Source organism: Gopherus flavomarginatus, chromosome 2 (genome assembly GCF_025201925.1).
Source record: "Gopherus flavomarginatus isolate rGopFla2 chromosome 2, rGopFla2.mat.asm, whole genome shotgun sequence".
Lineage (NCBI taxonomy): Eukaryota > Metazoa > Chordata > Testudines > Testudinidae > Gopherus > Gopherus flavomarginatus.
Window position 1 is genome coordinate 279100810 of NC_066618.1, and position 112014 is coordinate 279212823.

Sequence of the window (112014 nt, forward strand, 5' to 3'; positions counted from 1 at the left end):
CTAGAAGCAGACCTGGAAGAATATGGATGGAGGACCAGATGTCCAGATTTTATAGGGACGGCCCCAATTTTGGGGTCTTTTTCTTATATAGATTCCTATTACCCCCGCCCCTATACCGATTTTTCACGCTTGCTGTCTGGTCACCCTAAATATGGACTAGATCAGAGAGCGCAGCAAAGACTCCTGTGACACCCTATAGACTAACACGTATTGGAGCATGAGCTTTTGTGGGTGAACACCCACTTTGTTGGATGCACCGGCTGCATAGATCGGAGAGATAATCCATGTATGGGGTGCAACATAGATTTTTTTTGTCATTGACAATAGTGGTGTTGGTGTCACTAAGCATAACCCTACGTAACTCGGGAGGGTGAAAGGCCACAAGAGTATGGAGCCTTCCTGGTTTTAGGCCTCAGCAGACAAGAGTCCCTCCATGTTTGAACTTTAATCAACCTAAAAGGCCAGGTGTAACAGCCGTTATCAGTTGCAACAGTTCTAACTGGTCTAAAGCAGAAATAATGAGGCCTGTGCACCTTTAGCAGAAGGACAAGATAACTTGCAGAAGGAAAACTTACTAATGAGCTGCCGCGGCCAAGATTACTTAATGCACCTGCGCTTACGTGATTGCTACAGGGTGAGGAAGGAGGAGGAGGGAGGGGAAACGGGGGATTGCTAGTCAGTGAGAAAAGTTCTCATGGATATAAAGGAACAGACTGCTTGTTTTAGGTGTGCTTGATCTGAGTCAATCTCCCTGCACCGCTTTGAGATCTCAAATAAACTTGGTTTGCTTCTCCACCCTGGTGTGTTTATTGGCGCAGCACACCAGGCGACGGACCCCCCCGCTGTTGCTTGGCCTCAGGCAGTTATCTGCCGGCAACAGTTCTTGGCGCCGATCGTGGGCATTGAGGCTAAAATTAGCCTTGCCTGGATCCCTTCTGGTGGTCGACGGATTGCGGTGACGACCGACGCCCAGCGCGCACCGGTGACTTCACCGGGGGCCTCGGCGGAGACGCAGTTCGACTGACCCCAGAGGGCACAACGGTGCAACGCGCTCGAGTAGTGGAGAAGCAGTTGAGGGTGACGGTGAGGAACCGGTCCCTTGGATAAGGTAGGAACAGTCCAGTGGTCTGGATTTTTGCCTGTTATGACCTGGGGACACCTAGTGTCACCCTGGGATATGGGGCAGGGACAGAGTACAGGCAGGGCACGGTGTACACCCTTAGAATGCATTCTAGCGAATTGGGAAGTGCTTGGATCAGATCCACTAACTAAAAGCAAACTAAAAAGTTCTGTATAGTAGACTGGCCTCAATATCAACTAGAGGACCAGAAAGGTGGCCACTGGAAGGATCACTTAATTATAACACGATCCTCCAATTACTCCTGTTTTGTCAGTAAATGGGTAGGTTCTGAAGCTGTTTGTATGGAGAGCTCTTGTAAAAATACCCCACTGTAGCTCCAGTTCTTCCCTCTGTCTGGCAGAGTGCAAGGATCCAAAAAGCAGGTTAAGGATAGTGCAGGGACAAAGGAGGGACCTGTCTAGAAAGGGGACACCCTATGTCCTAGTGCACTCTCTCCCTGTTGTAGCTAAAAAGCAAGATCAGATGCAGAATGGTACTGGGGGCCAGTGTGAGTGACTGTTACCGGAAGACGCCCAGAGTACCCTGTGAAGCAAAAGCTCGTGACCAGGACTACTCTAACGCAAGCCCGGTAACTAGTGGATCTTTAGGAGGTCCAACCCATGGTGGGCTGACTTGGCCTGGCATCGTCCAGTGAGGAAGCTGCCTGGGTCTAGGAGTGTGTGTACCCATCTTCCCTTCCCCTTTCCTTTCCGTGTGGGCTACTGACAGTCTGATCATCTCACTGGATGCAATCAGAGTAAGCGGCGCCGTCTCTCAGAGACTAGCCGATGCTCTTTGCTGAAGGGAGGTGTAGGAGGGTCGTGGCCATCCTCGTTAGCCTCTCCTGTGTGAGTACCCTGTAGGGAAAAATCCTTAGTTTATGAGCCGCTAGCGCGGACAGGGCACCCTCCCTGTGTGTGTAAGTGGAAAATGGGTGGGGGGGGGGCAGTCTAAACATTCCACCTCACCCCCTAGGGTACCCCAGCATATTACATGTACGTACATTATGGTTCAACAACCTGCAGGTATTTAGAGAAATGGAATATTTACATGCATGAAAATCCATCTAAACAATGCCCACTAGAAGGTACTTCAATCTAGATAAGATCATACATCTAAGAGGAGCGTTTAATCACCAAAAAGCCCTGACACAGGGTGAGAAAATTTGTCTATTGAGGAAAGGAACGGGTTAATTTAAAAATCATCTTGGCCCAGGGATGGAAGGGGGGGATTGCTCTGCGTTCAAGGTCCAGAATCAAAGCAGACTATGCTAAGTACAAAGAAAAACTGCTTTCGGCCCCAGCTGGCTGTGAAGGAAAAAATGTAGACAAGAGGCGAACCAAAGGCAATACAAGTTACAGAACTAAGATTACATTTGCAAAGCTTAACTGTCCAGTAAGATCCAACAGTGTGCCTTTGTGACCCCGGAGCCGGTGTGGCTTGGTGACACTGAAGAAGCCGCAGGCAGCTGACCAGGACTGGAATCTCTGAAAGAGACGCTGCAGAAGATTCCAGGGTGCAAGAGAACAGCCCTCCAAAGAGCGGAAGCATGTTAGAAATTCTGGACAAGCTGTATACAGGATAATCTCCAGTCCACCTCTCCCCCCTTCTCTGAACTTTATACACAGAAGTGGCCAGTCTGGACGTACGTGTGTGGGTATGAAAGGGGCTTGGGGCATTAATGTTTTCCTGAGTGATGAGGGAACGTTCCCAACACTCTCTGTTGTTGTTTTATTATTTTATTAATGGAGCTTTAAAATACAGTTATATGGTGTGTTTTCTTTATCTTCCCCCAACGATCCTGTAGTGTCAGCCTGATCACCTGACACGAGGGATAGATTGGTAACAGAAATTTGTCACAGTTTGGTGAGCAATTAAGAAGGGGGGAGCCCTGCAGAATTTACACCATCTATTTGTTTTACCCTTGTTATTTTGTGTTTGCTTTGCTTGGTACTGTTGGTGTTATATGTTGAGAACTGCATGAGTAAAAGTGAGTCCTAATAGGAAAAGAAAACGCTATCTGGTTCTGGTTCTGTTCTGTTTAACCGGTTACTGTTGTTTTCCTGCTCTGTTCATTTGGGCGTTAGGAGTGTGGGCGGAACTGAACCTCTCGTTCGTAATTCCTCGGAGTGGAAGCCATGCATGCGAGGAAGCTCTGAGGTCGAATTGAGATCCTTCTGTCCCGTCCCCTGTAGCAGTCAGTGTATAGAAGTGGGAAAGTCTGGCTTAGACTGTAATTCCCTCTGCTCTCTGTGTAATTCTCTTTTCTGTTTAAGTGTCAAACAGATGAATGAGTCTCTGGGTAAACCCTCTAAGAATAGTCCTTTAAATTATATGTTAAGTAAATGGCCTTTGCCCAGTGGGCCATGTGTTTTTGTCCAGGTGGCAAGCCTCATGAAGGAGGACTCGGGTAGTCTTGTAAGTAAAAATGTTTAAGGGAAGAGACCAGGAGGGGTGGGGGCTAGATGAGAAGCCCACCCTCCTAGCTAAACTGGTAGTGGAACAAGTTGGTGCCCATGGAAGGGATGGTTCAGCAAGAAAAGCAGGATCGGGCCCAGGCGGGCAGGCAACAGACAGAGAGATTTGAAAACAGGTTGGAAAACTTTAAGGGTGTAGTGGAAGGAAGGAGTCAGTAAGTGTAAGCATGGAGATTTCAAATACCCAGGACTTACTTGGAATGGTGATTTAAGTTGATAAAAGTGGCTGTTGGAGACAAGCAAGCGATTTAAGGGAGAGTGAGAAGTTAACTCTGTAGTTGCTGAACGAAACAGCAGTTGAACTTTGTAAAAATGCTAAAGAAAAAGAAGTTTTTGGTGTCTGTGAAATGTTTGTAAATAAATTCAGGAAAAGAAGTTATTGGATTGCAATCATTTGGTTTGGCTATGAACAATTTAGTTGAATTAGCTGAAGAATGTATACAGTGTTATGTAATTGAAAACCTGGGCTGCCTATGAAACAAATACAAGAAACTATGGGGTAATTCCTCTGTTTTGCCTGAAGCCAACAAGAGTATTTGTATATTTCAAGCGATGATTGTCTGCCCAGAAGGGGTGGGTAGACCTCTCTTTTTTTTGTCTTTCAGATAATCAGAGAAAACTGATGCCAGCTGAACAGCATTCAACGTACCATGCATTTACTGGCACAATAGGAATCATGTTTTGTGTTCTATGTTCTGTCCTGTGGTGTTTGTCTTGTGGCCGGAATTTTTGTGTTTAATATTTTTATAAAATAGTCTAGTTTAAAATCAAACAAAAAGATTAAATTAAAATGCAGATATTTGTTTTGTTCAACTTGGAATACAAAGTGTTTGGATAAATCAGGAGAATGTAATATACTAAAGTCTAATGCATTTCCTTAAGTAAAGAAAAGAAATTTCATTGGCCAAACTGTTAATTGCAAAAATTGTTTTTAAAATTTGCATACCAACAGTCTTTGAAAGCAAAGACATGAAAAGTTAACCCACTCCCCATATTGTACATGGGATCTTTTTGGCTACCTCAGATTTCTAGCCAGACGGCTGGGGATGGTGAAAGGCTATTGGACTAGAGGTTGTATTGAGTGAACTCCTCAAAGTGGGTGTGCTTGTCCTGGCTTGTTGCTCCAAAGCTCTGTAATAAGGTTATTTTAGTAAAAGGGTGTGTGTGGCATATATTAAATAATAAGACTAATGTACTGTATAATGACAATGTTTATGTCTTCATTGTTGGGAAGAAGGTGTATAAGTAAAAAGTGGAAGTTTCCTTTGCAGGTTAAAAGAAGCCAAGAAGGGAAGAAGGACAAAGAACAGAATGAATTAACTGAAAAAAAAAAAAAATAAAATAGCAAGCTCAGGCTATAGATAAGACACTGACTCCATTCAAGAACACTGCTCACAGTTAAGACTTGGCTAACAACCAGGAAAAGGAGGGCTTGAATTTGCCCACGCAGCTATGAGATTTGCAAAACATTGCCAGACACTAATGAAATGTGTTAAGTTTCTTTTCTCACAGGTAAAGAAGCGCTACCCAAAGACCCTAGCAGCCCTACCACTCTTTGGAACCAGGAGACGGGATTGATGTAAAGGTCCACCGACGAAAGTCTGCTCTGGCTCCACCCTGGAAAGGCCCTTAAGTCCCGGTGACTACCAACATCGCTGTAAAATGTCAAAGACTGACTGCATGGACCCAAGATTCTCACTGCAAAAAGACCCCTCCACATTGGGAGAATTCTCCTACTGATGATTAGCCTAGTTCACCTTCTAGCTCCACTGTGCCTTCTGGACAGTAGGGAAAAAGTACAAGGATGCTGCACCACGACTGTTTTGGGAAAGAAGAAGGAACACTCGCTCCACTGAAATTGCCAAAGTCCAGGAATTCCTGACTAGAAAGAACATTAAGAACTGACCCTGGTTAAGAAACAAAGAATTATACACTGGTGGGAGGACATTTGTGGGACCCATGTTTGGGAATGTGGTATTAATTGGATTTTGGGGTTTATTCTACAGGCTGCGCCCTGTGTTTTGGATAAATCCTTCAGCATATATATCTCTCTCTAATTGGATTTTAAATAACAAGTACCCAAAGAGTTTGTTCTGCTACTAGAAATTTTACCCGTATTGAAACCATTCCAGTGACTAATAATGTATGCTATTAATGTCGATGCCTTTTGAAAGTACCTGAAAATAGTTAAATAACAGGTGTATTATAGTACTACACCAGGAAAGATGGTATTAAATATCACTGAGGCTGGGAAGGCATTGCAGTGGGATCTAGTATGTTTAGGAATTCGGGATTTCCTGAATTACCAGCTGATGGCCATTTGGAGTGATCTTGAGTACCAGACTTGGCCCACTGCCCTTACAGACGCATCAGAAATACCATCTGATCTGTGATCATCGAAACATACGTGGACACTTCCTGGGTGGAAGTGTGGCTTCACAGGGCAGGGTGTGCGCCCTTATAGGGGATGAATGCTGTACTTATGTCCCAGAAAGCGCACAGGATATTAACAAGTACATCCTGTCAGCCAAACAGGCTTTTGAACAGTGGAAGGCCCAGGAAAGGAAACCCACTATTTCTGATTCCCTCTGGGGCTGGTTACTCAACCTGGGAGAAATAGGGGAAGGCATTGTTCACCTCCTGCTCACTGGTGTGGTGTTGTGTATTGTTACTCTTCTCTTGCTTGCTTGCTGTAAAGCACTTCAGCTCCCTAGAGCTAAATCACATGTTATCCTTTAAATGTGAGAACACTCAGCCAAAAGTTTGTTGAGTATTCTCAAAGGAGGGAGTTGTTGGTGTCACTAAGCATAACCCTACGTAACTCGGGAGGGTGAAAGGCCACAAGAGTATGGAGCCTTCCTGGTTTTAGGCCTCAGCAGACAAGAGTCCCTCCATGTTTGAACTTTAATCGACCTAAAAGGCCAGGTGTAACAGCCGTTATCAGTTGCAACAGTTCTAACTGGTCTAAAGCAGAAATAATGAGGCCTGTGCACCTTTAGCAGAAGGACAAGATAACTTGCAGAAGGAAAACTTACTAATGAGCTGCCGCGGCCAAAATTACTTAATGCACCTGCGCTTACGTAATTGCTACAGGGTGAGGAAGGAGGAGGAGGGAGGGGAAACGGGGGAGTGCTAGTCAGTGAGAAAAGTTCTCATGGATATAAAGGAACAGACTGCTTGTTTTAGGTGTGCTTGATCTGAGTCAATCTCCCTGCACCGCTTTGAGATCTCAAATAAACTTGGTTTGCTTCTCCACCCTGGTGTGTTTATTGGCGCAGCACACCAGGCGACGGACCCCCCCGCTGTTGCTTGGCCTCAGGCAGTTATCTGCCGGCAACAGTGGGAACAAGACAGTACCGGGTTTACAATAGCACTGGGCCCAAGCTCCACAGGGGTCCTGGCCCGGCCCGCTCTTGGGGCAGGGAGGTGAGGCAGAATGGGGGGCTGGGAGCACCCCCTTATGCCAAATCCAGGCCCCCAGCCCTGACTCCTGCACCCCCACACAGATACCCAGCCCCCCTGTGCCCTGACTTCTGAACCCCCCATATTTCCACTTGCACCCCTCGCACAAAACAGGAGCTGCCCCAGGTAAGCACTCCACACCCCAACCTTCTACCCCAACCCTGAGCCCGCTCTCTCACCCTAACTCCTGGCCAGACACTGCACCCCAACCTCCAGCCTGCTCCTGCATCCTAACTTCCTCCCAGACCCTTCATCCCCATCCCTGAGCCCCCTCCTGCACCCTAAGTCCTGGCCAGACTCTGCATCTCAGCGTTTAAAAAAAAATTATAAAGCGCTCTAATCCAAAGCACTTTACAATAGTTAGATAACGGTACAAACAATATTTGGAAAAATCATTAAGTGGTCCGCCAAGACCCTCAACGATTTTCAAGTGGTCTGTGGAAAAATAAGTTCCACTACAAAAACAATCAAGGTACCTCACCTTATTTTCATGTACTTGCTATTATTTATAGGAGGAGAATAAAGAAAAAAAGAATGAAAAACGGGGTGGAGGAAGGAGATAAGAGAGAATGTTCTTTTTCTTGGCTGAGTCCCAAGGAGGGGCCCCAAAAATGAAGCTGAGCACAGGGCCCCGCTAACTCTAAATCCGCCATCAGTGCCGCCCAGAGGATTCAGGGGGCCTGGGGCAAAGGCGCCACCCACTGCAGCGTTTGTACTCACCCAGTGGCACTTCGGGTCTTTGGTGGCACTTCAGCGGCGGGTCCTTCACTCACTCCAGGCCCCTCTCCATCAAGCCCAGTGCAAGGGCACTGTACATAAACCAGCAGTTGCCAGATGCACACTGGCCCACCCAGCCCTGTGCTGCCAGCGGGCCTTTTCCCCTCGGGGGTGGGCCCCTGACGTGCCACACAGCCTCCAACTTCCTATGTCCAGTGTCCCCTGGAACTGGTTTGCCCAGCAACCTCCCCCACAGACCCTTCACAACAAATGCAGAGCGGCCTGCACACCACCACCCCTGTCCAGCACCCTCCCACAAACCCGCATCACTACTGCCCAGTGCACTTCCCCACAGCCCACCTCCACAACTAAACAGACCTCTTTCACTGACCCCCAAAAGACTCCCCAATGGCCAGTAACCCCCTGACACACCTCCAGAGACGCACTTCCTCACACCCTGCCCTCTGGTCACACTCACCGGCCCTGCTGGAAGGTGATAGTGTTTGCCAGGCTGAGCCAGCAGCGCGGCCGGGGTCGATCCAGTGACAGAGCAGGGAATCACTCCGTCCTCTTGGGAGTGGTGCAATTAGCCAGGCCAGAGTCTGCCCCCGTCTTGGTCAGACTCCCTCAGGACCCACTTGTCTGGAAATAGGGTGACTATACATCCCTGTTTGGCCAGGACAGTTCTCTTTTTAAGCTCTGTCCCAGCCATCCTGACTTTTTTTCCATCTAAACACTGCGCACATATGGTATACCCTCACTACTCTGAACTGATTTCCAACTTTTATGCTCAGTAGAGGAAAACGAAAATTGAGAGGTAAACTGTGCAGGAGTGTAATGATGCTGGTTTTGGCAGGACTCAACTGAGAGTGCCAATGCAGGACAAATTACTCAAAGCAGGGCAGTTACAGCCCAAGGCTGTTTTTTTTCCACCTCTAAGGCAAACCAAACCAGCCAGACAGGGAGAACTTTGGTTTTACCCCACTGGCTAACCACAAGTCACACAAGCAATTCTTTTATATACTCCAGTTTCCCAGTATCACCACCAGTGCCACTCGGTATGGGGACAAATGGTTATGAAAACCAATAACCCAGTAAAAGAAAAAGGGTTCTCTTGATCCCAAAGGACCAAGCCCCAGACCCAGGTCAATATACAAATCAGATCTTACCCACAAATCACGCTGTTGCCAGTCCTTTATAATCTAAAATCTAAAGGTTTATTCATAAAAGGAAAAAAATATAGATGAGAGCTAGAATTGGTTAAATGGAATCAATTACAAACAGTAATGGCAAAGTTCTTTGTTCAGGCTTGTAGCAGTGATAGAATAAACCGCAGGTTCAAATCAAGTCTCTGGAGTACATCCCCTGCTGGAATGGATCATCAGTCCTTTGTGTAGAGCTTCCATTTGTAGCAAAGTCCATCCAAAGGTATGGAGCAGGATTGAAGACCAGATGGAGGAGCTGCAGCAACTTTTTATATTCTCTTGCCAGGTGGTTTTTCTTTCTTTGTTCCAAAGGTAAGTATTCCATCGCATGGCATGGAAAAATCTCAGAGTTCTGTCCATAGGCAGGTCCATGCATACCTTGCTGAGTCACAAGGCATGTCTGCCTTCTCACAATGAGTCAGTTGTATATCTGATGGTCCTTAATGGGCCATCAAGCAGGCTAGGCCGAGCTGACACCAACTTGTTTGAGATGTCACCCAGAAGGAGAGCATAAGTTTGAAATACAAACAGTACAGAGCCAATATTCATAACTTCAACTACCAAAATAATACACACATACAGAAAGCATAATCATAACCAGCCAACCACAACCTTTTCTTAGACATCTCATTTGACCCCCTTTACACAAGTTTTGGTGCGACCACATCAGGGACCTTGGTTGCAACCATGTTCTATACAGTCCCAGTTCAAGTCAATAACATGACAAGGAGTCATCTCCTTTCCAACAAGAGAAGGCCGTGAGACATCAGACAAACCACTGTGGATCATCTGTGGACAAAAGACTTGGTTGATTGCTCCCCATCACACACCCACGAGGAGGTGGAGACCTGCAGAAACACTTGCCCCATCAGTTTGAGCTCTGGGGAGGGAATAAAAATCCTTGTCAAGAAGGAACTGTTGTCCCTATGCTGCTTGGACGTCAGGGAGATGGCACGCCTTCTAAGCATAAGCAAGAGATCGTGGCTGTTTGGCTAGGATAGCCCAAGGGACATACAGAGCTTGCATGTTACAGCAGCTTCTACTACTTTTTGAAACCTCAGACTGTAACTCCTTTGTATGTGTATGTTTATCTGCTTTAACCCGGTATATTGTAATTCCATTCACTTCAATTGAAGTTCTGTGTGCAGCACCTCTAAAAGTTATGCCCTAGGAGTCTAAGCATGGGTATCCAAAACCAATGGTCACTCTTAAAAATGTGGGCTGTTGAAAATGTGCCTTTTTCCTCATCTGTAAAGTGGAAATATTAATAATACATACTCAGAGGGATTCTGTGGATGTTTCTAAAGAACAAGGAGATCAATAGATCTCAACGGAAAATGTAAAGGAATAATATTTGATGCCTGGATATTACTGTGATGGGCACATTAAAGATGTGTGAAATTGATTAGGAAGAACTTTTTCCATTTCCTTTTGTAACATGATATAGTTAAATTAGCCACACTGTGACTAATATCCACCATGTTGCATGTATATCCCAAGGCCCCAGTCTGGCAAAAAACATCTATTTTAGGGGTTTACTTATCATTTATTTTAATCTCCCTTAATTTTGTTTCCATATTGTAATAGGGGGATTACATCTGACAAGCCACAGTACAGAAATAGTATGTTGCTGCCAGCCAACATATTGTCTTTCTCGGTGATTACAAAGAACCAGTGGAGAACTCCCTAAATTACAACGAAGCAAGCTTTTTTAAAAAGAAAGCACCCAGGCCCAAATCTCATCGGCTTTACCCAATCCCTTGAGTCCAACTTCATTAAAAAATGAGGGCGATAATAGGCAAGTGGTGGAAGATGAGATCCAGGCTCTGCAGGCCACTACTGCTTTATTATTCAGCATGCTTGGAGGCCTGTATTCAAACAGTTATTGTTTATGGAGAGTAAAGAAGACCAGGGCAGGAGTCTCCCCCTGGGGAAAGCTATTCCCTTGGCTACCTTCCTCAGCCTCCTGACCTGCTCACGCCCCTCTCCTACCTGCCCTCTTGCCCCGCCCACTCAGCTCAGGCCGGAGCCCCTGGCCTTTCTGTCTATCAAACACCCACAGCCCACAAAGAGAACTACAGTTCCCGGCAGGCGCCCGTGCTTCCGGGATGCATGGCCTGTTCCATTATCCCAGGGGTGGGGCTTAGGGAGAATCTCCCACCGGTGAGCTGCACTCATGAGGCCCAACGGACTGTACCATGGTTCGGACACCCCCTAGGCTCCAGTCCCTCTCCCCGCGCCGCGGCCGGCGGGAGAAGTGGCGGTTGGTGTGGAGCCGCCTCGGGGTAGCTGTGGAGGAGGGAAGCGCCTCCCGCCCCTCGCTGCGTGAGGATGCAGAGCTCCGACCTGGGCAACAGGGAGCGCGGCAAGCTCTGGCACCGCAAGCCCGCCCCGGCCGCGCAGCAGGGGTAACCGGGGGCAGGACGCGGAGGGAGGGAGGGAAGGGGCAGGTGGGAAGAGGAGCCCCGCGGGTAGATGGTGAGAAGCTGCCCAGGACGAAGGCCTGTGCCTGCTGCTGGTTGTCAGGGCGCAGCCAGGGGGCTGGGGCTGGTGGGGAAACCCCTGCGCAGGTCTCGGAGCTGTGGGCTGGCCCAGGAATAGCCCCTCGTGGAAGATGCAAACATCAAGGGGGGGGCGATAGCTCAGTGGTTTGAGCATTGGCCTGCTAAACCCAGGGTTGTGAGTTCAGTCCTTCAGGGGCCCATTTAGGGAACTGGGGTGAAAATCTGTTTGGGGACTGGTCCTGCTTGGAGCAGGGGGTTGGACTCAGTGACCTCCAGAGGGTCCCTTCCCACCCTGATATTCTGTGGTTCTATCAAAAGATTTCTCCCCAGGCCAGAGGACTGTAATACTTTTATTACTGATCTTATGCTGGCACTGAGTGGCCTTGCTCACGGATCCGGTTGTGTTAGGTGCTGTACAAACAGAATAAAGCCAGGCTCAGCCCCAAGGAGTTTCTAGTCTAAGCGCAAGACCAAGGACATCAGACGGATACCGACGGATGGGAGCGTAGGGAGGAACAATGAGGCAGTATGGGTCAGCACGATAGGCCTTGGTCTCAGCACGCCCCTTGTCCTAACTGTTGCTAAGTATTTTGTAGGCCTCATGGCCAAGAAGAGTATAAAGCGGGATTTGAAGGTAGATAATGAACTAGACTTGCAGATTGTTTACAACACCACCTCCTGCCTTGTGGGGCAGCATGGGAGAAAGTACAAAGGTGCTTGCCTGAAAATTTGACATACGCAGTGGAGGCTGGCGCTTTGGGCTGATTGGAGGTGAACCTCAACAGCTTGATAGTGCTTGAGAGATGTTAGCAAGGGAGGGGACTGAAAACAAGCCTCTTATGTTTGATGCACTAGAGAAGAAGGAGCCCGTGGAAGGGCTCAAAGAGAGGGGTGAAGTGGTCAAAGTGATGGGCTAGGAAAATAATCTTAGCAGTAGCATTCTGAGTGGATGTGAGTGGGACAAGATTGCATTTGTTAGGGCTAGAGAGAAGGATGATGCGGTAATCAAGATGCGAGATGAGAGCCTGGACCAGAGTTTTAACTGTGTCAATGGATAGGAAAGGCCATATTTTAGAGATGTTATGCAGAAAGAAGTTCTCAGTTGAAGATGACACACAGGTTACGGTCCTGAGTGACAGACAGGATGATGGTTTTGTCCATAGGGATCAAGAAAGGAGAAAGTAGGGAGAGTTTGGGGGAGGAAAGTTAGGAGCTCTGTTTCAGTCATGCTCCGCTTAAGCTGGTAGCTGGACATCAGCAGGGAGACATCAGAGGGACAGTAGCATTCGCTTATAATTTCCAAACATATTTTCAAAACCCCAACCTACAAGGATGTTTGTTACAAACCAAAGCAATATCTCATACAAATAATAACAATATCCAACATATCTGCCTAATTATGGCAAAGAGTCCTGTGGCACCTTATAGACTAACAGACGTTTTGGAGCATGAGCTTTCGTGGGTGAATACCCACTTCCTCAGATGCATGTAATGGAAATATCCAGGGGCAGTTGTTATTTCACCCACGAAAGCTCATGCTCCAAAACGTCTGTTAGTCTATAAGGTGCCACAGGACTCTTTGCTGCTTTTACAGATCCAGACTAACACGGCTACCCTCTGATGCCTAATTATGGTCTCTTCTCTGTGGTCTTGTTACTGCAGCCCTTGCCGTTGCTCCTTCCTACTCCTCTCCTGCTGTCTCCTATCCCGTTGTCCAATGTTATCTCTTATTGTGCTGTATGTAGATTTAGGATGAGGTCTTGCAAAAACTTCTAGGTGGGCAGCACTGCATCTGTGCAGAGACATTTCCAAGATCTAGCCCGTAGTCTGCATCTTTGCAGAGCCATTTCCAAGATCTAGCCTATAATCTCTTTCAGCAGAGAAGTGTCATGCACATGCACGGTACTGTATGAATAATACATGTCCTCCACAATTAGAGATTTCTCAAAATCAAGTTCTTCATTAGGATACTATTTGTTTATCCCTCATGCACACCAGACCATGCCCTGAGCAGTCAGGAATTTGAACAACATAAGACATTCTATGATCTTGCAGACTGTGGAGTTGAGATTATGAAGAAAAGCACAAGACCCTGTGAAATGGGACTGATTAGGAAAAAAAGAAGTGTAGACCCATTGGCAGGCTTAGTAAGAAAAGACCCTGAATCCTCAAGATCGGGGCTGTTTAAGGCTGTGGCCTGGAGAGAGATCCCCTCCTGTGGGCCCTCTGATCTGTCACCAAGGAGAGACAGGGCCTGTGTGTTTATATCCCCACAGGATATCTGTTAAACAGGGATTCGCCTTCAACAGGATGATACAGGCTTGATGTTTAAAAATGACAAACTTCCTGAAGAAAAATAAACAGTTCTAATAGTATTGCAGTAAATTAATGTGCAAATTATTTTGAGGCATCATCAGTGTGAATAGCAAAAATATGCATCTAATTTTTAAAAATTGCATTAGACAAAATTGCTTAGAAAGTTACCAAGAAAGTTATTAGAAATATAGGCATGTGATGATAGAGAACAAGTGCAAAAGATGAACTGGTATAACTAGCATGTATATTGTATTCAAAAGTTGAGAAACTTTTTGTATAATGGTTAGGCATAGAGGTTCTGATTGTGACTCCATAAATAGAGTTTATTATCGATTTTGCTTTTTATTCCACTTAGAATGTAGCTGGGTTTCTTTATTTTCAGAAAAGAGTTTGGGTGGGGAGGTGAGTTAAAGAATGAATCTTCTGTAAATATCACAGACTAACAGAACCAGTCCTGTGAAAAGTTGGCTGTTATTTTTTGATGTTGGGGTAATTTTCCCATTGTACTTTTTTAATAGTATTCCTGATATTCTCCCATGATTAAAATATTACCAGTTATTCTAATGAGAAACCTAAAATAAATAAGCTTAAAGTCCATCTGGACTCATTCTTATTGACCCTCACTTCTTTTCTAAAAATAATAGTTAGAGAAAAGGTAAACTTAGCAGGCAGGTTACAGTAAAGCCAGTCCTCGCCTCCTCCTGTCACCTGGCCCATCTCTTTTGCCCTCTTGAAGGCCTTCTTATCTGGAGAAGAGAGGCGCCTGGGCCTCTCCTTTCCCATTCTATTGATTCCACTGCAAACTGTAGTGGGTGAATCCCTCTTTGAGAGATGCCCTATGGGGTATAATCACACAGACTCTGTCTCCCCTTCCCACTTGGTGGTTGATCAGAGGGCCCCTCAAAAGGGATTTCCCTCCAGGCAATTGTCCCTGATTCTTGAAGGGAGGGTCAGACCCCTCTTCACCCTCTTACCCCAATCTTTTGGTGCTAGCTGCTGCTTTTTAGACTACCAGTATCTCCTTGGCTGCTGCTACTGCTCCCATCCCCTGCTAATGTACAAACCCAAAGGACAGATACCTGTGAAAGACAGAAATGGTAGAGAGCCAGTTTGGTCTCATAACATCTTAAGTTATTAGTATGACATGACAGAGATTAGCCTGACTCGAATTTTTAAGAACATAGATAAAAGCTGTCTTCAGTGATTCCACCCCCGCAGCATATAAATCCTGACTCCACCTAATCTAAATGAAATTTTCTCATGAATCATAGCTACTTTTCAGTTTTTCATTAGATTTCTTTACAGAAGGTCTATTTACTGCTTGTCAGACAGCGAATAATCTCTTGTGTAATAAACTTTTAAAAACTTTTACAAGTGTGCGTTCCTCAAAAGTCAATGTCTAATCAGAATTGCAAAAACATAACCTAAGAATGTTTTTATATTGGATATATTTTAATGATTGTAGAGAAAAGTATGCTAAAGATGGTGTAATAAAGTGATTTGTTTGCTTTCCTCATAGAGTCATAGTAAACATTATTCACAGTGCCACAGGATATCATTCAAAGACCATACGTTTTCTGAATGTGGCCTTTGACAGTTCTGGAGATTCTTTACTTGCTGGAGACCACCAAGGGAATATTTATGTTTTTGACTTGACAGGAAACAGGTAAACGTTTCTCTTGCTGTGCAGCTCTCAGTTACTATTTTTGAAAATCTAGATTGTTGTCTAACAGTCAGTTTTTTGCAACACTACTCCCACTTAAGACACCTGTTTCTGTTTGTTAAACAGGGTTTGTTTTGACTGGGATTGGTTGGGAGGGGAAGGGAAGATTGCATAAAATTTTCTTTCACAAGGTAAAGTATATTCAAACTGATTAGCATATTTAGTTAATTGGACACTGAGTTGACGTGTTCCTTACACTATTGGACTATTGTTGGTTTTTGTTTTTCTTTTTAAATAGATTCAGTCTTGTTCAGCGAACCATGCAGGCTTGCACTGCTTTGGCATTTAATCTTCGCAGGAAGACTGAATACCTTGTGGCTTTAGCAGATTATTCCATTAAATGTTTTGATACAGGTAAGACATTTAAAAATCTGACTAGAAAAATAAGAATAGCTATATTTTCATAGCAAATCCATATCACAATTAGTCAAGCACAATAGTTATTTCTGATCTGATTAGCAGTTAAATGGCTAACAATATTGCCAATTCGTTGTTCAGAAGTTAATCTTCAGAGATGATGTTACTTCCCCCCCACTTAAGAAGTGCATTCTTACTGCTACTGTTTCAGACAATCTGGATTTAGACTCTCTTAGTTAAGTAGTGGAAACCAACCAGATATAGTTCTGGACTTTGATATTCCACCAGTATAATTGCTGAGGATCATAACCAACTGTAGAACTAAATAGCTATTAATCAGGTTATAAAGAAGTATATTCTTAAAAAAAACTAGCTTGCAAAATGGTGAAATAGAAGTATGAAAATGTGTTAAACTCCCAGGCCTAAAAAATTAATCAGGATGTTGCATCTGAATGTAAAGGTTCCGGTGATCATAGCCTGCTGTTCATTAAACCAACCTTCCTTGTATGTATAAATAGTAACTTCAATACTCACTCATTTCACCCACAAGTTAAAACAAGTGTAGAATCCTGACTTAAGCCTACAAAGTATGTTGTTTTTTGGCTGGGGGCGTGGTGGTGGTTTAATATTGATGTTCCCACTGGCAAGGTCTGCCTAGGAGGCATATCCAGCTTGTTTGGTGGGCCCCGTTCACAATTTTTAAGACTGATCACTGAAGACACATTAAACAAGTCTATGCAAGATAGCTTATGAAATAACTTATGAAATCCTTTATTTCCCACTGATCAGCAGGATGGTTTTTTCCATAATGTATAGGAATTACATGAAGGACAACTCACTTATTCCTCATTTGTTGGATAGTAATGATAAATAAAGGTTCATTAGGCATTCTCAAGAGACCACACCCTTCATATTGTTTGTACTGAAAAATACTAGCACTTGTTGCTTCACTTTGCATAACTTTTTAATCAATTTCATTTACACCATAGACACCAAGGAGCTAGTTAGTTGGATGAGGGGACATGATTCTTCAGTATCTTCAATCTCCGTCCATGGTTCAGGCAGATATGCCATTACTACATCCACTGATACAGCACAATTGTGGGATCTCGATACTTTCCAAAGAAAAAGAAAGTTGAACGTCCGCCAATCTGTGGGGATTCAAAAGGTCAGTAAAGAGTCATTGTTAAACAAAGGGTATATAAACATACCTGAGAATACAAGTACATACTAAAATCAGGAGTACTTAAAAATATTCTTTTAAACAAAATAGATCAGTCTTTTCTTTGTCCTCTAACCATCTCTCCTTTGCTATCAGATCTCACAAGATAGGGTTATGAGACAGTAGTTGTGGAGCTGTTCAGGGAACACCGAAGCACTGCATAAAGTACTAATGTTTCATCAGTATTGAAGCAAAGTCAAAGCACAGTTGTTAGAGGGCACTATGTGGCAGGAGATTCATTTGAAAGACTGTACCTTAAGACGGAGGTCCTCACCACTTATGGCCATTGAAAACTCTTGACACTTTTTCTGAGAGTAGGGCTGTTAACTCCGGTTTCTTTACTGGATTCTAGCTAGGGCTGTTATATTCTGGAAGTCACCATGTAGCTTCAGTTATAGCAGGTGTGACCAACCTGTGGCTCCGGAGCCGCATGTGGCTCTTCAGAAGTTAATATGCAACTCCTTGCATAGGTGCCGACTCTGGGGCTGGAGCTACAGGCACTAACTTTCCAATGTGCCAGTGGTGCTCACTGCTCAACCCCTGGCTCGGCCCCAGGTCCTGACTCCACTCCACTCCTTCCCCCAAGGCTCCTGCCCCTTCCCCAGAGCCTCCTGTGCCCAGGCTCCTCCTCCTTCTCCCCCCTCCCAAGTCTCCTGCACGCTGTGAAACAACTGATTGTGGTAGGTGGGAGGCATGGGAAGGGAGAGGGAGGTGCTGATCAGTGGAGCTACCGGCAGGCGGGAGGTACTGGGGTTGGGGCGGAGGGGAACTGATGGGAAGGCTGCTGACATATTACTGTGGCTCTTTGGCAATGTGCATTGATAAATTCTGACTCCTTCTCAGGCTCAGGTTGGCCACCTCGAATTAGAGGTACATCTTTCACTTCCTGTCCTAAAACTGTTGTTTAGTGAGCGCTGTTCAAATAATTGTCATGTTTATCCCAGAGGTGACTGCACTTCATTAGGGGGTGAATTTGAGATATCCCTTATAAATCAGCAAGTAATTGTAGTGTATTCCACATTTAGCATATGTGAGTGGGTAAAGTTTTCTGCCAATAGCTTTTGGAATTTGGTAGAATCCATGAGTTTCCATGTTGAAATAAACCATTAATATAATAAAATAATGTAAACATGCAGTACAGAGATAATGGAGCTGAGCCAAAAGCCCTTGAAGTTAATGGATGCCTTCCCATTGATTTCAGTAGGACTTGAATCAGACTCAGCATAAGGAAATTTTCTGAAGAATGGGTCTTAGGTCTCTTGTGGGTTATGCTGTCACTTCAGTAGAATTATTTCTCTGTATTTGATTATCTGTTATTGTTGTATTACAAATTGTCAACCATGTAGTATTAGGTATATACAAATTTTGAGAATGCGAAATGAAGCTTCTATTTTAAAATGCCAGCTCATCCGAAGTTCAGGAATTTGTCTTTGTCGTTGTAGTCTGTGTACATATTGTGGAAACTTTAGATGACTATTATTTTTACCTACATAGTGGCCATTGTAATATGAGTGTATTGCAGAAATTAACATGAATTGTTTCATTGAAATAGCACAGATCAGACCCACCTCACCATCTGCCATTCCTTTCCATGAATGAGTTAATTGCTTTCAGACTGTGGTCCAAATTAAGGAAAAGCCAGGGTGATTAATGTTGCACTGCATTCTAAACATAAGGTAAACTTGGGCCTGGTCTACACTAGTCTGTTATTTCAGAATTAGCTGAGTTAATTCGAAAAAAAATGATTCCGTCCACATGACCAAACTGGCTTTTTCAATTTAAGGGACTCTTTAAATCGATTTTTATATGCCACCTCGGCAAGTGGAGTAACGCTTAAATCGAGATCGCAATCCCGGGTTAAAGGTATTGTGGATGCAATTTGACGTTATTGGCCTCTGGAAGCTATCCCAGAATGCTGCCTTGTGACCACTCTGGACAACACTCTCAACTCCGATGCACTACCCAGGTGGCAGGAAAAGCCCTGGGAACTTTTGAATTTCATTTCCTGTTTGGTCACCATCAGCAAAGGTGACCGTCAGCACAGTCCACCATCACAGGCGACCATGCAGAGTCCATCATCACAAGAGATCACGCAGTCCCAGATTTGCAAACGAGCTCCAGCATGGTCCGAACGGGAGGTACTGGATCTCATCAAATGTTGGGGAGATGAGTCTGTTATGGCAGAACTACATTCCAAAAAAAGGAACGCAAATACGTATGCTAAAGTCTCCGGGCCATGACGGAAAGAGGCTACTCCAGGGACACAGAGCAGTGTCGTACAAAAATCAAGGAACTCAGGCAAGCATACCAAAAATCCAGGGAGGTGAACGGGCGCTCTGGATCACAGCCCATACATTCTACTTCTACCGTGAGCTCCATGCAATTATGGGGGGTGACACCACCACTACCCCACCACTGTCCATGGACACCTGCAAGGGAGGAGTTGCACGAGCGAGGAAAAGAGTCATTGGAGGATGAAGAGGAGGAGGACAGTGCACAGGCGGCAAGTGGGGAATCTGTTTTTCCCCCCTAGCCAGGAACTATGCTTAACGCTGGAGCCAATAGCCTCCCCTGACTCCCAGTGTGGGCTCCCGGACCATGACCCTGGAGAAGGTACTTCTGGTGAGTGAGACCCTGATTGGAGCCACGCGGTGGAGGACAGGGGGGAAACCCAGCCTCACTGGACTGTTTGCATATAGTTTAAAGGGCTCATCCCTGCTCAGAGTCTCATCGGAGCCACGTGGTGGTGGTGGGGGGGAGGGGCTGTTGGGGTTGGGTGTTGTGTGAAGTGATCATCCCAGAGAACCCGCAGACCCTTTTTTATGGCAAACCCACCAGGCATTGCTTGCTGTGGGAAACGGGTCCCAGCAGTTTGAAAACATTGAAATGAATGTAGAGGAAGCAGAACCCCCTGCACCCCTTGGCTGCCTGCAAGCTGAATTCTGTTGCCTGGCTGTTTGTGATAGCTTACTCGCACCAAAGTGTCCCCTTTGTTCTCTGAAATGTATATTTTAAAATACAGCCCTCCCTTTTTCTCCTCCCACTGGTGCAAATATTTCAACGCAGCCCCTATCTACTCCATCCCAGAGGCTGGTCCAAATTAGAAGGTGGAAAAAACGAACTCAGGAAGACGTGTTCACTGAGCTCATGCAGTCCTCCCGCACTGATAGGGCCCAGCTGAATGCACGGAGGCAAACAATTGTGGAGTCCCGTAAAGCATTACAGGAACACAAAGAGAGGAGGGACATGCGCGATGAGAGCAGGCAGGACGCTATGGTCAAGCTCATAGGGGAGCAAACTGACATGCTCTGCTGTCTGGTGGATCTAATGTGGGAAAGGCAGCAAGACCACAGACTGCCGCTGCAGCCCCTGTATAACCGCTCCTCCCCAAGTTCCATAGCCTCCTCACCCAGACGCCCAAGAACATGTTGGGGGAGGCTACAGGGACCCAGAGGATCACCCCAGCAACAGAAAGCTGGCATATGTGGACTTTTGATTTGGTTTCTTGACTTGTCCTTCCCTCCTCCTCCACCCCCCTAACCCTCCCCCCATCAGTCTGTCTTCTGAATTCTCTCTTGTGCAACAAATAATAAAGAACTGTTTTTAAACAATTTAGACTTTATTTCCTTTCGTATATATAGGGGGCGGGTAACTTCAAGAGAAACAAACACAATTATCACACCGTACCCTGGCCAGTCATGAAACTGGCTTTCAAAGCTTCTCTGAAGCGCAGCACGCCCTGCTGTGCTCTTCTAATCAACCTGTTGTCTGGCTGTGTGAAATTGGCCACCAGGCTAGTTGCCTCAACCTCCCACCCCGCCATAAACGTCTCCCCCTTATTCTCACAGAGACTGTGGCACACACAGCAAGCAGCAATTACAATTGGAATATTGGTTGTGCTGCAATCTAACCGAGTCAGTAAACTGTGCCAGCACGCTTTCAAATGTCCAAATGCACATTCTACCACCATTCTGCATTTGCTTAGCCTATAGTTGAACTGCTTCTTATTACTGTCCAGGGTGCCTGTGTATGGCTTCATGAGCCAAGGCATTAAGGGGTAGGCTGGCTCCCGAGGATAACTATAGGCATTTCAACATCCCCAACAGTAATTGTCTGGTCTGGGAAGTAAGTCCCTTCCTGCACCTGCTCAGACAGACCAGAGTTCCTGAAGATGTGAGCGTCATGCACCTTTCCCAGCCATCCCATGTTTATGTCGGTGAAATGTCCTTTGTGATCCATCAGTGCTTGCAGCACCATGGAAAAGTACTCCTTGTGGTTTATGTACTGGCCGCCCCGATGTGCTGGGGCCAAGATAGGGATATGTGTTCCGTCTATCGCCCCACTGCAATTAGGGAACCCCAGAGCATTAAAGCCATCTATAATGGTCTACACATTTCCCAGAGTCACTACCCTTGATAGCAGCTGGTCAATAATTGCGTTGGCTACTTGCAGCACTGCAGCCCCCACAGTAGATTTGCCCACTCCAAACTGATTCCCGACTGACCGGTAGCTGTTGGGCATTGCAAGCTTCCACAGTGCTATGGCCACTCGCTTCTCAACTATGAGGGCTGCTCTCATTTTGGTGTCTTTGTGCTCCAGGGCAGGGGACAACCAGTCACAAAGTTCCATGAAAGTGGCCGTACGCATACGAAAGTTTTGCAGCCACTGGGAATAATCCCAGACCTGTAACACTATGCGGTCCCACCAATCTGTGCTTGTTTCCCAGGCCCAGAATCGGCATTCCACAGCATGAACCAGGCCCAATGCCACCATGATTTCCCAATCGCCACATGCCAGGCTTCTAGGAATTTCTATGTCCATGTCCTCCTTAGTATAGTAATTGCGTTGTCATCACTTCCTCGCCTGGTTTTGCAGGTACTGCACGTACTGCTGGATAATGCGTGAGCTATTTACAATGGTCAGTACTGCATCGGAGATCTGAGCGGGCTTCATGCTCACCACACTATGGCGTCTGCACGAGTAATCCTGGAAAAAGGGCATGAAATGAGCTATTCAGTTCAAAATAGCCGATAAAAGGCGGTAAATGGTCGTCTTCTGTAGCTTTCACGGAGTCAGGAAGCTCTTTAGAGCTGCAAGAGTGGGAGAGCAGAGTCTGCGGCAGAAACGTGAGCAGAGTTTGCGGTGGAAGCTATGCAGCTCTGTTCACGATGACCAAAAAACGGCGAGGAATTATTGCCTTCTGTAGCTTCCACGGGAGCCCATGACCCACAACATGGAAAAAGCAGCAGAAGCTGTGCGGCTCTGTTCACGATGACCAAAAAAAGGCGGGAAATGGTTAGATGAAAGAGTAGATAGAAAGAGGAGAGAACATGCGAGGTGGATTCATAGTACCAGGAGACAGGCTCTGCACCGTCTGCTGGTAGTATGGCGTCTATTATAGCTCTCACGGAGGGAGGAGCGAGTGATGGCACACATCCAGAAACACCCGTGAGAATGTTTTTGCCCCATCATGCACTGGGAGCTTAACCTACAATTCCAATAGGCAGCAGAGACTGCGGGAACTGTGGGATAGTTTCCCACAGTGCACCACTCCAACATTCGATGCTAGCCTCAGTACCGTGGATGCACTCCCCTGAATTCGCATGCTTTAGTGGGGACACACAACACCGAATGTATAAAATTGCTTCCGAAAATTCAAATAAAAAGTTCAAAATAATTTCGTACTGTAGACGTACCTGTGGACTTCAGCTGGCTGAACCTAGTCACTGACAATAGAAATACTATGTGTGTGGAGAGGATTTTACTAAAATCCCAAACTAGTGCCTCTCCTTTCTAAAGGTGATAAATTCGTACAGCCTCTAATGTAAAGAACCTTCTAATCAGGAAGCTGTGTGATTCTGTGGATAGGGCACCGAATTGGGAGTCAGAATATCTTGGTTCTGTTCTTGGCTCTACCATTCATTTGATGTGTGTCCTTAGACAAATCACTTAACCTCTCTGAGCCTCAGTTTCCCATCTTTAAAGTAGGGATAATGGTGCTTACCCACATTTAGTGCGTTAAGAAGTATGGCTAAGAAGTGCTGATATTATTATTAGAGTATGACTGGGGACACTGACTGTAAAGTTCCATTCTAATTTATTTCCTGAACCATATTGATGGTTTTGCACTAGTCCCAGCAGTGCATAGCTGGGATCCTATCAGTTAAATGCAACTAGTAAGATCTATACCACCTATGCTCAAAAGGTGCAGGAGCAAAAGCTAACGAATGAGACAAAAAGCACCTTGTGAGGTTGGTAGGTGAAGAGAGGCAGTTTTAGTTGGGAGAGGAAGAAAAGAGATGAAAAAGGGACATTTTATTCTGTCCCTTCTACCAGAGTGCCAAACTGCCATTTCAACATCATTTTGTGGCCCTTTTTAAACACACTTTTTAGAGTAAAACAAAAACCAGGAAACAAACAGAATACCCCAATTTGTTAAAATAAAAGAACAGCAATTTTCAACTTGCTTTAGGCGAGAAATTACTGCTGGAAATGTAGCTGGGTTTCTGAGGAGCAAGGAGTAGGGAAGGGCCCAAAATCGTGTGTGTGTGTGTGTATTTTTTTTTTTTTTTTTAAGACCAGAAAGGATCATTACGATCATCAAGGTCTGACCTACATGGCACAGGCCATAAAATTTCATCCAATAATTATTGTATTTAGACCAATAACTTGTGGAAGAACAGAAGTATATCTTTCAGAAAGACGTCCAATCATGATTTTACAATCCAGGTGATTTGATACAAAAGACTTCATGTAAACAATAAGTATATTCAGAAGAGTTGAAAAAAGGTGTTTATTACATTTTTTCTATTTTTCATTTATCATAATAATAGGAACTATTTTTCACAGTGGAACAATAGTTTGCATAACCTCTGACAGCTGTTTTTATACTCTTTTTTTTAATAATGATACATGAAATTAACGAGCCATATGCTAACAATAATAAACCACTTCAGAGACTGAAGGCAATTGGTACACTTCTCAAGCTCATTGCAAGTCTTCAGGAAGACTTCTGATATGTGCACTGATAGTACACTAATGTGCACGCTGCTGAGGCTTAATGATAGGGCCTATCAAATTCATGGTCTATTTTGGTCAATTTCACAGTCATAGGATTTTTAAAATTGTAAATTTTGTGATTTCAGATATTTAAATCTGAAATGTCATATTGTAACTGTAGGTGTCCTGACCCAAAAGGGGGCTGTTGGGGGGAGGGGGGCAGCGGCGCAAGGTTATTGTAGGGGGGTTTTGGTATTGCCACCCTATTTCTGTGCTCCTGCTGGCGACAGCGCTGCCTTCAGAGCTGGCTCACCAGAGAGCTGCAGCTGCTGGCTAGGAGCCCAGCTCTGAAGGCAGTGCCGCCACCAGCAGCAGGGCAGGAGTAAGGATGGCCTGGTATGATATTGCTACTGTGTTACTGCCTACGTGATATGGTATTCTGTGCTACTGCCTTCAGAGGTGGGCCCTGGGCCAGCAGCCACCCCTTTCCAGCCACCCAGCTCTGAAGGCACCGCAGAAGTAAGGGTGGCAATACCGTAACCCCCCTACAATAACCTTGCGATCCCCACCCACGTGGCCCTCTTTTGGGTCAGGACCCCAGTTTGAGAAACACTGGTCTCCCCCATGAAATCTGTATAGTACAGGATAAAAGTACACAAAAGACCAGATTTCAGTGACGCGATTTTCATGGCTGTGAATTTGGTAGAGCCCTACTTATTGCTATATTATTCTGACATTTCTGAAGTTCAAATGTAATCTTTCTTTTTTTATAGTATGTAAGGCAACTAGCTAGAAAATTATTCTATTTTTTTCCTTTTCCGTATTAATTCTTTCAGGTTTTCTTTCTGCCACTAAGCAACACTATCCTCAGCTGTTTCAAAGATAACTCTGTCTTTGCATGGGAATGTGATACTCTTCAATGTAAATACCAGTTGCCAACTCCAATAGAAGGCTCTGTGTTGCATTATAAAGTCTTTGCCGTTACCAGGTAAGTTGCTGCTTAAATACTCAGAAAATATTACAAAATTCTTAGCAGACAATACAAATTTTTCTCTCCTTTTTCTAAAATGTTTTGCACAAGTGTTGAGCTGTAGTTTTTCACCTCTAAACTAGATACCAAAGTTATTTTTAACAGAAGTCAAAATATTAGTGTGAGATTTTAGGCCCCCTCAAAGTATTTAGGTTTTCATACAGAAAAGAAAAGCAGACTAATCACTCTCTCCAACAATCTCGATGCAGGGCTGCACAGTCCAGTAAAGGTGAGGAGTTAACAGAAAACACTTTTCAACATTATATGCTTGCAACACAATACAACAGAAATTATCTTCAGCAGTGATGATTTTTGAGCATGGAAGATAATATATGGCCCTACGATTGTAACTAGCAGTAGATTAGATTGATCTAATACAAACTTACTCCTGTTTCTGATGCAGAGATGGCCGGGTGCTAGTAACAGGAGGAAAATCGAATCATCTTCACTTGTGGTGTTTGGAGTCAAAACAGCTGTTAAGAATAATCCAGATGCCTACAAAAGTACGAGCTGTTCGCCATCTGGAATTCCTTCCTGATAGTTTTGATGGTGGTTCTAATCAGGTCAGTTGTATAGGAAATTTAAGAACGAAATCACTTGGTTTCTTAACTGAAATCACATACTTTCTGAGATTTGCTTTTCTTATTCAAGGCGGCACGCAAGCTGATTTTCGGTGGCACTCACACTGCCCAGGTCCTGGCCACCAGTCTAGGGGGCTCAGCATTTTAATTTAATTTTAAATGAAGCTTCTTAAACATTTTAAAAACCTTATTTACTTAACATACAACAATAGTTTAGTTATATATTATAGACTTATAGAAAGAGACCTTCTAAAAAACTTAAAATGTATTACTGGCACGTGAAACCTTAAATTAGAGTGAATAAATGAAAACTCAGCAAACCACTTCTGAAAGATTGCCAACCACTGTTCTATACTATATGCAGGAAAGTTACTATATTAAATATTTGCTCTGTTGCTGCTTCAAATTTTTTTATTTCAGAATTTTGAATTCATTCTTTTCTGTTTTGCATTAGGACTAATTTATAGAAATCTCCTTTATTTCTAGGTTCTTGGAGTGCTAAGTCAAGATAATATTATGAGATTTATCAATATACAGACGTGCAAACATCTGTTTGACATTGGGAATCATGAGGAGGGAATCAGCACAGCAGCTATTAGCCCAAATGGACGGTACATTGCATCAGTAATGCAAAATGGTAGCCTCAACATATACAGTGTCCAGGCTTTAACGCAGGACGTAAATAAGGTAGAGTTATACGTAAAATAAATCACAAATACAGCATTAAGATGCCAATAAAAGTCAGTCTCACCCACCCAAAAATTCATTACTGAAAATACAATTTGTCCTTGTGTCATTAACTTACATATATTGTACTATGTAATATAGGATGCAAGATAAACAACATAGGGATTATAGACTTCACTTTGTGGTTACTCCAGTCTATTCTGCAAATTTTGTTTTAGAACATGCTTAAAATGTTTTTATCTTCCAGTTTTTCTGTTCTTCTCATAGCAATTTTGTCTGTGCATACTTTTTTATCATCTTGGCTTTGATCATACAGCTTTTTGTCCATTTTCTTCTTGGAAATACCATGCAACTGATATTGCCTTATCTGCATACACAAATAAGCTTTGTGATGCTGTGTTTGTCAAGAAGTATTCCCTTGGAAGCCATGATTATAAAACAATCATAGAGCTAGTCCCTTATGTAAATAATACATATTATAAAGACTAGTTTTTATTTTACTAAGGAAATAACTTCTGTACGGAGACATAGGGGGAGAGGCACTTTTCTAAATCCAGAATTCCATATATCATAAATCATCACACACTAAAAGTAAGCATATAAGGTTTACTGCGTAATAAGGGAGTTGAGCACAGGCCTTCAAGTCAGGTGACCTAATTTACATTCCCAACTTAAATGCTGAGTTTGTGTAGGACTTTCTGGCAATGTAGTTAACTGTTTTGTTACTCACTTTTCCTCATATTTAACATGGAAATATTACACATTCTACATGTGTCTTGTGAGAATTAGCTAATGTTTGTATAGCACTCTGAAGCACAAAGTAGTATAGTAACATTCAAGCACACACTGAAGTAATTTATTTTAAACACAGAACAATACTTGTATGTTGGTCAAACCACATACTAGTGTGCATCCTTGTACATCTAATTCAGAAGATACATTGTTTCTGGTTGAGTCAACATTTGAAAATCACGATTAAGATAGAACCTACATAAATTTGCTTGTAACATACCTTGTTAAGTGTGTTTAACTTTCATTCACTTGTCACATCTGTTTGGGTTTTGGTTTACACTGTGCGTCTCCTTAAGTCATGTTTTATAACACAAACATCTTTCAACATTGGTCATCAAGTTAAAGAACACTATATAATCTAAAGTGTGCTCATTATAAAGGTGGGTATTGTAAAATGTTCTTTCTTACAGTGTCATAAGATGTTAACTGTATCATTCTTATTTGATGCTAGCCACCACCACCCTTGGTTAAAGTAGTTGAAGATTTGTCCAAAGACAAGTTGGGAGCAAGTAAACTTACAATGAGAGTGACATCAGGAAGGTCAGAGAGGCCTTGGAAATCAAGAGGAAGCAAAACTCAAACCAGAGTGCTGAAACCACAAGTGAATACATCACTTGAAAATAAAGAGGTAAGAGCAAATTGTAAATACTGTAAATGCTTCTCTTCTCTAATTTGTAGTATTCGATTTTCATTGCCAAAACAACTCTCCATTGACTATTTCCCCAACAATTTACTTTTCTACATCCAAACATTTGCTAAATCTTTAATCTGACCAATGCACTGTTTGCATCTTTTACCTTCCTTACATATCTTTGTTGTAGAACTTTGTTATTCTAATTTAACTTTACTTTTAAACTGTTTCCCAAGGCTTTCACTTGGTTTATTGCTGTCTATATAGTTCATGACCATTACTCTCTGTACCACTGTTTATTTTCTTCTCCAACTACCTTTGTAATTCTCCTCAATTCTTACCTTAAATCACGTGTATCCTCCTTACAATAATATTAATTACAGCAAAAGGCATTCGTTGCTGATTTTTTTATTTATATCTAAACTTAAAACTTATGGTTATATTCTGACTTTACTGGTAAATTAATCATATATATTTTTAGTCATTTAGGGCAGTGGCTCTCAATCTTTCCAGACTACTGGACCCCTTTGAGGAGTCTGATTTGTCTTGCGTACCCCAAAGTTTCACCTCACTTAAAAATTACTTGCTTACAAAATCAGACATAAAAATACAAAAGTGTTACAGCACACTGTTACTGACAAATTGCTTACTTTCTCATTTTTACCATATATTTATAAAATAAATCAATTGGAATATAAATATTGGACTTACATTTTAGTATATAGAGCAGTATACAAAAGTCATTGTCTGTATGAAATTCTAATTTGAACTGACTTTGCTAGTGCTTTTTAAGTAGCCTGTTGTAAAACTAGGCAAATATCTACATGAGTTGATGTACCCCCTGGAAGACTTCTGCGGACCTCCCGAGGTAGATGTATCCCTGGTTGAGAACCACTGATTTAGGGTCTGATCCAACTCCCACTGAAATCGGTGGGAGTCTTTCCATTGAGTTCTCTAGGCATTGAATCAAGCCTTTAATTTGTATTTTGTTGCAAAATACCTAAAATACTATGGCAGGTACTACTATAAATAAAATTCTTGCTATAGTAACTGTTATTAGTGGCTGATGTACTTAAGGTTGAATTCCGATTTCCATTAGGGGACTTCAGGGGACTGGATTAGATGACCTCTGCAGTCCTATGATTATAGCCTCCCTCTTTCATTTGCTTATAATTTTCTCAAAACATGATTTTGTACTAAAATTTTCTATGCTTTTTCTCAACCCAAAGTGATATTTTAGCAGAGTAGGTTCTATCATTTTAAAAATGAACTTGATTGTAAGTACTTCTCCGTATGGTCTGACTAGAGATTTTACACTCAGATATACAAACCGTTGAAGCTAGAAACCTATATTTGGTTTGGGCCTTAGGGAAACTTAAATAAAAAAGCTCAAGATTAACAGAAATTGATTCAGTATTTTTTAAGTAATGCTTTCAAGTAATAGTACTTCACGTTTCCTGGCACCTTTGATCTGAAGATCTCAAACCACTTAAACAAGTAAGCTTCACAGCTCCCTCTTTCCCTTGGGTAGGTGACTGTTCACCAAATGGCTTTACTGATATACAAAGAGGTCAAACTTATGTAGGGAGGATCCATTTTCATTAGGTATGTTGTGAATGGTTGTTTATATTAACTTTGTCATAGTGCCTAAAGTTTGGTATAGGGCGGTTACTCAACAAATCTAAATAAACATATTACTTGCCAAAAGCCACATGGTGAATCAGTGGCAGAGCTGGGATTAGAAGTCAGGGTCCTGACACCCAGTCCTGGGTTTTGACCATTATAAATACACATTTAAAAAACAAAACCACATGCCCTCTACCAACCATGTCCACTAACTCTATGAATCAGAGATAGAGATTATGGGAACAAAAACACTATTTCAAATTACTGTTTGTTTCCTATTTTGTAGAATGAGTTGCCAGATGGATTAAACAAGAAACGTCTACAAGCCTTACTGAAAGGATTTGGAGAATATCCAGCAAAGTGCAGGTGGGTGTGGGCAGATTTAAAATCTCTTTTGCTGTACTGATTTATCACAGGAAATTTTCTTTTCTAAATCTACATTTTACTTGCAGGATGTTTGTTTGGCGTGCCTTACTACAACTTCCTGAAAACTACTTAGCATTTAGTAGCCTAATAGATAAAGGTATCCATTCTGCATTTGTGCACCTAAAGGACGAATACCCCATGAAAAGTAGGAAACTGTTGAGAGTCTTACAAAGGTAAATTTATGTGAACGTTCATTGATGTTAAACCATCTGAGTGGGACCATGTCTGTGGAAGGTTGGTTTATTTTGCAAAAATTAAGCCCCACATAAAGTAGTACCTTCTTATTACACCAAAGTCGTTCTTATTTAGCAGTTTTCTGGTTGGTATGTTTTATGACTATACATGCTTTCAGTTTATAAAATATTTCCTGTTACCTCTATGAGAGAGTTAATTGTTCCCTACTCTTCTGCCTAGTTGTTCATGGAATGCCACAGTGTTTCTTGCTATTCTTCAGTGCTGTTTAACATCATAAATTTCAGATGCCTTATAACATTTTGTGCTGTGATAACCAAGCATGATTTTCTTCCTCTGTACAGATATTTTCTAAGTACTTGTTCGTCTTTATATACAGGACCTTATCTGCTTTAGCTCATTGGTCTGCTATCTTTGGTGAGACACCATACATTCCTCTGCTAGCCTTCCCATTTGTAAAATTATTTCAGAACAACCAGCTGATCTGCTTTGAAGTTGTTGCTACTGTAATAGGTAAGCAAGGATTTTTATCACATACGTAACTTATTTAGTTTCCCCAAATTTGCGTTGCTTGAAACAAAGTGGTGTGCATGAATTCTCTTATAGGTCACTGAGGAGTTCATTTACTGTTTTAAAATGTATAAAAGGCATCCACCAGGAAGTATGATAAAATGCAGCTGTTGCAAAAAATAAATAAATCATAGCTTACAAACAATTTAACTTCCTTATATTGACTTTTAATAGGCATCTTTATCAATTTATCTTATCAGTATCTTTTAAGTCTAATCAGTAAAAGAACACTTATCCAATACAATTTTGTTGTCTTGTTAATCCTTTAAATTCTGGCTTGAGACCTGGTGTGACAGTAGTCAGAAGAAATACCCGTCTCAGTTTAAAATATTTATTGTACTAAGCTGGAGTTATCACTTGATTAGGACAGCTAGCATTTAGTAGCTTGGCTTCTGAAGAAAAATAGTAAATTTAAAGTATCTTGCACTGAAATTAGTCATTGCAGCTGCTGCAAAGTGCACACATAGCATAGAGTAACCTTTCATAAAAACCCATTTTGCAGAATACATAGTTTGGTTGCAAAATAAGTATCCAGATTTGGTCCTAACAGGTTAAAAATATTTTGATGCTCAGTGACCCAACCATAAAAGCTCATTACAATGGGATTAAAAAGAACATCTTTGTATTAAGAATATAAGAGTGACCATACTGAGTCAGACCAATGGTCCATCTACCCCAGTATCCTTTATTCTGACAGTGGCTAGTGCCAGATGCTGCAGAGGGAATGAACAGAACATGCAATTTTGAGTGATCCATCCTCTGTCATCCAGTCCCAACTTCTGTCAGTTGGAGCTTTAGGAACCACCTGGGGCATGAGGTTGCATTCCTGACCATCTTGGCTAGTAGCCATTGATTGACCTGTCCTCCATGAAATTATCTAATTCTTTTTGGAACCATGTTAAACTTTTGGCCTTCACAACATTCCATGGCAGCGAGTTCCATAGGTTGACCATGTGTTGTGTGAAGAAGTAAATATATACATTGAATAACAGATATATGTGTAGTAGAGATATTATAAAACAAAACCTCTGTTTAGTGGGTCTGCAGATTATAGAACGTTGAATTTGTAAATAATGTAATGTAAGTATATGAATCAAAGTGGAAGGAACATCATTTGAAAAGTAAGATGATTTCAGTAGTGTGCCATCCCTCAGTGTCAGAGGGATTAAGCTACAAGTGGTTTGTTTTATTCCTTTTGTAGTTAATTGGTGTCAACACTGGTTTGAGTATTTTCCTAATCCTCCAGTCAATGTCCTTAGTATGGTGGAAAATATCTTGGCACATCATGACAAAGAATTGCTTCAACATTTAATAAACTACAATGTGACTTCACAGGTAAAACTCCAACGTAGCTTCATAGTTTATATATAACTGTACATAAATGGCAGTGTTCAAAGGCCTCATTTTAGTTTATACCTTTATTTGCTCATTAAATGAATTCAGAGTAAAATGTGTACTTATAGGAGTATAAAGAACATATGATCATTTGCCTGCAGCTTATCCTGTTGCATTACATCATGTGTCTCCTTACACATGCTTTTAGTAGGACTTAAAGTTGCCCTTTCTTGCAATCGTATAGATTCAGAAATCTATCCGGGAAAATTATAAATCCATGTTTTATATAATTTTATCTTGGTTTTTAAAATAAACACAATTGTGGTGACTGAATTCAGTGAACAGATACAGTAACATAAAACAAATATTTAATTAAGCTAATATATACAGTTAATTTATATATTACTAATTATCTAGTCACTAAGAAAGTAAATGAAAGAGAAGAAAGTAAGAATGAGAGAGGTAAGAAATATATTTATGTAACCACATCTAGTTCATCAGTTGTATATGGTGAGGACCTTATCTTTGTATGTTTTGGTATAGTTCTAATGTGCTGTGTATTTACAAGTAGATAAAATCTCAACATCAGATAGGAAAGGTCCCCCTACACATTCAGATTTGTCTTCCTTTGTAATATTTCTATGATGGGAACTGAGAAGCTCTACTAATGGATTATTTTATTAATTTTCCCAATTAATTTAGCTATATGCCTGGCCTCTTCTAGAAACATTGTTCTCTGAGGTTCTAACAAGAGAAGAATGGCTGAAAGTGTTTGATAATATCTTTTCCAACCATCCTTCATACTTTCTCATGGTGGTTGCTGCCTATATCATATGTTCCAGAGCTCCTTTGCTTCACTGTAATCAAACAGAGGACTTTGAGGTAAACATCTCACTATGTAAGTTAGAGCCTTGCCTACCTATATTAGGTAGTTCAGAACAGTATAGTGTATAATATTTATTTTTAGAGAGCTTAGAAAGAAAAGTTACAGTTGAATGTTAGTTATACTGTGCCAGTTTGACCAATGTCCTCTAGTATCTGATATATTCACTGTGGAATGAATAAAATATTAATCAATTTACTGCACTTGGTTGTGTGGACAAAGAGGAATATAAAGAAACTTAAGACCTTGCAGAAATTCTTTTGTTGCCTAGGAAAATGTTTTTTAAATATGGAAAATTCATTATGCATTAAACTATTCTTTGTTTTCTGGTTCTCTTTCTGGACACAGGATTGACATCTGTATGTTAGGACAATATAAAGTGGTTCTGGCATTTTGATGCTTCGTTATTTTGCCTTCTAAAATGCAAGCACAGTGAGGCAGTCTTGGTTGACTTCCTCTCAACTAAAATGAAAATATTTTATTGTACCTCTGAAGTTATGGAGAGCATTGGGGGAAGAAAATCATTCTTTATATGGAAAAATCTCCATTTGCAAATATTAGGGCCTAATTTTGCAGACGCACATGTGAGTAATTGATTACTCATGTGGGTAAAATTCTTCTCATGTGTATTGCAGAATTGAGGCCATAACTCATGAGCAGAGTTGAAAGCACTTCTTGTCCTTCTTTCACTCAGTATGGCAAAAAGATATATACATATAGGAGAGAGGGCAGACTAACATTCCTAGCATTTGGAGTAAAGGGAGTGAAGCAGAGGTAGTTCTTTCAGGATTTAGTGGTTTGGGTTAAGCCAATTGAGCCATTATTTATTTATGTATTATATTAACTAGTGGTGCCAGGATGACAACATTTTCTTTTAATCAGCTTTTAGCATACAGAATTAACTAATATGTTTACATACCTATTGGGAAAGTATAGTGACTTGTTCAACTTTTTGTAGGATTTAAAATGAAATCTTTTTCTTATAGTATTTCTTCCATCATCGAAACAATCTGGATATTAATGTTGTGATTAAAGAAGCCTATCATCTTATGGAAGCTACCCCGTCAGACATCCATCCACAACGTATGCTTGATGACTTCATACCACTTACAAAGAGCCAGTACCCAGTATTTAATAAATACCCCAAGTTTATTGTGGATTATCAGACTCAGGAGCGAGAGAGGATCAGACAGGATGAAATAGAATACTTACGAGAAAGGTATTCATGGGAAAATAGAAGGAAACCTTAAAATTAGGAGAGGGGGAAGATATCTATAGAATTTACTGGAAACTAAAGTGATGCTAGGGTTGCCAACTTTCTAATCGCACAAAACTGAACACCCTTCCCCTACCCCAAGTCCCCATCCCTACCCTCTCCCTTTTTCGAGGCCCCTGTCCCTCGCTGACACCATCCCTCTTCCCTCCGTCACTTGCTCTCTCCCACCCTCACTCATTTTCACAGGGCTGGGGCAGGGGGTTGGGATGCGGGATGAGGTAAGGACTCTGGGGTGGGGCCAGAAATGAGGGGTTGCATGGGGGGTGAAGGCTCTGGCTGGTGGGGGTGGGCTCTAGGGTTGGGCTTGGGATGAGGGGTTTGCGGTGCAGGAGGGAGCTCCAGGCTGGGGCTGAAGGGTTCGGAGTCCAGGAGGGGGCTCAGGGCTGAGGCATGAGGTTGGGCTGTGGGAGGGGGTGTGGGCTCCGGGAGGGAGTTTGGGTGTGGGCTAGTGCTCAGGGCTGGGGCAGGGGGTGAGGGGTGTGGGCTCCAGGTGGCACCTCAGGCAGCTCCCAGGAAGCAGCTGGCATGTTCCTCTGGCTCCTTGGTGGAGGCATGGCCAGGCAGCTCTGCATGCTGCCCCCGTCCTCCGGAGCTCCCATTGGCCACGGTTCCCAGAGCAGGAGCAACATGCGGAGGCCCCATGGCTGCCTAGGAGCTGGGGAGACATGCCGGCCGGTTCCAGGGAGCCATGCAGAGCTGGGCATGGAGCCTGCCAGCCCCATGCCAACTGAACTTTTAACAGCCCAGTCACCAGTGCTGACCGGAGCTACGAGGCTTCCTTTTTGACCAGGTGTTCCAGTAGAAAACTGGACACCTGACAACCCTAATGAAGACTAGAAAAAGGGAAATGTATGTGCTTGGGAAAGGACAGAATGGTTAGAGAAATAGATAAAAAAGTAGATTTACACCTTACCTTTTGATGGCTCTGCTTGGCCTGTTGGATTTTTTAGTTAAATGGATTAGCCAGCATTAATTGCTGAAGTAATGTTAAGCTTAAAATCAACCTGTTTGTTAGTTCTCTGAAAACACCTAGGTCAAAATTTTCAAACTTGAGTGCTAAAGTCAGGCACATAAATCCACATTAAGATGGCAAAGTAAAAGTGAGATGACTTCCAGAGATGCTGAGAATTCTCTGCTCTCCATTGAAATCAGCAGGAACCGTGGATTTTCAGCACCTGAAAATTAGGTCAGTTTCACTTAAGCATCTAAATAAGGCTTTTAGTGCCTGACTTCAGTCACCCAGGTTTGAAAATTTTGATTTTAGCAGATAAGCCATTTTATAGTTAAACTAATCTGAAATTCTCTTGCAAATAGAAGGCAGCTGCAAAATGTTGCTTCAGTAGCTACATGTCTTCAACAGCCTGAGAAGTGCTAGTATCTATTTCGGCACTTGGAGAGTACTATTCCTTTTACCATCTATGCAGCTGGAAGCTATATAAGCCAATCAGCTTCATCCTCTTGTCATAGTTCTCATTTTCTATTATAGATCTCTTTTTGCGCTATAGCCAATTTACTTTAGAAGACATGATCCAAACTACTTCATCACTGGGCAATTTGAGCACAGACATAGATTTTATAATAATGTTAATACTTTTCCAATATATGACCAGAAGTTTTTACTACCTGAATAATTTCTTGAAATCTATTTTGGTTTCTATGGTAATATATAAAAAAAATTTATGCAGACAATTAGTTCACGAAATAGAAGCTAAAGCAGTACAGCGAAAAGTTGAAGATGAGGCCTGGTATCGGAAGCAAGAACTGCTTCGTGAGGCTGAAGAACAGAGGAGAAAAATTTTGCTGCAAGAAGAGGAAAAACTGGCAGATCAAAGACAGAGGTATTAGTAGAACCATGGCTACAGCACCCTGCTATTAAATATTTTATCACAAGTAGGGACAGAGATGGCCATAGGGTGACCAGAGGTCCCGATTTTGGGGGCTTTTTCTTATATGGGCACCTATTATCCCCACCCCCATCCCGATTTTTTACACTTGTGATCTGGTCACCCTAGATAGCCACCATTTTGTTCAAATTGTAATATGCGGAAGCAGCGCGGTCTAGTGGGTAGGGCACTGGTCTGGGAATCAGGAAATCGGGATTCTGTTCCTGGTTCTGCCATTGACCTGCTCTGTGACCGTGGGCAAGTCACATACGTCTCCAGTCTCACTTTTTCTCTTCCCAAACCGCTTACGTACCTGCCTCTTTCACTATGTGTTTGTGCAGTGGAGCTTCAATTTCAGTTGTTGCCTTTAGCTGCGACTGTGATAGAAGTTATTTATGTTAATGAGGGTGCATATTCTCAAATTTCTATTGGCGGTTTTTTAATTGGCTTTTTTTTTTATTGAGAGTTGTGGACTAAAGGGGTTAAGTGACTTTCCTTATCTACTAATGAATGAGGAGTACAATTCTGGTCAGGAGGTGGTGTAATATTATTGTGAATTTCTCTCAACAAACTAAAGTGCCTTTTTTTTTTTTTTAATTGACACCAATAGTGTAGAATTGATGGGACTTTTGTGGGAAATGGGGCGAGAGTGCCACTCTTTGGATTTAAATTTGTCTTATAACAGTGCAGTTTTCATTTCCAAAACAAAACTATTATGTCAAGAGTTAAAGAGAGTAGTTCATGACAGGTAATGGTTAACTATTATGGAACATCACACTCTTCAGTGTCAGCCTTCCACCAGTAAAGGTTTATTCGTTCCTATTTTATTTTTGTTTTGAAGACTAACAGCTGTGAAAAGAGAGTTGAAAGTAAAGGAGCTGCAGCTATTGGATGCTGCAAGAAGGCGTTTCCTGAAACATCAGCAGGATCAGCGTCAAACAGAGCTAAAACGTCTGGATGATGAAATTGCAAGAAAGGTTTGTTTTCCTCATCTAAGCAATATTTCCTCCAATGTTTATTACGAGAAGTAAATAAGAAAAAATTCATAACTTATGATAGCTAATGAAACCAATTGTAGCATGTTTTGTGAAACAAGATGTATTTAGCCAAAGTTGGGCAGTTGTCTGATTCATTTATATTTATATAGTTTAATTTGGCACCTGCTGCTGTCCACACAGTATACTTAAATTAGCAAAATTTCCTGAGAAAAGCCAGATTGATCCAAATATTGGCATTGCTGAAAAATGAAGTGAGCTGCCTAAGGTTCTGAACCTACTAACTGGAGTATTTTAAAATGTATGTGTGTGCAGGGAAAGGAAAGGAAAGATGGTGGTAAAGAAAAAACAACATTTCCATTTTGGGGTTTTTATGTGTATATTTCTTTCCTTTAGGTGTCCATGAGAGAGCGAGAAACAGCTGCTACTGTGCAAGATGTAGAAGTGCGGCAAATGGAACTTGAATCCCAAAGACAGCTTTTTGAACAGGTACATGGCAATGAACTACATACAGTCTCTTGGGTTATTTCTATATATTTTTTGTTAAATTTTTAAAATGTGCACAGAAAAAACAAATTATACATCTCAAATATATTAATCATTTGCTACCTAATCTTAGCTATACTTGAAATACTGAATTATAGATGATATGAATGCTTAAAATATAAATGAAGTATTTGTATTACATAACTTACAAACAAACAACATTTGTTTATAAAAATCCAACTAGTTAAAGTATTGAAATAAGATAAAGAATAGAAGCAAAATTCAGAGGAGGAGTATAGAGACGGAAGGAAGTGGATATAGAGGAAGGAGAGGCAAGTGGTGGGCTTCATGCATTTAACCAGATCATTCAGATACTTCCAGGAAAACATCTCATGTTTCTGAAAATTTTTTTTAGATATTTGTTACCGTATACAATTCTTTCCTTGGTGGCCAAGTTTACGATGTCTATGCTCCAGTCTTCAAATACTGGTGGTTTTTGGATTTCCGTTTTTGTAGTACTAATCTTTAGGTAATTGTGAGCTTTTTCAGATGTATTCAGCTTCCAATCAACATACGTTAGGTTTAGTTTGTAATACAATTTTATTTGATAGGAAAAAATTAACTGCAATTAAGTTCTTCCCAAAACATACAGGTATAGGAGCATTTTTAGAGCATATGGGTTAAGTGTGCATTTTTTTCACTTATTGCTACATGTTTTGAATAGTTGGAGTGGGGTCCAATGCATCTTCCATGTGATTTTTCTGCTGGATTAATCTTAAGTGGAGGTCCAAGGAACAGTTCAGAGCACTGACTAAAATTTGTTTTCATTGGTTAGGAGAGAATAATTGGCCTAGTTCCTTCTCCCATCTCTTTTTTAGGGAATCTGTGTTTAATTCAAACTCGCAGGCCAAGTGTGCACATGATGTTGCCATAGGTCTTGGCAATCTGGATAATATCTGGAGAAATGAAAGCAGTTCAGGAGGGTCATGGGTGGCGCAGGCATCAGGGCCAAACAGATCAGAGATGGCATGTTTTAGTTGCATATATTGCCATTCCTTCTTAATCTCTAGCTTGAACCTTTCTTTTGATGTTGTAAAAGGGAGGAAGGTATCATTTACATTAAATTGACTGATGGTCAGAATCCCTTTCCTAATCCAGTCTGGAGTTGCGTGTACAGAGTTTTACGTTACCCCAGATAGAGGCCCTAATATGTAGAAGGGGATGACTTTTTTAAATTTAGTGGACATAATATGCCAATTATTTTTGGCTGCCACAATAGTTTGGTAAATGCTCTTTAGGGAATTGGTAGTAATCTGAGGGCAGTGCATTGGAAAGGGGTAAAGGAGCAACAAATTCTGCTTCCAGCCGGAGACAGCCCAGGGTTCTACACCATGAGGGAATGAGCCACTATGCTGCTTGGCTAAAATTATTGTCTGGTAAAGTTCAAAGCTGGGAAATCTAAAACCACCTGTCTTGACAGGGAGCTGTAATCTATGTAGGAGATTCTGGGTTTGTTACCAACGTCCCACAAGAGGGACCTGACCATGGTGTTGATTTTGGTAAAATAAAAGGGAGGAATATGGAATTCAGAATAAAAATGATCTTGGGAAGAGCATTCATTTTGATTATTTATTTTTCCTGAAAGTGAGAGAGAGCGAGCGTGCCTGCCATCTGTTTAAACTGTTTGTTAACTGCATGATTAATGGGGCTAGATTAACCTTGACTATGCTTTTAATTCCCTTAAGGAACAGGTACCAAGATATCTGAGGTTTGTCTGTTGCCCTCTAAAGCTTGGCGTACACTGGACTTTCGTCAGTAAAACTGTTGTCGTTCAGAGGAGTGAAAACACACACACACACACCCCAAACGACAAAAGTTTTACCAACAAAAGTGCCGGTGTAAACAATGCTTTGTCAGCGGAAATGCTCACCTGCCAACAAAGCTGACACTGCTCATTAGGAGTGGAAGTTTTTTGTCGGTGGCAGAGCTCTCTCCTGCTGACAAACAGCGGGCGGCTATGCTGTGCACCTTTTAGCAGCATGGCTGTAGCAGCACAGCGGTGTTGCTAAAAGGTGCATAGTGTAGACATAGCCTAAATCTCCCTATAGGAGGTCACTTCCAACTAGATCCAGTGAGATCTTCATTGCTTCTGATTTATCCCAATTTATCTTGTAGCCAGAGAATTTACCAAAATTGTCTATTGTTTGTGGAATATTTGGAAGAAACTTGTTTTGAATGATTGTTCCTTTGCAGTTCCCAAATTCCATTTGATTGCTTTGGTGAGATTGGGGAGAGGGGAGTGAGAGAGAGAAAAGCCTCTTTCTTTAATTAAAAAGTGTCAGTGGCACCTCAGGACTGCTGCTTTGTGCCATTTTTTTTCTTCATGTACATACAAATGTAACTTTGTGAAGAGGATTACTGAGGAAAAAGTTACCATCAGTATAAATTAGTCTAAAAATAATGCTGTTCCTCTTTGCAACTCCTGTGTTAGTCTACAATATCCTGATGTTTACTGAAGCAATGCAGTGATACTCAGACCTCAGTGGTTCAGGAGCTAACTTAGTGATCAATATTACCCAAAAGAGCCACAGTAGTGTGAATTCATTGTTGCATTTATTATAGTACTATATATTCGTATTTAAACAGTGTGACCGGGGAAATATTTAGTCATTATATAAATATAATTCTCACAGCAGAATGACTGGCCAAGTGTTATTTTATCAGTTACAGTTGGTTAATAACATAGTAAAAGCATCCTGATTGGTTAATAATTTAGATCAGTTAATAATTAAATCACACAGTCCTCTCAATATCATGTGTGGCAAAAAGCCACAGGAGATACATTAAAGAGCCACTTGAATTCTCAGGCCTCAGTCTGTGTATAAAATTGTCAGTAGCATTACTAAAAAAAAAAGGGGATGGGTAAATTTTTATGGAAAAGGAATATTTTTCTTTCAAAATGTCTTCATTAGTACTGTTCATAAAGCAGTTTCTATTCTGTAATCCTGCTATAAAAATCAGAAAAGGACTCTTCTGGGTTTTAAAATATTTATTGCTTAAAGATAGAAAGTCAGTTTCACATGACAAGTGGCTTTCCGCCTGTTGAAAAATGCTGCTGCTAGCGGGTAGCTTTAGAAATGCCAATTTTAGTTACAAAGATTGAGACAGGTTTTCAAAAGCCACCTATGCCCATCTTGAACCCATGTGAAGCCCAACTTGCATGCACATAAGTGGTCTTCTGAAAAATCTGACCAGTTATTTTCAAATGCACCTCCACATCACTTGTATGTGATAAGAAATACTTCTTGTCATGAAATTTCAAAATCTGTGCGGAGCGCAATGGGGTTAACTGTCTTTAAGGGTTCACTTATTAAATATACTGTCAGCTGCAGTGTGCGTGTTTGTGGCTACGCAACACAAGCCAGTCTAAACCTATTTATACTCAGTATCTGTAAAGTCAGCAGCTTAAGGAATTAGCCTTATAACGATCAGGACCTGCAGGATAAGAGGGTAGTGCTTATTTAACTAACTGGTCCATTTTAGAAAAGGATACTGAGAGTCAGGATTTCTAGCTGTGCTACTGACTTGTATGGCCTTTAGCAAATCATTTAATTTCTCTGTGCCCTAGTTTACCATTGGGATAGTGGGTATGATGATATCTCTGTATCTCGCATTGGTGCTGTGAAACTTAATTCAAATTTGAAGTATTTTGAGATCCTTGGATAAAAGGTGCTATAGATGTACAACATGTTTACAATGGGCCTGGTTCATCACAATAGTATTCAGCTTTACTTTGGGGTAATTCCATTGAAGTCCATTGAATGGAGTTATGTCAGCATAAACTGTAGAATCACCTTGGTGACTTGGGGCAGTGTAAATGATAATATAGAGTGGATAAAGCAGTATGGGGGAGGGAGATACTCACGGTTGGTTATGAAATGTATTAGGGTGGGGTGTATTTGATATCCTTGAACATGTTCATTTCTGCAGTGAAGTTTTTAATATGAAAAAGCCGTAATTATCTTTAATGTATAGTATTAGCTTCATTATTGTATTTTTATGCACAACGGTTTTTACAGCAACTTGTCAAAAATCAAGAGACAGTGACACAGGAAGTAAAAGGGGAGATAGATGCCAGTCGAAGAAGGGCTGATCTTGAAGAACATCTAGTTCAGAGGTTGATAGAAATTGATCGGGATGAGGACCGTAAAGCACAGGTGGTAAGAAAATGGATTTAACTTGTATATTTGGAAGGAATGCCTCTTCCTGCAAACAAGCATGAAAATCTTTCAAAGAAAAGGAATTCTAATTTTTCGTGACAACTATACTTACTATATTTTGACCTTATGCAAAGAATCCCACTTTAAATGCTGTTCAGACAGTTGGAGTATATTGAAGTCCTGCTAGGCGCTGCTTGAGTGAAAGCTCTCCTTTGTCTTCCCCAGAGACTGGAAGATATACAAGAATTAGCATGACTCTTCTAGTAGATACTGCTGGTTCCCAGTTTATCTTTCTGTCAAGAATGTTGGATCTCAAGGCCACAAACATCTGGGTTTTGGTTCTTTGTGGACACAAGTGATGCTCTCTAAAGACTTGGTGGGAATCAGCAGGCAATTTAACTGTAGACCAGAGGTGGCCAACCAGTGACTCTGGTGCCACATGCGGCTCTTCAGAAGTTAATATGCGGCTCCTTGTATAAGCACCGACTCCAGGGCTGGAGCTATAGGCGCTAATTTTCCAATGTGCCGGGGGTGCTCACTGCTCAACCCCTAGCTCTGCCACAGGCCCTGCCCTCACGCCACTCCTTCCTGCCCCCTCGCTCCTCCCTCTCCCTCGCTCCTCCCTCTCCTCTCCCCCCCCAGGCTCCTGCATGCCAGGAAACAGCTGATAGAGAGGTGTGGGGAGGGAGGGCTGCCAGTGAGTGGAAGGCGCTGGGAGTGGGGAGGTGGGGGGTGGGAACTGATGGGGGGCTGCTGGCATATTACTGTGGCTCTTTGGCAATGTACATTGGTAAATTCTGACTCCTTCTCAGGCTCAGGTTGGCCACCACTGCTATAGACATTGACTTCCAAATTACAGCACTCAACAAATGCATCCAGCTAGGCATTACGAACTTGTTTGGGTTTTCAAGCTCAGAACTCTTAGCAGCACAGTTGAAAGACAGTTGAAGCTTACCCACTGTCCCAGTGCTTAGCAACTGTCTCTGTAGTTTGTCCAGAAATAATCATATACGTTTGAACTTTTTTAATCTGCCTTCAATTTTGTGGGTGCAGTTAACTGTGGGTAGAAATGGTAGTAGTATGTAGGTGTCTGATTTAATTGTACTTGCAAATCAGGTAAATATTTCAATGTTAGCAAAATGGCACCCCTAAAATATTAAAGGTTCAGTTAAGCCTTCTTTAAAATATGCCCCATGTATAAATAAGAAGATAGCAGAGGTGAGAGATAAGCAAAGGGAGAGGCTTGTAAAGAAACAATTTGCTGTAGGGTATAAAGGGGAGCTCTACTCCAGCGATAATTCTCTGGCACCTATTGTTGGTAAAGATCTTTAACAATGGCAGTGAAATAAATTTAAGTTTGAATGGAGAACGTTGTTATTTATCTGTAGTTGGATACAGTGCTAAAGTTAAAGTAAGTGCATTTCGCTGATCACTTTTTCTTAGCTGGCTGAAGAAAGTTTAGCAAAAGCTGATCAGAAGTGCGTCGACACAGACTGGAGAATCCAAGCCTTGTATAAACAAAGATGTGATGATCTGGACCGCGAGTCACATTATGAACAGATAGCTAAACTTCTTCATGACAACAGAGTAAAAGAAGCAGAGTTGCTGAAAGCAATGAAGGCAGAGGAGGATAAAAGGGTAACATGTTTTTGCATTTCTGGGGAGATGACGTGCAAAAGACAAAAGCGTGTGGCTGTGGCATGGTGCAGAATGGAAAGTCAAAAGGTTTTTATCAAAAATGTGTCCCCCAAAATTTGTTTTTTTACCTTAATGTCTTTTCCCTGATTTTGCTGGTCAACTAACAGTGTATAGCTAAACTCAATGTTTTTCCTAGTCTAGGCCCAGAATAATATCGTTTACCTCCCTTTAGCTGCCTCAAGAGGACCCTGGTGAGCATCAGCAATAGCTCTTCTCAAAAGTAGAAAACATTAACTCAGTGTCTTACTGCCATTTTTTGTGTTAATTAATGATGGTATGTAATTTGAAATCATTCAAACGGCTTTCTGTGAAGCTTGCTTTTTGCACGTTGCACTTTTATCGAAAGTGTACTGAAATGTGTCTGTTGTATAGTGGGAAGAAGTTACAGAGAAAAGAGCTCAGCTGGAAGCAGAGCAGCTAGCTGTTGCTGCTTTGGACGCACGGAGGAAGCAGTTCTTAGAAGATGAAATGAACGATGCAATAGAACTGGCTGAAAAGCTACAAAGTGAAGATGGCTATTTTGGTGAGCATACAATATAGTACTTCCATCTACAGTGTACATGACATGGATATTACACTAACTCATCTATGTAAATATTTTTATCAATATAAAAATGTAGGACTGGAGGGACCTCGATAGGTCATCTAGTCCAGTCCCCTGCACTGAGGCAGGACTAGGTATTATCTAGATCATCTCTCCAATGATGGAGATCCCACAACCTCCCTTAGGTAATTTGTTCCAGTGCTTAACTACCCTTACAGTTAGGAAGTTTCTCCTAATGTCCAACCTAAATCATCTTTGCTGGAATTTAAGCCTATTACTTCTAGTCCTGTCCTCTGTGATGAGCAGAAGAATTTTTCCTTATCCTCTATAAAACAACCTTTTATGTACTTGAAGACTGTTTATCAAATGCCCCCTCAGTCTTCTCCAGACTAAAAAACCCAATTGTTTCAGTCTTTCCTTGTAGGTCATGTTTTCTAGACCTTCAGTTGTTTTTGCTACTCTCCTCTGGACTTTCTCCCAATTTGTCCACATCTTTCCCAAAGTGTGGTGCCCATATTTGGACACAGCATTCCAGTTGAGGCCTTATCAGTATTGAGTAGAATGGAGGAATTTCTTCTTATGTCTTGCTTACAACACTCCTAATATATCCCAGAATGATATCCACTCTTTTTGCAACAGTATTGCATTGTTGACTCATATTTAGCTTGTGATCAACTGTAACTCCCAGATTCTTTTCTCCAGTACTCCTTCCTAGGCAGTCATTTCCCATTTTGTATTTGTGCAGCTGATTATTCCTTGCTAAGTGTAGTGCTCTGCATTTGTCCTTATTGAATTTCATCCTGTTTATTTCAGACCATTTCAGCAGTTTGTCAAGATCATTTTGAATTCTAGTACATGCCAGATATCCATCCATAAGACTGAAAATAGGGCCAAACTTTTAAAAGACCTTTATTTGGTCTCCTCCATCAATTGCAAACACAAATAACAACATTTAGAAGCTAATTTACTTCTATACGTAGTTAAGAATCTAAATTCTGCAGTGGGCACCCACAGTTGATTTCCACCCACAAAAATGAACCCCTACTTTATATTGTTTTAAATGTTTGTTGGGTTTGTAAATAAACTGAATGAGAGGGCGTAGCGTTCTTTAAATTTTCATTGAACCAGAAATGTTAAATTATGTTATAATAGAGCACTGTTTAAATAATAACTCCAGAAATTTTTTTAAAAAGTTTTTTCTTCCTCTGCTGTTTAAAAAACTATTGAGAGAGAAACACCAACAAAATGATCAGGCCCCACTCCTTATTACCTTACACACACACACACACACACACACACACACACACACACACACACACACACACACACACACACACACACACACACACACACACACACACACACACACACACACACACACACACACACACACACACACACACACACACACACACACACACACACAGTTTGTCCAAGTGAGGTCACAAGGGTAGCTTGCTGGAAGTGCCTAATTCACATAATGTGAACTAAATTTCAGTTGTCTTAGTCTTCTTACTCAAGGTGCCACCCCCTAAGACTACAAGTCCCAGTATGCAATATTCTATCCGTAAAAGCAGCAAAGAGTACATATATTCTATCTGTATCTTAATGGCTCATTTGTCATTAGTTTAGTCACTCATATTTTAAAAAATATTGCATTGTGGGACCTATAGTTTCTGAAAATCACAATTTAGTAAAATTGTGTAGTCTTGGCCCCACAGACTAACAATTTTTGTTATAAATTTTCCAATCCCTACTTAACTGGAGCTGCCTGCACACTAAATCTAGGGCCGTGTCTTCACAGTGACGAGTATCGGAGGGGTAGCCATGTTAGTCTGGATCTATAAAAGCAGCAAAGAATCCTGTGGCACCTTATAGACTATAAGGTACCACAGGATTCTTTGCTGTCTTCACAGTGAGTAACTACATGGCAAGCCAGGTGCAAATGTACAGCATGCCACCTTGCCATGCAGCAATATCCCATGCGAACACTGCTACAGCCCAGTGAAAGTCCCAAAGTGCAATTTAGCATACCATGCTTTCTAATCATATGCTATGCTTCACACCAGGACTGTTGCTGCACTGTTGCAGTGTTCACATGGGACATTACTGTGTAGCAAGGTGGCACTCTGTAGATTTGCACCCTGGCTTGCTGTGTAGTAATCCAATGTGAAGACATAGTCTTAGATTTAGTGTGCAGGCAGCTCCAATTAAGTAGGGGCTGGAAAATTGGCTTTTAATAACCATTAGCTATTCAATTCTTACAGTTTACAAAGAAACTTCTCTCCCTTTCCCACAGAGAGAGTGCGTGATTTAAAGCCTGGGTGTGTACAGCAAGATTTAAAATTCCAGCAGGTGCCAAGGGAAGCCCAACCCAAGTCAGGATATGTCTGTCTAAATGACTTATCTACAGCAGAGTCCTCAGCACACTGTAAGTTGCTAAACTTTGAAATAGTCTTTCTCTCACTTCTAATTTTGGAAGTATTACCTGGGCACCAAGGTGGGTGAATCAGTCTTTGGGAAATGTGCAGATTTATTTTTAATTGATTTCACACCTGAAAAATCCTTTTAAAAAACAGTACTTGTAAAGGCAGTAGGCAACTCAACTCTGCTGGATTATGAGAGATGCCTCTCGTGTTAGACCCAACTGTATCTTCATCCCATATTTGTATGGAATTTGCATTTCTATCTATGGCTTAAACACCATTTCATAGCTGTCTGTGGCTTTTCAGAGTGGAGAAAATGTAGAATTACCTGTCATTCAAATCATCTTGACAGGACTCATTTGTTGTGGCCAATAAATATCTAATCTAATTATCTCTAATTATCTATTCTGGGCTGGGTCTGCTTCTACAGCCAGTGAAAATGCTTGTTAAAAGCTATTCTTTAGTTGCACATCTTATTGGTGAAATCCTCCTAACACCACAGGAAACCTTGATACCTTTGAAACTTTAATAACACTTTAGCTTCTCCGTTTGCCACAAAGTGCAGCACAGTAATGATACATTTTGCAAAGGACCTAAAAGAACCCCTAGGAAGTAGGAGTTGCTCTCCACTTGTAGTATTAAGAGCTGTCTCCTGAGTAATCAAGGGACTGAACGAAGGAATAAAAGTGCAGTAATTGTCTTGTTATATATTAAAGACAAAGCCCTGCAGTATTATTCTCCAACAAGAAATAACTTTGTACTACTTTAGTCATGAAAAACCTGAATCTCATACAGGTCAGACTAGATCAGGGTGGGCAAATTGCGGCCCTCAGGCCGGATCCGGCTCGTCAGGGCTTTGGATCTGATCCGTGGGATTGCCATCCCTGTAGCGCTGCAGGCCCCGCACCACTCCCAGAAGCGGCCGGGACCATATTCCTGCAACCCGAGGGGATGGGAGGCAGAGGGCTCTGCACGCTGCCCTCGTCTGCAGGCATCGCCCCCAGCAGCTCCCATTGGCTAGGAATGCAGGCAAGAGCAGCATGTGGAGTTCTCTGCCCCTCATCCCCAGGGGCTGAAGGGACGTGATGCTGGCCACTTCCAGGAGCGGTGTGGAGCCAGGGCGGGCAGGCAGCCTGCCTGAGCCCCGCTGCTCGCCACTGCCACTGTGGAGCGACTCCAGGTAAGTGGCGCCAGGTCAGAGCCCACACCCCAAACACCTCTGCACCCCCTGCCCTGAGCCCCCTGCTGCACCTTGCCTGCATCCCACTCCCCTCCTGCACCCCAATCCCCTGCCCTGGCTTCCCAACCCCCTGCCCTGAGCCCCATGCCGCACCCCTCCTGCACCCCCAACCCCATCCTGAGCCCCCAACCCGTGCCGAGACCCCCTCCCGCACTCTGCACCTCTCCTGCCCTGAGCCCCCTCCCACACTCCGCACCCCCTCCTGCACCCTAACCCCCTGCCGTGAGCCCCCTCATACACCCTGCACTCCTCCTCCACCACAACCCCCTGCCTTGAGCCCTTCCTGCACACCGCACTACCTCCCGCACTCAAAACCCCTGTCCCAGCCCTAAATTCATGGCCTTGCATGCAATTTCCCCACCCAAATGTGGCCCTCGGGCCAAAAAGTTTGCCCACCCCTGCTGTAAATGTTCACTGTATAACTTGAACTTTGCAAACTCTAGATGCAAAGCATATTTGGGTCTGGTCCAACTCCTATGAAGTCAATGAAAAGATTCCCACTGATTTCAGTGGGCCTTGGGTAAGGCCCTAAAAGTGTAAGGCATTATTACAGATGTAATCAGTTTCATTTTATTATTTTTCCTATTCAGTGGTGCCTCTCACTGATTCAAATGACTCTTCCTCTGGTTTTAACCCTCCTCCTTGCACTGTTCATTGTGGTAATGAATCTGGCAGTTATCTTTAGCTCCAATGTATTTAACGTTAACTGCTAGCGTGTATCAGATACTTTACAGTAATAAGTTTAGATGGTTTATCTTCTCAACATACTGTAGTATGTTAATAAAATGTACCAATACCAAATGCCTTTGTAATTATGGTGAGGTTACATAATCAACACCAAAGAGTTAATTGTAATAGAATGCAGACCTATTTGGTGTGCTCTCCACAACTCCGCATATTTGCTTCAGGTAGTGATGGTTCCTTGTGGGTAACAGTTTTTCTATATAATTTATTTTTTAAGTATTTTACCAACTTTTCTTATGATAAATGACTGTACCTAGCCTGGTAAAACTAATTACATTTATTTTTCCCTATCTTACAAGCTATTACTTTACTTTTCAGTGTATAACTTTGGTGAGGGAAAGAGCGTGAAAGGGATTTATACAAATTGACTATTTGCTCATTACACAGTAGTTCAGTATGTTTCAACATAGATACCTCTGAATTATGTAAAAATAGATAACTGACATTTTAATGATCCTGAAATTCTTACACAGGGTTCTAGGTTAGTGATTGTAAAGAACTGTATTCTCCTACCTTTTTTTGTTTTGTTTTTAATTGGTTTTCTTTAAAAAAAATAATAAAATCAAACTCACAGGAGGAATTATACAAAACATACCCAATAAAATGAAAAAACTCAGATAGGGTGAAAGGGCTAGTTTTTGGCCTGAAAACTAGTTATTTTTCCAGATGAATAGTTAGACAAGAGGAAATACAGAGATTTTTAAACAATTTTCAGGTTTCCCTATGTGGCTATTTTCTGCACTGAAAACACATTCCAAGTGTGTTCAAACGTGCCAAAAATAAGCTGAACACTATTAAGGTTTCTTCAATAGAATTGGCTGTAGTTATAGGCATGTGGGGAGAGGGAGGAAGGGGAGAGATGGGAGTAGAGAATGTAACATATATAACACAAGAAAGCAAACATTTTACTGGGCTGTAGGGAACTTGACTCAACACTCACCTTTATGAAGGATCCAGTTTTATTGCAACAGAAGACTGACAGTTCTGTAAGATTTCCTGTGAGATTCTGCATATTACCCTGATGCAATAAGGATTCTTTGGAGACCAGGCTCCATGATAAATTATAAATAATACTACTACAGCAACTGTCAACTTCAAAGCACTTTTACAGACAGTCCTCAAAGGACTCCAATAAAGTAGGTATTATTCACGGTTTATAAAGGAGGAGACAGAGGCAGAGGTGTTAAGCAATTTATCACAAGGTGAGTATGTGTCAGAGACAAGATTAGAACTCAGGAGTTCATCACACAGTTATAAAGAATTTAAAAATAAAGTATGGCCAAACCACACTTTAATAACAACTCATCTGAGCATCCAAAGAAGCTTTACAAACATTAAAATCAATCCTCAACATCGTTATTAAGTAGGTACGAATTTTTACAGTAGAGCTTTACTAATGTGTACTCCTTACTGCGAACTCTGAAAATGACTGAATTTTACCAGCTAGTAAGTGAGCAAACAAAAGAGCACATCACAAAATGTATTCTGGTAATTTGACACATTTGGTTTTAATTAGTAATGCTTCACGTTATGGTAATTTATATAAATTACTAAGAAAATCTTAATATTTAGCCTTTACACTGCACTTTACTATAATATTTTTATCCAATTTGGAAGCTGTAATCTGAAACCTCACTACAGCTTCCTACTATTAAATCTTTGCTCAGTACACTTTTTATTATGTTAATTATAGGCATAGGTGTCGACTTCTGCTGGCACCGGTGGGTGCTCGACCCCCCCTCAACCTGCCCTGACTCCACCCCTTCCCCAAAGTCCCCACCCCAACTCTGCCCCCTCCCTGCCCCCTTCCAACCCCTTCCCCAAATCCCCACTCTGCCTCTTCCCCACCTACTCCCCTGAATGCATCACATTCCCGCTCCTCCCCCCTCCCTCTCAGAGCTTGTTGTGCCGCGAAACAGCTGTTTTGCAGCAGCAAGCACTGGGAGGAGAAGTGAGGACGTGGCACGCCCAGGGGAGGAGGCGGGGGGGCAGTGATTATGGGGTATAGAAATCATCAGTACACTGGGAATTAAATACCCATCTTACAGCTGCACCCTATGTGCAAGTGAATAAGCACTTGGGGATGAGGGATAGGTTTTAATTTACTGAAGGTCAACACAGCAGGTCTCTGCCAGAGCCCAGAGATATCAGGGCTGCTAGACCACTGCTCTAACTACCAGAATTCTCTACAAGCGATTTGACAATATTCCATTCAAGAAAAACCCAAACAGGATTCTGGAAATACAGTCAAAATGTTTAAGACAAATATTCTGTGGCAGAAAAGTTAAATGAAAGACTTGGGCTTGGCAGGACAGTATCTATGGACCAGTTCTATTTGTGCTATAACTAGCTAATTCCATATGTTCTCAGATTAGGTCATCTTTAGCTCTCCTTCCTCCAATGGGTGTAGTCAGTGTCAGTCCTTGTTTACAGTTAATGATTTTCTCTCTCTCACTGGTCTGAATGAATGGCACTTATGATATGATCAAGTATAACTCACTTCATGTGTCATTCTAGACATGGAAATTAACCACTATTTTGTCTAGATTAATGACAAGCCTGCAACCAGCTGTTGGGTGATCAAAGTGTACTGTATTGGCACTGTTTCTGAAGACAGTGAACCACTGTTTTCATAAATACTATAACCAGAAGCAATGAAGCTGTAGAGCAGTCTCTAAAAAACACAGTATGCTTTCTAAAATGCATTTTACAACCTTCCATGAAAAAAATAAATTGACAAAAAGAATTCATAAAACTATTCTGGCTATAATTCACATACTTGTAATGTGCTTTTGGCATCCCGCATTTGTATAAGTCATTGTCAGCCTTAAACATGAATTTCACAACTTTCCATCCATTTCCTCGCTGATCATTCTATTACAACAACTCTCCACCATATTAACTTTGTCAAGGTTATCTGCATCTCCGTGCCTGTGACAAAAGTACATAAGCTTGCATCTGTTGATTTCTGGGTCTACTTCTCTCCAATAATTTGTGCCATAATCCTTATACTATTTTATATTTTAATACAATACTAATACAGCAGTTAATCTACTGATGTTAAAGTGCATTGAGATGTGTAACCACACAAGTAGCATTAACAAACTTTGCCAAGAATTTTATCATCACCACCACTGGAAGCCAACTGCCCTCCGCCCTACATTTTCACACACAGGTATTGTTTATGGCAGCATAAAAAAGCACTTGCTGAAATGTTGATTGTATGTCCCTACTGTCTCTCAGAATAACATCCTTTAAATCACTGCTCCGCAGATTTATTTTGAAAGCAGAACCACCATTTCAGGATGATGAAACCAATCAATCCCTTCAATTATGTCATGTTTTGTTAAATATGTATGCACAATTAGCCTACACTTAGAACAGATTGTATAGTTCTTCAGGGTATGGTATTTCCTTTTTCTTACATGTTTTGATAAGCAGTGAAATAGTTAACAGTGATGTCATTTAAAGTATTATCATTGGCACCTGATTTAACACCCACTGAAATGAATGGTTTGGTTCACATATCAGAGCTGTTTCCAAACTCGCTCAGACATTGCTGCACAGGTTACACTGAGGGCATGTTTTCAAGGTTCTCTCTGCAACCATAACAGCTAGAACTTGCATGAGAATGTAATAGAAAATGAGAAAAGAAAAAAAGGAAAAGAAGAGATTCTGTAAAATAACTGACTTGCCTGTGTACCCCACTTTTTGGCTCATTCTTTACATCCCTAAGGGAAACCAATACCAGGAAACACTGTTAAGTATAAAAAAGTCACTTGTATTTCAGGTCATATATTAGTAATTGCAAACCTATTTTCAACACATTTTTACAAATAGCATGTATTTCATTTATGCATATACTAAACACGAACAAGAAAACACATTGTGCAATCCAGTTAAGACAGACTGGATATCTTTTTTCTTCTCCCCCCCCCCCCCCGGCTAAAATGAACACTACTCAACCAGTCACCAAAGTCAACTCTAATTCCCTTTGTTTGATGAAGATGTTCTTGTGGAATTAATCTTTATTTCCTACTACTTGCAGCTTCAGATTTAGCATAATTTCCCCTTTTGAAAATGGTATGTGTTAACAATTTTTGACATTTTGTTTTTCCCTCTATCATTTATGCATCACGGACCTTAAAATCTATTCTCCCCCTGAAATCCAGTCCTACCTGTGAAATCTGGGTAGTGTAGGGGAGAAGCAGGGCTGGAGGCTCTTGTGCTAGTCTCTAGATCATAGGTGGACAAACTACGGCCCACAGGCTGGATCTGGCTTGTCAGGGCTTTGGATCCAGCCCGCGGGATTGCCACCCTTGATGCTGCTGGCAACCATGCCACTCCCAGAAGCGGCTGGCACCATGTCACTGCAGCCCCTGTGGGAGGGAGGGCAGAGGGCTGCATGCACTGCCCTCACCTGCGGGTACCTCCCCCAAAGCTCCCATTCGCCATGACTCCCTGTTCTTGGCCAAAGGGAGCTGTGGGAGGGTGGTGCCTGCAGGCCAGGACAGCGTGTGGAGCCCTCTGCCCCTTTCCCCTCTTCCTTCCGCCCCCCAGGGGCTGCAAGGATGTGGTGCGGAGCCAGGGCAGGCAGCCTGAGCCCTGCTGTGCACCGCTGCCACCCCAGAGTCCAACCTGAACCCCTCCTACACCCTCCACCCCAGCCCTGTGCCCTCTGCCTCACTCTGCGTGCACCCCAGCCCCTTGCTGCATCTCGAACCCCTCCTGCACCCTAATCGCCTGCCCTGAGCCATCTGCTGCACTCCATACCCCTCCCTGCACCCCTGCCCTGAGCCCCCTCCCACACGCTGCACCCCAATGCCCTGCCGTGAGCCCCCTCCCACACTCTGCACCCCCTCCTGCATACCAATCCCCTGTCCCAGCCCTACATTCATGGCCTTGCATCTAATTTCCCCATCCAGATGTGGCCCTTGGGCTAAAAAGTTTGCCCACCCCTGGATTAGATGATCATGATGATCCCTTCTGACCTTAAAGTCTATGAGTCTGAATCTTTTTAGTGGTTTGTTGCAATATTAATTTTGAGCCTCTTTCATTTCTAGTTTCTTTAGATAGAAGACGAGAAGACTTGGAATGCAGAGAACGGGAACTGATGGCAGAAGTCAGAGAGCTCAGGCAAAACCTTACTTCACAGGCCCGAGCTCCATATCCACTACCTCATTTTCCAGACACACAGTGGACAGCTTAAGGAAGCACACTTCATACTTCAGCTGTACCGTATTAATCACTGGAATTCTAAATAGTTATGTTGTGATCAAAGAGATTGATTTTTAATTATTTATTATAAATACTTTTGGAAACAATACTTCTGTATATAAAAATAAAATACTAACTAGAAATGTTATAATTGCACACTTCTGATTGTTCTAGCCATAATGACACTTCATTCTTGATTTTTTTTAAATAAACATACTTTTTTTTTATTGTTGTACTACTGAACAGTCAATATTTGAGTACAAGGTATAATCTGATTACACCAATTCCCTGAACAATCAAAACACTGTTAAAATGATTTATTTGTCAGTAGTATTAATGGGATTCTCTTGTGATCATTTTAATGTTTTCCATCTGTCTGTTATCTGATACAGTCAACCTGTGGAACTCATTGCTGGGAGAAGTTGTGAAGGCCAAAAGTATAACAAGGTTAAAAAAAGAATTAGGTAAATTCATGGAGAATCGGTCCATCAGTGGCTATTAGCCAAGAAAGTCAAGGATGCAATCCTATGCTCTGGGTGTCCCTAAATCTCTCACTGACAGAAGCTGGGACCAGCCACTGTTTGAAAACAGGATACTGAGGTAAATGGACCATTGGTCTAACCCAGTATAGTATGAGGGTTCGGACTTCACAGACAAATCTCCACAAGAGTCAAGAGAAGGAATTAAGATCCTTAATTGCAGAGGGTCAGTTAGCAGCTCAGACCTCCTTACAGGCAGTGATTGATATGTTGGATATTGTGAAGAGATCAAGGGCAACAGCGGTGACAGTGATAGGCATTGTGGTTGCAATCCTCAGGGATCCCCAAAGACATGAACGACAGACCATCTCCCTTTTGAGGATTGTAATCTCTTCATCAGCAAAAGCAGCAAAGAGTCCTGTGGCACTTTATAGACTAACAGATGTATTGGGGCATGAGCTTTCGTGGGTGAATACCCACTTCGTCGGATGCATCATCAGCAAGGCAGCTGCTGCATTACATTCTTTAAAGGACCCCTTAGCTGATGTCCCTGGGTGTATGCACACCACAAAGAAACAGGTTCAACAACCCTATTCCAGGCTGACTCTTTCAGCCCTTTTTCTATCTTCCATGCTACGGTTCATTGGAACCTCCTAGGAAGAAACAAACATTGCATAGCATGCTAAAAATAAACTCTTCACATCAGCACCAGGATTGGGAGGGGCTGGGTGTCCAGAATATGTATCCGTCCATGACACGGGGCATATTCACAGGGCAACTAGCTGCCCTTGCCACCCTGGATGCACTCTGTTTTTTAGGACACAAGTTCAATCAGAGCTAGCATGGGTGACTCCTCATGCAGGCAATCACACCCCCTGCGCAAAGTATAGGCATACTCTATCTTTGATCCAAGGCACAAGAGTGCAGCTGCCAACAGACAACACACAGTGATGTCCTAAGTGAATAGACCGGGAGAAACACTCAACCCCGTCAGGCAGCAATCTGCTTGTGGCATTGGTGCATGTGTTACCAGCCTGACAGCTGGGCACCTACCAGACTACAGAACACTAACAAATCACCTGAGCAGGAAGTTTTCAGAAGCTCACAAATGGACTATAAAAGCCTACCATTCAGACCGTTTTTCAAAGTTGGGGTCATCTTCACATGGTCTTATTTGCTACAGAAATAAACCAAAATTGTCCCACCTTATGCTCCAGGGGGGACCCAAGTCCAGGATCTCTCTGACACATTTGTCACTCCTCAACCTCCTGCCCAGGTCTGATGCATGCAAAACCTACCAGGAATTTGGTAGGAAGGGTCAAACAGCTAATTTTTTTTCAGCATCAAATGCCTTTCTTAATACTGGGATCAGCTTTTTATTCTGTGTTGGTGGGCCTAGCATAGTGGGATCCTGGTTCATGTGGTGCTATGACAATACAAATAATAACAATACATACAGCATTATAGATGTGCATAGCACTTTGTAGGCAAAACCCTCAAGACACCAGGTGAAAGCCTGATCCCAGTGAAATCGAAGGCAAACCTAACCCTTATTTAAATGAAGCCAGGATTTCAACTATTGTCTCTGCTCCAAATGGCCTACCAGTGTAAGGGTTTTTACTCTCCTGTGCCTAGGCTTGGTTTCCCCTACTCCCTGCCTTGCTCATCTGTTCCCTTGATTCCTACAGCTACCATCTAGCTCAGGGGGGTGCAAACTACAGCCTGGGGGCCACATCCGGCCCTCTAGACATTTTAATCGGGACTTCAAGCTTCTGCTGTGGAAGGAGGGTCCGGGGCTTGCCCCACTCCGTGCGGCTCCCGGAAGCAGCAGTATATTCTTCCTTCAGCTCCTATTCATATGGGCAGCCAGAGGGCTCCTCACACTGCCCCCGCCCCAAGCACTGCCTCCCATTGGTCAGGAACTGTGGCCAATAGGAGCTGCAGGGGCAGTGACTGTGGACAGGGCAGCGCACAGAGCCGCCTGGCCACGTCTCCACTTAGGAGCCCAATGGAAAACATGCCACTGCTTCTGGGAGATGCTCGAGGAATGTGCTGCCCGGCACCTGCACCCCTGACTCTCTCCCACCCTCTGAACTTCGGTCCCAGCTCAGAGCACCCTGCTGCTCCCCCAACCGCTCATCCCCAGCCCCACCCCAGAGACCTAACCCCGCCCCCCTCAACCCCTGGCCTGGAACCCTCTCCTGCACCGAGCGCCTCATTTCTGGCCCCATCCCAGAGCCCACATCCCACAGCTGGAGCCCTCACCCCCTCCCACACCCCAACCCCCAATTTCATTCATGGCCTGCCATACAATTTCCATACCCAGATGTGGCCCTCGGGCCAGAAAGTTTGCTCACCTGAATCTAGCTGCTGCGCCCCTCAGCCCAGTCAATATACTGCTGCTAAAATCCCCTGCCTCTCTGTCACTCACTTCACCACAGGCACTGCCTCCCCCCCACCCCCACCCCCAATTTCCTGCATGAAGGGGAGCCTTCTCCTTGGCAAGGCCCTACCCAGCTCCACTGAACCCCCAACCCCCTGCTCACCATGCTGCTGTACCTGCTGTCACCGTCCCTGTCTCTTCCATGTTCCTCCGCCCCTTCTGCAGGGACCAGTCACCAGCTTTCCATATGTCTTGTGCCCCCTCTCCACATCCCTCCTCAGAGCTCAGTGCCCTCTGAGAGAGTACTGGACACAGACCCTGGCATCAGGGCCGACCTTAGCATGCCCACCGTCACCCTGGGCACACCAACTAAACATCGAGGCTAGGAGGCCAAACGTTTTGCAAACACCCTAGGGCCAGTCCGGCCTGGTGTGCTTTGGGCTTGGATGGTTGCAGCAGGGTCTGGCCTGGTTTGTAAGCTCTTGGGGACAGAGACTGGCAGTGCCCCCTGCAGCTTCCCCCATGCTGGTACAAGGACCCATGCTTTGCTGCTGAGGGCGGCTGAGCTGTCACCCGCTGAACCAGCATAGCACCACAGCCTGCCACAAACGGGCACCCTGTAGGCCTGCTAGTGACAGCCAAGCTCTGCCACTTTTCACCAGCATCGACAGGGCCCCGCAGCCAGCCAACAAGCCCCTGGTGTGTGTGTGTGGGGGGGGGGAGGGGGCCATGCCAGCCTATGGCATGGGGGAGCTGGGACAGATATAACCAGAGGGGAGGCGTGACCTGCATGGTGGGGCAGAGGGTAGGCTCAGGGCAGCGTGTTGAAAGATCTGCAGGATCCTGCTGCAGCAGGATGCTCCACCCCCCCTCCCCAGTCACTGCCCCCCCATTCCCCTCCCCCCCCGCAGCCTGGGCCCATGCCACCTGCAGGCTTTTAGAAGCAGGATTTTGTAGGCCAACGTGGAGGGAGGGGGTCATAGGAGTTGAGCTAAGTGCCTCTGCCTTGTAGCCCCCTCCTCGCAATGCCCCGCAGCCTCTGGCCTCCCAGGGCTTCTAAAACCCAGCGACAAGCACAAACCAGCGTTGGGAAGAAAGAGAGGAGGAAAAAAAGAACAGCTGCCCCGTGTGAGGATCGAACTCACGACCTTCAGATTATGAGACTGACGCGCTACCTACTGCGCTAACGAGGCGGCTGGAAAAACGGTCCCCACACCGACCCTCGAGCCCAGCCAATTCGCCTTGCAGCGCTCCCACGCAGCCCCTGCCTGCCTGCAAGGGGCCCAGCCCGGCCCTTCTCCCTGTTCGGCGCCACGGGGACAGCGGCAGGAACGGAGCCTCCCCGGGCAGGCGGCTGCTCCCCAGCAACCTGGCGACGACTCATCCCCGCCGCCTGCTGCCCTACTTCCCCCGCCCCAGGGCCCGACCCGCGGCTTCTGCAGAGCGCGGGGACCCGCCGCAGCGCCCGTCCCGGGGGCCGGCCTCAGCTCCACGTGCCCCTGCTCCCGCGCCCATGGGGCTCGCCCGCTGGCGGGGCGCTGCTGGGACACGTGGCTCCAGCGGGGGGGGACCCCGCTCCGTCCCTTTGACCGGGGCTGGGGGGGGAAGCGGTTTGCCCGACCCCTAGTGATAGGGGAACTCCAGAGCGGCTGGGGGGGGGGGGTGTCGGAAGGGAGGCTGCTCAAAGGGCAGGGGTGGGGCCCGCTACAACCCCCCGTCAATCCCCGCACGCAGCTGCAGCGTTGCACGCAGCTCCAACGGGAGCAGGGGACGTTGCTTCCAGTTACTGTTTAGAAATGTGGCGAACGCTAAGAAACGGGGTCCTGCTCGCTGAGAACAACCCGAGGTGTGTGTACAGCAGCGTCCCCCCGCGAGACGCGGCCTTGCAACGGAGGGTCTCGTGTGGGGCAGGCCCGCTGCCGGCCTCTGGGCGGAACAGCTGCTTTGGCACGTTCTGTGTCAGTCCTGCCCACGCCTCGTTGCGCTACAGGGAACCGAGGGCTTGTGCAACCCCCGTTCCGGTGTGATAAGGTAGGACACAGCGCGCTGCGCGTTAACAGAGGCTGGCTGCGCACGAAGTGCTGAACGGCCTGGGGCTTGCTGTCTCCGCTGAATCTGACACCACCCGTGCAACACAGACTGTTAGGAACTGTAGCAAAATCTCTGTGCATTTAGAACTGATGCATTCAGCTGGCACAGAAAGGAAGAATGGTTTAACTCTCCTGAAACTGGTTATTTGTGCTGCTTTAATGAGCTTTTCCCATTTTCTGTAACATAATGAGCAACGGGAAGACGATTAGATTTTTTTTAAGCCACGAGAAGCGACTTTAATGACTGTATGTGTTCAGTTTTTAACTGGATTGATTCATGTTGAGAGGGCGCTGTTTTACATGATTAATTAATTATGCTAAATAATTTTCCATCCACCTACTTGCACTTAGCAGGTCACTGAATAATTACTTTCTGGCACTTCTGATGCAGCTGCGCGTCTATGCTGAGGGCAAACTACAGTTTATTAAAGTCAAATAATCAACTGTTTCTTAGAGACCAGCACATAGTAAACTAGTGTAATAGAGCAGGCAGGAAAGACTCCAAATCCACTTCTCCTTCGGAACTTTAGGGTTGGCATCTTCCACCCATTTATTCATTAAATACAAATACGAAATCATTAATATTATGATGTATTAAGAGTGTCATTATCAATAACAAGCATATTTTGTTTTATTATTAATTTACATTAATTCATAAAGCAGCCACCACTACAGGATCTGGGCTACATTTACACTGAAAATATTAGGACCTATAATGTTTAGATGACACAGTGGTGAAAACATTTGTGCTCTGAGCCTAGCCCAGCCCCCAGAGCCCTCAACACCTTCTTTGCAAGCTCCTTATGTCTAGAAGTTAGGTCCTATCTTGTAAGTTGCTCCACATGATCTGAGAAGGACACTCATGTGCAGTAACTTGCAGAATCAGGGGCCAAAATAGTAAGTGATGCATAGATGCAGGAACTAGAGGTGCAGGGGGTGCTGCAGCACCCCCAGTTTTTATGTGGGGCTCTGCTCCCAGTCCCACACAGCAAGTTCCATCCACAGGTGTAGTGGCAGAAAAAGCATCTGTCCAATTTTGCTACCAATAGCAGCTTCCCCCATGCAAATATGGCGTTTTTGGCTACCTCTCAGAACGTGCTGTCATCTAGTGCAGCAGTAGCTAATTCGGAGGGATGAGGGCTTACCTTGAGACATTTTGCAATTGATGTTTTTGATTATTGTAGGGTAAGAATGAGAGACACTTTTGCATTCAGTGGTAGTGTGGTGTGCTGAGACACCTCTGCATTTTTATATGTCTCATTTTGTCTGTGACTAAGTCTAAAATGAAGTGAGAGCTGGGGTACTGCGGCTAGCAAATTGTAGCAAAGTAGTCCCCATTCATCAGACTTCACTAGCCCTGGACTGGTGACTGTTGCATGGATGCCTTTCGCATCCTCTGGACCAGGGGTAGTGAATATGGAGGGATAGGTGCTTGAGAAGTATCTTTCTAATTTTAAAAACTTTTTTTGTTTATATACTAGGTTTGATTTTTGTTCCAAGATGTTTTTAATAACAAGCATTTACACAATGTAATTTTTTTTTTAAAGAACTGAAGTATGCACACTTTTTGCACTTGTATTCTTTCTTCTCATCAGTCATGTTTTCTTGATTGGTTCCTTCTGGAATACAGGGCATATGTGCCCACCTCTTGCAAGAGATGCACTAGACCTTTGATAAGTAACAATTGAGAAAATGAAATCACAGAAGTTATGATGTTACACAATTTCCATTCAGTCATGCTATTCCTTCCACATGTAAAATTACCTAAAATATGAATGAGGAAAATGTTTACTGTTGTGGAAATTTTACAAGAATCATGATCCTTAGGCAGATTATGGCATGTGTTTCTGATACAATTGTATGTTTCTTATCATGTAATCCTCATTTTCCTTTTCACAGTTGACAAGTATGCGCAGTAGTCCTCCACGCTTTCTGAAAAAAAATCAATATAGAGCAATGAAATACTGATTACGTTACAAACAAATCTACATGCAAATCTTGATTAATTACTGTCAATATTTTAATCTAGTCACTGGTTTGCACATTTTTTTAAAGAGTCATATTTTCTCAAAGTTTTACCTTACTGCACCTGGATATAAAGATATCCAATTTCATTTAATTGGTCTATCAATAGTAACCATTCACCTCATTAAAATGTTGTGGTACTTAAAGATATTGATGCAGAGACACCATTACAGAACCAAACCTGTGAGATATCTTAATACCCCACTTTAAGGGTATTAAGATAACAGTTATGTGACATAATTCCACTCTTCCTGTTATCTTCACATGAGCCTAATGAGTCCATAGTACATGGGAGAAAGTTATTACCTGATTCCTTCATTAGAACAATAGCTATTTGTCTTCTAAATGCAGTATTAGCCTCTGCTGTTGTTTCTACTGAACTGATGTCTTTCTGCTGCAAATACATTTCTGCAAACTAACACCACTTCTATTTAGAAAAAAACATCATAATTACCAGAAGTGAAAGGTTGCTGGTCCAGCATACCGGTAAGAACTGGCCACCAGTAGCGGCCCGTACACAGTTGACATTACAGTGCTGCTATGGCAGTGCTTTATGCTTTAACATTGCTGCCCCCTTTAGCTCCACCCGCATCAGCAGCCCTGCCATAGGGTCTGGCAGCGCTGCTGGATGCTACCAGCAGGGCCGCCGACAGTGGGGGAGCAAAAGGGACAGCTGCCCTGGGTGCTGGCGATCTAAAAGGGCCTGGGGCTCCTGGCCACTGCAGCAGCAGCTGTCAGGAAGGACTGGCTAAGGGAATCTGGCTGCCCAACCTCACCCCTTCTGCCTGAGAGCTCACCCCTTCTTGGGGCTCAGAGCCCACCCCACACACCTTGGCAAAGACACCGGCGCAGTGCACACCAGTAATCTTTCACCTCTGATATTTACACATCAATTTGGTATTCAATACCTCTAAGATGAATGGCCCGCAGTTGTGTCCATCTCTTTGTCTGGTACGCCGAACAATTTTACTCTTCCAATCAGATGAGGATTTGCTAGTTAATCATTTGATGAAGTATCTGAAATTCATAGAGAGTACAGTAGCAGACTGTATAAATGAGCTTTTCTTCCTTCCCCTCCTTTTATTATTACAGTTTCTATACATGTTTAGCAATCCTTTCTATCTCTATTTAATTAAATGATTGCAATGACTTATTGGTCATTCATTCATTCATTCACTCACTCACTCACACACACACACACACACACACACTTTCATATTATTGTCTCACTCTTACACAATGTATCGCTTGATTTGCTGTGCCCCATGTTGCTAACACCACGTACTCACTCATGCAACATGCTACGTTCTATGAAGTAGTTAGCCAGACTCAAATCACACAAGTTCACTCAAAGTCCATTAGTAAGCATATTCAAGACATAAGCAGAGTCAGAATGGGCTGACCTGACATCTGGTGGTGAGCTGTGAGAAAGGACTTCAGGGGCTGATCTTGTTTGCATGGGCACACCCACCCTGCCTAGCATGATGGACTGCTTGCCCAAATGGTCACTTTGGCTGCAGTAGGATCCCCTGTCTCTTTGTTATTGGGGCAGGAGTAATAAAGGTTGTTACCCTGGTTATGTGAATCCAGGACAGTAGAACTGTACTTGGCATTTTATGCTGGAGGCACTCGCCCTCAGCTAAGTAGCACTCACTAGGTAAGGGATATGGGTTCCAAAACCCAGTGAATTGAGGGGGTATTAGTGCAGATATATGTACCTAGCAGCATGGATGCTGGTTGATGGTCTTTAAACACTATGCTTGCCTCTCTGCTGTGCAATAAGCAAATTTTGACTCCATTAGAAGTCTTATTGCATTCTACATAGCTGAAGTCATTGATACCTGGGTCTAAGCATTAGATCTACTGTGGGCTAGTGATGGTCTAGCACTGAGGGTCCCTGACTATCAGCTAAAATTGCTGAGTGCTAAAGTTACTGAGAGCTGTGATAAAGGGTGGGGAGCTGAAGACAAAAGTTGTTGAGTAGCTAGTAGAGAGGCATGGTTAGTGGAGTACAGCAGCTAGTGGTGAAGACTGCAGCAGAACCCCATGGAGAGGTGTGGCAGGCGGCCCCAAGGGAGCATTAAGATTGTGCCCCCCGCAAATACCTCCCCCATTTCCACCGAGGCTGGGAGGTAAACTCTCCAGATGAACTTCTGAACACTGGGGGGCTGCACTGACCAAGGACAGAAACTGGGTGAGGTGACTGTTGGGTTGCTGGACTTAAGACCCTGAGAGGAAAAGGACTGCCAAACTTACTTGGGGGTGGGTCTTTTGCTCATGGTTTGTGTTATGAATCCTGTCTGTGGTGTTTCCCCAACATAATGCAGCATTGTTTCCCTCCTTTATTAAAAGGTTTATGCTACACTCAGACTCTGTGCTTGCAAGAGGGGAAGTATTGCCTCCTAGAGGCACCTGGGGGATGGTATGTAATTGTCCCAAGTCACTGGGTGGGGGCTCGAGCTGGTTTTGTTTTGTGTTATTGAAACTGAACCCCTAGATACTGAACCCGGCCCTTGTTGCTGCCAACTCTGATGGGCAGAAGGGTTACAAGTTCAAGTACAGGCTGTTTCAATTTTTCTTTGTAGCTAACAGGAAGACATTAGTCTCACTATTGTTACTTTTACAGTGTACATGAACTCTTACTGTGAAAATATTTTCAGGAAATGTATCTAAAAAATCACCTCCAATTCCTCAGGCATGTTCTTTCATATATCTCATCTCATCACACAAGGGGTCAATAATTAACAATTCTTTTGTTTTCATCAATGCTATCTGTAAGTGTAAATATATGTACAAATTATATTGGTAATGTGATGATTTCAACAATTTTATAATGATTTCCCAAAAAACCATTCCATTAACATTTGTAATGTCTCACTAATACACAAGAGAAAAGCATATTGTGAATTAATTGATCAACTCATTGCCGACTGTATTCTTCCAAGTTACATTAACAACAGAATTTCACAGTAGCATTTTATTTTTCTTGGAATGTCAAGAGTTACATTCACATTCCACTTTTCTTTGCATGCACTAAACTCACTGAAAACCCACAATATAGGAAATTATATCACTGCTACCCAGCTGTGTTACAGATCTCTTACATAATACCACATTTAGTGCCCATAATCCCAAAGTACAATAGAAAACATCTTACCGCAAGAACCCAATGACCTGGTGCATGGTAAGGAAGCAATAATATATCATATTGAAGAATTCCACTCTGTATTCATTGAAAAAAAAATTAGAACTGCAAGTAGAGTTTCCAGTGAAGCAAATCATGAAAATGTAGATTATACTGTATTTCCCAATTTCATTACATGGATTACTATCACAGTACTCATTCCACATCAAACATAGCTTTGTAGTTGCTGTTTCACACACAGTTTAACTGACTGAATGAAAATGTGCTTTGCTCATGCTGTGTATGAAAGCCTTCACTTTCATTTATGTTGCTCTGCCTGAGAGAGTGACAGTGGAAACTACTGCTGAGATGGCTTGTACCTGTTGAAAGTCAACCAGGTTATTAACGCATTAATCATTCTGGCACATAACGAACATAATGAAGTTAATATAGACAGACATGCAAGGGATCCTTAGTGTTACAAAGAAGATATGTAAGAGAGCCATGTAAAAACAAAAAGATTTGTAATCAATGTGCTCTGTCTTACTTAATGTAAAAACTGACTAAGCTGTTCACATACTTATGTTTAATTCATGGACCCACTGAACTGTATAACAAAACTAATGTGGCCCTCAACACGTCAAGGATTGTATGTCAGATATGTACCTCCAAATACATTTCAGTGTATTTACTGCTGCCAAACATGTACAGAAATGTTGCAATTTCAGGTTTATATTGATATTTCAAGGGTATTTGGACTTAAATATGTTGTACCACATATTCATGTGATTGTTTACTTATTGATACAACTTATATACTTTCATGTACCATCACAGTAAGTGGCCTACCTTTCCACCTGCTTTCTCGACCACGCAACTCAAATATGCATCAATAACCTACAACACATGATGAAAGAAAGGGAACAATATTTGATCAATCAATCCTGTCACCATACATGTTTAGTGGTACTTAAAATTTACCTCATCACTTATCCAGCTTCTTGGTTTCAGGCAATGAAATGAAGAGCCATACAATTTGATTTTTCTCACTTTGGCCTCCAGTCTCTGTGTGTTTGCCAGTCATTACAAATCTGATTAGAAAAAAAAGGAACACATATTACATGCATGGTAATACAGTTTTCTTTTTCTCTGTTTTACTACTGTGAATGCTGCCACTTTGTACACGAAAACCTTTAACATGCTTCATAAATGGAACTATGTTAAAAACCTGTTTAAGAAAGGTGTGGTAACCAATTACCTTTCAGAAACCATTGGTCATATTCTCCATCCTCCATAAGCATGTTATTAACATTGTCATCATCATCACCACTTGTATCATTGCTTGAAACATATTGCCCTTCCATTGCTGTGACCTCATGTTTTTCCACTGTGCTGTTATGAGATACAGTGCCATCCATTTTCCCAGTCTCTTCTGAGGGTGTTTTTTGTCCAGTGTCACCAATAGCAATTTCAATTCTGATGTTTTCCTCCGATCTGCTTTCAGCACATAATGTTGGAGGCTCTTTAAATGGTTTAAAGTGTGCAATACCATACATGGCTCCTAACAGTTTCCCTGAGATGGTTTGCAATTTAACTCTCTTACCCTCAACAGTCTTAATTTTGTATAGTCCCCAATGGATAGATTGCAGCGGTCCTCCTTTTCTTGTTCTTTTTCTCGCATTCAGTAGCATAACAGTCCCCAACATCAAATGTTACTTCCCCATATTTAGAAGTCTTTTTTTTTTAGCATGTCTGTTGTTTTTCTTGTGCTTTAGAAATGTTACAAAGAGCCAGTGCAATGTCAGCACCATGTCTAGATTTCATATTTATGCTGTACTCTTTGCAGAAATCTTCCCTGAATTTATTCGTATCTGGGAGCTTTGTAAACAAACGGAGAAGGGGTGTTTGTAAAATGAAGATATACAGAATGCCATATGTACATGAAAGCAGCTGGTGCTAACACACTTACTGTGTAACTCTCTGAGACTTCTTCTGGAAACACCGGCTCATTGCAAAACATTTGTCGAAAGGATGAAATTTTTGTTGTTGCATGTACTTTAGTTTGCAAAGAAAACAAAATGGGCTCAAGGAATTCATCCTAATTACTCCCAGTGTCATCAACCATCTTCCGCCATGTTCTGTAACAAATGATGATTGACAGGTTTCAGAGTAGCAGCCGTGTTAGTTTGTATCCGCAAAAAGAACAGGAGTACTTGTGGCACCTTAGAGACTAACAAATTTATTTGAGCATAAGCTTTCGTGGGCTACAGCCCACTTCTTCAGATGCACAGAATGGAACATATATTAAGGAGATATATATACATATACAGAGAGCATGAAAAGGTCAGAATTGTCTTACCAACTCTGAGAGGCCAATTAAGTAAGAGAAAAAAAAACTTTTGAAGAGATAATCAAGACAGCCCAGTACAGACAGTTTGATAAGAAGTGTGAGAATACTTATAACGGGAGATAGATTCAATGTTCGTAATGGCTCAGCCATTCCCAGTCCCTATTCAAGCCTAAATTGATTGTATCTAGATTGATTCGTTTGTGAGGGGGGAAAAAACACACGTACAGTCTTGACTGAAACAAATTATACATAATCAAAAAGGCGTAATACAGTGAAAGTATTTTTGATTATGTGACACAGATTGTGAAGACTTTGTAGTGAGTTGCACAGTACACTCTGATATCTACTAGTATTGTAATATTCCCACCCATTCACTTACCTTTTGATGGATTTATTAGCATTTTCAGCCACGCCATTAGTTTGTGGGTGGTACGGGCTGGTGAAGCTCCATTCTGTTCCCAGTCTTTTGCAAGTATACAGGTTAAACTGAAAGAAAATAAGTTGCACAATAAACTTACATACAGACTTGTCTTAAGGAATGTTCCTTTGCCTATTTGCCATTACTTTTATGTGTAATTAGCAACAGGAATAGCCCATCTTTTAACATTACTATTGGAAACAAGTTGTTATGGGGTTTTTTGGTAGATATGAAAACACCCCAAAAAAATGTTATAGCAACCCTGACAGTGACCAACAACAGTTTATCAAAAAAAAAGTATGGTGATAGTTCTCAAACAGTTGTCAAAAACAATGTGCTTTTAATAAAAAAAAAAAAACAAAAAACCCACAAACACACAAGGGCGATGAAACCTATGTTCACTGTCAGCTATCTATGACCTGATAGTGGGGTTGAATACATAGTAAAAATAACCCAGGGGGAAAAACAAGAAAAAAACAAAAACCAAAACAGAAAGTCATTACCTTATTATTGAATTCAGGACCAAGATCTGTCAGTATCCGCTGTGGGCATACACGTCGAACCACCATTTTGTACATGCTGTTTCCACTTCCAAAAAAGTCAGCATATGAGCTGGCAAAGGCTTCCACCCATCTTGAAAGATAATCTATGGCTGTCAGTATATACCAGTATCCATTCTTTGTTGCTGATAATGGTCCTATTAAATCCATTCCCACCAATTCCCAGATCTGAGTGACCTACATGCAAGGGTACCAGTTACAGTCATACTTCACATTTTTCTTACTAAATGTTCTTAATAAACCCGTATATCATAAGCAGAGTACACAGTGTAATATGATTACAACAGCCACACAATCAGAATGTAAAGCCCACTTTTAAAAACAGAAGAAAGGAAAAACAAACAAAAAGAAGTAAGGGAATGGATTAGGAAAAAGGATACAAGAGGAAAGCTGAAGAAATATGCCCAGCCAGTGCAAAGGAGTAGTAGAGGTTATTGCTGCACTGTGCTTTGCCACATGTATGCACTGCACTTGTTTCAAAATCAAGGCCTTATTGTACAGCAATAACAGTAGCGTAGCGTAGCGTAGCTAGAGGGAGAGCGGGGAAGTGGCTGCTCCCCCACTGAGCACAAGTAGCACCTTTTCAATTTCTTGGCACCTTTTTACTAATCTAAGGGAACCATTAAAAAAACAAAAAAGCAAACAAAAAAAAAAAAACAAAAACCTCACACCCCTCACCCAGCAGTGCTCCAGTCTTTGGCAGCACTTCGTCTGCACTGAAGGTCCCGCCGCCAAAGACACCTGGAGTGAGTGAAGGGCCCACCGCCAAAGACCCGGAGCACCGCCAGGTGAGTCAAAGCGCCGCAGTGGGTGGCGCCTTTTTTTTTTTGTGAGCACTCCCCCGGTTGCCTCCACCTAGCTACGCCACTGAGTAAAAACAATGTGTCTGATTCCAAAATTCACTTTTACGCTTTTCAAGGTGCTGTCCAGATTTAATCCTTTTCCCTCTTTCTGGCAATGCAGACATCGCACAACCTAGTTTGGATGGAACAATATGATGACATTAACATTTCGTTATGGAAATAGTATTGCAAAGGAACAAAGTTGACATTTGCACACCAAATATATTTTTATATTTCTTTTTTAAATTTTGACCTTGTATTTCAATTGTAAATACCATTCTTCAGGATTTAATTTCATTACTTTATATACCCAATCGGCAATGTCTTGTGTCATCCCTGGCCAATAGTATTTTGATGTCAGCACAGTTCTTGTTTTGAATAATCCTTGATGTCCACCACGTGGACTGTCATGATACATTTCAAAGAGTTGAAGGGCTTCTTTCATGGTATGCACAACGACAACCCTTTTTCCTTTGGCAGAATGGAACAACGTCCCCTCTGTTGATCATAGAAGATGGAACACAGAGAATGACTAAGGTTTCTCGGGGGCCTGGGCCAGAGCAACAGTTGGACCCCTATCCACCCTGTCTGCCTGCTGCACCGCCCATGGCCCTAACCCTTTCGGCCTCCTCCCCAGGATCCCAGCCATGTTCCACCTAAGCTCCCTGCCATTCCACCTGCCCCACAGCTCCTTTGCTTATTTCCTACTCACCCCACACACACACACACACAGCCCCAGGACCGGAGAAGCTCTGTCCCTGTGTCATGGCCCTGGGGCTGTACCAGGGAGTGAGAGCTTCTCCAGTCCCAGGGCTGCGGCAGGGGTTCGGGTGCTGCACTTCTTTAGGGGACCAGGAGCAAGGTGCTGGGGCTTCTGCTCCACCCTGCACTTCTGCTGGAGAGGGGGTTGGGCATAGGGGCGTCCCCTGCCCATCTCTCGGCTTCTGCCAGGGCTGCAGTGGGGGCAACGTGGGAGGGCTTTTCTTGCTTCACTCTCCGGGTGGAAGCTGGGGGCCCCCCCGTTGGCCGTGGCCCCTCAGCCTGGGCCAAGTAGTCACAGTGGCTAATCCGCCACTGAGGGAGACATGATGATGAAATCAAGTGTTACACTTAAGCTATGACCAGTTATTTGCAAAGCCATTCATTAATTATAAGGCATATGCATATCAAAGACATCTCTATTCAGTATGGTTCAAAATGGCTTGAGTACAAGGAGGGGAATTTCAGTGTACGGTTAGAACTAGCTGATCTTTTTAACATTAGAAATCATTGCTCAGTGAATGTATAGTATTGTTGTCGGTGCTTGGAGCACACTGGATAGCATACTTGAGAAATGAAACAAAGTCATAGGGTTTTTTGGTAACATTTAGAATTTATACTCATTTCTCATGTAACCGCCTAATATATTTGTTGCGCCACCTGCATAGATAGCAAAGGAGATTTTCTGGAAAATTTGAATAAAACTAGTGATCCCAATCCCGGTCCCACTGAAGGTAAGGTTAACACTCCAAATAATCCCAGTGCTGGGACATCAGGACCATCATTTTACAGGCTGAAGTTTCCAGTCTAATGTGTCAGTATTATATGAAAATAAATAAATAAATAAATAAATAAAAGGATTCCTTGCCTTCCAAAGAAAAGTTGACAGCAAATGGATGCGGGTTCAGTATGCCTGCTTTATTCATTCCTTCAGGATGTGTGTTACTCCTTAGATATGCCAAAACATTTGCAATTTTTTCCTCAAAAGATTTCCCTGTGAATTGTTCACAACAGAAAACAGTTACTTAAATGGAAACAGGCAGTATCAATCCATATAAGACTCAAAGTTCAGTTAGAAGATATGAGATGTACGTTGAGGACATATAAGAAGGTTAAACCAAAAATCAACAATGCATCATTCATAGGCCAGTCACAAGACAGACCTAAGTTGCAGCTATGTGCTTAATTCTGAAGTATGTGTGGCTTACATAATATGGCTGTATTTGATCAATGCAGATCAAATGTTATTTGAGATAATGAAATCACCTACAAGATTGTAACCAAGTATATTCATAGTAACACAGGACAGGAAATAACAGCACAAAAATGTAAATAAAAAAAACAAAAACACACAAGCAGAGGTGCTTGAAGATAATGGGTTCAGAAAACAAAGGAATACACATGGAACACTCTACTTACCTGCCATAATGACATGTGTAGTACTGGTAATTTTTTGCTTGGTACAACTTTATGGCAGAAAAATAGTTTTCTGCAATTCTGAAGAATCCGAAATAAAGAAACCCCTATAACATGCACATTTCAATATCACCTCATTCTCAGCTATGCCTTTAACCGATCATTCTACTGAAATTTAACTAACCAATCCTAACATATTGTAACTTGATTATCTAACCAATTATATCCCATCACCTTAATTGGTTTACACTCAGCAAAATTAAGTATATAGCTGACAAAAAAAAATCAAAGAACCAGAGCCCAGACAGATAAACGAACAATAGAGAAATAGGGACTATAAAGACAAAACAATAAAGAAATCACCATGATTACAGGCATGCAAACAATTTAAGAAATGACTATACGATTTTTGTAAAGATTCTTAATGATTCATGCACTTAGCCAGGAAGACCCTTAGTCTTTGGGTACTGTTACCAGATTTGCCCATTACTTGGGGCATGCTCATTTATTGGAGTTACTTGTCTGGGGGAGGCGAGGGAGTTTTGATAATTCTATTAATGTACCGCTTGTATCACTTGTGTTCTTAGAGCTCTACTTTTCCCTTCTGTCCGTTCCCTCCTGCATCCGGGTTCTCCAGTGCTGGGTTCTTTCCACCCTCTGAAATCAGATGAACACACACACACAGCTGACCCCTTATCAGTCCCTAGACTCAGCAGTCTTGGCTAAACAGCACCTTTCAAGTTGCAACCCTCATATGCCCCCAGATTCGGCAGTTTCAGCACAGAACCCACTTTCATGCCACAATCATTCTGCTAGTAACCCACTTGATGAGCAAAATCCCACAGGTTTATTTGGGAGAGGCAGGGATCTTTTAGCTTATCTACAAAAAGCGTTGCTATAGAGCAAATAGGGAAGCCAAAAACACCCATGAGGAGGGAGCGGGAGAGAAAGAGAAACATCCAGCTTAACCATGAAAGCTATTTATTTCCAGGTAGCAACCATACAAAAGGGAACCAAACAAACAAAGCAGTTACAATATTAAATCTAACTTACATTTGATTACAAACGTTAGGGCTAGCAAACCATAACTGATCACATAAGGTAGGGTCAGGAGGCTATACAGAGAGAGAGATCTCACCAGTCCGTGAAGCTTGAATCTCGGTTCCCAGGTGGCATTGGTTGTGGAGGGTATGGATTGCTGGAGACAGGTAGAGAGCCCACAGCACAATCAGTCACAAGGATGCATCAGTTCCATTGAAACCAAAGACCGGAGCACCGCCAAGTGAGGGTGTAATTTTTTTTTTTTGGTTTGCTTTTTTGTTTTTTTAATGGTTCCCCCAGATTAGTAAAAAGGCGCCAAGAAATTGAAAAGGTGCCATTTGTGCTCAGTGGGGGAGCAGCCGCTCCCCTGTTCTCCCCTTAGCTACGCTACTGTTATTACTGCTGTACAATCAGGCCTTGATTTTGAAACAAGTGCAGTGCATACATGTGGCAAAGCACAGTGCAGCAATAACTCTACTGCTCCTTTGCACTGGCTGGGCATATTTCTTCAGCTTTCCTCTTGTATCCTTTTTCCTAACCCATTCCCTTACTTCTTTTTGTTTGTTTTTTCTTTCTTCTGTTTTTAAAAGTGGGCTTTACATTCTGATTGTGGCTGTTGTAACTATATTATACTGTGTACTCTGCTTATGATATATGGGTTTATTAAGAACATTTATTAAGAGAAATGTGAAGTATGACTGTAACTGGTACCCTTGCATGTAGGTCACTCAGATCTGGGAATTGGTGGGAATGGATTATCAGCAACAAAGAATGGATACTGGTATATACTGACAGCCATAGATTATCTTTCAAGACAGGTGGGAAGCCTTTGCCAGCTCATATGCTGACTTTTTTGGAAGTGGAAACAGCATGTACAAAACGGTTGTTCGACATGGATGCCCACAGCAGATACTGACAGATCTTGGTCCTGAATTCAATAATAAGGTAATGACTTTTTGTTTTTGTTTGTTTTTTCCCCCCTGGGTTATTTTTACTATGTATTCAACCTCACTATCAGGTCACAGATAGCTGACAGTGAACATAGGTTTCATCGCCCTTGTCTGTTTTTTATTAAAGGCACATTGTTTTTGACAACTGTGCCTCCCTTTCCCATCTTTGAAGCAAATGAGGCTAGGGAGTTTCCTTAATCATATCACCCTTGTCTGGATGGGTTTAGGTGTGTCTCCCACTGCCTTTTCATTGCTTTTTGTAAGTGTTTCTTCTGATCAGTTATGATTCAAGCAGCGGCTGTGGGAGGGGGCCTTCATGAGTCAGACTGGAGAGCTCCTTGACACTGTGGGATGTGGGAGGAAGCAGAGTGTCAAGGGTGACTTGCCAGACATGGATGGAGAGGGACCCTGGCCCTTCAAGCCCCCAACAGTGGTGGGAACCCCAGATCCAGCTCCACAGCTGCAAAGTGCCTCCATATTTTGTCACAATATTTATAGTAAAAGTCAGGGACAGGTCATGGCCTTCCATGAATTTTTCTTTATTCCCTGTGACCTGTCCCTGACTTTTACTATAAATATCTGCGACAAAATTAATTATCTGGATAATGGGAAGGATTGCACCCTCAGCAATTTTGCAGATGACACTAAGCTAGGAGGAGAGGTAGATACACTGGAGGGTAGGAATAGGGTCCAGAGTGACCTAGACAAACTGGAGGATTGGGCCAAAAGAAACTGGATGAGGTTGAACAAGGACAAGTGCAGAGTGCTTAGAACAGAAGAACCCCAAGCACTGCTACAGGCTGGGGATCGACTGGCTAAGCAGCATTTCTGCAGAAAAGGACCTGGGGATTACAGTGAGAGAGAAGCTGGATATGAGTCAACATTGTGTCTTGTTGCCAAGAAGGCTAACGGCAAATTGGGCTGCATTAGTAAGAGCATTGCCAGCAGATTGAGGAAAGTGATTATTCCCCTCTATTCGGCACTGGTGAGCATAGGCATGCTCAGGGGAAGAGGCGGAGGTGACCTGGGGCGGAGAGCTGCTGGTGGGTGCAGAGTTCCAGACCCGGAGCACCCACAGTCGGCGCCTATGCTGGTGAGGCCACATCTGGAGTATTGCATCCAGTTTTGGGCCCCTCACTACAGAAAGGATGTGAACAAATTAGAGAGAGAGAGTTAGTTCAGAGGAGGGCAACGAAAGCGATTAGAGTGCTGGGGTACATGACTTCTGAGGAGAGACTGAGGGAACTGGGCTTATTTAGTGTGTAGAAAAGAGTGAGGGGGGGATTTGATAGCAGCCTTCAGCTACCTGAAGTGGCAGGGGTGGTTTCCAAAAAGGATGGAGCTAGGCTGTTCTCAGTGGTGGCAGATGACAGAACAAGAAGCAATGGTCTCAAATTGCAATGGGGGAGGTCTAGGTTGGATATTAGGAAACACTTTCATTTGGAGGGTGATGAAGCATTGGAATGAGTTGCCTAGGGAGGTGGTGGAATCTCCACCCTTAGAGTTTTTTAAGGTCAGGCTTGACAAAGCCCTGGCTGGGATGATTTAGTTGTTGTTGGTTCTGCTTTGAGCAGGGGGTTGAACTAGATGACCTCCTGATGTCTCTTCCAACCCTAAACTATGATTCTATGAAAACTTAGCCTTACTCAGAAATATTGCTATGAAAACTTAAGAAAGTTGTAAGAGACAGTCTGAAACCCAGTAACACTACTTTGTTGCTCTGTGAGTGCAGAGGTGTTAACAGGGCATTGAACATGAAATGATCTTTAACAATATGTTCTGACTACTTACATTAAATAAATCTGTTACATCTTGGTTTAGTAGAGAGGCCTCTAATTGACCAATAAGAATCTGGTGTTGCAGGTCCCCATAGCATAATCTATATTTGCTTCTACGTTGTCAGTGCAGCTTTTGTTTTGGTGAGTTTTGCACACAGATGCAGGAATGTGGACTTGTGCATCCAAAAGTTCTGCAGCCACTGCTCATCAGCCCAAACCTTCATTGTTGCTGAAGATTTTTGCCTTTGGGAAGGATGTAAGAAGATGACATAATATAATACACTTACTGAATATTTGTGAATCAACTTCTACACACAAGCAATGGTGTGTGAACATAGGACACTAAGGGCTGGATTAACAGGCAAGATAAATGCAGCTAAGGCAATCCTCATTGGTGGATCAAATGCAAAGGAATTGTTGAAAACAGGACAGGAAATCAGTCATACCAGAAGTCACATGATCCAATAAAACAAACTTGTGCTATAAAAAGAAAAAGAAAAAAGGTAGAATTAAAAACTACAAATCAAAGTAAAAAATCATAGCAAGTGCTATAATAGAAACCCAGATGGAATTGCTAAAACCAATAACTACTACTTAAAATTCTTTTTGATGAGCATTAGTTATTAAAATAAAAAAAATCAGCACAATGACATGCATTGCACAATGATAATACAGATAAATGGTTCAGAATAACAAGAACAACATTTTTAAAGGAACACAACTATAATTAAAATGGATTACAAGGAAAAGAGCACAATTCAGGGAATCACAGCAGCAGATAAGACAAATTTGACTTATAATGATAAGAGACTCTTAAGTACTCAAAATGTGTGATGCAGAGTTTGATGGAATGTAGGTAAAATATTTCACTGCATCAAATCTCCTGTAGCAGTAAAGTAACACCCGGGACAGCAAGTTTGTATATTTTTTGTAGCATCCAGAACAAGTCCAAGGGAGTTTTGCTGTGAAAGGGTGTGGTAAGGTGCTGCTAGAGAGGCCTTAATCAGCTCCTGCCACTCCAGCCCCGATCAGGAGATTGGACGGGGGCTTGGTAGATAGCCTGATGCTTGCCTGGTAACTGACCACACCTGCCAGCCTCCTTAGCAGGAGCTATAGGCTTGAGAGGAAATGAGAACAAGGGGAGTGAAAACCAGCAGGGGAATCTCCTAGTCTGTTGCTGGCCAGACCTGTGGCAGGCCAAGTTGTTGTAAACAGCCTGTATATAGTTGGAAACAGGTGGTGGGGATTAGATTATAAATAAGAACATGGGTGTTACACCAGCCTGAAGTGTCTCAGAGAAGAGTGGGAGAAGGGCTGAACTGAAGGGGCATGGTGTGTGCCCTGTTATAGAGGGGGTTTGGGGTACAGGCTATGGGAGGGAGTTTGGGTGAGTGGTGTGGGCTCTGACCTGGGGCAGGAGATTGGGGTGCAGATGTGTGGGCTCTGGGAGGGAGTTTAGCACCTCAGCTTGTTATATAAGAGAAAGGAGCTGCAGTGACTTCATATAGACATATAAACTGATAGACTCTTAAATACTCAAAATGTGTGACATAGAGTTTGAGGGAGGGAGTGTCTGTACAATATTTCAGAGCATTAAGTCTCCTGGCTGTAGCAGTAAAGTAGCACCTCAACACATATATAAGACAGCGAGGTGCTGTGGTGTCTAAGCATTGACAGTCTAGGAATTGGGAGGCCTGTGCCTTTAAAAACCAGCTCCAGGAACCTGCCCTCTGCTCCAGGGCTGACATGCAGCGTCCTGTCTCTGCCCCCACCCCCCCATATTTGCAAGCACAACAGGTTTAATCCTAGGGGTAATTTACCCCCTCTCCCCCTCCCTGGACAGGTTATGTCCCTGGACAGGGTCCAGCAGCATCTCCCCCCTAGGCTTAACCCTAGCCCCCACTCCTAATTTTTCCCCTCCAGCCCCTCTTTTGCTGCTACCTACAGTAGCTTAATTCCCTCCAGCCAGTAAATTTCTGCCCCCTGCTCAGACTCTGACCCCCTCCTTGCTGCAATTTGCCCCCTTTGCCCCTTTTTAACCTCTCCAAAGAGCAGGCAGCAAAGTCTGACTGCAAGTAAGGGCAGAATGAGGGCAGCTGCAACAGCAGATGTTACTGTGCCTGCTCAGTGCACCCACAGTAGGGAATTCCCCACTTCCAGCTACGGGCTCCTTACCCCTAGCCGGATCCCCCACTTCCAGAGACATGACCCTGGTCCTGGCCCCAGCTTTGGCGGGGGAGGCAGAGAGACAGGGTAAAGGGGGTGGTTTTCAACACCCCCACTATTAAAAGTGTTCCAGCACCGCTGAAGTGATGTCTTGTCAATTATCTCCTGGGTGAGCCGATGAGCCACCTGAGGCACAGTGAACTAAAGACTGATATTCACAAAGGTATTTAGATGGCTAACTCCTACCAATTTCAAGGGCACTTACCTAAGAGACTTCACAGCAGGTGAGTGGCAGCACCAGAGTCAAACACAGGCGTTGTGATTCCAATATTCGCAATCCCACACATTCAAAAATCAAGAGTCAGGGCCCAAAATCGTGAAATTCTTAAAAAGCAATACATGTGTGGCTCTTTATATTTTCCGTCTGGTTTCTCAGCCTTTCAGGTGCACTTGCACCATGCTTTTAAGATTTTCTCCACAACCAGGTGGTTTTTATTTTTTAAATTAAAGCTGTGATTCTTGTGCAATCACTTGGCTCCAGGAGCTGGGGGTTTAAGAAAAAAAGATTACAAGATGTGATCAAATTATGAGAATCTGCAACACTGTGAGACTTTGATCCCTGCATGAGCCATCTGTCAATATTCCCTCCCAGTAATAAGCTTGTTTTATTTTCACTCAGTGGTGAGTAGTTTTAAAGAAATAAATTACTGAAATCCCTAAAGTAATGGTCACATATTATGCATGGGGCACAATTGTCACGTTTAGTCCATTTTAAAACTTGTTTTCTTGGCTTCTTTTTTTTTTTTTAACAAACAGTCATGGTGGCACTAGGTGCAGCCAGTGGCCAGTGCCCCTTTAAACTGTTTTGAAGTTATGGACCGGCTGCTGTCTTCATTCGAGTTAACATCTGAGTTGGTTTGGCTGCACAATAAATGCTATAGGAACCCTCAGAAGCCTCAAGCTGTTTTGGAGGTTGTGCAACAATGCTTGGAAATGTACCTCCTTTTGCCTCAGTGCTTCCCCATGCGCACCCTGCAGAGAGTACAGTCCTGCAAGGAGGTATGATTAAACCAGACGAACTGGGTAATGTGAGGTTGAACTCTTCATGTGCCCTCAGGGCAAGGTGTGTGTCTATCAAATTAATCAGCTTTAAACCTGTGCTCCATCTGAGGCAGAATCCCTGCTTAAGCACGACATCTGCAAACCGACCTCTTCAGTTTTTGGATACACTTGTACCAACAAAATCAGCGAGAGCTTGTGGTGCCAGTTTGCCTTTGGTAGTAACATTTATTTATTTTTTATTAACAAATGATTCCTTCAACAAAAGGGAATTTACAACAGAGTGGAGTGCGCAAGTGGGAAGCTCATTTGTTCTCTGTTTACATACAAGGTGAGCTGTATTGGCCTCGTCTGTACAGTCTATATGCGCAGCGCTCCCTATACGCATCAGTCAACTGCTGATACAAAGAATAATGAGCCGATCAAGACATGTGGGCAAGATAAGGAAGCGGCTAGAGGAGATCAAGAATCAGTCAGTCAGGCCAACAAAAGCAGATTTCAGCCACCATGAAAGTGTAAGACTAGCTACTGATGCCCTGTTGGATGGTGGGACTGAATCTTATCTCCGAGCCTTAAATGAAGAAGGAGAGGTGGATTTTCTGTCATCTGTGGAAGCTCAGTATATCAAGAAAAATGCCAGAGAGCCTTACTATGCTAACGAATCTCCCACAGAGAGGGAGACTGGACCAAGTCAGAATGGTGCTGGCTCTCTCCAGTCAGGAACATACTTCCCGATATCTGAAGGCAGTGAACCAGCCCTGCTTCACACATGGAGCACAGCAGAGAAGCCCTATCTAAAGGAGAAATCCAGTGCCACTGTGTATTTCCAAACAGAGAAGAACAGCAACATCAGAGACATCATACGCCGCTGCATCAGCAAGACCAGTCAGGTAAAGAGAAACTTTAGAGAATGTTTCCTTTGGGTTTGTTTTTCTCCCTCTTTATAAATACTGTTGAATGTGGTGCTTGGTTAGAACAGACCCTGGCATGTTCCTTGCCAATGCACCTCCATCTAAGCAGGGGTGATATGTCTTTCTATGCTTGCCCTGTCTCCTTTGCAGACAGTACCTCTCACAGCGTGTTGTGAAAAAACACAGCTGGTTTTGTTATGTGAAGGCCTTAAGGGAACAACTGTGCCGTTTGGGTTTGACATTAAGGGAAACCAAAGTAAGACCAAGCAAGCACCTAACAATTTCGGTTATGTCCCAGGCTGAGCTAAATTCAAACCCAGTCCTCCTGTGATTAGAAGCTAGTATGTTAATTTACTGGCACACCTGAACTCTCTTGTTCTTCATGTTTAAAATAAAGATACTCAAATAAAGTAAATGTATCCTAGTTGCACAGTTATTTTGTATTTGGAACAGCAGCGCACCACCTGTCTGAACCAGATCTCTGCATAGTCACTGTGAAAACCTTAACATGCAGTTTTGCTCTGAAAAGTGACTGTAAGAATGGCACTGACTCAACAGATCGCTCCCTGTGTGTATTCAGAGCAATATCTTATTTCCAGTGACTAAAACAAATTTTCACTGCTCTTTTTGACTCCCCTTAGACTTTCAGAGCCAATGAAGATAAGGAAGTGGGAGTTGGGTTTTCTTCCTTTTTATGCACCTCAAACAGATTTGTTTACTAAGTTCTAACCAAGTACATCTGTGCAACCCATAAGTTTGGACAGGTGTCACTGAGCTCATAATTTGAAGACAATAGATAGAACAGTGTCAGTAAGGGTCTAATCTGGTCTGTAGAATCTTTGTTACTGGTAATGGTGCAGTAGAAGGAAATAATTGGTTTTGAAACTCAGACTCCACATTGGGTTTGAAGGGTTGGCAGCTAGAAAATACATCATTGTTTTTGTAAACCGAACATGTTTTATCTGGAGATGTTTGCAAGACAATAAACATGGAACCTCCAATGCCATTTTTACAGACACTTTTCAGAGTAGAACTTTACTTTAACCCCAAGTGTTTTTACTTGGTCACTAGTACCCATAGTCAGCTGTGTAATTTCTGAGTTTACAGACAATCCACAACTAGTGCTGTGAGTTACTCTTTCTAAAGGGATGAGACATGTGACACTTCTATCAGCCTGCAGCTACTTTGGCTTATCTAAACAGGTTGTCCTTAGAACAAGAGGCACCTATTCCTCCAGAATGTTGCTGCGTTGTGTGAATAGAATGGAGTTGTGAGTGAGACTTTGGAGGAGACTATTTAAAAGGCTTACAATGAAAGTTGCAAGAGCTTTTATGCTGTAGTCAGACAAATTTAATTTTTTGTTGATGACTCCAGGAGACGCAGTATAGAATGTTCAGCTCAAGGAATAAAGTGGGCAAAGGTGGCTTAATATCTCCATCTTGAATCCTAGCTGTTGTAGGGCCAGTTTAGCGCACTTGTGTACATTAGAGCAGCCAGAAGATTCTTTTCCTTTTGTTTCTAGTCAGTTTTACTTTGAGACTCTCATTCACTAGCTCAGTTGTTTGGGTGTAATCAGTGCAGGGGAGGGGGGATGTTTAATCCCAAATAAAATTACTTTACAAAATAATTGAAAAAAATTCTATTAATATTAGGCTTTATGAAACTCATTTTTAAAATGAAATCTAAATCTTGGTCCTAACCTGAGTCCACCCACATGCGGACAGTTGTAGAATTGAAGATTTGCTCCAGGCTTGAGAGGTAGCATGGAAGAAGCTTCCTTCTATGAATTCATACTGTATACATTTGATTTGTGGGAGAAATTCACCTACTTGCTAAACCCAGTGTGTATCTTGTATGAAATAATCCTGTTTTAGCTATTTTCTTATTGTTTTCTGATTACCATTTAATTATTTTCCCCAGTACTGAACTCCAGGCTACAAATTCCTAGGCCACTCTAAGATTTCTTAGGGAAAGGACGTATAAAGAAAAAATGATACTTTAGACTGGTTTTATATGAGCAATAAAGTAATATCAAGGTATCCCTTTGAACTGAGTGCTCGTCTATCTACAAGGAAAGGGATCTATATAAAATATCCTCCTCTCTCCCACACCATTTAAGCTTTTATTTGTAAAATAAGCATTATATTTGACTGGCATCCCAAAATCATGTATCTTTGCTCTGCTTACACCAGTGCCTTTTCTCCCTAGGTTCTGGCCATTATGATGGATGTTTTCACTGATAGCGAGATATTCTGTGATGTGCTGGAGGCGGCTAACAAACGAGGTGTTTTTATCTATCTGTTGCTTGATCAAAGCAACATAAAGCTCTTCAGTGAGATGTGCGACAAGGTGCAGGTTGCAGAGGATCACTTCAAGGTATCGCTGACTACACAAAACTCGTAAAGCCTTAGAGCTTTCGGTCCTAATTTCTAACTTGTTTTAACTCATACTCTTCTGTTGTAATTCAGTATCACGGGTATTAATTTAAATTGCGATATAACAAGTATCTGGTTGCTAGCCTAATTTGTCTTCAACTACGTGAAAGGAAACTGAATAAAGAAGTAAACTTTCTTCTATAAACGGCCCCCAAGTTTCTAAGTAAATTGAGGCTAATTAAAAATTTTCATGATGATGTTTGAACTTTTGTTAAATCTCCAAGCCAGGGAAGCATAAGAACTAAGGAGCTGGTTTGTTTATTGAAAATGCGCCTTCATGAAACACAAGGTTTAAAAACTTATGAGCCAAAGTGTGCTCCCCTTTATTCATCCAACAAACACGACTGATCTGTTCGGGCCCTGATCCTACAAAGACTTCAGCGCATGTGCTTAACTTTATACCTGGCAAGTAGTGCTGCGGAAATCAGTGGAACTAGCACCAAGCACAGTGCCATCCTAGTCTATGACTACGGACCCTCAGGCATTATGGGTTAGATTCACAAAAGGACTGAGGTGACTAACTGCCATTTTAGACCCCTAAATCCCAGAACTGGGTCTCACTGGGACTCATAAAGCCCCTGCTCTGCTGTCACCAAACAGTAAACTTGGTCACAGAGGCGGCTCTAGCTTTTTTGCCGCCCCAAGCATGGCAGGTGGGCTACCTTCGGCAGCGCGCCTGCAGGAGGTCCCCGGTCTCATGGATTCGGCGGCTTGCCTGCGGGAGGTCCGCTGGTCCCACAGCTTCAGCGTACCCGCTGCTGAATTGTTGCCAAATCCGCGGGACCGGCGGATCTCCAGCAGACAAGCCTCCAAAGGCTGCCTGACTGCCGCCCTCGTAGAGACCATCAGGGCGCCCCCTGTGGCTTGCCACCCCAGGCGTGTGCTTGCTGCGCTGGTGCCTGGAGCCGCCACTGCTTGCTCAGCGCCTAAAGCCTCGCAGTAAAAGCTTCCAAGGCACCTGAAAGCTTCCAAGTAAGTAAGAAGGTAAAAGCTTCCGAGGCACCATGTGCACTGCAGCCCCATGGCAGGTGTCCAGACGCCTAAGCCCGAAAGTGTTGTGTGAATATTCAGAAGACAGGCTTTCTGCCACCTAATTCACCTGCGGGGGCCCGATCCAGCAAGCATGCTGAGAGCTCATATAGTCGGAAGCGGCGCCAGGGTTTTTGCCACCCTAGGCGGCAGCGCTCCTCCTCTGAGCATTCGACGGCAGGAAGTCCTTCCGCTCCATGTCTACAAGACACTTTGGCGGTGGGTCCCGGAGCGAGTGAAGGACCCGCCGCTGAATTTCCGCATAAGACCCGGGGCAGAAGGATCACCTGCCTCCGAATTTCTGCCAAGGGCAGCAAAATCCCTCCTCGCAAATCCTGCTGCCGTAGGCAATCGCCTAGTGTTGCCTAGTGGAAGCGCCAGCCCTGCACATAGCAGATTGGGCCTGCATAGGCGAGCTCCTACAAAGCAGGTGGGAGGAAGAGTAGGAACATTCCACTGTGAAGAAATAATTTTAAAAAGTTATTGGAGCAGAGGGACTGGATCCTGGCTCTCCAGTGTGTGCTTTGACCACCAGGCTATGGAGTCATTCTCGGGTTTGCTTGCTTGATGTCTGTCTCTGACCCAATGACTCTTTCATTAGTTAATCCCCAGTGGAACAGCATCAACAGCTGTGAGATAGGAGGAGGGCTATGTCAGAATATCCCAGAGGCCAGTGGTTAGGGCAGTCAGCTGAGGGGAGACTTGGACTGGGGGGGTGTCTCTCCCAAAGCCCAGGTGAGTATCCTAACCATTGGGCTAAAAGTTGTGAGGGAGCACCTCCCCCTCTACTCTCAGCTTCTTGCCAAAATGGTGTGAGCACTTTACTGCAAGAGAGGGAATGCTGCTGAGAATCCCCGACAGAGGGAGGAACCTTCCTGCAGCCCAGACTTAGGCCCCTTTCTCTGAGACAAGGGAGGGGCATACCACACACCCCTCCTCTTGGACCCTATCATTGGCTAGTTTAGGTGGGATGAGGAACCACTTAACGTGATGACATTTGGGAACCCCATTCTAGGGCACCTTTCTCTCCCCATTCATTGTATAGAGAACCAAGGCGCCTAACCCAGGCTTTGTGATTCCCAGTGATTTTCTAGGTGCCTAAGTGAAGTGTAGCAATGCGCAGAATCACCATGCCTGTGTTTCTTTGTGACGCTAGCCCTATGAAACAATAAATAATACTACTACTCACCGTGTGTAAAGTGAAGCCTATGTGTAAGTCTTTGTAGGCTCAGGGCCTCATGAATAAGAGGAGTGGAGTTTAGCCCGAGATGTTTTATACTAGAGACAACGTAAAACACTAAGAACTGGATCCTCATCTGGTGCAAATAGACATAGTTCCCTGGGAATTAGTGGAGTTATCATGATTTACACTACGCTGACTCTAGGGGTCTAATTCTTGTCACAGCTATGGACATACCCCTGCCATTCATTTCAATAGGTGTTGTGTCACTGTCATAGATCTGGGGGGCCCAGATGTGTCCAAAAATTTACCATACTCTACTGTATAGCTCCATTTTGTATAGGTTTCCATACAAAGGCCAAATGTATAGCCCAGTTTGCTCCCCCATTGAAATCAATGGCATTGCACCACATGACAAAGTCTGACAAAGATTTGGGCTAAACTCTATGCAGCACCACTTTATGGTGTTGAAATATACAGTTGGGGAATTAAATAAGAAATCCTAGCAGAGGGAGGGGGAAATAAAGCGATACAGGCTAGGGGAGAAAAGCGAGATTACCAACTAAATTTTGCAATAGGATGATGAATTTGAATATGTGTTTACTAGTTGTTTTGTTGTTGTTGTTGTTGTCTGCTCTAGAATATTTCAGTCCGAAGTGTTACTGGAGAGGTTTACTGTGCCAAGTCAGGCAGGAAATTCTCAGGGCAAATCCAGGAAAAATTCATCATCTCTGATTGGAAATATGTTCTCTCTGGATCATACAGGTGAGATCAGTCATCACATTTTCTACCTGAGGATAATTCTATTATTATTTGAATTGAAGTTGCACTTAGGGGTCCTACTCAGGGATCAGAGCCCCATTGCGTTAGGTGCTGTACACATGAAGGCTGGGTTACAGATAAAAGTATTTCAGAAAGTAAAGGTTTACTCTGAGGTTGTGATTCATAGGCCCTAACCACACTGAAGATCAAGAGTGGTTCACCTTAAAGTCTTTTGGGTGGGTTTTTTTTTCCTTCTGAGAACCATGTTATAACCATGCAATGGTCAAATTGTACTACAGGGACTATTTATCCAGCATAGCAAAGTTTGGCTATCATCATTCTCAGAAAAAAAGATCCCTGTCTCCAGTGGTCATGGCTAGCATGCTGCAAGTCATTCATGTTTATACGTGGTAGTTACTGGTGCAGTCTGGACCTGTGGCAAGTTCATACTAAAGCTCTACTGCTGATAGGAAGGATGGTGTTGTGGTTAGGGTGTTGAACTGGGACTTAGGAAATCTGGGTCCAATTCTTAGCGCTGCCCCCCAGAATTCCTGTGTGAGGTTTGCTGTTGACTTCTGTGGTGCTAAGCTTTCACCCTTAATCTCTCTGTAGCTTGGTTACACATCAGTAAAAAATGTGATGATAACCCTTATTTTCCGACACCCTTTGTCTGTCTTGATTGTAAATTATTCAGGGTGTAATGCCTAGCACAGTGGACTCTGATCTCATTTGGGACATCTAGGCACTACTCTAATACAACTAATAAATAACACTGATACATATAACACCACTTTTGTGGTTTCAAGGCATAGGGCATACAAAGGGCAATAGGCTGCGAAGTTTGAAGTTCCTTGGTATAGCTGATCTAAATATTAATTGGTTCAGTCTCTATCAGAGAAAATTGGAGCTGATTCGAACTGGTCAACATTTTTCCTTTTTTCATGAAACATTTTGAAAATATAATTGTTTCTGTTTTGAATATTGCAAGGAAATATCCTTTGTGGTTTCTGAAAACTTTTTAAACCACAGAGATGCTTGTATGAGACACAGCTAAAGTGAATATCTCAAGTATTTATGTGCATATCCAGCCAATCAAGGAGTCAGGAAAACATCAAGTGACAACATGTGACAACCTGTACCCAATCAGAATTTACACAATGGCAAACCAAAAATAAATAGATATATTTAAATTTTTTTTTAAATTGCTATTTCCTCCTCACAAATAAATAAAACATTTTTAAAAAATTGAAAATTTTGTAGCTGGAAGTTTTCAGAAAACTGAAAAATTTTGCTGGAACCAAAAAGTTTTCATCAAAACTGTCATTTTCAAAGAAATGCTGCTTTAGAAAAAGAGCTGATGGCCTATCCTAGTATAAACTGGGATCTAACTTAACTGTTCATGGCCAGTGCAAAAGAGATTGTGGAACAGCCACAGAGCAGAACTAGAAAGCTGCTCATAATCTTTGTGCTTACCACATTTTTCATTTCATGAGCAAATCATTACCAGGAGACGTGTTGTTGTACATTTCCATCACCTCATGGGTCTCTTAATGTGGCACAAGTCAGCTTCTGTTTGGAGATTCACGCTCCATATGACAAGTTAGCTAGCTGAAAGGAAAGTAGAACCGCTAGATTCCTGCCATCTGCCTTAGCAGATGTGGTACGTCTAGCCTTTATTTTCTGTTAATTATGCCTGTAACATCTGGCCTGCAATGGTGTCATAACGGTATAACTATTCTAGTCAGAGGTGTGGCTTTATTGTTTTTAACCAAACTAAAGTGGTACAGCCCACTTTAATTAACTTTCCTTCCAACATGCAGTGTTGCTAATTTTTGCAATTTTATTATGTCTCACAACATTTGGAGTTTTAATTAAAGCCCCAGCTGCTAAGATTAGGAAACTGCATGAGAATCTGAGTGTTCATGTTTAAAAAACTACATTTCTAATCCTCATGGTTACAGAGAAAATCTTGAAAACTTGACTCATGTGAATCTTACAGGCTCAAGAAACCAGAAGGCAAAGAAAAAGATCCAAATTGTATAATTTTTTTAAATGTCATGCTCTTTGGGGGAGTCTGACCAGTATGAGAACTTTTATACCAGTATAAATGTGTCCACACTGTGCATGGGGGAGGGGGAGATACGGATAAACTGATGCAAACTGTGTGTGTAGACAAGAGCTCTGCTGGCCATAAAGACAGACAGCTATTTCGTGTTAGTTCTGTGCAGACCATGAGACACACATACATTGTGTGCTTTTTAAAGGACAGTTTATTATTGTTCTTTCTACTTTTTGTTTTCTTTTAATTTTCTGACTGAAGATACTTAAATGCTATTAGTATATGGAAAAAACATAACAGATCCATGTTGTATTGAATGTGTGTGTAAGGAAAGCAAATGTGAGGCAATGGGAAAGCAGACGTTTTCTCTAGCAAAGATTTTCTCTTTGCTGTAAAACGGCTAACACACCCATCCACCGTTCATATTCAGAGTCATGCCTTGAATTTATCATTGCTGTTGCAAGCTGCTGTAACCAGAAGAGCCTTGTCAAACTGCATAACCTTACACTCAGGCCAGCAGAGGGTGCGGTAGGGTGACCAGATGTCCTGATTTTATAAGGACAGTCCTGATATTTGGGGCTTGGTCTTATGTAGGTGCCTGTTACCCCCCACTCCCAGTCCCGATTTTTCACACTTTCTGTCTGGTCACTCTAGAGTGCGGTGAATACCAAATCTTTTATACACAGTTTAACTCCATCAAGCCCTGCCGTGGTTTGAGTATTCATACAGCTTACCATAGGCTCACACGCCATGTGTTGTTTTTATAGGCGTGCTAGCTTTTACTTTGTTCACTCTTAAGTTGTTTTCCCCTCACTCCCTTACTGCACCCCCAGTTAACCCTCAGTCTTAGCCTGCAGTTTATACTCCTGGGGAAGAGCAATGCAAACAAGCCCTTTTGTTGAGTGATGATAATAGAGGTCCTTTTGCAACAGATGTTCCTTAAGAGTCTCTTTTGTTTAGGCCTTAAAACTAATGCAAAATCATGTCAGCTGAGCTTTTTGTCGTGGGTCATTAGACGGGTTTGAATCTGGTTTAGGGGGTAGTTTCCATACAGTTTTATCACCTATATCTCTGGCTTTGAGTTGTTGGAGCATTTTATGTATTATAAACCCTACTTTTTCTAATTCTCTCTAGTATGTAATCAAATCAGTCTCTAGCAATGTTAGGTCAAGTATTTATTTGTGTGAACCCCTCTTCTAGGGTGACCATATTCCCCTCAACTGAAAACGGGACAGCGGGTAAGATATGCTCAGTACTCAGGGGAGTTTACTTTTAGACATTTCTGAGGCACAATCCTTTAAGTAAACTCCTTACTATCCTGTTATTCAAGTTGTCCCAGGTTGACCTAGACATAAGAACAATCTGTAGTGTCCAGCCGGAGAGCGGGGGCTGCTGCCCAGGGGACTGCTTTGAAAGCAGCGTGCTGCCTGCCAGCAGCAGCAAATCTCTCCAGTCATGCTGGTGGTGGGCAGTGCTACCTTCAGCTCTGACCCCCGGGCAGCAGCCACCACACTCACCTTGTCTGCCAACATCACAAATACCACCTTGCTTATTACCCAAATCGCATGATTTGAAATCCAAGCCCATCAAAGTTAAAAAAAGAGAAAACAAAAACAAATATGAAACCTGTCATAAGGTTGTCAGCTGATTTTACTCATCAGATCAATTGCTACTACATTTTTTATGGAATCTGAAGAAATAATTTCTCCAGTAGTGTCTTCAAAATGCAAAAAGACAAAGCATTGAAGATAGTGTCTGTCATATACAACTGAGCACAAGGTGTACTGAAGCTAGTGGTATTTATAACCACCCTTCTTATAACATGCAGTGTTATATCCTCTTCAGAACAAAGAGACTTAACTGGGATGGGCTTTTCAGAAATACTCACAACTCTGCTCCCATTAAAGGTCAGACTAGATGATCAGAATGGTCCCTGCTGACCTTAAAGTCTATGAATTAATGGTAAAAACATCAGTGGGAGAATAGCTGGAGTAAAACTGAGCTCCCACTGGTGCTAATGATCCAACATGGAGATAAAAGGTAAAAGTTTCTGATGGAAGAGTTGGATAGTTCCTGAAAGAAGATGCAGCTATAGATACAACTGGAGCAAACAGGTTAATATAGGTTTATTATTCTCAGAACTATTACATATAAGGTATGTGGCTCATCCTTTAAAATCAGCCAGCTCCCGCTTGTCTTATTAATTTAGTGCCTGATCCATTTCTCATTAGTCAATGGAGAGTCTCATTTACTTAGTATGAGTTGGATCTGCCTCCTTCTGCTTACTAGATACTCAAAACTACAGCATTGCTTGCAGGATAGACTGATACTTCAGTAGGATTACTCAAAACTAGCAAAATTTGGCTCAGTATCTACATAGCCTTTTGCATTAGTTTAACTAAATTGATTCAAGATTGCTCCTTTGGCTAAAGTGATGCAACTTTGAATGTGGGCAGTTCTCTCTTTTTGTGTGTGTCTGTGTGATGCACAACCAGAGTAATACAACACAAAAGCCCAATGTGAGGTACAGATTTTGAAATATTCAAACATACTTGCTGTTTAACACCATATTTGGGATACTAGTTAATGCAACAAGGTACACATCTCAGCTGCAGGGTTTCCACCGCACACATTTCAGAATTCTTGTTTGTTTTGTTTTTTGCTGGAAGGCACTTTAATAAGATGGGATATTATAGTAAAAAGACCCCTGTCCCCTCACTCTGACAAGGTGAAAGAGTTGTGTGAATAGGTGAGGGATTTTGAATAAGATTCAAGTGGTAGATTTGACTCATTGCTACCTACACAAATACCCAAACTATCACTGGGCTTGTTGGAATTAACTTTTATTTAACGGGCTTGGTTCACACCATTCCCTTTAGAGGGGATAGTCAGCTTGACAAGGTTTCTCAAGGCTTCAGAGACAGTTGTGATAACACTGTTTATATCAGAAACAGAAGACTGATATTAAGTTACTTGCATCTCATCTGGAAAACCAATCTTGTTACTACATGTGGACAATAGGTTTGAACAATATAATACAAAAGCTGTTGGCATCATCTTTGCATTATTCTCCAATTTCTCATGGACAAGGTTAACGCTGACTCTGTGTCCTCTTTTCTTCCAGCTTCACATGGCTGTGTGGCCAGGTTCACCGGAACTTCCTTTCCAAGTTCACTGGCCAAGTTGTAGAGCTCTTTGATGAAGAGTTTCGACACCTCTATGCTTTGTCCAAGCCAGTGATGGGACTGAGATCTCCCCCACACACAATGCCCTTCTTGCTAAACACAAGCACCACCACCCAAGGCAGCCTCACTAGCAGCAGTAGCCAGGGAAGTGCCAATACTCCTTCAGATCCATTCAGTAGCTTGTCAGCCAATAGCACATATCAAACCAAACAACCCCCCAGCACTCATATGTACAGCAGCAACCCAACATCACAGTCACCACTTCATAGAGGTAACTCCTTCCATGGCTACACCTCATTCATGTCAACCCAACCATGGAGGACCATCCAGACCCACTACTATCAGTGGCAGCATGTTGCTGACACCCCCGCACTCCTTTATAATAATGTTAACATCTACAAACCTATGCAACTTAGACAAGATGATGTAAACAGGTCCAGATTAAACCCATTGTGGAGATGCCTTCACAAAGCTAACAAGATTACATAATCACTTTGTTTTGTATTACAAACAAATGTATTGAAGATTCATTTTAGCAATAGCCTGTTCAATAATGAACACTCAGCATAGAAATAATGTATAATATAAAATGGGGAGACTTGCAAGACTGTGTTCTCTCTTTATTTACTTTCAAGCCTTAGGGATGATTGTGTGTTTCAGTCACAAAGGACAACCACCACCAAATGTGTTATATCCTTGGGAGCAACAGCGTTAGGAAGAAATCACTGGAGACACACAGAGCTGTAAACCTTGGAGCAGCCATTTATTGCTACATACAGAACTAACCAACAGCCAGCCAAACAGGCTGGGCTATCCCCTAATAATCTGACTCAGTTGCCATAGCAACACAAGATTCTATTACCACGACAACCAAATACACAACAAAATGTTTCTCAAATTAATAAAACCTAAGTCTGCTAGCACTGAACCCTTGCATATAAGATGATACTGTTTAGGAGTAGAAGTAGTAGCATTGTTTAAAATGTCAGTTACATTGATCTGTCCTTACATAATAGACTCATAGACTCTAGGACTGGAAGGGACCTCGAGAGGTCATCGAGTCCAGTCCCCTGCCCTCATGGCAGGACCAAATACTGTCTAGACCATCCCTAATAGACATTTATCTAACCTACTCTTAAATATCTCCAGAGATGGAGATTCCACAACTTCCCTAGGCAATCTATTCCAGTGTTTTAACTACCCTGACAGTTAGGAACTTTTTCCTAATGTCCAACCTAAATCTCCCTTGCTGCAGTTTAAGCCCATTGCTTCTTGTTCTATCATTGGAGGCTAAGGTGAATAAGTTTTCTCCCTCCTCCTGTTGACACCCTTTTAGATACCTGAAAACTGCTATCATGTCCCCTCTCAGTCTTCTCTTTTCCAAACTAAACAAACCCAATTCCTTCAGCCTTCCTTCATAGGTCATGTTCTCAAGACCTTTAATCATTCTTGTTGCTCTTCTCTGGACCCTCTCCAATTTCTCCACATCTTTCTTGAAATGCTGTGCCCAGAACTGGACACAATATTCCAGTTGAGGCCTAACCAGCGCAGAGTAAAGCGGAAGAATGACTTCTCGTGTCTTGTTTACAACACATCTGTTAATGCATCCCAGAATCATGTTTGCTTTTTTTGCAACAGTATCACACTGTTGACTCATATTAAGCTTGTGGTCTACTATGACCCCTAGATCTCTTTCTGCCATACTCCTTCCTAGACAGTCTCTTCCCATTCTGTATGTGTGAAACTGATTGTTCCTTCCTAGGTGGAGCACTTTGCATTTATCTTTATTGAACTTCATCCTGTTTACCTCAGACCATTTCTCCAATTTGTCCAGATCATTTTGAATTTTGACCCTGTCCTCCAAATTAGTTGCAATCCCTCCCAGTTTGGTATCGTCCGCAAACTTAATAAGCGTACTTTCTATGCCAACATCTAAATCGTTGATGAAGATATTGAACAGAACCGGTCCCAAAACAGACCCCTGCGGAACCCCACTTGTTATACCTTTCCAGCAGGATTGGGAGCCATTAACAACTACTCTCTGAGTACGGTTATCCAGCCAGTTATGCACCCACCTTATAGTAGCCCCATCTAAATTGTACTTTCCTAGTTTATCTATAAGAATATCATGCGAGACCGTATCAAATGCCTTACTAAAGTCTAGGTATATCACATCCACCGCTTCTCCCTTATCCACAAGGCTCGTTATCCTATCAAAATGTAATGTATTTGTGGTCAGGTGGTTAGCACTGCCAAATGAAAGTGGATAAAACAACAGTTTATGATGATGATTTTTATGTGCTCATGAAGGCTTCTATTTACTCACTAAAGATACTGGCAGCAGCAGTCCAAGTTCTCTCATTCCCTGTCAACATGTCTCAAGTGATCCTTCCTGACTTGGAAGGATCACTTGAAGAGCTGAGAGTAGCAGAGCCTCTATCTCCATTCGGTCTTTGACATCTCTGCTGAGACTGGTAACTAGGCTGCCAGTTGTTGCTGTGCTGTCTGTGAATAGACCTGTTGTGATGTTCCCCTGGTGTTATCTGGATGGTGATCTGGATAGGTCACTCCAATCCTTGATTCTGGGAGCCAGCCTCACCCTGCTCTGCTGTGAGCACAGCCTTACCCTGCTCTGCCACTCCCAGGCTGGTCATGCACAGTCTTTAGCATGTAAGCTGCTCCCAGCTACGGGAGTGAGCACTTTTGGCCAGCCGCTGCTTGGATTGTGCAACCAAATGACACTAGCCGATATCTCCAGTCCGAGACACAACCCTAGGAACTTCGGTCTTGCAGTCTCCAGTTATGCCCACTGGCAGGGCCGGCTTTAGCAAGTGCGGGGCCCAATTCCTGGGGGCGCGGGGCTTGTACTCACCAGGCGGCGCTTCCAGTCTTCGGCAGCACTTTGGATTGCCAGCAGAGAGAGTGGGGCCGCGGGGCTTGCCGTGCTCCAGCTGGGGTTGCGGGGCTGCTGCGCTCCGGCCAAAGCTCCGGCTGGGGTCGCAGGGCTGCGGGGCTGCCGCGCTCTGGCCAGAGCTCCAGCCGGGATCGTGGGGCTGCTGCGCTCCCCCGGCACTCTGGCCAGAGGAGTGGGGCCAAGGAAGAACCCGGCAGCGGTCAGCTCCGCTGGGGTGAGTAAAAAAAAATTAAAAAGGCTCTTAAGGCGCGGGGCCCGATTGCGGGAAATTGGACGAATCGGCCTCAACCCAGCCCTGCCCACTGGATACTGCAAGCTTATGTGAGTTCATGAATTTAACAAAGAAATTGATATGTGCCAGGCTTGTTATTCCAAGGGGAGTCTCTGACACGCTTCAAACCACACACACTGCTTCAGGGAGACTAAATAAATTTACTAACTATAAGATTGACTTATAATCCTTTAAAATCTAAGCACAACAAGTCAGATTTGATCAAATGAAATAAAAGCAAAACACATTCTAAGCTGATCTTAACAATTCCAGTGCCCTTACAAACTTAGATGTTTCTCACCACAGGCTGGCTGGTTGCTCTTCAGCCAGGCTCTCCCCTTTGATCAGCACTGCAGTCACTTGGTGATGGTGTCTGTAGATGGAGGTGGAAGAAAGAGGAAGACCATGTCAAACGTCATAGGCACTGACTATGTGGGTGCTCCGGCGCTGGTGCACCCACAGAAAAAAAATTAGTGAGCCCTTAGCACCCACTGAGGTGATCAGCTGTTAGCAGCTGCCATTCAGCTATTCAGCATGCGCAGCAGCCCCCGTCAGCTCTTTGGCTGCAGACAGGTGTGAGTCCTTTTAATTTTCAAAGCAGAGGGAGCTGGGCTCGGGGGGGGAGGGGAGCGGGGGCAAGCAGCCAGGGCATGGCAGCTTCTGGGCTAGCTGCAGCAGGGTGGGGGAGATGAGGTGGGCTCTTCTCAGCTGGCCGCAGGGGGCTGCTGGGGGAGTACAGGCCGGCCCCGGGGTGTTTCTCGAGGACTGAGTCAGCCATTCTCAGCCCACCCTGGTGTTTTGCCTAGGACCTGTGCTGTGTCCCCCTCCAGCCAAGAGAAGCCAGCTGTGGAGCCCCTTAGTGCTGGGCAGGTGGACAAACCAAAGGACATGGCTCCTTTAAGAAAAGTTTGACCTTGTGCCTGATGAGTGAACTTGGGCTGGGGTCAGCAGCTTGCCCCATCCCTGTGCTCTGTCCAGCCAGTCGGGCGCACCAGGCCACAGCCAAAGGTGAGAGGGGCTTCACTGCAGCCCCAGGTACAAATGATCAGCCTCCCCCAGTCCAGACCCCTCCTATGCAGGCTCTGGGAGTTCTACGGGCCTGAGCCAGGTCCCAGGGCTCCCCATCTCTTCCCACGTGTGTGGAGGGACAGGAGGGGGCAACACACCACCAGTACTTCTAGCTGCATCCTCCCTGCAGGCTCTTCTCCATGGCTGGCTCTTATGCCTGGTAAAGTAACGTTTGCCCAGCTCAAAGCTGTGCCTCCCCAGCCCAGATCAAGCTTGCCTGAGGGGCTTTTTCCTCCCAGAGAGGAAGTTTATTCTGCCCTCTCGTCCCCTGCCCCCCATCAGCATCCACTCCTCCTCGCATCAGGAAGGATTAATTTCCTTCCCCTGGATCCACCCCCCCTCCAGCTCCCAAGGAATTCCTTCTGTTGCATCCACTCCCCTGTATTAGCTTCAAGTCATGAGACGCTCGCTGCCTTGCTTCACCTTGGGACATCTGAGCTCCTCTTGCTTCAGGATGCTGGGCTGCTGCAGCCTGCTGGAGGAAGCAAACCCTTGCCACCCCCACCCCCCATACACCTTTGGCCATGGTCCCACCAGGGACTCCCCTCTCACAAAAGTTGCAGAGTATGTCAGTGAGCTTCAAAAGGGTGCAGGGGCTGCACCCTGGGGACTGGGAGGAGGTGGAGTGACAGCATCCATGCAGCTGGATGAATGAATGAGCTATTTCTATGCTGGGCTGTTGAACTAAATTTCTCTCTCTGCCTCAGGGCAGGTGGTTTCTGGGCTGGCTGCAGGGGGTGGGATTGGGGGAGACAGCCGCTTTGAGTGTGTGGGTGGGAGCGGGCGCTAAACAGAGCCACCGGGAGGTGGGGAGCAGAGAGAGAGAGATGGGTGGAGAGCAAGGAGAAACATAAGGAAGGGGAGATACTAGTGATAGACACTTTCAATAACTGGAATGAAAGTGTATAAATATGCTGAAAATAGCCTCCCCTCAAAACTGGCAGAGCACCCCTCCAGCACACACACCTTGCCCTTAAGGCAGGAGACGGCAGAAAGGAATGAATGGCAGGTGGGAGGCATTTAGAGGAGCAGGTCAGCAGACAGGAGGCCTTGGGGGATGAGGAATAGCAGGGGTAGGAAGATGTGGAGTGGGGGCAGGGCCTTGGGGAGGGGGCAGGGCCAGGATGGGGCACCCACCAGCAAAATCAAAAGTCAATACTTATGACAAACATCTCTCCCTTTTATCAAGTTCTTTCTTCCCTCTTGGCTTTGCCCCCCACCCCCTTCAGAGTCAGGTGAGCATTATCTCATCGCAGTCCCAAACTGTCCAAAGGCAAGGGAGTAACTCACTCAAGAGTCCAACAGATCCTTTGTTGCTGCCTAGGCCAGTGTCCTTTGTTCCTGAGAGGATGAACTGAATCTGTCCCACACATGCCCTGATGAGGTGTGAACTGCCCTGTTTGTTTTAAACTATGAAGACACATTTTCAGCCTCATAACTTTATACATGAAATTAGAACCTGTAACATTACTATAACAACAATGCTCAGTGCATCAGGAGCCTTCCAAAGACACCCGACTTGACAAACTTTGCATCGGATACCGCACAATCATATTATAAGGATGAACATGGGGTGCTGAGTGTTCCCCTAAGGTACAGAGTGTCACATCTGTCAACTATGAATTGGACTGAGACCACCAGCTCATGTTACACAGGTCACCAGAAGCCAGTAGATGGTAACAACTTTCAGTTACTATCACCTTTGGCTAGCTTTAGTCCCTTGACCTGTACATAAAAAGCTTTCTAATCCCTTAGCCCAGTAGCACCTATTCTCCTCACCACAATTAGTTACACAATTGGAAACTGAAACCTCCCATTTAGGAGAGACTCCCGTTTCTAAAGGACGATTTTACCTTGAAAACATTTGCATAGATTCGGACTGGAAAATGATGTGCAGTAAAGGAGACGGACGGTTTGAAAGCAAAGTCTTACCAATCACACACCTTACAGATATTAGGCTTAGAGGGCTCAATCTGTTATAAGTGCATGGATCTTCGAAATCCTCCCAGTGGTCATTTGATTAAATGAGAGAATAATGAAATAGACAGCAATTGGCAGTCAAGAGATGCTGTGTGTCTATAACTCTGATTGAAGTCAGTGGCCATTACAGGTCTTAAGCACCTCTGGAGATAACGTCCCAAAACAGCATATCCTATATTTGAAAGAATCCTTGGAAATGATGGAAGTTTCCATAACTGTGAGGAAGGCATAAAACAATCATAAGGAAATTCAGGCGGCATACAAGGACATTCTATTCAACTCCCCATCTACCCCAAAACACTAGTAAATCCTAGGGGAAGTTTTTGCAAAAAATAAATAAATAAAATAAATTAAAAATTCCGCACACAATATTTTAAAATTCTGCATATTGTCAAAATAATATAATCATGGCAGTTTCAATTATTTTGATAATTTATTTCAAAATACCTGTCACAAGTATGTAACAATACAGAAAAAGAAGATTCAGGAAATGTTTTTTGACAAATAGATTCCTTACTAGGCATATGCATACAGAACTTTGAGTAATAATTCATTTCAATTACAATACAGACACATTTCCTGCATCCCTCAGAAGCAGTGCAAAGGTTTGTGGGGAGTCAGGGGTAATGGAGGAGCTGGGGGAGAGGGAAGTAATTGCTAGACAGTGAACCCGGAATGTTGTTGAGTGTGCGTGGGAGAAGTATGGAATGTACCTGTTTGTTATTGGGGGGCAGGGAGGGATGGTTAGGGATTAGGGGAGCCTCCCCCATGCAGACCCTGACACCCAGCCTCTTCCATTCAGGCACATCTGCTCCTGTACCCATATGTCCCTGCTCCCCCCTCCCCACATCTCTGTACCCTCATTCAGCCATCCCTCCTCCCTCCACACCCCTGCACCACCTCTCAGCCACCACCCTCCACCCTGTCCCCATATAGCCCTGCACCCCCACATTCTCATGAGGTTCTGCATCCCAACCCCCATTCAGCCCCTGACTCAATGCTGTTACCTCACTAGCTCGTGTGCCCCTTTCCCCATCTGTTTCCCCACTAGCCCTTCTGAACCCCCCAGCAGACCCATGTGCCCATTCCCCCTCCCCCATATCCCTTCATCTGGCCCCATGGGCAGAGTGCTGAGAGGAACACAGCCTCTCTTTCTCCCTCTCCGAGTCTGGCTGCTCCAGACCACAGCCAGCTGCCCTCTCTTCTGGCACCACAGCCGGTACTGGAGGGCAAAAGGTGTAACTGCAGCGTCTCTCTGGGAGAATCTATTTTCTGGGGAGAAAAAAAAAATCTACAGAGGACATTAATTCTGCACATGCACGGAAGTGCAGAATTCCCCCAGAAGTAACACTAGGCAATAGATTTTTGCAGTAAGACCTTCAAGCATTTGCAGAGTATAAACACTAAGGAAAAAACGGAATTGTTTGAGGTGGTGCAGGGAAAGGGAGTGATCAGAAAATTTCCCCCAGCAATGAGTTGTGTTAGTTGTAGAACAAACTCCCTCAGGAAGCCCCTTATTTAGTAAAATTGACAAAACAGTAGAAAATGTACTGCAGGGAATAGTCCTGCGCTAGCAGGAAGATGGTCTCTAACCATCTTGGTCCTCTTTCACCACTAACATCTATGATAATGACTAGAGCACAGAACTGTGTTGATAAGCCACTGATTAAAACTGCAATTTTTTGTATATCGCAAAAACATTTTGTGGCATCTGTTATTTGATTTTCATTGACACCTAGTTCTGTTATCTACAAATAGCCATCAGGACAACCATAACCTATTCTCTTTGTAAAACAGATTTTAGAGACCTCCATTAAACTCCCTTTGTGAGCAATGCTTTGCTTATTCCTTTCCTCTCAACTTGTGCGCCTTGTACCATCTTTTCCAATAGCATAACTTGTTTCTATACAGTCATAACCAAAAACTGAATGAAAAATTAGATTTTATTTCCACTGAAATCGATTAAGCCCATATAGCCTATTGGCCTACTTAGGGTACAAATGTGTTCTGTTCATATCTTTAATAGAGATGTGCCAAAAGGGTCAATAAAATATTTGGGTAGTGCCAGCTTTGTAATTCAGTTAGTATAAATGCAGCTGCCAGAGCGAGCTTATTGCACCTGTGTTCTGGTATTTATATTACCAAAGAGACCCAGTTAGGGCTAGTGACTGTGTAAATGCTTATTATAAGACAAGCCCTAGCCCAACAAGCGTATACTCTAGGCTTAGGTCTCTAAAGCCTGTAGTGGCTTTACATTTATTTCCACTTCCAACTCAAAGTTTTATAAGTTACTCTTTTACTGACTTGGGTCCTGCATCGTATCTTTTTTGGTGCAGTAGAAATCTGCTGAGACAGCAGAAGGATGGCTTTACAGTAGAGGTCCTACTCTAGAACTTGCTTCACCCTTTGGAAGGCCTGTATATTTACAGAATTTTCTGAGGAGATGGAGCGTGGTTTGGGAACTCGTCCTAGTAAGCAAATCGATAAACAGTTTTCCTTGTTACTGTGAAATCATAAGCCGGGGACTACAGTTTACAATTTCAACAATAAATAAAGCCAAAAATCCTAAACAGGCTCCCACAAGCTAAACTGGCCAATGATCAACAGCACATGTAATTACAAGCAGCTGCAGAAGTGTCCCAACTTTCAGCAAAGCCCGATAAAGATACTGACACACCACTCACATTTGCTTGAGGAGAAAGGCTTAGGTAAATACCATGAAACTTCACTCCAACTCTGCTAATTGTGGCAGTGAACAACTGGTTATGTCTGCCAGAAACCAGAATCATTGCATTCAAATGCTTATTAACAGTATTAAAAAGCATATAGTTAAGACTGCGCTCCCATGCAACGATCACTTTAGAACCATTGTAACTAGCTTTCCATAAGTCTTCCTATCCAAGAGTAGAAACTGACAGTCTATGAAGTAGACTTGTGTGTAAGCATCAGTTTATTCAGTGTCCTCTTTAAAAGAACCCAATAAAGTGTTCTAAAAGCAAAGAACACACTTGACTGAAAGGAATACTTGGTTATATTTAAGTATTCTTGCCAAACAACTACCTTTCATAACAAGCTGCCCAGGATGTGGTTTAAGAACATTAAATTACAAAACCACCATAAATAATTTGATATGACAGAGAGGCAATTTTTTTTTCCTCCTGGAGAAGCCCAATATTTAACTTTGACTGAACACAAATGATTACTGAGCATTACAGACAACTCTGAACAATTGTTTTAAAGTCCGGAACTCCATTTAAAATTAGCAGGGAAGCGTGATTTTGAGTGTGGGATGACAGTCCAGTGAATTTGTTTTTAAAAGCTTCAGCATTCTTTAGTACATTGAAAAGAAAGGCAAGCACAAGAGAAGGAAAATCCACAGGACGACAAAATCATTATGCTGAAAGAGTAAATTTTGATTTGTTAACAGCTAATGAAAAACTAAATGAGAACAGAATACATTCAATGTTTGAAGAGGAGTAGGGAATACATTTTTTTTTAAATTAAGAGCACACCTTGGTTGCCTGGAATGCAAACTATGTTGATCAGAGAAAACCAAATAAAGATCTCTGCCTTTTCCAAAGCACAGAACAAGTCCAAACCATGTAATTTCACTGCTGTTAAACTTACAGCAAACAGGTGTCTGGATTCATTATAAACTGAAGGTTTAACATGAAAAATCTGTACAGACGAGAGAACTGGTTTGCAGTAGGATCAACTGTGCTGCATTTTTCTCCTGCATAATTTCACAAAGAGTACTATCAGACTAAGTTCCCTCCAATATGTATAGGCTCAGAAACTTATTACTCATTACTTTTTATTGCACAAGCAAAAGTAGAGATGTATAGTGAGTTCTACACTTGCACAGAAAACCCATTAGTCTTGGAGAGACTCATTGTGCAGACTAGAAGGGACATTTTTGCATTACATTTTTACAAAGTCAGAGTTGCTCCTTATTGAAAATGTTCTGAATACAACTTAATATATTAAGGTTCCCAACTATCTGAATTTGAAATAGAAATCTCTCTACTTATAAAGAAATATTAATTTTAAAAACATACCCACCAGATTTTAAAATAAGAAACTGCTAATTCCACAGCTCTAAATACAGCAAGATAAAACCAAATACTGAAGAAATTTCAGGCTAGATATTGCAGTGAGATTCCCCTAAGAACTTCAGAGCTGCAAAGAAATCCTAGGTGAGGTGTGCCAAAAAAGTAAAACTTTGTGATGTTCAGTGTTGCAATATGCCTTTGAAGTCTGAGAATGTCACTTGCCGTGGTCCACTTTTAAACCGGATCTGTTATGTCTATTGGAAATGCTGTAGCACAGAAAGAAAAAGCCGACAAGTATGCAAGGAGACTGGTGATTATAAATGCAGCCAATATATGTTCTTACATGACATACAATCACATTACTTTATTTTTAAAGTAATATGAACTTTATTCCATAAGTTATTCCATCATCATTAGAGGTAGAGAAGATAAAAAAAAATAAATACAATAATAGCCGGTAAATTACTTATGCTGGAATATATATCTGGGAAGAATTGTCTGTCAAAGTGACAAATTGTCTTGGAGCTTTTTGAACCATTTGCCTTCAAATTCTATAGCTGATGTAGTTACCAAGGATGTCAGTGCTGAAGGGCCTACACATTTTATCTCTCCCTGACCATCCTCTTTCAGTTTTTCTGGAATGAGATCCTCCCCCATAACCTGCAGGTGAAATAAAAAGGGGGGGAAGAAAAAAACCCAGAAAAATTATCAGCAGCGAAAATAATACATTCTACAGTAAACATACATACTTACATCTAAGAACACTAATAATACAACCGAGCTATGTTGTCAGTAGCTACCGGTGTGGTGCTCTGCTCTTGTTCAATGATAACAGTCAGCTGCGTGCGTGTTTTCTTTGTGTGCTGCGCCGGCTCTGAGCAGATAGCTGACACAGCAAACCCCGAGAGAACCTCCAAAGACCACAGACTCTAGTAAGGTATGAAGGAACCTGAGCCAGGTTTATTGTTAAACGAAGCACAGTAATAGTTTCCTATAGACTCTACAGAACATACTATGAGTATGTGCCCCCTGGCAATGGACACAGCTCAGTCAGTGGCGGGACACTCCACTGCCCCCTAGGCTGGACAAAGATGTGCACTCCGGGACCTACCTTTATACAGTTACAGGACAGATTACTGATCCCTACTGACATATTGAGGTATAGCCTCTTGGCTCATTAGGGTGCTATCTCCCCTTTGATCATGTTGTTCCAGACAAAACAGATCTACCCATTATGCTGTCCTGTCTTTAAGATGCACCTGCCTGTTCCTTGTTATGTTTATGGAGTGTCCTTGTATCGGGCTGTCCAGGTGCCATCTTGGCACAAGTTCCTCCTATTAGCGCTTATGTGTAAATGCACCTACTTCTAACAACCCTCTTCTTGCCAATTTCTGCGAGTGAGGCCTGCCTCTGGCTCACAGCCCAGCTTTTACTTAGCAGTGCCTGGAAGTACTTTGGTCCAGGTTTCAGGCCTCAGACTAGGCCTCTGACACAAGAGTTTATATTCCAGGGCCTCATCTTCCTACAAGCTAAAATTTCCAACTCATGGTCAAACTGTTCACCTACTGCATTGTGCAACAAGAATGGGACACTGAAGGCCCATGTGTCATAGTTGCAGTACTCCTCTCAGTTGGTCTTGGGTGTGTTCTGATGTTGGTGTTATTGCTCACAGGATGAAAGTGGGAAAATTCACTGCCAAATATAAATTCAAGTAATTCACACATGGCAGCAGCAGCAATATTTTGATTTTCCAGGAAGTCGGGAATTATACCAAGAAATGCATGAGAAGGGAGTCATTTCCTTTTCCAGATTTCTTTGTAATGTACTAGATAATCTGCATACTACTGCCCTCTAATGGATGGAATCAGTCCTGCTCTAATGTGTCAGCTTGCAATGGACTTGCCTTTTAGTGGCTGATTAAATAAAAAGTATAAAGCCCTACTAGTGACAGCAAAAGGAGAATCTCCTTGAGTTCAAAGTATATAGATGCCTCTGTGTCTTGAGCTCAAAACCACAAAATCTATCTTTGAGGCTGCATGTTTGTAATCTCTATGAACTCAGACATGGAATATATACCCATTCATACGGAACCATCTAAAACTAGTGTAGAACCTAGTACACAGAATAAGACGACAAAAATTAATACTGTTAACATAATTATTGAGGGAAGTTTCAGTTTGGTTTTCTGAAAAACTAATAAGAAATTGGAGTGTTTAATAAAACTCCATGTGTTCTCAGTTTGTTGCATGTTTATAATTTTTCTCTCCTGCATACATTTTTCTTAAATGAAACCTGTATCCTAATCAAAGCAAAAACAAGCAGGTAATAACAGAATACCCCAAATCAACATGCACCTCTTCAGAGTACCTGCAAATGTAAGTCTGAAGAGTCGGTGCTTACATAATGCCCTCTCCCCAATCTCCATTAGACAAATCTCCGCAGACTAAGTGGATCAATATAAGACAGCGTTTATGAACTCACAATGAAATGGTACACTCACCTCAGTAATCAATAACAAGGATTCTTCCTTTAAACCAAAACCTTTTACTTTGTCTTCAGTTTCCTGTTGAACCTTTAAATTCTGAGCCAGAGCAAAGGATGACTGTTGCAACTGTGTAATCTGAAGTAAAAGCCTGAAAGTAGAAAGTCTCAGTGAAAATATGCAGCCAATTCAGAGAAGTGCTGACTGTCAAAAATATTAAAAAGACAGCACAAAATCAAGACTTAAAATACTGTTTTAAAACAAACTGTTTTTCTTGGGATTTTTAACCAGGGAAGCAGAGAAAAAAGGAGAAATCTGTACACATCCGTGCAGGTTATATTATGCTCAACACCGTGATACGGGCTACACCATGATTTGATATGAGATACCCAGCTTCAGAGTACATCCTGTGCTCAATGTCTGATTTCAGACTTCACAAGAAAGCAGCATCTTGCTGCATATAGAGATATCGCTGTAAACAGAAGAGACAGAAATTTCAGTTTTAAGACAAAAAGGCACCTTGGATTCTGAAGAATCTCACAAGTTCGTACTCATTTCCACACAAACCAGTCCTCACAGATGTTAAAGATTTTAGAACTACATGTATCCACTTCAGGGGAAGTGCTGCAAGCCTCAGCAGAATGCTTTTAGTGCATTTATAGACAAGCTCTTTCACCAGCAGAAGTTAGTTCAATAAAAGATATTACACGTCACCCACCGTGTCATTCTGAAGTGGGGATTTTATAAAAAGTCCACAGTTTTAGTACAGAATCTTATTCGCTAGGGGGTGAAATTCATAGGAACATCTCTCCCAAGGAGAAATTCACCCCATGTAGAGGGCCAGTCAAGATCCATGCACCATTTACTTCTCACTTAAACCCAGAAAAGTCTAAGAATGCAGTGCGACTTCTATTGGACATAGGCCTTGTGCTGGCACTCTGCACAAGGAAGAATTTCACCTAGGGAGAGATTTAATATGCAGATGTGTGTATATCTAAAAATAAACTACAACATTTGAAGAAACTGGGACAAAGAGTTAAATTATAGTGTTTACAAACATCTGATACTGAACTCTGTGCATGAAACATGATGCACAGCTTATCTTTACCTTGAATGTAGTTTTAATACAGCAACTCCTTGCTTAATGTTGTAGTTATGTTCCTGAAAAATGCGACTTTAAGCAAAATGATGTTAAGTGAATCCAATTTCCCCATAAGAATTAATGTAAGGGGGTGGGGAGGGTTAGGTTCCAGGGAATTTTTTTTCGCCAGACAAGAGACTATCTACATATATACACACACAGACGCACATTTCGGGTTTTGTTTGTTGTGGGAGGAAGAAAGGGAGAAGAGAAACAGTTATGCAATTCAGCTTTTTCTCTTCAGTCAACTGTTACAGAACTCATTTATTTTTCAACCTCATCTATTGTGCAAACTGGTGAATTATAAAAATAATTCATTTTTCTCTAAGCTATCTAAGCTGCAAGCAAATAAGACAGGCTGCATCACCAGAAAGGAAGTCAGCTATCCCTCTCCATTGCTCAAGTTGTTGCTGTACCATGAATTCCAAAACTAAAAGCAGCCTTACACTACTAATACTGTGTTATTTCAGTGGTAAGTATGGGAAACTTTCCATATATTCTCAGCAGTCTTTTTAAAAAAGATTTTATATCTCATCACTTTAGAGTAGTAAGGCAAAGCACTTAAATTGAATTAATTAACATTTCATCCATTCACAAGCATGGTTTGCTTTTTGCATTTAACTCAGATTGCACAGTGAAATCAGACTGGTCAGTTTTATTTTCTGGTTCTCTTGCAATAGTACAATGTGTGTGTGTTTGCAACAATGAAATAAATATTTAAGTTGACCATGTCAAATGTTGATATTAAGGTTTAGGAATACTACATTTAAAAAAGCAGCAAAGAATCCTGTGGCACCTTATAGACTAACAGACGTTTTGGAGCATGAGCTTTCGTGGGTGAATACCCACTTCGTCAGATGCATCCTGTGCTCAATGTCTGATTTCAATGTCTGATGCATCTGACGAAGTGGGTATTCACCCACGAAAGCTCATGCTCCAAAACGTCTGTTAGTCTATAAGGTGCCACAGGATTCTTTGCTGCTTTTACAGATCCAGACTAACACGGCTACCTCTCTGATACATTTTAAAAAAAAAAATCCTTTTGGACTAAGGGTAGTTAAGGTTACCCTTTAATTATATATTTAGTTACCTTGTTCTAACAAAGGAGGCACATGCCTTTATCCAAACATCTTTCAATGCTTCCTGTCCCCAGAACTCAAAGGTAGCATGTTTCATTTTGTCCCGTGTTTCACATTCTTCTGTGATATGGAGGGATCCCTCTACCATGTGGCTATCACTGTAAGATACTGAGTTGTCTCTAGTTGTTTTTGTAGAAAGTGTTGACCAAACATCTTGTCTCCCGCTGAGTGTTTTGTGACATTGAAGGTTCATTTCTTTTCCAAACAGTCCTGGTGAGGTTTGGAAAACGTGGTTATTTGCAGTACAATCTTTGCATTGAAGATGTTTCATTTCTGAAATGAATGATGGAGGCAGAGTCTGTAAAAAGCTCATATAAGTCTCAGCAAGTAGCTTCCAGTTCCATGGGTTAAAAGGATGTAAGGAAATCAGTTGCTGTAGGCATGTGATCTTTTTCTCTATATTTTTCAGGTGACAATAAATGGCAAACTGAAGGTTGAGGACAGTTGTTAAATGATCTGTGTTAGTTGCCCCATTTCTCTAGAAACAAATTATGACAGATTAAACACAGTAGAATGGATGCAGTCATTATTCAGGAAGATATTTTTCCAGTGATGCACCAATCCCTCCCTCTCTCTCTCTACTTATGATTTCCAAAATTAATTATCCAAATTCTGTTGACTATTTTTAAGATAATCTGATATAATTATGTGCAATCAGCCACAGTAGATTCAAAGAATGCCTTATCCCAACCTGATAGTATCATCCTTGAATTTTATCACCACTTAATCTTTTTAATAGTTTTATACTGCCACCCATCGACACAGTATCTGAGTGCCTTCCGCATAAAACAATAGCAAAAGCAAAATCCCTAGCGGACTTCATGGAGTCTCTGGCACTTCTTTTACAGGATCAGAACTCTGCTTGGGGTAAGATTTTTGGAGATGCGTGGAAGGGGTTGGTAGTAAATGCTTGGGAGTAAGAGGGGTGTTCAAATTAGGGGTGCTACTTATGGTGAAAAAGTATGGACTATTCATTTATTCCCTTTCTTAATTACATTAATCATGGCCAGTAGAGCAAGATTCTACTCCTCTCTAAGATTACCACCACCACTTTTGTGGCAAAGAGTTTTTAGATAGATAGATAGTGACAATCACTCTCCCTTTACCAAACATTCTTTGCACTGAGCTCACACAAAGGAGTTATTTTACAGGAGAAAGAAATTTTTCCAGAAAACAGTATGTGTAAAAAAAAAAAAAAAAAAAAGAAAAAAGAAAAAAAAAAAGGTACTGATCATGGTAGGGTGGGTGTATAGGTGTTGCGGGGGAAGGACTGCATAACTAACCAGTTTTTCTGCAATATCCAGAGCCTCCTGGTGCCTTCCTAGGTGAGCTAAACACCGAGCCTGGCCCTCTTGGACATCTCTTCTCATTGCAATGTTACTGGAAGGTAACAGCAGCAAGCAGCTTGAGTACTCATACAGGGCTTTCTAGTAGATGTTTGCAAAAATAAAAGTTAAAATGAAAAGCAACAGAATATAGGACTAAGCAGAAGTAAAAGAGAAAGATAAAAAGCTATAACTTGAATATACACCATAATTACAGCTATAATCTGAATGGATAGGACTCTGAAATTAACAACTTATTTTGTTTAAGGTGACCAGCCAAGTACTTTGAAAAAAATAGGTATGAGCTGTTTTTTGAAGGGGGTGTGTGGAGGGAAACGGTGAATTTCTTTATTATGTATAATTATTAATAAGGATGATGAATATAACAATTGTTAAGCCCAAGCCTTTGGACTCATGAACAATCTCAACTATCACTGATGTAAATGGGGTCTCAGATAACATCTGGAGAAATCTGTTCTATAACTCAGCTCATAAGTCAAGCCTTACAAAATATATTTGATTACAGAAACCATTTTTCATTTGGACCCCGTCTGTTTTAAGTGGAACCTGCTATATTTCAAGTTTTGAGCATTATCTGCTTGAGGTTCCCTTTAAGACCTACAGGACATAAACATTCAAGCTGTTGATGCAGAAAGCTTCAATTATGCAAGACCTCAATCTGACTTATATCCCTGTTTCGCAGAAAGTACTGGAACCATGAAAATACCTGAAACTCTTTTTGTCTGTATGCCAAATCACCTCTGAATTTTTTGGCAGTTAGAATTTCAACATTGCCCTCGCTGTTTGCATCCTCACAAAACCACTGTAAACACAAAGGAAAATATTCAAATGTATTGTGGAAACTGAAGTTATGATTTTCAACTTGGCTATTAAGCAGTTTACAACAACCACCACCAGCATCTGGACTGAGTAGAGTATTTCAGGATGAGACTACACAGGAGTAGATTAGTAAGTGGAGACAGCATGAGGGTCGGGGAGCCATTATATTTAGAACAGGGGTGAGCAAACTACAGCCCGTGGGCCAAATCTGGCCCATGAGCCATTTTAAGCCGGTCCACGAGCTCCTGCTGGGGAGCAGGGTCTGGGGCTTGCCCCATGCTGGTGCTCCAGCCAGGATGCTGGGTCAAGGGCTGCACCATGTGGCTTGGCCCCGCTGTGGTGCTCCAGCTGGGGTGCTGGGTCAAGGGCTGCACCATGCGGCTCCCAGAAGCCGCAGCATGGCCCTGCTTTGGTGCTCTAGCTGGGGGCTGCTCCACGTGGCTCCTGGAAGCTGTGGCATGGCACTGCTCCGGCTCCTATGCGCTCCAATGGCCCTCTCTGGTGCTTCAATGGTAGCTGCAGGGCCAGTACCTGCAGATGGTGCAGCATGCAGAGATGCCTGGCCGTGCCTCTACATAGGAGCTGGAGAAGGGACATGCCACTGCTTCCAGGAGCCACCTGAGGTAAGCGCTGCTTGAAGCCTGCACACCTGAGCCTCTCCCCACACCCCAACTAAATGCCCCACCCCTGGACCCCCTCCCGCTCTCCAAACCCCTCAATCCCAGCCCAGAGCACCCTCCTGCACCCCAAACCCCTCATCCCCATCCCCACCCCAGAGCCTGCACCCCCAGCCAGAACCTGCACCCCTTCTGAACCCCTGCTCCAGCCCTGATCCTCCTCCCACCTTCTGAACCCCTCGGTAACAACCTGAGCACCCTTCTTCACCCCAAACTTCTTATTCCCAGCACCACCTCAAAGCCCACACCCCCAACCAGAGCCCGCACCCCCAAGCCCAATTTTGTGAGCATTCATGGCCCACCATTCAATTCCTATTCCCAGGTGTGCCCTCAGGCCAAAACATTTGCTCACCCCGATTTAGAAGCTAACACACCAAGCTCACAAACAAGTAAGTTCACCATAATGGGTAAAGATAACACTGCATTAAAAACCAAACATTTATGGTATTATAAAGTTAAGATTGTGAACAAGACATCTAAATAACAAGTAAATTAAAAAGTTGCGGTTTCAACAGCAATTTATCTCAAGTATGTTACACAGCCTGTGTATTTTATAGCAGGGGTTCTCAACCTATTTCTTTCTTAGCCCCATCCCAACATGCAATAAAAACTCCATGGCCCACCAGAGCCAAAACAACTGCTTTTCTGCATACAAAAGCCAGAGTCAGTGTTAGGGAATAGCAAGCAGGGCAATCGCTTGGGGCCCTATGCCACAGGGGCCACCACAAAGCTATATTGCTCAGGCTTCAGTTTCAGCCCCTGGTGGCAGGTCTCGGGGCTTCAGCCCCAGGCAGTGGTCTTCGACTTTCTGCCCTAGGCCCCAGCGAATCTAGTTCTGGCCCTGCTTGGCGGACACCCCTGAAACCTGCTTGCAACCGCCTAGGGGGCCCCGGACTCCTTGTTAAGAACCACTGTTTTATAGCATACCTCAAGTACTGGCAGGCTGAAGTGTACAGTCAACAAATAGAGTAGAAATCTAAACTTTTCAATTTCCTGATTCACATTTTTGGTTCTCTCAATTTTAATGTTGCTTTCACAGTCATTTTCACTTCCCCCTCCCCCAAGAAAGATTAGAGACATGCCACTGAAAAGTTTTGACAAAGTTCTGCTCCTTCTAGATTGCCATAGCAGCATGACTATTCTATTTGACAGATTCTTAAACCATTCTCATCACCACAGTATCTGAGCATCTTCCAGGAGTGTCTTAATCACCATAACTAACATTTGCCACGTGTGGTTCATTCTCTCTCTCATCTTCTTCTCAGGATGTGTTCAATGGAGAGTTTTGGTTTGGTAGGGTGTGGGTGAAGAGGTGTGTGTTTTAAACTTACATGCCGCTATATATTTACTTTAGAGTAGACGACAAATGACCTAAACTCAGAAACACTGTAAAGACAACTCTCCAGGCCAAAGAGGACTATCTGCTATCAGCACTCATTTTACCATTTGGACACTATGAAAAACTGTATGGATTACTATCTGTATTACCATGGGAGCCCCAGTCATGGACCAGGACCCCATAGGACTAAGTGCAGTATGAACACAGAACAAAAAGCCCCACCCCCAAAGAGTTTACATTCTAAGAAATGGATACAGGTCTAATGCACATGGGTGAACACTGCAGGCCCCATTCTGCTCTCACTTAGACTAGGTAGGGTGACCGGACGTTCCGATAAAATCGAGACCGTCCTGATATTCAGTCATTTGTCCAGCTTTGGCAGTGCTCCGGCTCGGCTCTTTTTTGTTTGTTTGTTTGTTTTTGCTTTGGCAGCGCTCCGGACCTGCCCTCCCCATGTGTCCCGATATTTTGTTCATGTAATCTGGTCACTCCAAGTCTAGGCGCTGCAAGAACCCCACCTCCCCAACAGTGCCCTGACCCAGCCCCTCCCCACAATGTTCCCCCACAACAGTGCCCCTCAATCCAGCTCCCCAACAGTTCACTTGACCCAGCCCCCTACACACGGTACCCTCCCTGCTCCTCCCCTCCTGGCCCCAATCCTGGTTCAGTTCCCAACCTCATTTCCTTCCTGGCTGCTTGTCCCTCCCCTCAACCTTGGCCCTGGTCCCAGTCCCAATCCTGTTCTCATCCTCCCTGCACCTCCCATACGTGGGTCTAGTCCCAATCCTGCCCTCTTCGTCCCTGGATATCCCCTAGTCCCTTCCTGGTCCCTTTCCCCTAAGCCTACTGGCTCCAGTTACCCACTCATCAAACACACACCCATGTAATGCCCTATCTGCTAGCTCCTCCCCTTGCCTCAGTCTTCTCCCAATCAGTCCTTGTGCTGCTGTTGCCCCAAAGCCCTCCCAGGTCATGGCGAGGACACCCTCTAGACCAGGGGTCCTCAAACTGGGGGCTGCCCCCCAGCCCAACCAGTCCTCTAACAGTGTCCCCCAACCCAACCCCCACTGCCCACACAACAGTGCCCCCCAGACCCCTAACACTGACCCCAGCCCCGCCCCCACTGCCCACACTACAGTGTCCCCCAGCCCCGCCCCCACTGCCCACACTACAGTGTCCCCCAGCCCCGCCCCCACTGCCCACACAAGTGCCCCAGCCCTGTCTCCCAGCTCCTCGTGGGCCCGGCCCGGGAGCTCCCGCGAGCCGCCGCCCCTCACCTGAGGCTCGCAGCGCTTAGCGGTGTAGGCCGCGCAGCCGCCGCCCCGGCCCCTGTCCCTGCTCTGGGCGAACACCGACTCCTCGAATTCGAACCCCAGCGCCAGCTCCATCGCCTCCCTGGCCACAGAGTCTGCGGCTAGAGCGCCTCCCGGCCGGGACCGGCTCAAGCCAGGGCTAGAGCGTCCCCGGCAGCACCTAGCCAGCGGGCTCCCCCACGGGGACCATAGAGAAGCGCGGAGCAGCGGCTGGAGTGCCTCCCCTGATGAGCTAGCGGCAAAAATCGAGGAGGAGGCGGCTAGGGAGTCCCTCCCTGGCCATAGAGAGGCACTGGCGGCAGCCAGAGTGCCGCCCCGTGCTTGCGGTAGCCATCTCGGAGTCGGGCAGGGCGCTCCAGCGGCGGCGCTAGCATTCGGGGGAAGAGCCGACAGGCTGGTGGGAACGGAGCAGGCCGAGGACACTGGGTCATGGACTGCAGCTCCCGGCATGCAACACACCTTCCTCTGCCAATGGGGGGGTTGGACGCGGAGACAACGACTCCCATCATGCAATGCTCTGTATCCTGGGAACTGTAGTCCTTTCCATGCCCCACTGCATGCTGGGAGCTGTAGTCTGAGGCTTTGCAAGGGGGGCATATGGGCGTTGTATGGCCCACAGCCTCTCTGTGGCCACACATGGGTCACAGGTAGAATAGGAACGGCTTTCAGAGGCTCGTGGGCCTCGCACCATTTTCTCTTTTATCCCCTGCCTGTAAGGTTAATATTTGCATTAGCATCAGCCACTAGTATCCAAGATTAGCAGGAGCATTGCATTAGTAGGAGTTTTGCCAGCAGATCGAGGGAAGTGATTATTCCCCTCTATTCGGCACTAGTGAGGCTATATCTGGAGTATTGTGTCCAGTGTTGGACCCCACCCCCGACTACAGAAAGGATGTGAACAAATTGGAGAGCGTCCAGCAGAGGGCAACGAAAATGATTATGGGGCTGGGGCACGTGACTTATGAGGAGAGGCTGAGAGAACTGGGACTGTTTAGTCTGAAGAAGAGAAGAGTGAGGGGGGATTTGATAGCAGCCTTCAACTACCTGAAGGGGGGTTCCAAAGAGGATGGAGCTTGGCTGTTCTCAGTGGTGGCAGATGACAGAACAAGGCGTAATGGTCTCAAGTTGCAGGGGGAGGTCTAGATTGGATATTAGGAAAAGCTATTTCACTAGGAGGGTGGTGAAGTAGTGGAATGGGTTACCTAGGGAGGTGGGGTGGCATCTCCCTCCTTAGAGATTTTTTTAGGCCTGGCTTGACAAAGCCATGGCTGGGATAATTCAGTTGTTGGTGGTCCTGCTTTGAGCAGGAGGTTGGACTAGATAACCTCCTGGGGTCTCTTCCAACCCTAATCTTCTATGGTTAGGGAACCTGCCTATCACCATGTGCACAGGTAGGGAGAGGACTTTACCATAGTGCAGGGGTTCTCAAACTTCTTCTTTCTGAGCCCCTCCCCCCATTCTGTAAAAACTCCACAGCCCACCTGTGCCACAACAGCTGGTTTTCTGCTTATAGAAGCCAGGACCCTTGTTAGGGGGTAGCAAGCAGAGCAGTTGCCTGGAGCCCCAAGTCACAGGGACCTCCACAAAGCTAAGTTGCTTTGGCTTCAGCCCTTGATGGCAGGGCTCAGATTCCCCAGGATTCAGCGCCATGCAGCAGGACTTTAGCTTTCTCCCCTGGGCCCCAATGAGTCTAACACTAGCCCTGCTTGGTAGAACCCCTGAAACCTGTTTGAGGGCCCCAAGGGGCCCCAGACCACTGCCTTAGTGCACAGGCATCAGGGAAATGGGAAAGGATTTGCATCCAGCTCTAAGTGTGGGTATTTCCTGATTGAATTTCTAAGTTTGTGAAGAAGGGGTTATAATGGTCACTGTCTGGTAACTGCAGTGGGAGCAACCAAGTGGCTGCTGTTACAAACAGACCTACAGCTAATGCAAACCTGTAAAAACCAACACCCATGTCTTCCTCATAAGAGCAGACAGATAAAAGGCTCACCCAGGGCAGAACTTCAATGTTAACGTCCCCCAACCCAATGCAGTAATATATATCTTAGAAAAAGGTTTTTATTTAAGGTAAAAAGAAAAACATACTTAAACTTCACATTTCTATAGCCTTACCTGTAACAGGCTTCAAGACTACAGAGAGGCTAATACATCTGTGTGATACTGTTGCAAAAAAAGCAAATGTGATTCTGGGATGCATTAACAGGTGTATTGTAAACAAGACACGAGAAGTCATTCTTCCGCTCTACTCTGCGCTGGTTAGGCCTCAACTGGAGTATTGTGTCCAGTTCTGGGCACCGCATTACATGAAAGATGTGGAGAAATTGGAGAGGGTCCAGAGAAGAGCAACAAGAATGATTAAAAGTCTTGAGAACATGACCTATGAAGGAAGGCTGAAAGAATTGGGTTTATTTAGTTTGGAAAAGAGAAGACTAAGAGGAGCCATGATAGCAGTTTTCAGGTATCTAAAAGGGTGTCATCAGGAGGAGGGAGAAAACTTGTTCACCTTAGCCTCTAATGATAGAACAAGAAGCAATGGGCTTAAACTGCAGCAAGGGAGATTTAGATTGGACATTAGGAAAAAGTTCCTAACTGTCAGAGTAGTTAAACACTGGAATAAATTGCCTAGGGAGGTTGTGGAATCTCCATCTCTGGAGATATTTAAGAGTAGGTTAGATAAATGTCTATCAAGGGTGGTCTAGACAGTATTTGGTCCTGCCATGAGGGCAGGGGACTGGACTCGATGACCTCTCGAGGTCCCTTCCAGTCCTAGAGTCTATGAATCTGGATGCACACTTTTGCATTTAACTTTCCAGTTTCCTAGTCAGACTTATCTTAGTTTTTAAAAGAGAAATAAGTTTATATTGCAAAGACCAACTGTAGTTTTGA

At 43.3% G+C, this 112014-nt stretch overlaps 3 protein-coding genes, 1 long non-coding RNA gene and 1 other non-coding gene across 8 annotated transcripts; 2 read left to right on the top strand and 3 right to left on the bottom strand.

Annotated features, from left to right (window-relative positions):
- Nucleotides 1-8970: 8970 nt before the first annotated feature.
- Nucleotides 8971-11027, bottom strand: LOC127045473 (uncharacterized). Its single transcript, XR_007772747.1, has 2 exons — nucleotides 10974-11027; nucleotides 8971-9861 (listed from the first exon to the last, which is right to left on the bottom strand). It is a non-coding gene; the product is annotated as an uncharacterized LOC127045473 (long non-coding RNA).
- Nucleotides 11028-11198: 171 nt separating this feature from the next.
- Nucleotides 11199-53727, top strand: TBC1D31 (TBC1 domain family member 31). 4 transcript variants are annotated; one of them, XM_050940677.1, is made up of 22 exons: nucleotides 11201-11389; nucleotides 15321-15467; nucleotides 15763-15878; nucleotides 16871-17049; nucleotides 24939-25090; nucleotides 25536-25695; nucleotides 26200-26400; nucleotides 27644-27820; nucleotides 29736-29815; nucleotides 29902-30048; nucleotides 30447-30580; nucleotides 31839-31972; nucleotides 32675-32854; nucleotides 33842-34074; nucleotides 35817-35969; nucleotides 36856-36991; nucleotides 37406-37498; nucleotides 41575-41715; nucleotides 43159-43353; nucleotides 43786-43936; nucleotides 46257-46388; nucleotides 53431-53727. In XM_050940677.1, the coding sequence occupies exons 1-22, from the start codon at nucleotides 11313-11315 to the stop codon at nucleotides 53574-53576; spliced, it is 3264 nt and encodes a 1087-aa protein (XP_050796634.1). In that variant the 5' UTR covers nucleotides 11201-11312; the 3' UTR covers nucleotides 53577-53727. The 4 variants fall into 4 exon arrangements, with proteins under 4 accessions (XP_050796635.1, XP_050796634.1, XP_050796636.1 ...); XM_050940679.1 differs by lacking the exon at nucleotides 11201-11389 and adding an exon at nucleotides 11427-12256; XM_050940678.1 differs by lacking the exon at nucleotides 46257-46388 and having other exon boundaries at nucleotides 11199-11389.
- Nucleotides 53728-57566: 3839 nt separating this feature from the next.
- TRNAM-CAU (transfer RNA methionine (anticodon CAU)) lies at nucleotides 57567-57639 on the bottom strand. The gene has a single exon. It is a non-coding gene; the product is annotated as a tRNA-Met (tRNA).
- Nucleotides 57640-77436: 19797 nt separating this feature from the next.
- On the top strand, nucleotides 77437-89073 carry FAM83A (family with sequence similarity 83 member A). Its single transcript, XM_050939793.1, has 4 exons — nucleotides 77437-77913; nucleotides 80143-80310; nucleotides 83219-83343; nucleotides 88524-89073. Exons 1-4 carry the CDS (start codon nucleotides 77437-77439, stop codon nucleotides 89071-89073), a joined length of 1320 nt encoding a protein of 439 aa, XP_050795750.1.
- A 6158-nt stretch (nucleotides 89074-95231) lies between these two features.
- C2H8orf76 (chromosome 2 C8orf76 homolog) lies at nucleotides 95232-109533 on the bottom strand. Its single transcript, XM_050941216.1, has 6 exons — nucleotides 109090-109533; nucleotides 105684-105779; nucleotides 104915-105058; nucleotides 103583-104109; nucleotides 101370-101502; nucleotides 95232-99529 (listed from the first exon to the last, which is right to left on the bottom strand). The coding sequence occupies exons 1-6, from the start codon at nucleotides 109198-109200 to the stop codon at nucleotides 99371-99373; spliced, it is 1170 nt and encodes a 389-aa protein (XP_050797173.1). The 5' UTR covers nucleotides 109201-109533; the 3' UTR covers nucleotides 95232-99370.
- Between the last annotated feature and the right edge of the window lie 2481 nt (nucleotides 109534-112014).

Coding starts and splice junctions, on each gene's coding strand:
- TBC1D31 (XM_050940677.1), top strand. CDS start 11,313: ATGCAGAGCTCCGACCTGGGCAACAGGGAGCGCGGCAAGCTCTGGCAC. Junction 17,050..24,938: donor AATCTGTGGGGATTCAAAAG/GTCAGTAAAGAG, acceptor TAATTCTTTCAG/GTTTTCTTTCTGCCACTAAG. Junction 30,049..30,446: donor CTGTTGAGAGTCTTACAAAG/GTAAATTTATGT, acceptor CTTTATATACAG/GACCTTATCTGCTTTAGCTC.
- C2H8orf76 (XM_050941216.1), bottom strand. CDS start 109,200: ATGGAGCTGGCGCTGGGGTTCGAATTCGAGGAGTCGGTGTTCGCCCAG. Junction 105,059..105,683: donor ACAGACAAAAAGAGTTTCAG/GTATTTTCATGG, acceptor AACATCTACTAG/AAAGCCCTGTATGAGTACTC. Junction 104,110..104,914: donor TGGATATTGCAGAAAAACTG/GTTAGTTATGCA, acceptor ATTTGTTTCTAG/AGAAATGGGGCAACTAACAC.
- FAM83A (XM_050939793.1), top strand. CDS start 77,437: ATGAGCCGATCAAGACATGTGGGCAAGATAAGGAAGCGGCTAGAGGAG. Junction 80,311..83,218: donor TTGCAGAGGATCACTTCAAG/GTATCGCTGACT, acceptor TGTCTGCTCTAG/AATATTTCAGTCCGAAGTGT. Junction 83,344..88,523: donor GTTCTCTCTGGATCATACAG/GTGAGATCAGTC, acceptor CTTTTCTTCCAG/CTTCACATGGCTGTGTGGCC.